This window comes from Leguminivora glycinivorella, chromosome 12, assembly GCF_023078275.1.
Source record: "Leguminivora glycinivorella isolate SPB_JAAS2020 chromosome 12, LegGlyc_1.1, whole genome shotgun sequence".
Lineage (NCBI taxonomy): Eukaryota > Metazoa > Arthropoda > Insecta > Lepidoptera > Tortricidae > Leguminivora > Leguminivora glycinivorella.
Window position 1 is genome coordinate 9,508,405 of NC_062982.1, and position 121,896 is coordinate 9,630,300.

A 121,896-nucleotide genomic window follows, 5' to 3' on the forward strand; every position below is an offset into this window, starting at 1 on the left:
AATAGGATTATCTAATTGAAATAAGATTTTTGTAAAAAGTTCATTTTTGGCACAAGCTTTTATCGCCGACTGTACCTTTTTTTCAACAGTCATCTAGATAGATAGATATATAGATAGATAAAAACATTATTGCATAAAAATATCATGACAAAAAAAAATTAAGAACTATTAGAATATAACTTAGGTTAGGTTAACATCTACTGGCCCCGTAGCCGAATGGCATTTCTCCGACGCCAAACGAAAGCGATACGCCGCGCCGCTGGCTCTGTCGCGCCAATACGCAAGCGCGATAGAGATAGATATCTACTAGCGCTTCGTTTCGTGAGCGTTTCGTGAGCGATTGTGCCATTCGGCTAGCCACCCTGCTCTCAGAGACGTTTCTAAAAACCCCTTACTCGATGGGGATACGACGTTTCATGACAGAGTTCCTATGACCACCTTTCTGCTCCATCATCAGATCAGCTCCATGATACCATAATATTGCATTGTCACGTGATTTACATATGTGTGCAAAATTTAGGCTCAATCGGAAATCGGGAAGTGGGTCAAATTTAGCTTCTACGTTTTGACGCACACTAACATACTAACAAGGCAAGTTGAATAAAAGCATGTAAAAAAACTAATATTATTTGCCCAATTTTTCAAAAACGAATATTCTATGCCACAGTAAATTTAGAAGTAAGTGGAGGTGCATTGCCGCCTTTAAGATGGGTGTACGCTAATTTCTTGAAGGTTTGATGGTCGCATCAGTCCACAGATTTAGATATTCAGTAGATGAAGTAAATAGCACCATTTGTATGGGAACCAAGCGTGCCGACTTTTTAGCTGTCACTGAGACGTCACGGTCGGCATTTAGTGATGGGAAAACCTAAACGATTCAAAGACACCAATACCCCTCCGCCCCGCAACAATGCAGCCGTCTCTCTCGTACACATAGATTTTATATCTGTGGGCTCGCTCGCTCACTCCCCGCTCCCCTGCAAACTATCCCAAAAATCGAGTAGTATGACAAAAAGATTCAAAGAGGGAGGTCACGCTCACGTCACGCTATTAAGCGGTTTCATTCTGTCCACGCTTTTGGATACCTTCGCGTAATATTAATATCAAGTAAGTATTTTAAATATATTTGTTGACATTTTATAGAAACAAGAAAGATTGTTACCATTGAAACGCATAGTAAGAGACATAATCAATCAATCAAACCTAAAAATCGCAAATCGATTAACATGAATGGTATCGATTTTCTGACAGACGAATGATTTTCAACGGAGTGATTGAATAATTTTTGAATTAAATTTCAGAAATACATTTATTTAGTCGAAAAGCGGTTTTATCTTATACTTTTCCTATATGTTTACAGTATAATAAAGCCTAAGGCGACTAAAGATATATATGGCCTACCGACGCATATATTACGTGGCCTCCCAGCAAATCTTCTGCATGCTTTGTGCTTTTTATTTAACCAGTCCGCGTGTAACGGAAACTATCCATTCACTCTAAAGAAAATCAAGGTAACACCGGTTTATAAAGGAAAGGGTTCTAAAAAAGAACAAAAATGTTATAGACCCATATCCATTGTCCCGGCTGTGTCAAAAATGTTCGAGATGGGATTGTGCAATCGATTGAATAAATTCTTAACCATGAATAACTCACTATGTAAACAGCAGCACGCTTACCAAACCGGTAAATCTACGATCGGTGCCACTCGACTTTTGTTAAGTACTGTAATAGGCCATCTAGAAAATAAGAAGCGTGTAGCTGCTGTTTTCTTTGATCTATCGCGTGCGTTCGATCTTGTCGACCACAATCTCATCGAGAACAAATTAGAGCATTACGGCGTCCGTGGGATTGCTCAGAAGATCATCATGTCGTTCTTGAGTGACAGGGAGCAAGCCACGGATGTAAATAACGAACGATCGAGCCTTAACCCGATAGGTGATAGATCTGTGCCCCAGGGATCAAATATAGGAAATAATATATTTCTTATCCTAATGAACGATCTTCCCTTCGACTCGCCTATTGTAGACTTTGTAATGTACGCCGACGACATCTGCGCCATCGTGAATGCAGAAAGTAGGGACATACTGCTAAGAAATGTCCAGATTGTCATTCAACGCCTTTCGGATTGGTTCACTGTAAACGGAATGGTTCTAAACCTTGAAAAAACAAGCTCCATAGAATTCAACTTGAAACAAGGCGCGGATGCCGCGAACTCCTCGAATTCGGTACTTGTGCAAGATACTACCATCACTTTTGTTGCACATGCGCGGTTCTTAGGTTTTACTCTGGATTCTGGTCTGAGGTGGCATGAACATATCGACAAGATATGCACAAAACTGAATTCGGCCTATTACATAATATCTCGGCTTATGCCTATCCTGTCTAAGGAAAACCTAATGATAGCCTACCATGCATACTGTCATTCTGTGTTGTCGTATGGTTTGGATTTGTGGGGCTTGGCTGCTGACAGGGACAGGCCATTCCTAATACAAAAGAAAATTATTAGAAAAATGGCGCGAGCCGCCCCTGATGCGCCGGCTCGTCAGTTATTTATTGACCTCCGTATCCTTACTTTACCCTGTATGCTGATTTTGGAGGTAGGCAAATATGTGAGGCATAATCTGAGTATGTTTCCAAGAAAAAATTGGACCAGCAATCGCTTCCGTGACCAGAGGCAATACGATTTAGAATTGCCAATACATAGACTTAAAAAAACCGCCCTTTCCTTACATGTATTAGGACCTAAACTTTATAATAAGATCCCAGTATGTATTAAAGCTGCACGCACCAACTTAGGGTTTGTTCTAAAACTAAAATCCCATTTAATCCAAAAGGCCTATTATTCAGTAGCTGAATTCTTGGATCAATAGAACAATAGAACACAAAAATTGTTTCAATGTTTTAATTGAGATCAAATGCTAATTTAGTCATTGCTATATTTATTATGACACCCATCATTTTTGACATTTTGTATTATTCCTTTGTAAATAATATACCTATGTACCTAATTGTAAGACTGACGATGTATAATTAATACAAATAAATGAATATGAATATGAATATGAATATAGGTTAGGTACCTATACAGTATCAGTTTTAACTTTGTAAGCAAGCAGAATCATATTTAACTTTTTGTAGGCTATGGAAACAGCAAAGTCTCAAAAGAAAACCAGGGAAGACATTTTTGAAGCCAAAAGAAAAGCTAGCCGAATACGTCATGAAAAACCAGTTTTTCCTTCCCGTGGCTGCAATCCATTTTTCTTTTACGACCGGATCATGTGGGAAACTATAAGAAAGAGTGTTTTTAAACGTTATACTTATGTTGTATATGATTAAAATTATAATATTTTCACCACACCAACTGATAAAAACTCTTGATTATTTGAAAACGGATAGCAAAAATTTCATTTTATCCACAAGAGTGCAAAGTATTTAAAAAAAATGTAACTTGATGTCATAAGCTAGCTGGTAGAATTTACTAATATGTAAATGATAATTTTGAATCATACATATTGAATAAATTGATGGATTTTATTTAAGTAACTAGCTTTTACCCGCGGCTTCGCCCGCGTAATAAAAGTATTCTTATTGAAACGTTTACAAAAAATAAGATTTTCATTTGGATGCGTAGGTTTCTTTGTAAATACATCATCACCATTCCCTTGCCCTTTTCCCATTATTTGGGGTCGGCGCAGCAGATCATCTTCCTCCATTTCTCTCTATCAACCGTCATTTCCATACTAATACCTTTCACTCTCATATCGTTGTTCACACATTCCATCCATCTTTTTTTAGGCCTTCCACTACCATTGTATCCATCCACTTTCATATTTACCACTCGTTTTATAACATTGCTTTCATCCCTCCGCATTACATGCCCAATTGCCCATACCATGCTAATCTACTTCCTCTCAATTTCTCTGTCACTGGTGCTACTTTCAGGCTTCCTCTTATATACTCATTCCGAATCCTATCCAGTCTTGTCACACCACACATCCAAATACATCTGTCCGCGATTATTTCGATTAAGGTAAAGCGGGGCAATTCTCGACTGGGGGGCCATTGTAACTGATCTATTTGCTGTACGGTCCGGTTTTGGCTGACTGTACCTTATACATATTACTATTGTTTTTAAATAAATTCTTGCAATGATTGTAGAATTGTTACACAGCGACCACAGCGTAGGTAGTAGGTACGAATATGTATGTCAGTTTAATATGTAGTTATACGCGATTAAGTCCCGGTTTTTAAAAATAAAAATAATTAGGTACGTATTTTAAATATATAAATATTTATACCGGGGGAAACTTCATACAACCCACATAGCCAGTATCTCGACGCTATGGTCGGTAGGGTAAAAAGTACTTCCTTGCATTATCGCTTAATTTTTTTTCCATTTTGCTTATACTTATTGCAAACGTAAACATATAAAAGGCAAGCAAAACAACGATCTTCTCACAGCACATTGAATGTAATAGTTATTAGGGATGCAGGATACTCGCCGATGCCTACTTACTAATCCCTTCCCACTGAGCCACCTGCATTTTACACTGCCTAGATATCGATTGCAGACCGATTATTCCGACCCCAATCCCTATTCTTATCCCCGTTCCTATCTCTATCTTTGTCTCCGTCCCCGTCCCGTCCCTGTCGCCGTCCCTCCCCTATCCCTATCCCCGTCGCCGTCCCTCCCCTATCCCTATCCCCGTCCCCGTTCCATATTTTTATCCCTATCCCTATCCCGATCCCGATCCCGATCCCGATCCCGATCCCGATCCCTATCCCTATCCCGATCCCGATCCCGATCCCTATCCCTATCCCTATCCCTATCCCTATCCCTATCCCTATCCCTATCCCGATCCCGATCCCGATCCCTATCCCTATCCCTATCCCTATCCCGATCCCTATCCCTATCCCTATCCCTATCCCGATCCCGATCCCGATCCCTATGCCTATCCCTATCCCTATCCCTATCCCTATCCCGATCCCGATCCCGATCCCTATCCCTATCCCTATCCCTATCCCTATCCCTATCCCTATCCCGATCCCGATCCCGATCCCTATCCCTATCCCTATCCCTATCCCTATCCCTATCCCTATCCCTATCCCTATCCCTATCCCTATCCCGATCCCGATCCCTATCCCTATCCCGATCCCGATCCCTATCCCTATCCCGATCCCGATCCCTATCCCTATCCCTATCCCTATCCCTATCCCGATCCCGATCCCGATCCCTATCCCTATCCCTATCCCTATCCCAATCCCTATCCCGATCCCGATCCCGATCCCGATCCCGATCCCTATCCCTATCCCTATCCCTATCCCGATCCCGATCCCTATCCCTATCCCGATCCTTATCCCTATCCCTAACCCTATCCCGTTCCTGTGCCCGTCCCTGTCCCTGTCCCTGTCCCTGTCCCTGTCCCTGTCCCTGGACCTGGACCTGTCCCTGTCCTTGCCCCTGTCAAATTATCATGATAGGAGGTGAACTTTGAAAAATCCTTTCTTAGTGCTCCTCTAAGGAACTTCCGTGTCAATTTGAAATCTCTTGAACCAGAAGTAAAGATAAAAACTAAAGCTATACTTATGGCTATTTTGGATATTTTAACCCCATTGCACAACAACAGGGGAGAAAATTTCTTTTCCACCTCGTTAGATTTTAAAATAGTTGTATTTATCGTGATCAGCGACCCGATAAACAATAAAAACGATACACATATTGTGTTTTTGACTTTAGGGGTCAAATTTTCAAAAATCCTGAAACACGTATTTAGTCATATGTCTTTAGGAATCCTCCTGTGAAGTTTCGAATAAAATAGTCAAACTAATCTTGTTTCCCCATACAAACTTTGAACCCCCATTTCACCCTTTTAAGAGGAGAATTTTGAAAAATCCTTTCTTAGTGCTCCTCTACGCCATATAAGGAACCTGTGTGCCAAATTTGAATTCTCTAGGACCAGCGGTTTCGGCTGTGTGTTGATATGTCAATCAGTCAGTCAATATCTTCTTTTATATATTCAAACCCCATTGCACCACAACAGGGGAGAAGGTATTTCACTTCCGCCTCGTTAGATTTTAAAAACGTTGTATTTATCGTGATCAGCGACCCGATAAACCCTAAAAACGATACCCATATTGATTTTTTGACTTTATCACCCCCTTTCACCCTTTTAGGGATTAAATTTTCAAAAAACCTGAAACACGTATTCAGTCATATGTCTTAAGGAATCTTCCTGTGAAGTTTCGAATAAAATAGTCAAACTAATCTTGCTTCCCCATACAAACTTTGAACCCCCATTTGACCCCCTTAGGAAGTGAATTTTGGAAAATCCTTTCTTAGTGCTCCTGAGACACTATATAAGGAACCTACTTGCCAAATTTGAAATCTCTAGGATCAGCGGTTTCGGCTGTGTATTGATATGTCAGGCAGTCAGTCAATATCTTCTTTTATATATTTTTTTGATATTTAAACCCCATTGCACCACAACAGGGGAGAAGGTATTTAACTTCCGCCTCGTTAGATTTTAAAAACGTTGTATTTATCGTGATCAGCCACCCGATAAACCATAAAAACGATACCCATATTGATTTTTTGACTTTATCACCCCCTTTTCACCCTTTTAGGGATAAAATTTTCAAAAAACCTGAAACACGTATTCAGTCATATGTCTTAAGGAATCTTCCTGTGAAGTTTCGAATAAAATAGTCAAACTAATCTTGTTTCCCCATACAAACTTTGAACCCCCATTTGACCCCCTTAGGAGGTGAATTTTGGAAAATCCTTTCTTAGTGCTCCTCTACACTATATAAGGAACCTACGTGCCAAATTTGAAATCTCTAGGACCAGCGGTTTCGGCTGTGCGTTGATATGTCAGTCAGTCAGTCAGTCAGTCAGTCAGCTTCTTCTTTTATATATTTAGATTTGATATTTCATAGTGAGTAATTCGATTCAATTCGTGTTGGTGTAGTGAAAAATAATTGTGTTTTACTCGGTGGCAAAGTTTGTTCAACCTTCGTGCCTTGAAACCCTCACAACGCTCAAGATTCCACTTCTCGAACCACCACTTCGCGGTTTAATATTGGAATGTTTCGCTTGCTCGAGTATCAATATTGGCACGTGCGGTTAAACAACAACTTTGCTCCTTGTAAAACAAATACGTAACTATTTTATTAAAATTAGAACACGAGTATATTTTTATTAATAACTACTAAATTGTGTTTTGTAATAGACAATAGTGTTTATCATTCGTCTGTTCGATTATCGATTACAAACGATTATTGATATTTATTGTAGAACGAACAACACTAGTCGCTAAATTTGACGGACGAATGAGAAATGGGCTGTACTACGAAGTCGAAGCGATACGCGAGAGTATCGCTAGTCTCATATTCATCATCTCTTTAACACACATGGTCGATCAAACGCTTAAAGCAAACGCAGCAATGCAATGTAAACGCCGGTTTGTAACGTAATTCTATAGTTACTTAGGTACATCCTTGGACGCATAAATAAAAATACGGAAAAAATGATTAAAAATGAATTCACGCACAATATTATTTAAAAATTACTTACGGAAATATGTTTTTGTTTTTGTGCGCTGGAAATATTTGGGCTGGTGCAGTTAATTATCATGCAATGAGGCATTTTGTATTTTTTTTCTTACGTGCGGCTGCAACAGCTGACGTATGTGGACTGTCATTAGAAATGGCCATCTCAGTGGCTGCCACTGAGTTCGGACACGCGAAGTAGATACATTTGCTTCTTCTAGTGTATATTCATTTCTGTGCATCAGTCCGAAAATATCGTAGGTGACCGTTCTGTCTGCCAGCTATCATTCAGCTATCATAGCTTCATACTAGACAGCACTAGTAACGCCAAGTTTTTAATAAGAAGCCCTAGCGTGTACCGTGGCTCCACTCTATCTCACAGAGAACCTCCTATAGAGTGGCAGTCTTGTATATTTGGTTCGCGATACGAGTCACCAGTGTTTGGGGTGCGAGGAGCGGGCGGGGAATGTGTTAAGCGCGCTGTGATTGGCCGTTTCAAGGACGGCGGGCAGTCGCGCCAGATGAAAAGGGACAGAAGTATGACTGTCCCTCTACTGACGCGTAAGTGGCCAATGTAAGTTGACCTATGCCGGCTCTGAATAAATTATAAATATGACTTATTTGTGGAATGTAATGCCGTCTGTTTTTAAATTTGAGCTTCTTGTTACCTTTCCACACCATTTCACACTACAGGTGGACATCTTTAAGGCATCAAAATACCCTTTTCCAATTTTTTTGTGCGAAAAACACGCGCTGCTTTCGGGTCTGTTACTTGGTCGATACTGATCGGGCACGGCGAGCGCCCGCGCTTATATCAGTGCAAATACTAGGAAGGCTGGCCACCGCGAGTCGTCTTGTAATAGATGTCTATAGGGGTTGGTCTGTGCTCTATCTACTATACAACCTGTTTTTATTGAATTCCGTTAACTTTAAGGGCAGGTTCTTTACATCATATACAATTAATTTCTGTAAGAAACAAGCGTCTTAACTTTTACGGTTATCAAGTTATTAAAATAATTAAGATAATTACTGACAGCCTTTACCAATTCCTAATGTTATTTGTTTTGACATGTGCCGGCAATCACTTGACACTAACTTGAATGTAATTCTTAAAGGTCTCTCACACTAATAAATTCATTTATTATGTATGACAACGTTGAAATTTTCACAAGCCGCCATTGATATATAGGCATTTTACACAGTATTTTATAAATACATGTAAAATAAAAAGCGCTAATGACCACACATACCTAAATGTCGCATGTATTCGCCATTGAAGCTATTTAGTATTCAAGTTCAGTCTGCTTAAGTAAAAGTCACCCCAATGACTCTGCATCCCTCTAATGTACGTTTAATGGGTTGCTCACATGAAATAATGTGTATATGACCTAAATTTTCGTAGCTACTATGCTGGTATTTTGCATGAATTATTGCTCTCATGAGTGATAGAAATTAGGTCATAAAAATACCCATTAGACTCATTAGTGAAGAAGTTACGTTTTTAGAAAAGATTGTGCAATTAAATATTACATACCTACTTGTAAATGACTAAAGAGGCACTAATGTCACTTTTATAATTCTACTAGCTTTTGCCGGCGGCTTCGCTCGCGTTTAATTCGAAAATTGCAGAATGCTCCATACAAACTTCCACCCCCCCCCCCCTACCCCTCCCCCCCATTTTAGGGAAGTGGGGGGTTAGAAAGAGACAAATGGTAGCCTATGTCACTCTCCGTCCCGCCAACTATCTCCACTTAAAAAATCACGTCTATTCGTCGCTCCGTTTTGCCGTGTAAGATGGACAAACAAACTGACACACACACTTTCCCATTTATAATATTAGTATGGAAGTATTGATAACACACAGACACAACAGAGACAGTAAGTTACACAAACACAGTAAGTGTCAAACATGTGGTAGGGCTACTTGTGTCCATAATAATTATTGTGATTTACAGTCTGATAAAAGTGGGAAAATGACTTGTATGAAACATGGATTGGGGTGTTGCTTATTTTATCGAATTCAAAATGTTCTATGTCTCACCCCTTAAAAACAAACGAAAAAAAAAAATTCTATGAGGCATCAAAATTTTCAATGTGTGGTAGTGACTCTTAAAATGTAATGAAAAGTTTTGAATTTTTTTTAAGTTTTTTTAGTGGCAAAGTACAATTTAAGGGGGTGAGACATACAATATTTTAACTTCGATAAAATCAGAAACACCATATTCCGGATGTCGCCAATCACCCTTATCCCTTATGATTTATGTAAACATAACGACACTATAGCTTGCCTGTTGCATAGTTAACTAGTTACCAACCTGACTAACTTTTTTAATCTGACTCAGAGTAGAATATTAAAATGCGGTGTCACATTTCAAATTACATTGACAAAGTTAATTTAAACCTTGGTTTCGAGGGACATAAATAAATATCATTTGTCGCCAATTTCGACGGCACACTTTTTTCGATGGTTATTGAGTTTTCGGGGTGGATTTTGAAGGTTATTTGATTTTGTGTGACAATTTCTATACCGACTCACGAATGACTCTTGCCACTGCAAATACACAGTGTGTAAATCTAATACTTAGATCAAGCAAACGTATCTACTTACTTAGCGTGTCAAATGAACTCAGTAAAATTCACTGAGTTGTCCGTCTTTAATCGCAGCTTGCAGCTATCGGGCGACAATTTTTGTACATTGAAGTCAACAAAAACATTAAAAATGCCTCGTTACGTGATATTTAATTGCAACAACACAGAAGTTATGAACACTCAAGGGCCTGAGACATATTTAAAATCGCAGGCAAGTAATAACTTCAGTACAAAATCTGACACGCTTGGCCCCTATACAAATAGATGAACTTGTTTTTTCTATCTAAATCTAGTTAATATAAGCGAATCTCTTAACAGTGCAAGAAATATATGTAATTAGGTAGATAACTTTTACTTAAATTTGGAATTAATAATTTATCCATGCTTGATAATTTGGCCCACAATGTAATGAAAACATACTCGTTAAACGCTCGTTGGCAGTTACTTTTAAACACTCATATGGCGTATGTAATGTCATTAATAACTGCCAGCGCAATTGCATTTGCAGTTCATTGCTAATTATTTAAAAATTTATTATGGTATGAAAATTAAGAGTAACTTAAAACACCTCTTAATTAATCATGACACTAACTATTAAGCATTGTTTAAAAGTATTGTGATTTGTGATTGTTTTAATTTTAGACATTTTTGTAAATATGAAATAAATCTATCTTTATCTTTAATTAATTATGTCTTGTTTAATTTTTTGTCCGTATATGTTTTACACACTATGCAGTCCCATAGTTGATATTACCTCAGATTTACCGTCCTAAATTATACCACATTGCATCTTTATAAGTACCAAATCTCGATTCTATTAGGGTACGCTGGTTCGATTCCAGCCTCAGGCACTGGAGGCCTTGGTCACTTTTTCTTTCATATGTGTAATTTATATCGGTTTTTAATTTACCAAACCTCGATCGGTACCTACATATTTTATATCAAAGATACCTACAGATGATTCTCAACATTAAAACGAAGTACCTACCTAGTACTTTACCGTCTGTCATTTTATTTTAAAAGCTATTTTCTGCAGAGAATCATTTATGCAAAGCCTTCGTTCTCATTTAAAAATGCAATCAAAATCTTTGCTACAAATATAAACGATTTTTTAATAACGCTAAAAGGAATGAGATATTTTATTTAATAAATGATTGCACAATCCGTCAGCTTGAAAAACTCGTCAGCTCAGCGGGTCTCGTTTTTAATTACATACATAACGTGTACAAAGTGTGTAAAAACACCTATTAATAAAGGTGTTCTGTGAAATACCGCATAACTTTCATCGAAATTTCGCTCTAAAGTGCTCGAGTTATTAAAATGAAGCGAGTATAGGTATACATCGTGTTTTTGTTGAATTCCGTTAACTTCGGCATATAGTTAGGTCCATTATAGGAAACAGAATAGCATAGTTAGTTTTTTTTAATTCGTAACTTTTTTCTGAAAAACGCCATACACCTGCGATAGATGTTATATCAATTGCTGTTAAGAAACGGGCTTTGCGCGTTCGATATGCGATTGACATGTCATAGTTTTGACACTTACTTAGTGTGAGTTAATTTTAAAGCCCGTTTCTCAATCAACAATTGAAGTAACATCTGTCGCAAGTGTATGGTTTTATTAGAAAAATACGAATTTAAGAAAACTAACTATGCCCTTCTATTTCCTATAATGGACCTAACTATATGCCGAAGTTAACGTAATTCAATAAAAACACGATGTATATGTAGTACTGTAAGAGAGTCGGCCTATCAGTGGAGAGCATCCAAACATTTAAACAACGCTTTGAATCAATATTTTTTTATATTTTAGGAGCTAAGTACAACCGTTCACTCTCAATGGCTGCTTCTATATGAATGCACCATTGAAGTGTCTGTTTTCCTTGACGTTCTTATACTGTTCCAATTTTAAATCAGGGACTGCCAGTCAGCGACCATGACTGCTGTAAAAGGTTTCATTCTGAATGCGAAACCTCTTACATATCCCTCCCCCTTATGTTAGAAGCAGCCATTGTTCACAATACTACACCCTATCCTATCCTATTCTACCCTAACTACCGGTTGGCCCTACCTAAGCCAGGCCCCCCTACACACAAAAAAAAATCTCCTAACACCCAATAGTGACAGCCTCATTCAAGGTAGCCAACATCTAACGCTCTTTGCGTGGTTGCCTAGTCCACGGTTGAGACCGCCATAATTTGGATAGTTGGACTATAGCCAAGGTCCTCGCAAATTAGTCAGATATGGACTATGGTTAGGAAAACCAATGGCAAAAACCTAACCCCTGCCCATCGACTAAACCCTTTTATTTTGAACTTTCTGACAGCTAATTGTCTGTGGCCATGACTAGATGACATTGACATGACAGCTGTTAGCAAATTCACCTAACTTCAAGTAAAAAAACAAGGCAAAACGTTTATTTCACATGAAAAAACATAATAAATTTTGAAGATGCCGATTCTTGTTGGCGGTGGCGTTGAAGTGGGGGCTTCTCATGGCCGCCAATCTTCCCGCCGCGCCGGTTGCGAAGTGAAGTGGAGCCCGAACGGCTCATGAAGATTGCTGCAGCTGCAGTGCGCTGCACGTTGGTGATGACGACGAAGTGGGGGTTGCATATGACCGCCAGCCAATCTTCCCGAGGCTTCATGCATAAGTTTATCAATAATTAATAAATTAAACTTAAAATATAATAACGAAAGTAATACGTTATTAACATTAGTAAATAACGCGCTCCTTCAACCATTAGGAACTATAAGGCTAAATATCGTTTTTGGAAGCGCAGTTTTTACATATACATTTCAGGTATTGAACTTACCACGTGACCAGTTCATTTTGGGTACTGACTTCGCAGAAGATTACAAGGCAGATATTAATTACGAAACGGGACAAGCAATATTATTAAATAAGTTTGCTTCACCACTATTACGCCGTCAAGAAATCGAAATATGGCTTTCTCAAACAAATAACGAATCGCCAACAAAGGATACTTCAGTAAACGCTGTCATCATCCAGAAATCAGGGGACATACCCATAATCAAGGATGGCGATCTTCAATTAAACCAACACAGAGAATTATTTAGTATTACGGAAGACATCAACTCCATAAAGGTAAATGAAAATTTAACACATACCCCGCACCTCCACCATGTAAGAGAGTCGGCCTATCAGTGGAGAGCATCCAAACATTTAAACAACGCTTTGAATCAATATTTTTTTATATTTTAGGAGCTAAGTACAACCGTTCACTCTCAATGGCTGCTTCTATATGAATGCACCATTGAAGTGTCTGTTTTCCTTGACGTTCTTATACTGTTCCAATTTTAAATCAGGGACTGCCAGTCAGCGACCATGACTGCTGTAAAAGGTTTCATTCTGAATGCGAAACCTCTTACAGTACCTACATTCATTTTGCATTCATGAACGGATATATTAAACTTTTACTCAAACGTGTCTACTCTCTTGTGGAAGTTCACGTTAATTGATGAATAATTAAAGGTATACCTATATATTTAAACATAATAAATGAGTAAGAAATACACGAATTTTCCGCCCTCCGGCCGGAAAATGACAAATTTCAGGCCGCTGCGCTGCACGAAGTTACCGCCTCCCGGCTCCGTCGAACAGAAAAACAGAAACGTTTTATGTCATTCTAGATGAGGTACAAAAAAGAAAAAAAAAACTTAAAATGAGTTCGCCCTTTTGAGTGCACAGAAAATCCTACATTCATAATACAGTTTCTTTTTGTACGGCTACTTATTTTGCCCGGTTTTATGAAATCGTATTCAGCCGGTCTAGCCAAATGACAATTGTTGACGCTAGACCCCGATTGAAACTCAGTCTGGCTCTGTCGCGCCAATACGGAAGAGCGAGAGATATCGTAAACGTTAGTGCATTTGGCTAGTACCCTGGTAAAGCGGTAACCATAGACCTAAGGGAAAGGGGCTAGCCTAAAAACGTGAGTCGCCCACGCTAGCGTTACTTTTAAGAGGCTGACGACTGCCAATGACCTTGAATTAATTTTACTTTAGCAGTTTTTTTAAGAAAATTAGTACCGGAATAATATTGTTTTACAAGTAACATACAAGCGGTATAAAAACTTCTATAATAATTTATTAAGAAAATTAAAAAATGAATATGAGCGAAATCAATTGATATCTAACAACAAAAATCCTAAGAAACTATGGAGCACAATCAAAAATATTTGCAACATCTCTAAAAAGCCAGCACATCAGCTTGATTTACTGGATCCCGTTGACCCCGTCCAATCCTTAAATAACTGCAACAACTTTTTTTCTTCGGTAGGCAAAAACCTAGCATATGAAATTACTTCTCAAACCGGGGAAACTGAAGAAAGTTTAGCCTCCAAAGTAAATATGAATGTAAGCCCCCTGAACTCTTTCTTCATGCACCCGACCGACCCAAAGGAAATTAGAGGCATTTAATAACATTAATTGTATTGGGGTCTTTTTGGACTTGGCCAAAGCCTTTGACACGGTGTCGAAACCAATATTGCTGCGAAAGCTCGAGACAATAGGAATTCGCGGCGTGTCACTGGCCTGGTTCGACAGCTATTTAACTAACAGAAAACAACTAGTCAAAGTGGATTCTCTCAAGAGCGGGTTGGATAGTCTAGACTTTGGAGTTCCCCAGGGTAGTGTGTTGGGTCCCACTTTATTTCTGATCTATATAAATGACATACACTACCTTAACCTCCCCAAAGCCGAAATTATTTGCTACGCGGATGACACAGTAATCCTCTTTAATGATAATAGTTGGGATGGCGTCCTTGCCTTGGCAGAAAAAGGTATGAGCCGTGCTGCAGGCTGGTTTCGTAACAATCTGCTAACACTAAACAGTAAAAAAACCAAATTTGTTTGTTTCCATAAAACCGCCGCTTCTAGACCTCCTGATCCAACATTAGCAATTAAAATCCATTCTTGTACAGATACAGACGTCCGCTCCTGTTCTTGTGAGACCATAAGTCGTACAAAAGTTATGAAGTATCTAGGTTTGCTTATCGATGAAAATTTAAACTTCAAAAGTCACATCTCCTGTCTTTCTAAAAGAGTCCGTAAAACAATATACATCTTCAAGAAACTCCGGCACTCCGCGGATCCAACTCTCTTAAAAAACATTTACATATCTCTGTGTCAGTCTACAATTACTTACGCGATATCAGTCTGGGGCTGCGCTGCCAAAACCTATATGTTAGTTGTTGAGAGAGCCCAACGCTCTGTCCTGAAAGTTATGCTCAAAAAGCCCTATAGATATGAAACAAAAAGTCTTTACGCAGATGCCCAAGTCCTTACAGTCCGTCAGCTTTATATCCACAAAGTCTGCCTCTCTATGCACAGATTCGCGTCTAAGCTGGATAATTATTCCGAACTGATCTCAAAACGCATCTTTAGATTACCCATCTCATCAGTTAACACTGCTTTTGGCAGACGCCTCGGTGATGTTTTAAGCTATAAAATCTACAATACTGTCGTAAAGCTGCAAACCGGGCTGATACGTTGCACGGTATCGGAGGCTAAACGTATTCTTTGCAAATGGTTACTGTCACTTGACTACCATGAAACTGAAAACTTACTTCAATAGGTAATTTAACAATAAATTTAACAATAATTTTAACTATAACCATACTATAAAATAACTTCTGCAAACTGTAATATTTTGGGCAACAGAATCAATGTTTAATAACTGTTCACACTGTACTTTTAATTATATAGTTACTGTGTTTTTCTAATTTTCTAACTACTGTCAACAGACTTCCATGAAACTGAAAACTTACTTCAATAGGTAATTTAGTAATAACTTAAATTATAACCCATAGTATAAAATAACTTCTGTAAACTGTAATACTTTAGACAACAGAATCAATGTTTAATCATTGTTTACACTGTACTTTAATTATATAGCTAACTTGTTTTTCTAACTTTCATGACATATAAATGCAATACAGGTCTCCCGCGGTACAGGCCTAGCCTAGTGCGGGGACCCCTGAAACTTGTGTTAACAATAATTAGGATATGCACAAATGGATGTAAATTTTACCTATCTTTTGTAACAAATGACTTTGTGTTTATGTGCAACAATAAACGATTTTTTACTTTTTTTTTTACTTTTTTTTTAATATGCGCTAATATGCGAGAAGTGGTTCATTATATGCGAGGTCGAAACTTCGGAGGCTCATCTGTACTGAAAAACGTCGTACGATACACGGTCGTGTTTTAATTTATCGCCACTCGTTTCGAACCTACTTTTTAACGCACTTGTATCGTAATGTACTATTATTTATTTCCGAACTTTTAGAATTTCTCGGACAAAACTAAAATATAGTAATACTTAATGCTATCTCATTCAATCTGATACAAATGTTTTCAGGGTACGTAGCTAAATACTTAAACGCTTACGATTATAAACATTGTTATCTATCTCTATCACTATTGGCGCGACAGAGCTAGACTGCTTTTCGATCGGCGTCTAGCGTCAACGATTTTCATTTCGGTAACGCCTGCTGTGTGCGCTATTTAAGTATAGCATGGTCTGCCCCTTAAGCGGCCGGTAAGCAAACTTTTGCGGAACCCGTACAAAAAGAGCTGAAACACCTGGCCTCGACCTGACATTATACTTGTAAAACAAGGCATGTGGGTCGGAGCAACGTGATCTATTACATGATTGATGAAACTTGGTTCACTGTGATTATGATTGAATATAAATAAGTATGTAAGTACTAAAAGATCTCCAAGTAGACTATGTATTGGATATGTATCCCTACTGGCCTAACCCTACCCCCATGCATGTCTGAAGTTCTACACCGTGTTTTTTTTGTTTTCCGTTAAATTCGACACGTAGCTAGGTTCATTATCAGGAACCACCCTGTATATCACTTTTAGTTAAATTCGCAAAAAAAACATCATTTTCATACACAATAAATGAATTTATTAGTGTGCGAGACCCTTAAGAATAACAATAAAGTAAGTGTCAAGTGATTGACGGCACATGTCAAAACAAATAACATTAGGACTTGGTAAAGGCTGTCACACACGTGTTCAGTAATTATCTTTATTTTTTTAATAACTCGATAACCGTAAGAGTTAAGACGCTAGTTTCTTAGAGAAATTAATTGTATTTGATCTAAAGAACCTTCCCTTAAAGTTAACGGAATTCAATAAAAACAGGGTGTAGAACCCGAGAGTTTTAAACGGACACACAAATACGTGTAATGTAATTACCTGAATACTCGCAATCCACGGTGTTCGCGACGAATTCGAATCATTTTTAGTCACCCATTTGTGATACCAAAAGCGAGATTTTTTTATGCCAGAACAGAACTGCACTTAACGTAGGTACTTATAAGAACTACTGATGATGAATATGGTTTCAGATTATATTTAAATTAACGCTATCGAAGAAACCGCTGGTTTAAAATATGGACTATTTTATAACATTTTGATTGAACTTATAACCGAAATTGCTAAAGAATTACTTAGAAAATTTGTTATTGGATCTCTGGGGGGTTACCATGACATGCTAAAGCCGTTCAGTTTAGGTTGAGAGAGAGGGACGGAGCTATGTAACTGCTATAGCTGTGTACCTTTCTCTCAACCTAAACTGAACGTCTTTAGTACGTCATGGTAACCCCCCTGATCACATTAGACGACTGAATAGCCAGTTCATAACATCAATACCAGAAACAAGGACAAACTAGCAATGCCAACCACACGGTTACAAAAAATCAGGAACTCTTTCGTGGGTAACTGCGTACGGTTCTATAATAAACTGCCTAGTACTATAACTGAACTTCCATTACATAGACTGAAGAAATACGTAAAGAATAGATTAATGTGTAAGGCTTACTATAGCACTAAGGATTATATTAATGACAAAACCGCCTGGGACTGAGTTGACTTGCGCACTCTAAATACTAGCTAATACCGTTTATATAATATTTAATTGCCATATTATACTGTTGTATTGTATTATTTACTAATATAATTTCGTATAACTGTAATATAATTATTATTGTAATACTTATCTGTAATTCTTAAGCTGTAATTGTTAATATTTTGTATGACATGTCAAAAGTGCTTATTTAATTAAGCCTACTTGAATAAATATTTGAAATTGAAATTGAAATTGAAAATTGAAATTGAAAGTTGCATCAAGTTAACAGACATATCAACGTCACACTGCAGGTATTTGGAAAAGTCACATACAAAAACAATTGCGAACGCTAAATTCGGTGAAGGACGGTTTGGTGCAACATAATGTTCTGTTTACAGTATGGCCGAGTAGACAGTCAAAATTTATGGCCACGCGGCGCCATTACGTTATGTCGATCCCTTGCCCATTCTGTCCTTCACATTTGCAAAATTGCCTTGGCCCTTTCCACTGCTATTGTGATTATCAGGATATGACCATATTGGTACCGTTCATATCATTATTTTTATTTTTATAAAGTTAACAACCTCGTGATGATTACTACCACCGAGGATATTTTTGAGAGAAGAACCGATCAACTTATTTGAATATGGCTTTTGCGAAAATACGCCATCTAAATTCTAAATATTTCAATGATATTTTCTTCTTGAAGGTAATAGTTGTGTTCTCAACTTTTCCGATGGTATATTCAGAATAGTATTAATTGTATACTTCTAGAATGTTAGGGGTTCTATTTCTCCATTAGAATTTTCGGGATGGGAAACCAAAATTCCATAATTATTGATTACCTAAATGTATGATTGACAGATATTAGAGAACAATTTTGCTTAAGCTGTATGTCATCTCGCTAGATCAGCGATTTTAGCGCATGATTAAACGAAAATATGAACCATGTCGTTGTGTCTAATATCAAATATTCAATAATTTATCTTAATGTAGAGCCATATCGAGACATTCTCAGTTTTCTGCGTTAAGTTATATTTATATAATCGTAGGTAATACGAAATGTTAGAAAAAAGATGGGCCAACTGCTGGAGACATGTTTACATAACACAAGTTTGAAATAATACATACTTATATATGTCATATGTCAGAAGCTTTAAGTTACGCTTCAAATCATTTTTGAAGACGATTTGTTAAATATTTGAAAAATGAATACCCATTTTAATACAAAAAGCAAAGTCATGTCGCTTAAAGACATTTGCCTCGGATCAAAGAAGCTTTTGAAGACGTCACAGCGGCCTATGTCTTTAGACACGATTTCAAGCTGTTAAGCTGCTTCTCATTCTTAACATATATAGGTACCTATTGTAGATAAATACTTAGTATAGTTATACGTTGCTTAAGTCGAAAACGTCTACATGACACTTACGTCACGGGGATACCTCGCCGTTATATAATAAGGGCCGCCTCCTGCCACGATTACCTATTAATTAATATTGTACTCGCTTATCGATTAACTAGCAATCAAGTTAGATCCCATCAGAAACCGATGGCATCTGACATTGAGCTAATTTGTCACTGTCAACGTGGCCACAAGAGAATACAAATTTGAGCGTCAAAATTGCCGATCAAAACAAAATTTAACCGAAAGCTTATCGATTTTGAATCTCGCTTTACGTAACGCTAGTGAATAAATACAATGCTACATAAAACGCACGCGCACCGCCAGGTTGTTTTGTTTGTGCCCAAGAATAGCTCAAGGGACTGCTGTACTTGCTTGGCGATCATATGATGATGAGTATGGTGTTGAGAGATGGGTGCGCTCAGCATCGCGAATGGGTCGTTACCGTGAGGAGAGTGGTGCGTTCACGTTTCACAGGTGACTTTTACATTTGGGCCACCAAGGTTTTGGTGGTGTATAGGTTATCGCGTATCGATCGCGTGCAGCGCGTCGGTTCGCGCGGGTGCTCGCCCGCCCGCGACTGGCCCGTGCCCGGCGCCCTCGCGCCGCCACGGCTGCGCAGCCCGAACCGAAAACCCTTTAGCCAAAACTTCAATCGTTCACGCTCTACCGAGTATCCTACTCACTCCTCTCTTTCCCTCATCTGTATTTGTGCGGCACAAACACTGGTATATCGGTCGCCATAAAGCGTTAACTATTGTACTCCTGTCTAAAGGGCCGGTACACCATTCGTTACGACCGTACCGGCAAAATTAGCGGTGCCACGACTTACTAAGCTGTTTTGATCGCAAAATGACACCGAACTAGATAATTAATGACCACCAACTTAATTCGACCACAATGAGGATGTTTGTAGGTAATGAAGACAAATATTTTTTCCCCTCACTAGCTCGGAAACACGTGTTTTGTGCTTCAATACCAGCGGGTAAAAACGCATTTTATCCACTAGTGGGTAAAGTAATTTGACCTTGAATAAAGTCAAATTAACTGCTTTAAAATTGATAAAAGTACCTACTTCTATCAATTTTAAAGCTATATCTTTATTACTAGATTCACCTGAATCTAGTAATAAAGATGATTTACCACCCGTAGAACTACTGAAAGCAGTAATAAACGCATGTTTTCGTTGTAGTTTCCTCGCTATAGTGAGGGGAAAAGTTTTGTGTTACACTCGGGTGCAAATGTATTTTACTTCTCGTGTGTTAAAAAACTCGCAAGTTCAGGATTCTATTCTCGAACCACTCGCTTCGCTCGTGGTTCAACTATAGAATCCTTTCACTTGCTCGTTTTTCAATTCCACTCTCGGCGTTAAAATACAACTTTGCCCCCTTGTATAACAAATAACTATTTCACCTCACTAGCTCGGAAAGGACTTTTTTATTCTTTAAAAACAGATAGCAAAATCGCATTTTATCCACAAGAGTGCAAAGAATATTTGAAATCCGAACGTGTCAATTAGTTACTTTTTTAAATATAATTTCTTGTAAAAGCATGTCCCATACAGGACAATTTTCTCCCTGTGCTGAAATTGTCTTAACAAATCATGTGATGCGAACGTAAAAATAATTTTCTCAAACATGCAATGAAATATTGTCTTTACGTTCCTTAAAATGGGCTGGGAAGTATCGCTTTTTGGGCGCAACAACTCGAGAGGACTGTAAAGGGATTTCATATTATTTTTTAGGCCTAGGCCTGCAAAGTAACTTTTTTTTATAAAAATATTGTCCTTTAGAGCATTTTGTTTTATTTCATTGTATGTTTGAGAAAAGCACTATACATGCCTCGGCGTGAAAACGGATTCCCGGCCTCGTATCCCTATCCGGCCTCGCTCGCACGCTCGCTCAGCCGTATATACCCACTTGGCCGGAAATCCTAATTTTCCCGGCCTCTGATGTAATGTACTATTCATATCGAATTGTGTCCGACTAAAACATAAACTTCAAACAATTTTATAACATGATTTCACCATAAGACACTTGAAACCTTACAAGAAATTGTATTTTTGACTCTTCCATTGTACTTATTCAGAACGCACCTTAAGTAACATTGCAATCTCAAAACGCGTGAAACGGAACGCACCCAAATAGATTTTTCTTCTTGATTCTTAATTTGAAACTTTTGTGGTGTCGGTCGGTGCTTCGTGGAAATTGTAATAAACGCAAATTGACTTATTTCTGTGCAATTATGTTCCAGTTGTTTTTATTGCGTGTTTCCTCGCTTTAGTGAGGTGAAAAGTTATGTGTTACACACGGGATGCAAAGTTATTTTACCTCGTGTGTATTGCAACACTCTCTACGCTCAGGATTCTATTTTTGAACTACTCGCTTCGCTCAGGATTCTATTTTCGAACCACTCGCTTCGCTCGTGGTTCAACCATAGAATCCATTCGCTAGCTCGTAGTTCAACCCTAGAATCCATTCGCTAGTTCGTGTTGCAATTCCACACTCGGTTAAAATACAACTTTGCTCCCTTGTATAACAAATAACTATTTATAAAACTGGCTAATGTAGCTAAAGTTGGCTAAAATATTAGAAATATAAAGTCTACGAGGCGTCCCGTACAAGTCAATGTCAACTATATCTTACTACGAGCGGTTAACTTTGATGCCACAATTATAATAAACTAGCTTTTTCCCGAGACTTCGCTCGCATAAAATTCTAAAATTACGGAATGCTTCATACAAACTTCCACCCCCCATTGTAGGGAAGTGGGTTGTTAGAAAGAGACAAAAAGTAGCTGTGACACTCTCCATCCCTTCAACTATCTCTACTAAAAAAATCTCGTCAGTTTGTCGCTCCGCTTTGTCGTGAAAGACGGACAAACAAACAGACACACACACTTTGCCATTTATAATATCAGTATTGATTGGATACACTGCATGCAGAATCTTATTACCTTATTATCATGCAGATATCTAAATATATAAAAGAAGAAGCTGACTGACTGACTGACTGACTGACTGACATATCAACGCACAGCCGAAACCGCTGGTCCTAGAGATTTCAAATTTGGCACGTAGGTTCCTTATATAGTGTAAAGGAGCACTAAGAAAGGATTTTCCAAAATTCATCTCCTAAGGGGGTCAAATGGGGGTTCAAAGTTTGTATGGGGAAACAAGATTAGTTTGACTATTTTATTCGAAACTTCACAGGAAGATTCCTTAAGACATATGACTGAATACGTGTTTCAGGTTTTTTGAAAATTTAACCCCTAAAAGGGTGAAAAGGGGGTGATAAAGTCAAAAAATCAATATGGGTATCGTTTTTATGGTTTATCGGGTCGCTGATCACGATAAATACAACGTTTTTAAAATCTAACGAGGCGGAAGTGAAATACCTTCTCCCCTGTTGTGGTGCAATGGGGTTTAAATATCAAAAAAATATATAAAAGAAGATATTGACTGACTGACTGACATATCAACACACAGCCGAAACCGCTGGTCCTAGAGATTTCAAATTTGGCACGTAGGTTCCTTATATAGTGTAGAGGAGCACTAAGAAAGGATTTTCCAAAATTCACCTCCTAAGGAGGTCAAATGGGGGTTCAAAGTTTGTATGGGGAAACAAGATTAGTTTGACTATTTTATTCGAAACTTCACAGGAAGATTCCTTAAGACATATGACTGAATACGTGTTTCAGGTTTTTTGAAAATTTAACCCCTAAAAGGGTGAAAAGGGGTGATAAAGTCAAAAAATCAATATGGGTATCGTTTTTATGGTTTATCGGGTCGCTGATCACGATAAATACAACGTTTTTTAAAATCTAACGAGGCGGAAGTGAAATACCTTCTCCCCTGTTGTGGTGCAATGGGGTTTAAATATATAAAAGAAGATATTGACTGACTGATTGACATATCAACACACAGCCGAAACCGCTGGTCCTAGAGATTTCAAATTTGGCACATAGGTTCCTTATATGGCGTAGAGGAGCACTAAGAAAGGATTTTTCAAAATTCTCCTCTTAAAAGGGTGAAATGGGGGTTCAAAGTTTGTATGGGGAAACAAGATTAGTTTGACTATTTTATTCGAAACTTCACAGGAGGATTCCTAAAGACATATGACTAAATACATGTTTCAGGTTTTTTGAAAATTTGACCCCTAAAGGGGTGCAAAGGGGGTAAAGTCAAAAACACAATATGGGTATCGTTTTTATGGTTTATCGGGTCGCTGATCACGATAAATACAACGATTTTTAAATCTAATAAGGTGGAAAAGAAATTTTCTCCCCTGTTATTGTGCAATGGGGTTAAAATATCCAAAATAGCCATAATTTTTATCTTTACTTCTGGTTCAAGAGATTTCAAATTGACACGGAAGTTCCTTAGAGGAGCACTAAGAAAGGATTTTTCAAAGTTCACCTCCTAGCATGATAATTTGACAGGAGCAAGGACAGGGACAGGGCCAGGGACAGGGACAGGGACAGGGACAGGGACAGGGACAGGGACAGGGACAGGGACAGGGACAGGGACAGGGACAGGGACAGGGACAGGGACAGGGACAGAGACAGGGACAGGGACAGGGTCAGGGACAGGGACAGGGACAGGAACGGGATAGGGTTAGGGATAGGGATAGGGATAGGGATTGGGATTGGGATTGGGATTGGGATTGGGATAGGGATAGGGATAGGGATAGGGATAGGGATAGGGATATGGATATGGATAGGGATAGGCATAGGCATTGGGATTGGGATTGGGATTGGGATTGAGATTGAGATTGGGATAGGGATAGGGATAGGGATAGGGATAGGGATAGGGTTAGGGATAGGGATAGGGATTGGAATTGGGATTGGGATAGGGATAGGGATAGGGATAGGGATAGGGATATGGATAGGGATAGGGATAGGGATAGGGTTAGGGATAGGCATTGGGATTGGGATTGGGATAGGGATAGGGATAGGGATAGGGATAGGGATAGGGATTGGGATTGGGATAGGGATAGGGATAGGGATATGGATAGGGATAGGGATAGGGATAGGGATAGGGATAGGGATAGGGATAGGGATAGGGATAGGGATAGGGATAGGGATAGGGATAGGGATAGGGATAGGGATAGGGATAGGGATAGGGATAGGGATATGGATAGGGATAGGGATAGGGATTGGGATAAGGGATAGGGATAGGGATAGGGGGTAGGGGTAGGGGTAGGGGTAGGGGTAGGGGTAGGGGTAGGGGTAGGGGTAGGGGTAGGGGGGGTAGGGGTAGGGGTGGGGATAGGGATAGGGATAGGGATAGGGATCGGGATCGGGATCGGGATAGGGATAGGGATAGAAATAGGGATAAAAATAGGGGACGGGGACGGGGATAGGGATAGGGGAGGGACGGGGACAGGGACGGAACGGGGACGGGGACAAAGATAGAGATAGGGACGGGGATAAGAATAGGGATTGGGGTCGGAATAATCGGTCGGCAATCGATATTTAGGCAGTGTAAAATGCAGGTGGCCCAGTGGGAAGGTATTAGTAAGTAGGCATCGGCGAGTATCCTGCATCCGTAAACTATTACATTCAATGTGCTGTAAGAAGATCGTTGTTTGCTTGCCTTTTATATGTTTACGTTTGCAATAAGTATAAGCAAAATGGAAAAAATTGTAAGCGATAATGCAAGGAAGTACTTTTTACCCTACCGACCATAGCGTCGAGATACTGGCTATGTGGGTTGTATGAAGTTTCCCCAGTATAAATATTTATATAGGTAAAATACATACATATTCGCACCTACGCTGTGGTCGCTGTGTAACAATTCTACAATCATTGCAAGAATTTCTTTTAAAACAATATTAATATGTGTAAGGTACAGTCAGCCAAAACCGGACCGTACAGCAAATAGATCAGTTACAATGGCCCTCCAGTCGAGAATTGCCCCGCTTTACCTTAATCGAAATAATCGCGGACAGATGTACCTACAAAGAAACCTACGGATCCAAATGAAAATCTTATTTTTTGTAAACGTTTCAATAAGAATACTTTTATTACGCGGGCGAAGCCGCGGGTAAAAGCTAGTTACATATAATTTACTACGCTTATGCACAAGCATGTGTAGATATTAGAAAAAAAAAACAAAATCATGTTCATGGTAGATCTACCTACATTCAATTCAGTTAAATACGTAAAGTAAAAAAAAACTGCAGTTAAATCACGTTAAATGCAGTACCTACGCAATTAAAGGAAAAACACATCGCCCATTTCCTGTTAAATGTTTACGACAAGTAAAATGACACATTTACGGCGAGGGTGTATACTGACTTTATTGAATCTTGAACTAAGCGAAAGATTCTATCAATTGGCAATTGCGTAAAGGAGTGGCGCTTATTGTCACAAATATACGTAATCTTATGGACATGTCAAACCGTAATGCTGGCCGTTGGAACTAATTCGACTTCATTAGACTTAACATAGAACCAGCCGAGGGCAGCACCAGTCGTTGTGCCTCCTGCTCAACTTAACTTTACATACTCGGCAGGTTCGATTGCCAGTACTGCCGTCCTTAGTTAAACTTTAATATCCTACACTGCAGAATCTCAAGGCCAAAAGTCCTTGTAGAGCTTATTCAATTTTTCTTAGCTAACATCCTAAACAATTCCAATTGTTAAGTATTTTCCACCGTTGCACTTAAGCGTGACGTTTCGTAATGTAATGCCATAACTACTAGTATAATACAAGACAATGCTATGTCACTTCCATTTTAGACAGTTGGTTAAGACTGCTCACAAGAACAGCACAATATTACCGTGTCTTTATATTGGAAAAATAAATAAAAATATAATTCTTCAAGTGTTATTTAATAAAAATTTATTTCAATTAATCAAATTTGATTGACGTAATCGGTCGAAAGTCGACCGCTAAGTTACATTTACATAGAGTGTTTTCCTTTCTAATGGCGGGGGTGCTTTTTATCGTCAACGTACCTTCTAAAGAATACGAAGAAGACTTGAGGGTCAGAGAGAAAAAATACGAGCACACCTCAAAAATAATTCGTGAGCTAAAGAAAAACAAAAAATTCGGGAATTTAGCGTTCGAATCTTATACGTACGGGGAGAATGGGTTAAAAAGTGGCAAGTCGATGGAGTGTTTGAATCGTAGTGAGAACGGGTTAATGAAGTCTAAAAGTGATAATATGTTGAATGAGAGCTACAAGTGGGATGTGGGGAGCCAGTTCGATAGGAAGTCTTGGAGAGTGAAGCAGGCTGTAAGGATGAGGAAGAGGAAACTGCGGATTTCACGGCCTCTTGCCATCACGGATGTACTGGCTGCTTTCCATTGGGACACTCCTCTTGAGATGGTGAGTTAGATACGTTAAAATTTCGTGAGACATTCAAATCCGCCTCGCCTTCCGCTTGCCTTTGTGCTTCACATCTCAATGTATGTTATTTTTAATGTGTTTTTGTACATTAAAGAGTAACTACTACTACTACTACAAATATTCAGGTCAGTGCTCGGAGTCTAGCCGCCGCGAGCACTCCTATATGCCTGAAGATGGGCCTCCAAAATTGGCTCGAAACATGTCGCAGCAGTAGCGGTATTATAACGTGAATACAACCGTTGATTCATTAAATATGGTGAGATTCCAGTACGGTACAAGGTGACCTTAGGACTCACCTTGGGCCACCCTGTAACCTCAGTAGCGCATCGCTTCCTGGAAAAGAGAGATGCGTCCAAGTGTGTTTCGAGCGCTGTTGAAGTTAAATTACGCGACGGAATAAAATCGCGAAAGTATAAATAGTATAAATACTATCGATATCGTCCCTCTCTCTCAACCTAAACTGAACGGCTTTAGCACGTCATGGTAACCCCCCAGGGAGGAAATAGTCAAGTGTTTGAATGAGAATTGACTCAGCCTGTTGCGTCTTAAGACGTAGACGAAGAGTATAAGTAGGTATGTCAAAAATTGTATAGAAGTTTGACGTTTAAAATAACACACACCCTCGGGGATGTCAAAATCGGTCGTATCGGTGTAGCTTGCTACGGACTCTTAAGAACGTTTATTATAATCGCTATGTTTTCTGCAAACAACATATTATGAGGCAGTCAGTGGAAAAGTGGATCTAAATACTTGTTGTTTTACACAAAAGATACTTACCTACCTATACATATACTGAATTATTACAACAGACTGGAATTACCTACAATACCTGGCGCATACTACTAGAGAACTACTAGAGCACTTGGTAAACGTAGTGTGGGACGCCCTCTGGCTAGATGGCGGGATGATTTGCGGCTGGCGGAAACTGGATGCATAAGCAGCAGACCGGGCTCTGTGGCGTACCTTGGGGGAGGCCTATGTCCAGCAGTGGACTGTAGCGGGCTGATGATGATGATGATGACTACTAGAGAAAGATCATGCTAAGATTCAGCTATTTTTAACCCACGACGCAAAAACGACGGGGCGTTATAAGTGTTTGTCTGTCTGTCTGTCTATCTGTTTGTGTGTGTGTCTGTCTGTGGCAACGTAGCTCCCGAACGGATGAACCGATTTAGATTTAGTTTTTTTTTGTTTGAAAGCTGAATTAGTCAGGAGTGTTATTAGCCATGTTCAATGAAAAGCGGTCCACTATGTCGCGGTCGGGGGTTTTTTTTTTAATTTAAATTTTGTGGTTATTAATATTACTACTTTAAAAAGCTATTACTTAATGCATTACTCACTGATGCATAACGCTTTTTCGCAATCGTAAGTTTTCCGATATCTATTTTATTTGCGGAATTATCGCCTGGCTACACTTAACGATTGCACCCTGTATAGTTTAAATACATAAGTAAAATGGATAGGGCACGTGCTACGCAGAGCAGACATCCACCTGTCCAAGCAGGGTCTCTGCTGGCAATCACCTGGCGGTAGACGACGGTCAGGACGGCCTTGTACCACGTGGAGGCGGTCAGTGGAGAAGGAGGCTGGCGCAAGTGGACTAGGCTGGAAGGATTTGGAAGCAGGCGCCCAGAATCGTGAAAAGTGGAAGATTCTTCTAAGAGCCCTATATCCCTAGTGAGGGATAATAGGAATACATCATCATCATCATCATCACATAAATAAAATGAACATTGAGCTTCTATAAAATTATGAAGTTATCATAACACTTGCAAAAGTTGGGCTATCTACAATAAATCGGTGCCTGAGCGCATGTAATGATAATGGGCGTGCATCAACCATCATTTTGCACCAACCACAATTAGCAGACTAATCACCATGATAAGGAATGATTACCATGAACATTAACAATACAATAACATTTAGAAGACCTCTAACGCTTGTGGACAGATTGGTAAAATATACGAGTAAAGGAGCCTAAAGCTAAGAGCTACACCTAAGAGGTCCGCATGAGAGTAAAACCGTCAATACAAATGATACAAACTGACAAAGTTAGCCGTAGTCGCGTACAACGGTCCAATGAAAACAAAAACATACACAAGTTAAGAAACTTAACCAATTTACGAAACGTCAAAACAAACACTTGAGTCTGGAGTAGCCGGCAAGCGTGGCGCCTTCCGCTAGCCTCGTTTTAGTCATGCCTCGCCCCAATTAGGCTCGACAATCGACTGCAATCAATACCTGTGTTGCCATCTGGCGTTTTCCATAGTATATTAGATATTACATAATGCGGCCTGGTTTTCCATCGTATGAAGAACTCCCGAGGTCTTCCTGAGAATCTAAAGAGGTTCTTCAAGGAGTGTAATTATTTCTAAAGGGTTAGCAACGCGCATGCCTCTAGCGTCCATAAGATATGGGTGTGCTTACTACTCGTACCAGGCGGTCAGTATGCGTGATTGCCACCGTGTAGTATTAAAACAAACTGTCGCATATCGAAAGTACGACGAAAATTTGACTTTAAGTACTCGTAGGTACTTTTATGTTTACATCTAGGTTAAGGCTAAGTCATGCATGTGTCAATACTAAATAGCATATGTGCAATACAAATTATCCTATGCATATGTCAATACAAATTATCCTAGGTAATAATACTTACTTTGCTTCGACTGTTGATAGTGTTGATACGATCAAATACGAGTCATCATCCTACCTTGCGTTTTCTCGGCATTCGCCGCGGCTCATGGGAGCCTGGGGTCCGCTTTGACAACTAATCCCAAGATTTGGCATAGGCAATAGTTTTAAGAAAGCAACTGCCATCTGACCTTCCAACCCGAAGGGTAACAAGGCCTTATTGGAATTAGTCCGGTTTCCTCACGATGTTTTCCGTCACCGAAAAGCGACTGGCAAATATCAAATGACATTTCGCACATAAGTTCCGAAAAACTCATTGGTACGAGCCGGGGTTCGAACCGGCGACCTCCGGATTGAAAGTCGCACGCTCTTACCTTTGGGCCACCAGCGCTTATACACGCTTCATACGAGTAAATACGAGTATCATTAAGCAATGTTTATTAAATTTAAAACATAATTTTCGCAGATTCTGTCCGAGGTTATCACGCAGCTTGGCATTGATAACGCCACATGGACATCAACTCGAGGAGATAAGTACTGGCAGGTAAGCAATAGTAGGTATGTACATTTATACATGTGCGGAAAATAGGAAGTTTGATACGAGTGGTGATAAATTAAAACACGACCGAAGGGAGCGTTTTAAATCGACACGACAGAGAGACAGCTGACTTTACAAAAGTTCATCGGTACGAAAGCATAACCCAAGGCTAACACTAGTCCGGTAGAAAAAAATTACCCACTATGAAATGGGCCACATTTTCAAAGTTTTCCACCTCACTTTTTTGGAATTGGAATTTTTTATGTGGTTTCCACTCAGAATCGCGAGCTCTTTCAATCCTAATACTTAGGAGAAAAAAAGTGTCCCAAGGTTGTTTTCCAATCCGTTACCGCCATATATACAATTTGTATGGCGGTAATGAAATGCAAGGTTTGAAAAATTAATGGAAGTCTTCGGACATGAATCGCGTAAAAATACCCATGTTACAAAAAAAGAGAAGCGGACAACTTTAAAAAAAAGTGGCCCAAATATCATAGTTTTTAGGGTGTTATCTGTCCGAACTTCGGTGTTTAAAACAAATGGAGTCAGAACCATTCCCATCCTATTCTATTTTGGACTACCCATACAACCATTTCAGTCGCAAAATCTTCAAATCAGTAACTAACTGTCAAATGTGACATAACGCGTGGTAACGTCGTGCAAACAATGCGACCGTATTGATACAATAACAAAATGTAGTCGTCGTGTGCACTCGTTACGGTAACAAAATGTGTACGAATTTGTGGCTGTCAATGTCACTGTCAGAATGACTTTTAACGACACTTTATTAGTCGACGTTTGCACACATAACGGTAACAACATGTGGACGAATTTGTGGCTGTCATTGTCACTGTCAGAACGGTTTCTGACAGTGACATTGACAGAATTTGTACACACATGTGTAGGTCTGATTACCGAACTGCTCCTAAACCACTGTATCCGCAAATGACAATCTGAAATACGAAGGTTTCTCAAACTGTCTTGTGAAGTTGTGGACTGGTTGCTTTGAATCATTTAAATATGAGCGAATTAAATAATAATAAACGACGACGACCATTTAAGCACTCTTCGACATTTTATAGAAATGTGGGAAAGTTAAGAAAAGTGCAGAATGATAATACAAATAGATAAGCACTTTATAGTTACTTAATGTATTAAATATATAATTTTTAATTCTTATTGATAAAAATGAAGTGTAGTGTTGCTTTACACAATAAAAGTAGGAATCAAATGAAATAGAGTATTTACTGTGATATTAATAGAATTTCTGTTGCGCAATGATAGTTTTTTTCAGTACAGATGCTGCTTTTTTTAACGCAGTAAGTAGTGCGAGCAAATCAAGCAATGATTCATTTCTTGTCTGGTCGAAACTCTTAGCTTAGATTTAGGTACTGAAAATCGTCGTACGATACACGTGCGAAAAGGACATTCACAACTTGTGTCGATTTAAAACACTCCCTTCGTTCGTGTATTAATTTATCGCTACTCGTATCGATTTTCCTCTTTTCCGCACTCGTATCTACAAGTATTTTGTTTGGGTTACAAAAAAAACACATTATTTACTCTACTACGTTTTATTTATGTCTTTTTAACATTACAAATTTGTAGACACTTATCTATACAAAAATCTTGACAAAAGAAGTACAGATCGCTGAAATTAGTGTTGATAGTAATATTAATGACGACTACTTCAACAAGTGTCAATTGTGAAATGCCGCAAAATACTAGTTGCTCTATAGAAGACCATAATAATATGATCCCCGATCCTTTACAACCCAGCAGCTCGGTACGCACGTTACAATTTTTTTTTAATCTTCTTTAGTGAGGGCAACTGAGTACGACGGCATATTTAATTGTTTATAAAGTTTGAGGATACCTGGAAAAAATTAATACAAGAAGCCATTTTGAAAATATAATAAATATTCACTGCTTTCGGTCACGCGTGTACGCTGCGACCATTTTGCGACCGTTTGTCGACCGTTTGGTGACCGTTTGGCGACTGTTTTTTACATGGAATATTACCGTCTTAATCCATATTTTAACAACTTTATTGGTTTTCTAGACATTATTTTTATTATTTCAGTATAGTATATGCACCGGAGCACTAAAACTTCACCAATCAATATACATAACACGCAAACACCGAGTAGTCAATAATATTATTACTGGTTAAACTGAGGTAAATTGATGGCGCGTTGATAAATTTAGACTTATTTTATGAAATCACTCGAGCAATTTAATTGGCCATGGTAATTAGCCCACATTATATTACAAATGCAAACAATATTTATCTTTAACAAATTCTTACGCCATTACATTTTAATGTCAAATGATTTTATTTCTTTTTTACTTTAACGTCTCTGACAGTCGCCATTTGAAAAGAATGAAATGAACGAATGATTTTGGGAAAGTAGTCGCCAAACGGTAACAATGTGTGCACGCGTAGTGCACACTTCTGTCACTTCTGTGACCATTTGTGCCTGTTACCAATCGTCCCCATTTGGGTCGCCGCGACTAAACGTCGACCGTACTGCGACTAAGCATTGAGACCCGAAGACCTGTGTGTACACAAAATAGGAGGATTTGCGTAGGAACGGCGACCGATTATGGTTATATGGGTAGTTTTTATCCTCTCGCCAAAGCAATATAGCACGTGCTCGGCATTTAAACGGCGTCATAAAGACCCGGTGGTCTTAAATGTTTGCCGATCAGTCGGCCTTTACTACTTTCTTGTTCCAACAATGGATGACAATATTAACATTGCTTGCTTACGGTAGCCAAGCCATGAATGTTTGTGTCTGTAGAGCTTGAATTTTTATGAAATAGATTTTTTCATCATAGCAACACTTACTATTCCCATACTCCTATACTCTAGTCTCTATTAGACGACCGGTCTGGCGTAGTTGGTAGTGACCCCGCCTGCTAAGCCGCGGTCCTGTGTTCGAATCCCGGTAAGGGCATTTATTTGTGTGATGAGCACATATATTTGTTCCTGAGTCATGTATATTTTCTATGTGTTTATAAGTAGTTATATATTATGTATATGTATCGTTGTCTGAGTACCCACAACATAAGCCTTCTTGAGCTTACCGTGGGACTCAGTCAATCTGTGTAAGAATGTCCTATAATATTTTATTTATTTATACAAAAGTGTTTCAATAGTTGCCACATGCAAAATGGCTTACATGTCGTTTTAATAGACGGTGGTGCCCCTATTAAATAGTTTCTAATCTTTTTTGCTAGCCTGTGTGTGTCTGTAGACGCTTTAATCCTATTTTTCTCGTATGTAATTGTATGTACCTACCTCGTACCTACTCATCTAGATTGTAACTAAACCAGACACACATAGATTTATTTGACGTTCATATGCGCATTGTAATATGCCTACTTGAAAAATAAATATTTCATTTTCATATTCCCAAATGTGTCCTCATTCTGTATCACAGATGAGTGATACCTAAAGATAAAAAATTTTAAAGATGTAAAAATGGTAAATGGAAATATACAGTAAAAACAAGAGAAGCTCAAGTAAGACTAGACGGTCTAAAATTGCCCTGACGATGCACTGGGTTAAATAGTAATGAACTGATGACATTAACAGAGCTGTAATGTTCAGTGCCGCATTGTTTCATTGTTCCCGTTTTGTGTAATGATACCCCAAGCGGTGGTTCCCTAGCGGTAAGACTTTCAATTCGGAGATCGCGGATTCAGAGTTATTCGTAAATTATACACGAAATCTCATTATGATATTTGCCAGTCGTTGTTCAGTGAAGGAAACCGGACTGCGCTTAAATCTTTGCCATCTGGGTTGGAAAGTCAGATGGCAGTAGCTTTTGTAAAACGACAAACCTTGGGGTTAGTTGTGGTAACCATTCAGACAGACAAGGTCTTCCATTATCAAGAGTGCGATTCAGATGTATTTGAAGACTTTGGGCGCTCGGATATAAATAACTAATCAAGAAAATCATATCAAAAATAAATCACATTTGTACTTAAATATTTCTATCTTCAGGTGCTATTTTCTTTGGACTCCAGCGACTTATGCGAAGAGCTCCTCCAGGTTCTGGCGAAATTCGGCATCGGCTCCCGTTTCCAGTCCTCCGTGAGCTTGGTGCCTTGTGCGCTGCATTTAAAAGCCGATACTGATCTGCTGAGAGGTGGCTATGAAGAGTTTAAAAGGTTTGCATATTTTACATATTCATGAAAAAAAACATTCATGCCTCATGTATTCTTATAAAGTTCTCTTTAATCGTTTAATCACTGAAAGATAGCCCACATTAGGTACTTGTCAGTTTGCACTTGTTGTTGTTTTTATAATTATTAATCCGTTTGTTGTCAGACATTTTTACATAAGACTACAAAACCATACCTACTCACTAATAGCTCTTTTCAAAACGTAAACCTTTAAAAAATCCTCAACTTACAGTGCCGACGCCTCCGCCTGGTCCCGTTTCTCCTCATCAGTCCGCGCTCGCACGAACCTGGCCCAAGTCCTCCACGAAGTCCGAGCAGAAGCCACGTTGACCTTCGATTGGCTGTTCCTGCTGCTAGTGGCTGCCTTCGTGGCAGCCATTGGTCTAGCCGAGAACTCCACTGTCATAATAGTGGCCAGTATGCTTATTTCGCCACTCATGGTAAGTTAGCTTTACTTTTGGTTGACTCTCTCACGACGTCCGAGCAGAAGCCACGCTGACGCTGACCTTCAATTGGCTGTGTTAATGTTGCACATGTAGGTACTATCTGCTGCAAAAGTGCATGGCGAATTTACCAATAAATACATTCATAATTTCTCCATGCAATTTTGCAGCTGATAGTACATACGGGCCATTTTTTCAAAGTTGTCCACCCCACTTTTTTTTTATTTGGAAATTTTTATGTGGTTCCCACTCAGAATCGCGAGCTCCTTCAATCCTGATAGGAGAAAAAAGTGTCCTGAGGTTTTTTCCCATTCCGTTACCATTTTTTCATACATTTTGTACGTCGGTAACGGAATGGAAGGTTTGAAAAATGTATGGAAATCTTGGGACATTTTTTTTCTCCTATGAGGATCGAAAGACCTCGTGATTCTGAGACAACTTTGAAAAAAATGGCCCACATGTGAATATCCCCACAGACTCATAAATACTATGATTGTCCTCAGGGTCCGGTCACAGCAGCTACGCTTGGAACAGCCGTCCGCGACCGCTCACTGCAGCAGATGGGCGTGCTACATGAACTGCTCGGGCTCTTCCTTGCGCTGGTTGTGGGGTTCATCTTCGGCCTTACGCTCTCCGCTGTGCACGAAAGCTACGGTGTTGGCGACTGGCTTACGCAAGAGATCATGTCCAGGTAAGTGTAGCATATATGTGACATTATCTGGGTAAAGGGACCTTATTGTCGATGGCGTCGTATTTGTACACGAACATCGCTCATAACGCTGTAAGCGCCATCGCCAATAAGGTCCCTTTACCCAGATAATGTCACATATACACTTTATACACTACCAGCTTTAAATTCTCGCGTTAAATTCGAAAATTGCGGAAGGCTTCATACAAACTTCCACCCCCCATTTTAGGGAAATGGTGGGTTAGAAGAAGACAAAAACTATCCTATGTCACTCTCCATCCCTTTAACTATTTCCACTTTAAAAAAATCACGTCAATTCGTCGCTCCGTTTTGCCGTGAAAGACGGACAAACAAACAGACACACACACTTTCCCTTTATAATATTAGTATGGATACACTTTGTGCTCTTTATATCTACACTCGCATTGAAGCAAGTTCGACCGTTTTAAGATTTCAAACGACTTGAGCATCATGTCTTGATTTCTGTATCCTCAAAATCCATATCCACAATATTATATTTTTCCACCTCATTTAAGTTAGATCAAATTTATTATAGTTTTTGTCGGACAAACAAACCTTTCAGAGTTTATGTTGCAAACACCGAAATTGCCGGGATGTGCCCCTAAGCAGCCGCGTGTAACAGGTAAGGGCACTTGCACCAACGAAAATGGAGGGTTAACCCACCATTTTATATGGAATTTGACAGATGACAGCCTACTTTCTAAACCTGAGTTAAGTGGTTGGTGCAAGTGGGCCTAAGTAATGTAAAAATTTCGGTCGCTCGTTCCATTACGACATTATTTTATTACTCAAATAGGCTACATTACGTACCGTACGTACGTATATATTAGGGTATTTCAAAGAATGCTTTACTGGAAGAAAGTTAACATCATTGTCCTCGAATCGACCTCATCTTCATGCATAATGCACCATGTTGACGTAACAACTTAACCTTCAAATTTGCATTGTCGAGAGGAATTTAATAAAACTCCGTCATCATCCTACTTTATTTTAAATATTATAAGTGCTAGTAGTACATAGGTACTTTTATAATGAAAATGAAGTCATCAGTACTTACTTAATTATGTACCTACTTAATCTTGTGTTTGGGACCTTTGCCTGGCAAGTAGCCTAATCCGATCAGCCAAGAATGAATATGTCAGACATCTTTTATAAAGTTTAATATCTGCGTGACCGAGATTTGCGAGTAAAATATCAAACAAAATGGTTTTCCTAGGGATAAAACCTTGCTATTAGATCGACTTTTCACCCCTGCATACAACAAATTCCTAGTTTATAGGTAGTAAAAAATCTTCTTTCATTCCAGTCCTTATAATTATTTTCTTTTTTAAATCCAGTTATGTTGAAGTACCTACGTTGGGATAACGGAGAATTTCAGTTTCTTTGACCGTTCCTAGGTAGGAGGTACGAGTATTATCACAACATCCCTTTTGCTTGGAAGCATTTGAGAATCCGAAAAGGAAATTATCAAAATTCCGCAAAAGATGTTGCTTTGTTCGCTGGAGTGTAATTCATCCTAATTCAAGTCGGTTGTATTGTCTGTTTTTGATCGAGTATTATTGGATAAAAGGTATTGTGTTACGTTGTCAATTCAATTTAGATTATCTTCTGAAGAGGCGGTTTTTGAGGATGTTCAGCTGAAGCTCAAAAGGCGTTTTAAAGTTTTAATATTTCTGGAGAAACAAAAACAATGGAACCAATCGTTACTTTTTCTAAATCACGGGAAATAAACCTATTCAAAAATAGGTGTAGTAGTAAACCGACATAGCGAAAGAGATAGGTTGCTTGCTAGAGTCACATCTTGCAAGTTGGTCAGTCTAACAAGATTTTTTCTCACGCTCACTCCCTCCAATTTTCTCAGTCAATCCATGAACATCCTGCCAACTTGCCAACGGATCAAAGCTCAATTCCACTTCCTAGATACATGGTACGCCAAGCATGCATCACGATCGTTTCCCTAAACGCGCATTGACCTAGAGCAGTGATAAATAGTTTTTAATTAAATGTTTTTTCACCACACCAACCACACCATAGCAAAATTGCAATTTTATCCACTCGCTACGCTCGCGCTTTAATATTGGAATCTTTCGCTTGCTCGGGTATCAATATTGTCACGTGCGGTTAAAAAATACCTTTGCCCCCTTGTAAAACATAATATAACTCTTTTACTATGATACTTTAAGAACCGAGTCCATCGCTTAGCGATGGCCATCGCTCATGTTGCTTCTGTCGCTGGCTCCACTGTTGCTTATATCCGGGCAAATATGGCCGCTACCCATCATACAGTATCTGCTGCCATGGCAGCAGTGCACACATAGAAAAAAGACTGGAACACTGATCTGTAGATTAAGCACGGCTTTTTTGTTACAGATGTGAGATCCGTTCACTGTGGGTAGGCGTGTTGGTTGCCATACCGAGTGGAGCTGGAGTGGCACTAGCCGTACTTGGGGAATACACCGCTTCATTGGTCGGCGTGGCTATCTCTCTGTCTCTCCTGCCACCTGCAGTCAACGCTGTAAGTATTAGCATTGAGGATTTAGCAACGGGCTAATTCCGGGCAGTGTGTGGCTAGCTATCGTCAATACGTAAATCTTCCATTCGTAAACATTGTAGCACCACAGTATAATATAGTATTTTATGCAACTGGTGGTTAAAAGAGGTCAAAAAAGGTGAGTGGCGTGGGTAACAATTTGAGGCGAAGCCGAAAATTGTTAATAAAGACGCCACGAGCATTTTTTGACTCAGTTAAACACCGTTGCATACAATACTTTTTCTACGACCAAGCACTTATTTTGAAAGAAAATTATAAATTCAACAAATACCTACTTTCAGTCATCTTAGTTATCTAGTGGACCGCCTACCATTTTGAATATGCAGTTTGAGTGCAAACATGAAAATAAAACTGTCTATGGTATGGTTCTTTGAAGCCTGGCCACTAAGACGAATCGAGCCGAGTTGAATCGAGTTCTCATACATTTGAATGCGATTCGACGCGTCGCCAATGAACGCAGCAGAAAACGAAGGAGTCTCGACTCTGCGAATTGGTTTGTTAAGTTGGTAGCAATGTATTTACTGAACTGTAACAGCTATATTGTGCTACTGCTACTAAATGTTTTCAGGGTATAGACTAGATAGACTTGTCCTGAAATCTTTTATGTAGGGTTTTAAAGTTCTATGCACGACCTTGTAACTCACGAATAACAGTACGGGAGTAGAAAAAAGAGTATTATCGTACAGTATGGCCACTTCTGCTCCCCGCTGAAAGTGCCGCCCACCCGCGCTCGGTTACCTCATAGTTACCGCCTGTCAAAAACGCGAACAGTCGACCTGTCATATCTCACTCATACAAGCATAGTAACCTACACGAGCTTAGAATCTGTGCTAGGCTAGGAACGCGCCTCTTTCATATATTTGATCGCCAGTGTCCGAGATGTGCTGTAAGTATTCAGGACAGCAACGGGCCGATTCCCGGCAGTGTGTTGCTAGCTAGTTATTCGTCAATACACCAATTCGTAAACCTTGTAGCACCACACTTAAAATAGTTGCCTCCACCAATCTACACCGCCGTTAACTTTTGTGATGCAACACTTAAACTTACATACCTATTTAGTAACTTATTTTGCACAGCGTAGTCCACAGCTGTTCCACAAAAGATGACAAAAGTTAACTGATTTCATTTCATTTCATTTCAATATTATGACCCCAATTCATTTGTCTGGCAAATTGTTGGCTCTCATTCAGCAGAAGTTAATGAACGGTTTTTGTGTAATTCTAATTTATAGTAGTATTAGCCGTTTGTAAGCCCAAAATATTACTTAAATTTCCTCCTTCCCAGGGACTCTTGTGGGCGATGGCTTTAGTTCACCTGATATTCGCCGACGACCAGAATTTCACCGGAATAGTGAAGTCATCTTACTACAGTAACGACGCTCCTACTGAACTGGCTATTCTTGGGCTAGTGTCGTTGTGTCTCACACTCATTAACATTGCCTGCCTGTTTCTGTCAGGTGTCGCTGTTTATAAGGTAAGACCAATATCTATTCACACAGGTATCACAATATCTAGGTAACGAGTTGCATAATTAAGTATATTGTATTTTTCATCACGCTCGTAAACGGTGTTATTACATGCCTGCATACTGATACGTAATGAGCTGTTTTACCGCCCTAGGGCGGTAAAGTGAATACCTGGGGGCCTTCCACGACCTGTCAAAAATTACAAGATGGCGGACGAATGTTCGAAATGTCAGCGTAGGTATTTCAATACATTTAGTTTAAAATTTGGTTATTCCTTCACGAGTATGATTAAAAACATTGTGTGTATATCACGGGCGGCTGAAGGATTTGTAATCCTTCAGCCGCCCGAGTTATTAAAACAACTACTACAACTATCTACAAAAAGCCTCTCGTTCTTAATCCTTCACTTTCTGCCCTTAATACACAATGTAGGTACTACTCCAACCAAACAAGAAAGAGGAGAGAGAAAAAGCGACCACAGATAAAAAATTTAGACTTATTAAAAAAAAAAGTAATTTATTGTCGCAAATAATTTTAAGGTATAATTACTTAAGTATTTATTTCTATCATGCAACTAACAGTAAGCTACGCTATGATACAGTACAATCATGTCTATATTCTATAGCTATGATCACAACTTTGAGGACTTAAATATTAACTAAGTAACTACCAACAGTAACGTTTGTATTTTGCAGAATTTGACAATCTTAGCTTTCTGTACGGGGTCCATGCGATGTCTTACCGTATCATCATTATTCTGCCATTTTTTGCGAGATGAAAAGAAAAGGAAATGGACATGTTTAGGCATGTGCTTTGAATTCCGGTGTTGTTCGAAGATCGGTGCCTTCTAAGGGTAGATAAAATAATTCAGTGTGCGTAGCCGAATGCACAAACGCTATCTACCTCTATCGCTCTTGCGTATTGGCGCGACAGAGCCAGACTACATTTCTGCGTCGTTTCGATGGCGTTTCGTTTCGCAGAAATGCCATTCGGCTACGGGGCCTTTTTTTACGTTGGGGGCTACGGGGCCTGATCATTCAGTTACATAATTTGACTTTCCAGATTAAAGAAGTATGCCCCCTGGATGGACGAGACATTTTATGGTGGAGAGCTAATCGCCAATCACAGAGGTCTTCGAAGCGGAATATTTTGAAGAAGACTAACAATATTTCGTGGGAGAAATACAGGTAAGTACCAATACTAAGGGCCGGTTGCATCAAATCGTCTGTCACCGTTAAAGCATTCGTTAAATTTTATTGTATGGGAAGTTCCATAGACGTGTGCTGCGTGACGATGGTGTCTGTCAAATGTGGTTGATGCAACTGGCCCTTAGTATTTTTGGAAGCAAATCCGAAGAAGGTACCAGTAGATTGGAACACTATACAACTGAGCTTAATGACTATATGCACTAACAAATAACCCCAAATACAAAATAGGTAATAACATTTTCTATGGTGTTTTGGGCTCTTGGCTGTCTGTCCTAGAAGTAAGATTTTCGTAAGATGTAAATTTTCGTCATACCAAGGACGATATAATTAATACGGGACAGAGAAAGCCCACACAAAAAAGCGTATCTGAAATGTATGGGCCTTTTAGGCTCAAAACTAGATGGCGCTGTTTCGCAGCCTGGAAGTGGCCAAATTCATATTTTCTCCAAATATTTTTGCGAGTTTTTATTTTATAAGAACAAATGACATGCTTCTTTATTTTAATATCATGATATCACGTCAATACACATTTAAAAAAAAAATTATAGGCATCATCAGAGTAGTATTTAATGATAGTGTTTAATAGGTGGCGCTAAAAAATCGAGGTACGATTCTTAGTATGAAGATTGTACCTCTAAATCCTATATTATAAATTATCTTTGATCATACTTTGTTCTAGCAATTGGTCGACCGAGTCTTCTAAAAGGGATCAGCAAGAACAAGAACGGCATGAGACGATAATCTCACCGGTTCAGAGCGACACGGTCACCTACAGGCGGGAGACGGCAGCCATACGGCGTATGAGGGCTCAAAATATAGAGGATTATTGCATGCAGAAGGAACAGTTAGTATCCATACTAATATTATAAATGGGAAAGTGTGTGTGTCTGTTTGTCCGTCTTTCACGGTAAAAAGGAGCGACGAGTAGGCTAGTTTCCTATAAGAACTTGAAATAATAGTTATTTGTTATACAAGGGGGCAAAGTTGTATTTTAACGCCGAGTGTGGAATTGAAAAACGAGCAAGTGAAAGGATTCTATAGTTGAACCACGAGCGTAGAATCCTGAACTTGCGAGTTTTTTAACACACGAGAAGTAAAATACATTTGCACCCGAGTGTAACACAAAACTTTTCCCCTCACTATAGCGAGGAAACTACAACGCAAAAAATGCGTTTATCACTGCTTCCAGTAGTTCCACAGGTGGTAAATCATCTTTATTACTAGATTCACCTACTTTTATCAATTTTAAAGCAGTTAATTTGACTTTATTCAAGGTCAAATTACTTTAACCACTAGTGGATAAAATGCGTTTTTACCCGCTGGTATTAAAGGACAAAACACGTGTTTCAGAGCTAGTGAGGGGAAATAGTTATTTGTTATACAAGGGGGCAAAGTTGTATTTTAACGCCGAGTGTGGAATTGAAAAACGAGCAAGGGAAAGGATTCTATAGTTGAACCACGAGCGAAGCGAGTGGTTCGAGAATAGAATCCTGAACTTGCGAGTTTTTTAACACACGAGAAATAAAATACATTTGCACCCGAGTGTAACACAAAACTTTTCCCCTCACTATAGCGAGGAAACTACAACGCAAAAAAATGCGTTTATCACTGTTTCCAGTAGTTCCACAGGTGGTAAATCATCTTTATTATTAGATTCACCTACTTTTATCAATTTTAAAGCAGTTAATTTGACTTTATTCAAGGTCAAATTACTTTACCCACTAGTGGATAAAATGCGTTTTTACCCGCTGGTATTAAAGGACAAAACACGTGTTTCCGAGCTAGTGAGGGGAAAAATATTTTATGCAGTGCACGAAATAAAGCACCACATAATGAGAAGAGAAATATGGACAGTAGTTATGTTTAAACATAATTTCTATTGAATAAGTTAAAGAGAAAGATATAAAGTAAATTAATTGACCGTGAGGTTACTCCTCAGTATTTCATAGTAATTCCATATTAAGCTTCTGTACCGTTATTTGAAGCCTATTTAATATATTGAGAGACAGCGATACTGCTTGTAGATGCGTAGCGGTTCACAGCAGGTACCTACAGCTGAACACCTGTAAACAACTTGCAACTCCAGTTTTACGATTCAGGTTTCCCCTTCCACCAGGCGACCCGTGCCGTAGGGACGGCAACGATGTTTCATCATTGGCGTTCTGTTTGTCGGAACGTTCGGTTCACTACAAAAAATTCTTAGAATTCTTTAATTCTTGGAATTTTTTGTAAGTTTAATCAAAAATATCGTTTTAGAAAACGGTTTTACCGTTCGTTTATAAATTAAATGTTTTAGAAGCTGAGCACCTGATCGATTCACTTTGAGCGCAGCGTGTCGCGTAAGTAAGCGATTTTTTATTTCTTTTTTCAGTTATTTTTTTTTCAGTGAATCGATTCGTCTTAAGCACGGAACAGGTCAAGAAAGTAAAAGTTGAAAAATGATCTCCTTGTCCTCTTTGAGACTAAAACAGTCCTAATTAAAGTCGTAATTGACGCGATTAGTGTTTGTTTTGCCTTGCGGCCGAAGATGAGCCTGTGCTGTGACCTGATAATTTCCGTGCGTGCCCATTGTGGTAGGTACTGTGCTGCGGGATAAAATTCCTTTACAATCTCTTTAAATAGATCGATATTCTGTAACGGAATTCAGAAATAGATCAAAAGTCGAAAGTTAAAGCCTATAGCTGCCGGACTTGGCAAGGGCGTCAATAAATATTTATTGATTCTAAGTATCATGTTGGCTTTTATATCCGATCCCTGTGTGCCTTAAAATCGACTTTCCGCTCTAAAGAAAGGTAACTAACAAACCTATATCATTAGCGTCTTTGGGGAACATGTTTGTGTAATCCGAAAAATGTTCCGTAAATAAATATGGGCAATTTTAAATGCACAGTACGGTATCGTCAGGGATACCTCTGAAAAATGTAGTTCGGTAATGTTCTTATGCCTTAATCAAATCTAAGCCGCTTGCCAGTGGAAGTAAAGGATTACAAAGTGAAACTCAGGTATGTGGAGAGTTGTATTAATTACCAAATATAAGTTCCGGTTAAAGATAATTGAGAAAATCCGCATACGAGAGAGTCACTCTTTAATCCTTAACTATAATAATAGCGTTTAATAACGCAAGGCGAGCGTATTTGATTAATTTGATTACTTGGCTGCTGCGTAAGCAGAGTAAAAGGGTGCATCATTGCACTAGCTTACTAAAAACTTCTTACCTGCGCAAGGTGTGAAGAAATTTACAACCAGTATGTTTTTATTTTGTGTATAGTCCGCTTAAGGATATTAAAGGCTAGTATAATAATTATTATTCTGTGGAAGCAGGCATTAGTGGAAAAAATATCAAGTGTTAAGACGGTGTAAAAGCACTAGTCTAACACAGTAGGCAGTGACCCTGTCTGCAGAGCCTAAGATGGTTCTGGGTTCGAATCCCAGTATGGGAATATGTTTGTGTGATGCACACAAATAGTGGGACGTAGTTGAACGAAAGAGAGCCATCCTCTGAAAATAGCCTTTTATTTGAATGGCTTTTCCCTTTTTACGTTGAGATTATATTCAAATAATTATGTTTATATGAATTGGATCTTTTTCCTTTTACTACGTCCATTTTTTCCCGAGTTACGGTTGTGTTATTATGTATTTAAGTATACATATGTCTATAATAAGAGTAATATGTCGCCTTGCTACCATAGTACAAGCCTTCCTCAGTTTTTGGCAAAATAGATTCCCCAATGTCTATTTATTTTGGTACCGATAATAAATTTCCCGCTTATTAAGGCTTATGAGTATTACTATTTATCTAGATAAAAACCAGCCGTCTGCGCAAGACGTGCATCTTCCCATTTTCATATTAACCGCCTGCGCAAGGTGTGTGAATAATATGATTGTTAAGACAGCTGAAAATTTTGCAGTCTGCGCAAGGCTTGCAATTTTCGTGACTCAATTTTCTGCCTGCGCAAGGCGATTAAATAGTTTATTTAGCCTGCTGAAAACCTGCCGCCTTCGCAAGGCGCGTGTTTACATATCCTGCGTCACAAGCAGATCAAGCAGATGTGGTATAATAGGTATAATACAATTAGCATGGTTCTAAAGCGGTTTTTGTCGGCCTACGCAAGGCATTTTGAAACTTACGTGTGATGGAGGAAACAACACAATATGATAACGCCTCCTAAGCTTAGTACCAAGTGCTTACTTTGTTAATTACAAAGTCATTTTGACAGGGGTTATATATTTCTACTGCGGAATCACTTCCCAGTAATCATTAAATAGTCTCGAGAAGACTTGTCAAAGCGGACCCCAGGCCTTTACAGGCCGGGGCCAATGCCGGGATAACGCAAGGAGGATGATGATGAGTCTGGTGAAGACTAAAAAGATTATCACAGTTATTGCTGGCGACTTGATAAACGTGGTTTCTTTTTTTGTGGAAACTTTTTCCACTATATAGTTATCTACTACATATTTTATCTTTGTCGTTAACGACGTTTGAAACACCTAGCTCACGCTGACGCGGAGTGAGTTGACACGATAATATTCAAAATTAACCACGGTTTTATCAGCCTACTTATTTAGGTTTTAAAATGGGATTTGAGGTCATTTAATCATTTAAGTAAACCTGTTGATAGTGTTGATGCATATCAAGGCCGCAGTATTCTTTGGTTCAGGATATTAACCGTTTCCCAAACATCTTAAATGGGTTATTTATTCTATTATTTTAATCAAATAGTTATCTAGCCCGCTGGCCGCTCCGGCGCCACATGAGGCCAATAATCTAAAGATCAGATTGCTTTGGACTGTTTTAGGTCATTAATTTGTTCAGTTAAGCCCACGTGGGCTGAACACATTTTAAGGAATTGGCTATGTGGATGAAATAGCAAACATTTTTGCATAGTTTTTCGCTATGTAAGAATGCAGTTGTGATATGTTATTACATATTTTGAGGCTCCAGGAACGACCTGAACCAATGTTACAAAGAACTATTACATTAAAATGTGTTCACATCCTCATAAAGTAGCACGGGGTGACTCGTCTACTCATTATTTAGTCCGAATGAAACAATACGTATTTAAATTATGAGTTTTAGGTTAAGATTACCGCCATAACACGTTTTTAAAAATAAAAGAGGGGAAAAGGACACCTACGTAAGAAGTGATGAAATGTACGGGTTAATAAACCCAACTACAAACTTAAAACGCTGTCATATTACAGCTTTTAATCTGTTTTTTAAATAAAGTAACCTCTATGGTTAATAAATATATCACATTCATGGGGTATTCGGAAAACTATTTCTCATACCTAATCATTGTTTTTGGTAACAATATTTTGCAAGATAAGTACTTGACACATCAAAATGATTTTTCAAAATGATTTTAATACTCATATAAAGATGGACCGTCAAAACAATTTTAAAGCTATGCCGAATAAGCCCATGACCCATGGGGTTTGATGAGTGTCTCAAAATTTTGTTTGGACCTCAGATCTCGGAACTATAGATCTAGGTACCTTAACCTCAATATCATATTCTTCATTACAAAACCAGAAGGCTACGTCATGCCATATAATGGAATGATTATATATCTTTATGCTTCCAACGAAAATCACGGGTCTTAGCCGCATACATACGTATCCTTAAGGAGAAAAATATTTGATTGTAACATCTTGCGCTTTCATAAGCTGCATGGTTACCCAAAACAAAAAGGCATTTATATACGAAGAAAATTCTATCATCAGCATTGGCTTAACATGTGTACAAATTACAAATAAAACGCTTCGCACATGTGCGTCTAGCCGCCTAGGCGTTGTTAGCCTATGCCAATCCTTGGCTTAACAGAAAGTACATACATATTGGGTAAATAACTAACAAAAAATATTAGGGAACTGGGAGAGAACTCTCCAGACAAAAAGTCTAAGGTTAAGTTGTAGCCTGTTAACCAAGGCAATTAAAAGTTGAACTATTGTAGTACCACTACTACCAATTGCACAGGAGGTACTTTGTTTAGGACTGTATTCATACATGGATTCAATGACCTTAATACTTATACTCATAATGTATAACGAATGACTAAGTTATACTTATACAAAGCCTCAATAGTCTTGTTACTTGATATACTTACACTTCCTTCCTGGATGATAGATTCGTTTACCAAAAGAGTATCTTATGCTTAGGAGTTTTCAATGATGAAAAATTCACAAGTGTGCTTATCCTCAATATATGATAATAAGACTTTTTAGAATGATTAGATTATTTTTTTTTAGCACTTACCAAACGTGCCCAGATTATTATTTCCGTTAATAAAATTGGAACCACGTTACACATAGGTTCAGTATGGGTTATACCCAAGAGGCCAAGAATATTTCCGGCATACTAGAATGCTCGGGAAAATTACTAAAATTAGATTTCATAAAACGAATTAAGTACATTACGAAAGAACCATGGTTGTCGGAACATTAGTCATACCATGGGTATTAAGGTTTTCAATAGCTGCGCACATTAGTGTTAAAGTTGTAGCCGATTGAGCGAAATTTTTCTTCGCTACCAAATTTTGCCATGTCATAGCCATAAGGCAGTAATTATAATATTCACTGTCTATTATGTAATGCTGTAATTGCCGGAAATAAATAGTGACTATTTGGATAAGGCATTAATGAATGGATCAGTTCCTTAACTGTTTTCTATAATATCATATGTAATAATATCATGTCATGCAAATCAATATATCAATATAATGTACCTATGTCATGTCGATTATTCTATGATACTGAAAAGAGATAAACGAGTTGCGAGGAATTTGACACACAATCCAAAACTTAAGTTTTTCGCTTATACCCTAAAAGTACCTAATGATACTGCAATAACCCTACTTACTGGCAATTGCAGAGTCGGGGTCAAAACATTAAAAACATACTAAGTGTATTAAATTGAATATTATAATGAAATAAACGTAAACATAAGTCATGACCTGACCTTGTTAGGGGGATGAAATAAAAAAGTAACAGGTTTTTCATAATTCATTTTAATATCATTATGGGTATATACATAATAGGTATATACATAAAATTTAAAAATGTTTCAAACTTTCCTTACCGACGAATAATAAATTACAATAGAAAAATAGGTCACTGTGCACTTATCAATTCAGTCACTGCAGCTGCTGTCAGCTGCAATTCACATTCCTCCATATAGGTACACAAGGTATCTGATGTGTGAAGTGCACTTGAAGTTGTTATTTCCATTGGCGATTCAATTAATCACATTGGCGTTTCTTGACCACCAGGCGAATACAGACACGTCTCAATATATTAAATAGGCTTCAAATAACGGTACAGAAGCTTAATAGCAGCGTTTTACCTTACAATAAAACGCATATTAAGCGAAATACCTTATTTGAAGCCTATATTTTTAACTACGCCTGTGGCTACAACACTCAGTTGCAATAAACCAAGGCACATTTATTTTTCCATTTGAGGGTATTTGTTGTTCGCTGCTAGTAAACAACATTTTTAGACTATTCAGTTTCGAAGATACGTCTTTATTTCATTTCACATTTGAATTCATAAATGATGCAACCGTTTGGTAAGTGGTATATTGCAACTTCGGTTAAATTAATATTTTGAGAACCAATGATGAAACATCGTTGCCGTCCCTACGGCACGGGTCGCCTGGTGGAAGGGGAAACCTGAATCGTAAAACTGGAGTTGCAAGTTGTTTACAGGTGTTCAGCTGTAGGTACCTGCTGTGAACCGCTACGCATCTACAAGCAGTATCGCTGTCTCTCAATATATTAAATAGGCTTCAAATAAGGTATTTCGCTTAATATGCGTTTTATTGTAAGGTAAAACGCTGCTATTAGCAAATCGTTTTGACAGTTCTTAAAAAGCAGCTGATTTGACTTGTAGGAAACTAGCCTATTGACGTGATCTTTTAAGTGGAGGTAGTTGAAGACTCTTTCTAACCCCCAAGTCCCTAAAATGTGTATGGAGCATTCCGCAATTTTAGAATTTAACGACAGCAAAGCCGCGGGTAAAAGCTAGTTTACTATATTTATCTAACTCAATACTTCTTGAACACGAAAACTAAAATTTTTCGCAGCGAATCTGGAAGAACAAAGTTTTATTTCTGACTGTCGAGAATGATTCAGTAAGGATTGAAAAACAATAGTCACTTTAGCTGGTCTGGTAGTATAATCTAAATGTTTTATTAAAAACAAGGACGAGAAAATGGCGTTAGTCCACATTTGGTTTCTGTACACTCAATTATTTTCCTCTTTACAGATTTAATTCAATGCCTCAAAACTATGACCTGCATATTGAAGACGGAAGACATATTTACAACAGCATAGATAGTATCACGCCACAAACGGACATTGCAGATATACGCGTTTCTAATGACATACAGATTGAAAACTTTTACAATAAAGACTGTATTACGGATCTAGATAATGTTAATAGCTTTAGTAATGCTGGTTATGAAGATCAAGAAAATGTCAAAAAGGAAAATTTGGAACGTGAACAAGGGGAACTATCTTCAATGCCTATTATAGAGCCTTCTTCGAATCATACGGTGGACGCGAAAAGGCTAGTGGTTTTAGCTAGTAAGTCTTATAATGTTTGATTAAGTATGTTTATGCAGTAATGCATGGATAGTGTTAGAATTAAATCATAAATATAATAAGTATTCGCTATCAAAATGACGTTTTATTTCGAAGAGCGATAGAGTAGTTGTTCATTATAAATCATCCCTTATTTTTCTTAGTCTTTAAGAGTAACAACTGTACAATTATGTTTTTCTTAATAAATTATTTGTATTTTGTAGGTATATTATAGGCAATAACATAGGACATAGAAAAAGTTGATCAGTATTTATTGACCCACAACTCAAAATTTTGTCCCAGAGTTTGATGAAACATAAAAATATCCCGTAAAACCGTATATAGGGTTTGAGATCCGGATATCCGGATATCCGAATTATCCGGATATCCGTTGAATTTGAGATCCGGATCCGAGGTCTCATAGGATCCGGATAAAACGGATAATACGGATCCGTTAAATATGGGTATCTATCCACGCCAGAAAGAATTTTCGAATAAAATTTATGAATAATTTCCTGTATTTTGTCGCCTAAAATGTTAATTCACATTTATTTCATTCAAATACTCCAGAATATCAAGCTAGGTTAGGTTTGGTACATTACGCCATGCGATGAATCCATAAAACTATATGTTAACAAACTAAATAAAATGAACAGTAAACCATTGCTTTTAAAACTGCTTTCGTTTCTAACTGGATGCATCCCGCAGGAAGAACGATAAATTATTAATTTTCTATAAAGCAGAAACGATTGCCATGGATGTTTTTAAGCTTAATGATGAATTAGAGATCATGGAAGTAATTAATATAATTATATACGTAATCTATATACATATATAAAATGCTAACTCTAATGTACGTATGTCCGGGGTTTTCTCTATCACTATCAATTCCAATCAACCCCCTGTTGGGGTGGTAAATACGCCTTGGTCTCTAGATGAAAGTAAGGGAGTTTGGTCGCGGTGGGTGGAAGTGGGTGGCTGTGGGTGGCGAAAATGTTAAAAAAAATATATATCTGTCCTTCTTCTGTACTGGGTGGCTAGCCGAATGGCACAATCGCTCACGAAACGCTCACGAAACGAAGCGCTAGTAGATATCTATCTCTATCGCGCTTGCGTATTGGCGCGACAGAGCCAGCGGCGTATCGCTTTCGTTTGGCGTCGGAGAAATGCCATTCGGCTACAGGGCCTGTACATCTCTACTTCTGTATCAGGCAATATAATTTTAAATGTGTCACGCAATATAAAAAATGTGGGTAAGTGCATCTGTACTTATATATCTGTACTTCTGGAAAGTTCTAAAAATTTCTGGAATGATCTATAAAAGTCCAGAATTTGTGTAAATGTTTCAATCGATCTGGAATGTTCTAGAAAGTTCTAGATACTTCTGGAAAGTTCTAATATTTTCTAGAATAATCTAGAACGTTCCAAAATCTGCAAAACTGAATGTAGTTGATATAAAATGTTCTGGAAAGTTCTGATATTTTATAGAATGATCTAAAACGTTCCAAAATGTGTAAAACTGAATGTATTTGATATAGAATGTTCTGAAAAGTTCTAATATTTTCTAGAATGTTCTAGAACGTTCCAAAATGTGTAAAACTAAATGTAGTTGATATATAATGTTCTGGAAAGTTCTAATATTTTATAGAATGTTCTAAAACGTTCGAAAATGTGTAAAACTGAATGTAGTTGATATAGAATGTTCTGGAAAGTTCTAATATTTTCTAGAATGATCTAGAACGTTCCAAAACGTGCAAAACTGAATGTAATTGATATAGAATATTCTGGAAAGTTCTGATATTTTCTAGAATGATCTAGAACGTTCCAAAATGTGCAAAACTGAATACAGTTGATATAGAATGCTCTGGAAAATTTTAATATTTTCTAGAATGTTCTAGAACGTTCCAAAATGCGTTAAACTGAATTAAGTTTTACATATTTATGAAATTTCTACATTATTCCATAAGTTTTCAGAACTTTCTAGAACATTCCATATCGATTGAAACATTTACACACATTCTGGACTTTTCTAGATCATTTCAGAAATTTTTAGAACAGTCCAGAACATTCTTATGAACAACATTAAGTTTCACACGTTTTGAAAAGTTCTAGAACATTCTATAAATGTAAGAACTTTCCCGAACATTCTAAATCTAAATATATAAAAGAAGAAACTGACTGACTGACTGACTGACTGACTGACTGGCTGACTAACATATCAACGCACAGCCGAAACCGCTGGTCCTAGAGATTCCAAATTTGGCACGTACGAGTAGGTTCCTTATATAATGTAGTCGCTACGGGACGAGACGGGACGGGCCGGGACAGGAATAAGGTTAGGGCAAGGACGATTATAAAGGACCAGCAGAGTCCATACTAAATACCGTACCCCGTTGGCAGCCGTAAATCTATGTCACTAGATGTCACTAAGAGTGTCATTTGAATAAAAATGTCGTTTTTTTTTTAAATACGCACGCGGTAGTTCAACGGCATTACAAGTGATACAGTGAAAAGTATATAGATGACGCTAGGGGCCCGTGTCATGTTTCAGTCCCTGTTTACAACGCAAGCCATCGTTCTTATTTTGAATTATGACAATCATGCAAAAGAGTACCATACTGTCAAATTTTCTATCTCTTTCATTTTGAGCGTGACGTCAATGATTAGTAATATTACTTTCAATATATTTAAAATTTAGATTTTAATGAGGCCATTTCGAACGGTGTTTATGATAGATATCATGTTGACAATCAATCTCCTAACCGTCTCGCTCATACCAATCCTATCCTATATTTGAACGAGTGCGACCGAAACAGTTGAGTATTATTGAAGATTTTTGAATGTCTAAAATCTTATTGGTAGTTGTCGAAAACCCGCTTTTTCCATAAAGTGTTGGCGCGACGTCAAGTGGGTGATAGGCGTACGAGCAAGTACGGGTTGGATGGTCGACTACTATGTGCAGCGGTTTTTACGCGTACTTACGCGTAAAAACTGACACGCAATCGAAAAAGGTCGTCGAACGAACCTTAGCTCGGACCATCGAATATGAAACTTATAAACTTCTTTATACACAAGGGTATAAAGAAGTTTATAACCAGGTGCTCCATGACACCATTGCACCAATCTGTCGCCAGCACCGCTACACTTCAACGGCCAAGTCACACAACATCCATACTAATATTATAAATGGGAAAGTGTGTGTGTCTGTTTGTTTGTCCATCTTTCACGGCAAAACGGAGCGACATATTGACGTGATTTTTTAAGTGGAGATAGTTGAAGGGATGGAAAGTGACATAGGCTACTTTTTGTCTCTTTTTATATCCCCCCACTTCCTTAGAATGGAGGATGGAAGTTTGTGGAGAGATTTTCGAATTTAACGCGAGCGAAGCCGCGGGCGAAGGCTAGTTATTTTATAAGCTGAATCCAGATCCATTAGTTTTGTATTTAATAAGATGGGAGGCAAACTAGCAGACAGGTCGCCTGATGGTAAGCGATCACTCCTGCCTATGTACACCCAAAACACCAGAAGGATTGAAGGTGAGCTGCCAGCCTTAGAGCTTCACTGAAAAGCGACTGGCAAATATCAAATGACATTTTGCACATAAGTTCAGAAAAACAATTGAAAATGGTACATGATACTCGTAACTAAAAATGTGTAACATATTTTACACGTCTAATACGTAACGCAATAAAATTATATTATTTTATCTTTTTTCCTACATCTGCAATTTCGCATGGATGTATTTATTGGCTGTGGTTACGGATAGACGCCCCAGTAAAACGGAGGCATTCATTAGTGAACAACACTAAATTACCCTGCATTAGCTTATGTATGTTAAACAAAAATATTGGCCTACTGTTTAATGTTATATGCTGTACTGTACAATGGGAGTGACATTAATTGTGTCGCTTAACTTCAAACTCGGGTAAATCCATTCTGCTTTTTTTGTATAATCATCCTTAAAACCGAATCGATTTACGCGAGTTTAAAGTCAAACGACACAATTGTATGTTAATAGTTCGTCTAAAAAGTTAATGAAGCAAAAATAGACTATATTTATGTCGTTTTGTGAGTTTAAATTATTTTATTTCGGTAACAGCAGCTTTGATTTAACGAAACCCCTATAAAAAGTAACCTTTTCAACACGGATCCGTTTTATCCGAAATATCCGGATATCCGGATCCGGCAAATCTTAAGATCCGAAATATCCGGATCCGAAAAATCGGCGGATCTTGCAAACCCTAACCGTATACTTACAGAAACTATAATAAGTACTTATCTGTAATAATTAATATCTATTCAAACAATGTGTAAGAAAATAAGTGTGCTCAGCGCACTTGGCCATGACAATATCACTCGTTCACCAATTAACATATCACTAGTAATACCTCTAATCAGGGTTAAATTGCCTTCCATTTATTATCTCCAAACCCTACGAGGCAGACATATGGAAACTGCATATGGCAAGTTGGACGATTTGTCCGTTAAAAATATTTTCTTTTGCTGTTTTTTATATTCAACAAAAATAAATGGTGCAAAATTAACTTAGGAGTCTTAAATTGCTATTTTTATCCGGATGACAGATATTGGAAGAGCTGCTAAACAAGCTCGAAGTGAGCCAAGTGGTATGGGTCGGAGACAAACTAGGAAATTATTATGAGGTAATATTCCCACTACCTACTGGAGATGAATGTGAGACCATGCTGCATTGCCTCACCCAGCTGGGGATTGGAGTTAAGTGGAAGTCCGTTGTAAGGTAAGACCAAAATCATCTGTTACTGTTTAGTCTTAATCTGATTAAAGCGTCATGAGTATCGTCGTTTTATCGATGTAATCTATTCTGTGTGTCCATGAGCGTTGAGCAACCCCAGTGGGATTCTGTAGTATCCCTGTGTAGCTATGAGCACTATCGGTAGGGTCAAATATTATTAAACGTCAGCCTTCGAAAAATAAATAAGTACAGTCGAGCTTTCTTACATATACCTACTCGTACTATAATCGACTGCACGAGGCCATGCGTTTGGCGAGGAACAGATGCCTATGGAGGAATCTAGTCTTCAACAGAATGACATGGTGTCACAATTCTCAGCATTGAGGGAACGACAGAAGAAGAAACTACCGACTGATCATTAGGTATTCAATGATCTTCTCAAACCGTTTTTTGTTTCTCAGCGTTTTACCATGCAGTGTTGTACACTCAGCCGTTGAGCATGAGGATTACGATGAGGATACGATAATGTGAGTTATATTACCTACTAAATATTACCAGGTTTTTCGTGATTGATGCGTTGCGTATCAGATTTTAGCTTTAGTTTAGCTAGGTTAGGTATTTAATTTTTTTTTGAAGTCGTTTTTAATTTGTAGACGAAAATCAGAAGAAGCAAAGCGCTGGCGCAATTTTGTGGAGTCTATTCGGTCGAAACTCACTGTGAAGCAAGTGGTGGATGGCGTACGAGGAGGCGGCGAACTATCGTTCGACTATCTCACTCTAATTATCACTGCGGAGTAAGTAATAGGTGCATAATAGCATAACGTTAGACGTGAGCCGTTTAAATATTAAAGCAAACAAATGCCAGATGGTTCGTGTGGCAAAATACTGTAAATCTGTTATCTACTGGTTTGGCTGTACAAACTGAGATCGGAATCTGTCCAAATTTTACTTATAAGTTTTAGTACTACGTACTACATTTATGAATCTTACTTATGAGTTATGAGTCACATAACACTAGAGCCTCTTGGTTGAGCATCGGCGGTTAGTCACTATGGTTAATAGGTACAGGCATTACATCGGGATGCCTGTTGCGTCTACGATGCTTTTAGCAACAGCAATATTTGGGTACCTACATATCTCTCACTAAGATACGCTGCAATCAGTGATCAAACTAATTAGGTTCAAAAATTTTAAAAGAGACAATTAATTTGCCACAGCTCTCTCGCTGCCCTTGGACTGGTAGAAAACAATGCCTCCAACATAGTAGCAGCTATGCTGGTGTCACCGCTCATGGGTCCAGTGATGTCCATAACTTTCGGAACCATCATAGCGGACAGAACCCTCATCAGAAGCGGCTTCGAAAGTCTTGTTCTGGGGATGTTCTTTTCGCTAGTATTTGGCTTCATTTTTGGACTTATCTTGGGTACCACAGAAATGCCTTGGGGATTTGGTGATTGGCCTACTGAAGAGATGAAGTCAAGGTAAGCAATTAGTACGAAATGAAGTTTCTTGACTCGTCACAAAAAAACTTCTGTATGACAATTAATTTATAAACTACCGACTGCATGACTACAATTTACGAAGACAAATTGTAAACATAAATCCAAAATCGTTGGCTATCACTAGTAAACAAACTACTTATTTGTGTGGATTTTTATTGATTAGATTACTATTGTATTAATCCATGATATGATCAGGCAAAATAAAAAAAAAGAATACTTTCAATTTGTAGAGGTTAACAATGTTCATAACTATTCCAAATTTCAAATCGATAGCATAAAGTAGTTCTCGAGATATTTAGTAATGTCACAGACGGACAGACAGATGGACAGAGTTGCACCATAAGGGTTCCTTTTGTACCTTTACCTTTTTGGTACGGAACCTACACTGAGAGAAAATACAACCAGTTTTCATGTTCGTTCAACAAGTTTTTTGGTTAAAATAGCGCCTACGTGCTCTTTGGTTCAAACAACAAGCTACTTGTCATTTGAATCGGCAATATATTTGAATCAACAAGTCGATTTTATAAAAACAACCTGACACATATTGTTTTAAACATACGTTTGGCTGATTCAATCGGATAAACCACAACAAGTCGAACTTGTTAAATTCACAATGCAAATTTCTCTCAGTGTAAAAACAGCCATCACAAAATCGATGCATGGTCTCCACCCAGCCAAAACTCTCCATTAACAAAAGCTAAAGGTATCCACATAGGACATGCTCCTCAACAATTTATGACTTATTTCAGAGGAAACGTGCGTGCCCTTTGGATGGGCGTTCTCTGGGCCCTGACGTCAGGCACGGGTGTGGCCTTAGCTTTACTACAAGGGAGCGCTGGGCCTCTGATAGGTATCGCGATTTCGGCTTCACTGCTACCACCAGTCGTGAATTGTGTGAGTCGTTTGCATTTTTACGAGATCGATTTTTTTTTTGGGCCTGTGTAGACAAGTAGTTACTTAACCCAAGTAACATCTTGTCTACACAATCTTGTCTCTTGTCTTGTTAACGCAAGTAGTTGGGTAACTACTTGTCTCTACGCCCTATTATAGTGCGATACAGGCAGTTGCGTATGGCGTGCAGAGTATTAGAGATTGATCAGCTTGATCATTTATTTTGTCCACGGACTTATATCGAAACTAGCTTTTACCCGCTGCTTCGCCCGCGTACTAAAAGTATTTTTATTCAAACGTATACAAAAATTAAGATTTTCATTTGGATCCGTAGGTTTCTCTGTAGGTACATTTGTCTGCGATTATTTCGATTACACATAATACTATTGTTTTTAAAGAAATGCTTGCAATGATTGTAGAAATGTTACCACATCGACCTCAGCGTAGGTAGCAGGTATGAGTAGGTATGTATTCTATATACGCTGGGGAAACCTTTATAAACAACCCACATAGCCCGTATTTCGACACTAATGGTCGGTGGGTAAAAAGTACTTTCTTGCATTATCCCTTACAACAACGATCCCTTCCCACTGAGCCGCCTGCTTTTTGCACTGCGTTTTACACTGCCTGCATATCTCTCTAACGATACCCATATTATCCCTATCCCTGTCCCTGTCGCTGTCCCTGTCCCTGTCCCTATCCCTATCCTTATCCCTAACCTTATTCCTGTCCCGGCCCGTCCCGTCTCGTCCCGTAGCGACTACATTATATAAGGAACCTACGTGCCAAATTTGGAATCTCTAGGACCAGCGGTTTCGGCTGTGCGTTGATATGTTAGTCAGCCAGTCAGTCAGTCAGTCAGTTTCTTCTTTTATATATTTAGATTTAGAATGTTCGGGAAAGTTCTTATATTTTCTAGAATGTTCTAGAACGTTCCAAAACGTGTAAAACTTAATGTTGTTCATAAGAATGTTCTGGAATGTTCTAAAAATTTCTGAAATGATCTAGAAAAGTCCAGAATGTGTGTAAATGTTTCAATCTATATGGAATGTTCTAGAAAGTTCTGAAAACTTATGGAATAATGTAGAAATTTCATAAATATGTAAAACTTAATTCAGTTTAACACATTTTGGAACGTTCTAGAACATTCTAGAAAATATTAGAATTTTCCAGAGCATTCTATATCAACTGTATTCAGTTTTGCACATTTTGGAACGTTCTAGATCATTCTAGAAAATATCAGAACTTTCCAGAATATTCTATATCAATTACATTCAGTTTTGCACGTTTTGGAACGTTCTAGATCATTCTAGAAAATATTAGAACTTTCCAGAACATTCTATATCAACTACATTCAGTTTTAAACATTTTGGAACGTTTTAGAACATTCTAGAAAATATTAGAACTTTCCAGAACATTATATATCAACTACATTCAGTTTAACACATTTTGGAACGTTCTAGAATATTCTAGAAAATATTAGAATTTTCCAGAGCATTCTATATCAAATACATTCAGTTTTACACATTTTGGAACCTTTTAGATCATTCTAGAAAATATCAGAACTTTCCAGAACATTCTATATCAACTACATTCAGTTTTGCAGATTTTGGAACGTTCTAGATTATTCTAGAAAATATTAGAACTTTCCAGAAGTATCTAGAACTTTCTAGAACATTCCATATCGATTGAAACATTTACACACATTCTGGACTTTTCTAGATCATTTCAGAAATTTTTAGAACTTTCCAGAAGTACAGATATATAAGTACAGATGCACTTACCCACATTTTTTATATTGCGTGACACATTTAAAATTATATTGCGTGATACAGAAGTAGAGATGTACAATACAGAAGAAGGACAGATATATATTTTTTTAACATTTTCGCCACCCACAGCCACCCACTTCCACCCACCGCGACCAAACTCCCTTACTTTCATCTAGAGACCAAAGGGTATTTACCACCCCAACAGGGGGTTGATTGGAATTGATAGTGATAGAGAAAACCCCGGACATACGTACATTAGCGTTAGCATTTTATATATGTATATATATATAGATTAGTACCCGTAATTTTTGAATGTCACACGCATGAAAAATACCTCATTGAAAGGCCGTGCAGATAAAACATTAATTGTTGATTTTTAGGGATTATACTGGGCCTTGGCCTGCATCTGGCTATTGTATCCTGGAGTTAAAATACCGCATATAAAAGGTGAAGCCTACACTGGTAACTCATCATATGAACCCTTATACCACGATTATCTGCCCATAGAATTTGCTGTTAACGGTGAGTATGTTTTAGTTCTTGAAGAAACTTTAAAATAAACGACAACTTGCGTACAAAAACTAATCTACGTTAATTACGCGGCTTCCGTGTGCTCTGGGCCTTACCTAAGACAGGAAACAGGACTCAGGAGACAGGTTTCATATAAAATGCTTTTCAAGGTACAATACTGTCTGTTTGGGTCCCATAGATAACTAGGAACTCTAATAATTTCTCCATACACCGTCCGTCCACGGCATAATCTGACATGCTTCTGTCCGGTTTTTATACCATGTTGGTAGCAATTAGTTACCTGATGGAAAACGTCTGTAAGCCCAAAAGTGCCACAAACGCGTCTCTAACTAGCCATTAAGTAGTAAAATCTGTTCCAAAGTAATGTCTGGTGAAACCAACTCGGGCGAAACGTCTTAATTAGATAATGGCGTAATCTCGTTAACAGTGGCGGAGCGTCGATACAACTCGATTCCCAACGGGTTTCCTAAAATTCTCTAGTATCTGTAGAAGTCCATAGAAAACAGATTCCAAAAACCCCTCCGGCTTTACCAACGAAAAGTTTCACGCCCCGCCACTGCTCGTTAATTAAATTTACTAAATCCCGCAGGCATCGTGAGCTGCTGTCTTACAATCGTCAACGTAATCTGCATATTTATAACGGCCATAATGTTCTTGAAGATTAAGGAGGTCGCCGCTCCGTACACTTCTACTCCAGATTTAAGGCGGTTTTGGGAGCAAGATATTAGAGTGGCGAGGGAGGCGAACAGGGCTAATTTACACGAAGCTGAACAGGATGAACGGGCTGAGTGAGTAACGATTTGTAGTAAAAATTAATCACTTTATTGTATAAAAAAAGAAAGCAAAAGCGCTTGCCATTATGTTATGGGCCACTAAAGCGAATTATCCCCCTTCCTGTTAGCTTTTCAGCAGTTGAGGAATAATTGAAATTAGATTTGATTTCTGGTTCTTATTTAACCCTCTTATTCATAAACGTGCACAAATTTTTTTCATGTCCATAAAAATCATTTTTCCCTTTCTATCATACCAATACGTCGGAAATTTTTCAGATATTGAGGACTTATAAATCGTTAAATTACTACATGAGTTTCTAATTCACAGGAGATTTAAGGAAAAAAAAAACATCAAAGAAAAGCAACTGACAGCTGTAGTAATGTAAAATTTTATCCACTACGTTTTTTCTGTAATGCATATTAATAAGGGCAGCTTAACATTAATCCTATCTGGTTTTTTCATGTTTAAAATAATAAAATCATTCCAACAGATTCCTGTTGGACGATCTTAACCAGGGAACTGATGAGGATATCAAAGACAAGTTAGAAGCCGCGGTACAAGAAGCTCTTGATGATGAAACTTACAGGAAGGTGAAGCGGATGAGCTACCAGAGCCACAACGCTGACGAGGTATCTAATACACTTAGGACCGGTTGCATCAAACCGTCTGTCACCGTTAAAGCGTTCGTTAAATTTTATTGTATGGGGAGTTCCATAGACATCCGCTGCGTGGCAATGATGTCTGTCAGATGTGATTGGTGCAACTGGTCCTTAGTTTTAAACGTAAAATGTGCCCGAGTAATTTGGACTATGGAAATGACCCACTTCATTTCATTTCAAAAAGGGACTCTTTATTAAAATTATCAATAAAAATCAGAATAACTTGACACACGAAATCGCCCGAATACACTCTATTTACTACCTAAATATTCTGTAAAGCTTCAACGCATACGCGAGATATTCCACCATCAAAAACCTGAGATCCTACCGACTGCGCCAGTTACCTACGTAGCTACGCTGTTTAGGCACTGGTCCCACCACTAGCTAGTAAAGCGATGAGCTATCGGCTATTTATGCGACAAAAGATAGTCGTTGCCGTGTAAACAAAAGAAAGAGATGTATTATAGCTGAGCGATGAACTATAAAATAGTCAATAGCTCAGCTATAATACATCTGTCACTTTTATTTACACGGGAGCGACTATCTTTTGTCGCACAAATAGCCGATAGCTCATAGTTTGCTAGCTCGCCGTGGGACCAGTGCCTTAGGTCCAAAATGAGGATTATATTCCTTTTTTTTCACGTCAGTAGGAATTTACAATACTGGGATATATTATGTAATCTCATACATACCTTTACTCCAGGTATTCCGTACAATCGGCATGCAGTCCCGCACGCCAGTTTCCCTACGCTCCAGCCGCCGATCCAGCATAGCTTCACCCCGCGGCAGCGTCAAACACCCCACCAAGAAGGAAGACATCGCCGCGCTCGACAAGCTCCTAACCTCCTTACTAGGAACCAGAGACAATAGAACAAGATCCTTCCGGTCCCATCGAGGAACGCCAAGGTCTAGCCGAATGCCGGTCATCTGTGAAAATAATAGACGATCGGAGTCGTGGCCGGAAAGGATATTTGAGAACTCTGTTGTGAGCAGCGTACTGAATAATTTGAAGAGCAGCCAAAGGAATTCGTCGGCTGAAGAACCGTTCTTGACTCCTAATTAACCTCGTAAGGGCCCAATGTACATAGTTGTTGCAGACGAATTTGAATGTTTCATTAACCAAATAAAGTAGAATTTCCCTTGTTACATTGCTTTTAAAACAAACGAAAATCTTACCAATTGACTTATAGAACAAGGTGCAAATTCAAAATGGGAAATCTAACTATGGTGGGCCTCACGAGGTTAAAATTCTTAATTTACGCACTAACATCAGCTTTTCACTCATTTACAATAGCTAAAGCTATATAAACGTGGCAGTAGCATGGTAGTCATAATTGCATCGTAACAGATTTTCTACCTTATTGCGTATCACTTGCATGTAAAACAATAGTTATTTGTTATACAAGGGGGCTAAGTTGTATTAAAAAATATATATATTTGCACCCGAGTGTAACACAAAACTTTTCCCCTCACTATAGCGAGGAAACTACAACGCAAAAAATGCGTTTATCACTGCTTCCAGTACTTCCACAGGTGGTAAATCATCTTTATTACTTGATTCACCTGCTTTTATCAATTTTAAAGCAGTTAATTTGACTTTATTCAAGGTCAAATTACTTTACCCACTAGTGGATAAAATGCGTTTTTACCCGCTGGTATTAAAGGACAAAACACGTGTTTCTGAGCTAGTTAGGGGAAAAGATCATTTCTGGCACCGAGACAAGAAAACACAAATGTTTGTGATGCACCAATTGCACCATTACTACGAATGCTTTCAATTATGCGTTACCTTTTTATAGGTACAGAATAAAAGTGGAATGTATATAACAATATGTATAATTGATATATAATACATACAAATAAATTCACTACAAACATTGCAAGTCACTTAAAACACTTTTATACCGAGAACTTTTAAAGGTGCCGTGAGTAATTATTTTTCTATGCTCTTCCGACGGATAGAGCGTATAAGGTATGTCGTTACTTCAGCGCTATAGACTCGAAATATCATAAATATCATGATACCTTTAAGAGTTCTTGGCATACAAAGTGTTAAATAATAAATAATAGATATGTATTTGTCATATTTATTTGTTGATTATCACAGCATCGCTTTCAGTACAGGTAACCACGAATGACGCAAGTAGACTTAAAGAACGATACTTAAATTTACTAATTAAGTAATTACACGAGTATGTAAATTGTACTGGAAAATGATGGCAATCATCAAGACGAGTCTGGTTTTTTGCCATTACTGTCTAAAAATATTTTCTTTCCCTTACCATGTTTGACTTGTGAGGTGTATATGTCATATCCTAATGATATGGTATTGTCATATAGTACTCTGTACCTAGTAGGAAGAAAATAGAAGTTAATGATCTGTGCAGGGGGCCACACAACCCATTCTGCTTGATAAAGAGTAACAAATTTACCTTTGACTTCTTCTTTAAAATTTTCTAACGGATGCTCCTCAAACAAAGCCAAACTTCCAAAGAAAGTCACAATCATTATAGGAGAGAATATAAACTGATCAAGGAGCAGCTTCTTAACAACCATATCAAAAGTTTTTCCTATGATAAATTTGTCTAAAACTTTGTACCAATTGTGACACAAAATCCCCACGGCAACTCCAGAACATGCCATATGTAAAGTCCGTTTGGAATCATAGCATTGTAAATCTTTGCAGTATAGTTCATAACTCTGTTCTGCAATATCTCCTAATGCTGATAAACTTAAGGAGATTGTAACATTTGTATATAATAAATATTTGTCACTGAATGCTACTTTCACTACGTTTCTGAATTTGGTGACAGGACTGTAGCCACGGAAGTTTGTCATCAGCCTTCGGAAGCCCATGGTCACTGACTGCATTATAGGTAATCTGAAAAAAGAAAAACAAACACTCATTATTATATCTTAGTTTTGAGCATAAACAAAAACTGATTAGAATATAATTAGAAAGTCTTTGTGGCAAACGTGTGCGTATTATTATCACCTGTATGTGTATTATGGTCATATTATTATAGTCACATTTCATGCATGTTTTGAGTCAAATATTGCTCTTTATTATCTCAAAATAATAAGCCCAACCATATTATCCTGTTGGCGAGACTATAAATACAATAAATGCAGTATGTATAAAAGTTAAACAACATGACATGCCAATGATGGACGAATTGAAATAAGTGAAAATTAATCATGAGGAATTTCACTGAATGATAAAAATAAATACTTTAAAGATATACTTAACAAATTCTTTTCCTGCAATTCTTAGAAATGACCATTTCAATATTCACTCCATCTTTGGTTTTGTGCCACTTTTCAAAAGTATTTTCTAAGTAACCACACAACTACTTGAATAAGGATCGGACATAAAAATAATTCATTTATTATTATTAAACATTAACTTCATAATAAATATTTAACATCAGTTATATATAGGCATTATTCCTTATCTCCTTTCTTCAAAGACTTGTCATGCTTAACTTTAGATGTGTAGATATCATAACCAAGTGAGATTGTGTTATCATAAAGCACTCTGTACTTGGTCGGCAGAAAATAAAAATTAAATATTTGCGCTGGAGGCCACACCACCCATTCAGCTTTGTAGAGTATCAAAAACTTATCCCTTACTTCCTCTGTGAAATTCTCCCAAGGGTTCTTCTCAAAAATAGCAACCGTAGCAAAGAATGATAAGATTATTAGTGGGGAGCAAACAAATTGATCTAGCATCAGTTTTTTTATCACCATATTCAAAGATCTTCCAATAATAAATCTATCAAGTATGTTATACCAGTGGTGGCTGATCGCACCAGCGGTGGCCCCCGAGAAGCCCATCTGTGCGGTGCGGTGCACGTCGTATTCGGGAATCGTTTTATTGAACACCTCATAACTTTGCTCAAGCGTGTCACCCATAGTTGAGATCCCAATGGATATTAAGACATTGGTGTAAAACAGGTTCCTGCGACTGAATGCTGCACTTTTAGCTTGCTTCGCGGATTTATAAGCATGTGAAAAGGCCCTTCGAATTGCCATTCATCAGAGCGGTGGCGATCGAGTGCCTAGAAAAAATAAGGGAAACATATTAATAAGTATATCACTGTTTTACAACAATATCTTAATATTTGCGAAATTTATATCGTGTTAATGTTAATTATATTAATCCGGGAGGCTTAAACTAATGAATAAAAGGGAAATATAAAAATCCACTTACCGTTTTTAAATAAACTTCCGTTTCCTGTGCCAGATGCTGGGATAAATATAAACTGCACGTGTGACGATAAAACATAAGTCCTTGGCGTGGTTGCAATATTTACTGTTGCATAACAGTAATACTGCGTAGAAATAAAAATTAAAACATATTTAGGAAATTCTTAACCTCAATGGTCACGAGTCTGTCAAAGTGAAAGCTGTCAGTGCTGTCACTGTCATATTCAAAACGTTGTCTTTTTTTTTTTACTTTTCCTGGATGCGAGTCCTTTAAGCCAAAACGTTGTCATAGTTGGGGCTGTTCCAAAACCAGTTAAATGAAGTATAGTGTTTTCACTCGGAGTATGGCTTCCCACAGACAGTCTTAAAAATTCATAATCTTAAAAAAAAATTGTATGCAATCTGACAGTTCAAACTGACACTGACAAGACACTGACAGATCTGTCAGTGTCAATTTGCATACAATTTTTTTTTTAAGATTATGAATTTTTAAGACTGTCTGTGGAATAAATTTTGTTAACTGGCAACTTATATGATGAACTGTCAAATATCTACATACACATACTAAGTGATATCGCGAATCGGCGCGTCCTGATTCAGTTTGCAGTTTTTCTTTCCAATTTCTGAATAAAGTGTTATACGAGGAGCCATGGCGGGTAAGTGATTTCTCCTCTTGCGTATTGTACTCATTTAAAAATATCCCATTTGTCTTAACATCAAGTACTTTCACATGGGCAGCCTCTTACAATATCCTCTAAAGACTCCCCTGGGCTTCATTTAATCGGTGCTTTCTTTCTTTCAGACAAACTAACTCTCGATAGACAGGCTATGAAAGATAGGTCTACGTCTCATCTTCGTATTTACGTCGGAGGAATAACCGATAATGCAACGGTTGAAGATATGTACGACCACTTCATTCAATATGGGCAGATCAACGGCATTGTTGTGAATCGTAACTTTGGTTTCGTTCAGTTTGAGACAGAGGCCAGCGCGAAACAAGCTATTGCTAGTGCTGATGGAAGCATGTTTATGGGGAAGACTATTAATGTGAGGACTGCTCAAACCAATCCGGACAAAGCAAGGTAAGCATGTATTCCAGCCTCAGGCACCAGAGGACTTGGTCACTTTTTCTTTCATATGTGTAATTTATTTCGGTTTTAATTTATATACATAGTAGTGTGACTACTTTAAGACAGCACAAGTTGAAATATTTTCAATAAATTATAATTTAACTTGTGTTTATTAGAAGGTAAGCATGAGTTTAGTTTGGTTACACTGGTTTAAACTTTCACTATTATTGCACATAATGACTTTTAAATTGGAACTTAATGTTTTTTTTACACCCTGAATAAATGATTTATACCCTAAAATAAATAACCTAACCACAAAATTAAAATTTTGAAAAAACCCCCGACCGTGACATAGTGGACCGATTTTCATGAAACATGGCTAAGAACACTCCTGACTAACTCAGCTTTCAGACAAAGAAAACTAAATCTAAATCGGTTCATCCGTTCGGGAGCTACGATGCCACAGACAGACACACACACACAGACAGACAAACAGACAGACAGACAGACGGACAGACAGACAGACAGACACGTCAAACTTATAACACCCCTTCGTTTTTGCGTCGGGGGTTAAAAATTAAACTTAATTGCATATTACTACATATTAAACTTATCTCCAATGTTTGGTCACACATACTACTGATCATATTTAAAAATATTTCACTCTTACCAACATGCTCAACAAGTATTTACTTATATGTATTTTACCAAAGAGGATCGAGTATTATAGATAGTTTCTGTTAAAGTAAAATGTGTAATCACAGTGCATAGACTGCCATCTCTCGACACAAGCTTAAAGCTTTTGAACTTCAGTTTTGACAATTTGACCCATATTTTTAGCTTGATATGCGTTAAAATGTCAAATATTAATATTAGCGCCATCTAGCCGAGCGTCCCCCAAAGGTGTATCGCCATCTAGGTCACCGTAGACTTTGTCTGTCTTTATGGAGTTACATATGTCTTTGTATTTTACTGACATCATATGATGTTGCTGAGACTCGAAGGGTTAACAACACAGAATTAGATTTACGTAGAAGAAACATGTTTATCTATTTGTATGGCGGCCGAGCGTGTCAGATTTTGTACTGAAGTTGTTACTTGCCTGTGATTTTAAATATGTCTCAGGCCCTTGAGTGTTCATAATTTTTGTGTTGTATCAATTAAATATCACGTAACGAGGCATTTTTAATGTTTATATTGACTTCAACTTACAAAAATTTACGCCCGAAAGCTGCAAGCTGCGATCAAAGACGGACAACTCAGTGGATTTCACTGAGTTCATTTGACACGCTAAGTAGATACATTTGCTTGATCTATGGTATATATGACATCTATGGTTAACAAGTAATAAAGCACCTTACATGGTAGGTGTATTGTTGGATGCCTGGTTTTGAGTAGAACTGTGGATGTCTTATGTCTGTCTCGCACAAGTTTTATATGTATAATTACAAACTTATCTTTTAGACCCACAGAAGTAGTAATAGTGGAGCCTGAAGTCCCGCCAGCTGTGGTGCTGACTGATAACCTGCCTCTAGACAATGACGGTGGAGAAGAGCCTTACGACAGCTATGGCAACTACATCGGGGACCAGAGCCATGGTGAGTGTTTTCTTTATTTGATGACAGATCTTGTTTGCATTGCAGTAGTGTTGATTCATTTAAAAAATAAATAAGAAATGACTCTGGCCAAAGCACGGCAAACATTTTTCTTGGCCTATGTAACCTGCCTTAGTTGAGGCATGTGTTCAACTGTTCATAGTCCCATGTTGTCCTATGATCAAAGCCCTGATAATGAGAGCAAAAGTGCATCTTTCACTAGTACTTAGATAAATATTGACCATTTTAATTTTGTGTAGATAGAACTACCTGTAATTCTTCTGAATTTCATAATGGTGGTCGAGTATATCATGCTTTTTATCAACATTATTTTATATAATAGACTTATAAAACGTATGTCCTCGCGTTATTGAGACGTCAACACATAATTTCTCCCGTCGTCTTTGCTCATGATGTCCCGCTTTCCGTGTGGACCCGCGCCCGTCATCGTGAACCCACCACAAATCCTTCAACATGACCGAATCAATATTGAATATTCCAGGCGGCTACAAAGACAGAGAAGAAGAATACGAGGAGAACAGCTACAACAATCAAAGCTGGGGCGAGGCCCCGCGCGGGCGCGGGCGCGGCGGGGCGGGCGCGCGCGGGCGGGGGCGCGGGCGCGGGCGCGGCGCGGCGCCGCCGGCCTTCAGGGACAGGGAGGAGGCGCCGCCGAGGAGAGGTGAGCGAGGCTTACTTTTTTTTTTAGTGGAAACAGGTCCCTCTCACCTGATGGCACATCTCGGACACTGGCGAACAAATATATGAACGAGGCGCGTTCCTAGCACACATTATAAGGTAGTGTAGGTGAACGCGTCCCATGCTTGTATGAGCGAGATATGACAGGTCGACTGTTTGCGTTTTTGACAGGCGGTAACTGTGAGGTAACCGACAGGGGGTGGGCGGCACTTTCAGCGGAGAGCGGGAGTGGCCATACTGTACGATAGTACTCTTTATTATGGACGGTTACTTACTCCAGATCATCTGAGGTGCCTATTTTGCTCGAAATTAAAATTAACCTCGACCACACTGACTCCATTTTCCGAAATTTTTCTAATTGACCATAATTTTAGTAGTGTTTTATTAAGATAAGAAATAAATGTGTGGATTTTTTATCATTCTAGCCAATTATTTTGTACAAAGAGGTAAGTTTTTCAGAAAAATAAATCAGTTAAGTAAATTGAATGCTGTCATTTCCGTTATGGGGATGGTAATCCATATATGACATGAACTAAATATAATATTTTGTACAATGGAAGTTAACAAGGAGCTTTATTAATACACGTTTTTATCAGGTGGCGAGTGGAATGAGCAGCGTGGCTACTCTCGCGAGCGGTACGCGCCTCCGCCCGAATACCCGCGCCCTGTTCCTGTCAGCGAGCGCAATGACTGTGAGATCATTGTCGTCTCTAAAGCTCTCACGTAAGTACATTACACCTCAACAGAGGTCGCTTCATGCGTTTACAGCGAGCGAAAGGTCAACATGCACCAGCGCTACTCGTCTGGAGAATTCTTCCAGTCAGGTTACTATCGGGTGGAGAATGGAATGAGCAACGCACCGCGGCCCGAATACCCACGCCCTGTTCCTGTCAGCGAGCGCAATGACTGTGAGATCATCGTCGTGTCTAAAGCTCTCACGTAAGTACATTACACCTCAACAGAGGTCGCTTCATGCGTTTACAACGAGCGAAAGGTCAACATGCACCAGCGCTACTCGCCTGGAGAATTCTTCCAGTCAGGTTACTATCGGGTGGAAAATGGAATGAGCAACGCGCCTCCGCCCGAATACCCGCGCCCTGTTCCTGTCAGCGAGCGCAATGACTGTGAGATCATTGTCGTCTCTAAAGCTCTCACGTAAGTACATTACACCTCAACAGAGGTCGCTTCATGCGTTTACAACGAGCGAAAGGTCAACATGCACCAGCACTACTCGCCTGGAGAATTCTTCCAGTCAGGTTACTATCGGGTGGAAAATGGAATGAGCAACGCGCCGCCGCCTGAATACGCGCCCTGTTCCACACACACACACACAGACAGACACGTCAAACTTATAACACCCCGTCGTTTTTCCGTCGGGGGATAATAAACTCAAAATCCGTTACACAATTTTAGCAATAAAACGTTTTGTTACAGTGAGTACGCAGAATACATCGAAGGCCGCCTGAAGCGTCTTGGCATCGTGGTCGACTTACTCTTCCCAATGGAGGACGTTCCTATTGGAAAAGTGCTGGGCAACATAGCGTCCCGTGGATGCCTCTACGCGATACTGGTCATGCCACAGAACCAGGAGAACCGGTCTCTTACGCTCACTATACTACACGGGTTACCCCAAGGTATGTGACCACTTAGCTGTTTCTGTCTCTTGTTGTCACTATCTTGTTGCAATGGAGGATGTGCCAATCGGAAAAGTGCTGGGTAAGGCAGCGTTCCCACTTAAGCGTCGCGTGTCTCGGGGCGCGCTACGGACGTCGCCGCCACGCCGCCTGAATGTAATTCAAAAAACGTCTCCTCAGTACATTTTGTAAAGGAAGGACGTAAAACGCGCCCCCAGGCGGCGCGGCGCGCGCCGAATTACATTCAGGCGGCGTGGCGCGGACGTCCGTTCCGCACCTCAGGACATGCGTCTCTTAGATGTGGCCGGTCCCTAACATAGCGCCGCGTGGCTGTCTCTACGCAAAAATAGGTCCATGGATAATCTCAAGATAAAACTATTACTATATTTAGTTGTTTCTTTCTCTTTCTTATTTTGACTGACTATCTTGTCCTAATGGAAGATGTATCAATCGTAAAGGAAGGTAAAGTACTCGGAAACAGAGGTCGCATGAGAGTTCTTTGCGGTACTTGATCGGAGCGCTGAATGACCCGAATTGTATGCGACCTGAACAGGTTTTGGGGTTTAAAAAGCGAGAGATCTTTGGACTAATGTAAATATAACCTAATCTCAAAATTTAAATTTAGAAAAAAGCCCCGACCGCGACATAGTGGAACGATTTTTATGAAACATGGCTAAGAACACTCCCGACTAACAACTTTCAAACAAAAAAAACTAAATCGAAATCGGTTCATCCGTTCGGGAGCTACGATGCCACAGACAGACACGTCGAACTTATAACACCCCATCGTTTTTGCGTCGGGGTTAAAAATCAACTATATAGATACCCGGGTAAACGGCAAATGGTGGCAATGCCGTATACATATTTTTTATAAAGAGGTTAAAATCTCTCTGGTTCCTCCTGAGCTACATAGCAGGTAAATGCAGGTATATAGCTCCGTCCTCTCTCTCAACTTAAACTGAACGGCTGTAGTACATCATGGTAATCCCCTAGAATGCAATCTCGCCACCTCAGCTCCACATTTTGTATACATATTTTTTTTTGCAGAACACCGCAATATGCCTCTAGAAGATGCCTTGCAACTAATGTCACGGAACTTCCAAGAGGTGCAACGTGGTGGGCCGAGCGGTCGCGAGGCTGTTTACGCACTGCTAGGACAGCTAGCTGATGGACGAAGTCTAACTGTTATGCAGTATGAAAAAGTCATTGAGTATTTGCAGGTTGGTAGCTTTATAAGGAAACATGATTTTCAGCTGCTATAAGGAAACTTCCAGTACCTAGGCGAGGCAATATACGCACTGCTACCACTGCTAGGTAGGCTCTACAGTCGTTATAAGCAATCTTCGAAGGTACAGCCAGGAGGGCTGAGCTCACGCGAGGCTGTTTATGCACAGTTAGGGCGTTAGTTGATGGACGAAATTTGTCATTTAATTCCATCGAGTACATACCCTAATAGAGCAAAAATGTTATTTAATTTGTTCGAGAACGATTCCGCCAACTCGCGGCTACTCATATCCCCTCTCACTGCGCTCCCATTGGCTGATACAAGGTCAAGTAATAGGTGCTAGGGATGAGGTAGTGCGTAAGTAAGGTTTATCGATAAGGATATTTTAACCCCTTACGCGCTTTATGCACCACTGTGTGTGCAAGCCCCAAAAGTCCGTAACATTGCATGCACACACGGTGGAGCAGAAATCTATTACATACTACTATATATTATTATTAGTATAAAAAAACACGGTATACAAAAAAGGGAGAACTATATTTTCTTGGAAGTAAAAATGGTATAATAATCAGATTATAATTATTTTAAGTAAAAGTTATGAAATTTTCCAATCCCTAATTATGTATCTTCGAGTTTCTTAAGTTGTGTTTTTTATTTCGATTTAAATAGCAATTTATTATTTTACAAATTACTTGAACGTAATATTTAAATTAATACATATATCAGATAGAGATTTTACGAAATCGTGTCACCTAAATATACCCAAAACATATCTAATTACACCTAAGAATTAGGTACCTAATACATTAATATAATCAATCAAGCTTAACATAATCGATAATATACAAATATTCGACATAAACCATTAATGCAAACATTAGTGCAAGATAACTTTCTCGTTTCTTTATTTAAATAGAGTGTGATCATTATGTAGTAGGTACTCACAATAATATTCCTTACTCATTAAGTCATTACTTAAATATCGATACACCACTTGATGCTATATATTAAGCATATACAACACTAGTGCAGACTGGAAAGAGATGGTGTGATGTGAATTGAGTTACGTGGAAGCAAGAGATAACGACATACGTCTAGCCTGCGTCATCACCTTTCACTTTTGTTGTCCAGTTTAATTTGGCCTCCGGACAAAATTTAATATAAAGTAGTTTATAATTTAAAATCGTAACTTACCGATGAAAAGTTATTCCTTATATTTTAAAGTCAGATGTTTTGCTGTTTTTTCTACGAAACTGAATAGAACAGCACGCCATTATAATAATAGTAAAACAAACTATAATTTATTTCGCAATTCGCAGAGACGTACGCACGGATCCAATACTGGTTTTGTACTGTTTTAGTGAGAGCGTGCGCTAACATTTATAAGTGACAAATCACATATCCGTTGCGCAGACGGACAGCCCCATATTACCACTCTATTGGGTATGTCCTCGATGTTTAATTCAAGTAGTACAATGAAAAAATTATCGAATTATTAGCAAACCATACTGACAGCTTATGGCGCTAGAGGGCGCTTTACAGCTGCCGTCACAGGAATATTGTGGGCCTCAGTCAATCTGTGTAAGAATGTCCTATAATATTTATTTATTTATTTATTTATTCTCTATGGATCTACCATTATGTGCCTACTGAGAATACTGAGACATATTTTTCTCAATGCATAGCACAGGAACAGATAATTCACCAAAGGTCTTTATTATAGGCTACTTGACCCCTATTTTTAAGTCATATGATTAAGTACTGTCCAATTAACCGAAATAAAATATTACCATATTACCATATTTTATTATGACATTAAAACAGCAAAAAATATTTTTAAAGTATACTTTTATGTAATCAGGCGAATACAACACAGTCACGTTAATTCTATAGATAGAAAATATAAAGTATTTGACTCAGTGGCACATAATACAGTTTTTTATCGCCGTCAATTTAACTTTCTGGCTCCATTTATTTATAACAAAGTCAACGAATGTTTAGACATCTACAACAATAATAAACATTATTTGATAAAAAGTATTCGCAACTGGTCTTTGACCCTTAATTACTCAGAAACTGAAAAACTCCTCGAAATTGTTAAGTGACTGTTAAAATTAGTGCGAGCGTAAGCAATTTAATAGGTAAAAATTAATTAGATAAAGGTAAATAAGCAAGAAGTTAATATATTTAATAGGTAAAATCTAATTATAAACATACAATGCAATACAATACAATACAAATACTCTTTATTACACACCTCAATACAGGAAACAACATAGTAAGCATAAACAACAACTAAACATAAAGAAATATCTGTTGACTTCAGAGACAGGAAGACATGTTTTTCAAGTAGAGTACTTCAAAATTCATAATACCACTTATTAAACGCTTTCTTTTCTACAGCTTATAATAAATATATTTTGGAACAGTTCTTCATTCCACCGCACACTCGCGTTCTCCTTCAAACACCACTAACACACGTAGGTACACACACACACACACACATACACATTGGTAATTATTCTTATTCCTAAAGTTAATAGTAGGTAATTTAATTCAATGTAGTGTTAGAAGTATAGGTATACTTAATTAATACCGATATACTGATAAAAACAAACGTCTATTATGTTTAATTTACTCGTTAATTACTATTTCATGTAACTGTCCACATATCTTCAAAATAAAAATTAAACTGGGTCGTGTGCGGTTATTATTATTTTCATATATGTTTATTGTTTATATAAATATATATTACTAGCTGCCCGGCGTACTTCGTATCGCCTTATACTTGGAGGCGCAAAACATGGGGCAAGGCAAAGAAGTGACCATTTTTACTTGAAACAATTAAGTAGCTACATCATTAATTACATTATAGCGTACCTATTTAATATACACATACCCATAGCTGGGCATTAACTCGTTAATCCGTTAATCGTTAATTAACGAAGTTAACATTTCGATTAACGGATTAACTTTTAAGTTAACTCTAAAAATGTTAACGGACTCGTTAACTTCCGTTAAATTTCTCCGAGTCCATTAATCGTTAATTTAGCAGGGCAGCGCCGCGAAAAACACGCTACTGCAAAAGTCCGAAGTACGGAAAATCCTAGGATTTAACCGGTAAATCCCAGCTTTTACCGATTTTGATCGCCAAAAGCCCAAATATTACCTAAAGAATTGTTGTTCACATGGGTTCGCTTTTACCAACGTTGATTCGATGAATCCTAAGTTTTACCATGGCAACTGTTCTAGATTATACTGTGGTTCTAGTGACAGGGCAGCAAATTCGAGCCCAATTTAAGACCACATTCTCTTCCCTAGCTTCTACCCGGCTTCCGCCTGCTGTGATCTTGCAGCTCTCCTGACACAGTTCTTGGCAGTAGCTCAGGCAATCACTGCCTTCCACATATAGCCTAGAGTTCAATAGGCTTGCTGTAATTCGGGCTTTTACAGTAATATAATACATTATAGTGGATTACTGATACAAATAAATATATACCTACAGTAAAAATATTTTTTTGTCACGCGTTAACGGATTATCGATTTACTTTAACTTACGTTAAATTTGTTGAAATGTATCGCATTAACGATTAACGAAGTTAACTTTTTTAGTAACGGATTAACGATTATCGAAGTTAAATATTTGATTAACGGTGCCCGGCTATGCACATACCTATTGAAGAGATAAGATGACTTACCTTTTTCCTCTTGTGGCAATCATCCGGTTATTGCGTTGTTTTAGTTACTAACTGTAATACTTTAAATTGCTTTTGAAATCAATTTGGAGTTTTTTTACCATTCATTTAAAATACACCATTTACGCTAGTTTATTCCAACTACAAAAATATACTATTTTTATTTTATCTCAAAACACAAATCACAGCAATAACAGTTGACAACGTCTAATGGCCGCTGTACACATATGGCCAACGGTTCCACCAACCCCCTTGGCCAAGCGTGTAGAGGGCTACTTGGCCGTAAGTTGGCAGTTGGCGCTTGCACTGGCCGGCCAACCGATTGGTGTCGGTTTTTTGTCCACACATCAAAGGATCTTGGCGCCAATGGCCAACTGCGTTTACACGTTGGCGCTTCATTCAGTTTGTCGTCAGCCGTCAGAAAGGACAGTAGTGAAATATTTACGAAAATAATAAGTTTATCTATGCCAATAATAGTGTTGATTTTAGGAAATAAAATAACCTTGCAAATTTTTAATGTATTGCCTAAAAAAGATAAATGTGCTTATCAGAATATTCAAAAAATTGTTAATATTTCAAATAATTTAATTTTACTACGGGGTTATTATTTTTTAATCAAATTTTGCTGACAACGTAAATGTTCTAGAATTAAATAGCCTTTTCCATTCCACGTCCATCTTTCATGAAGAGCCAATGCCAAGTGATTGGTTCACCAATGTGTAAACAGCGACTCTTATCTTGGCCAAGGGGTTCCACCAAGGGTTGGCGGAACCGTTGGCCACATGTGTACAGCGGCCATAACAGATTTTTTTCTGTTATGACAGCTCATTCTCATTTATTTCATTTCAAGCAATATTTTTTAGCCGCATTACCTGGCCGCTACATATTAAGGTGGATGATACACTGGCTCCGGTTGTGCGATGCGAATCGGAGCCAGTGTGACATCCACCTAATCAACTACTTGTTGCACGATTAGAGTGAGATGGAGCAATAGGTAGAGAAGGACAAACATGTATTGCCTCACTCTTTCGCTCTATCTCACTCTAATCGAGCAACCGATCGCCATGTGTGTAGAGATCTTGAGGATTGTGATCGTTTCGGTTTCCTTCGCCTAAGTTTTGCACGGAGCGAATGTAACTATTTATTTGCGATGGTACCGGTTCATCACTACTTTTGTGAAGTATAAAATTAATAGCTGTAACAAACTGTCAGATTTGGTTCGAGTCGGACAGCGGATTTAATTCGCTCCGAACCATATCCGGCCGTCTGTAGAGCACGCGGACCAAATCCGACCGGTCCGGCCCGAACCAAATCTAACCGTCTGTTACAGCTATTAGAGAAATTTATAAATCTGGCAAGCAATTTGACAATGACAACTTCATAGACTACTTAAAATAGCTGTAACAGACGTGTGCGTTCCGATTTAGTATTATTTATTATTTCTTTAACGAAATAATTACTAATTTTCACATTATTTTGCCATTCCTTATTTCTTTAACGGAATAATTACTAATTTTCACATTATTTTGCCAAGATAAATTAATAAAATCACAATGCGTTTGGAACGCATCCGTCATTAATAAGTTTGGAACGCACCTGTCATTAACGTCACGTCATTGTCAAGTTGTCAGGTAGGAACAATTTGTATGGGAAAAAAGAATCACTGTTTTCTAATTATCATCACAATATTTACGTGTTTTTACACTGCCTAAACCTTCTGCGGTCTAATACAAACATTTCAATACCAAAATTACGTAAATCGGTCCAGCCGTTCTCGAGTTTATAGGTAACTAACAAACGCATTTCATTTTTATATATATAGATTATTTAGGTATAAGTATTGCATTCATTTTTAGAGTAGGGATGTATATTATGTATATATATATATATACCGATGCACTTTAGTTGTTTGTCTACCATCTATTTTCCTCTCTCAGTTATTCTAAGGTTAGCTGGAAGAGATCCCTTAAAGGGATAAGTTCGCCTTTGTACATAACCGTTATAATTATTCTCTGTCATGTAATTTTTTCTGTACAATAAAGTGTTTACTACTGCTACTACTATCTTCCTGCAGCTGTTTTGTTATTTTGTTTAATATTCATAGTATATAAAATTCGAAGCGATGTCCTAATAATAATATGATACTTAAGTAAGCGATTCGAACATGTTTAGAAACAATCAACCTTTGTAACATTGATAATAATAGCGGTGGTTTATTCCCTGATCCCTATATGACAGGTTAACCTAGTTTAGGGCTCAGGACACTATTCCAAGGCTATTTTACATTAACTCCATTATTCATATGTACTTTAAGCGATAACATACATCTCATGTAAATGTAATAAGCTGACACTTTGATACCTAAATAAAGCATTTTTCATTTCATATCTGTGCAACAGATCATTCTACTCGAAAACAACATTTTGTGACTTTTAAGTATGCATAAAGTTCAATATGCCAGTGATTGTTTTGAATGCAGTAAGTGTCGAATTCGATGACGTCACTATATCGCTGACAGCGTTTTCGGTGGCCAAAATAAATTAAAAATTACACACATTTTTAATCGAAAATACGTAGTCATCATACACTTTTGATACCCAAAATCTATAAATATTTTTTTTATGTCAAATACTACAGAAGACAATCATTTATTGTGCCAAACTCGATATGAGTCTAGTAGGGCTATTGCTCCACTGATCTAACCATACATCTTTCACTCGACAGGAACGCAAAGAGCAACAAGTGAAGATCGAGCTAGGCGAGCCCCTCGCGCCCGCCTCCACCAACAAGACCGAGAGCGACCTGCAGCAGCGCATCCTCAGCATCCTCAACGACAAGGTGGCCGAGAAAGTCGCGCCCGTGCCCGCGCCCGTACCCGCTGTACAGAATAACAAGCTCTTCAATGACCCCACGGTTAGGAAAGCGCTCGACTCCATTTTGCAGAAGTTTACATAGATTTAGGGACTACTTAGAAAATAATGTATGATTTTTGAATAGACCGAGGAAAAGAGAACTGTTGCGCGCCCGTTTTAAGTTATCTTGCAAGTACAGATGTAATATACAAACAAAAATTTGTCTGTAAAAGTCCCTCATTTTTGCAGCAAAGAATCTTAGCATCCAACGATAAATTGATACCAGGGTGAGCGCAGAGAACAAATTGTTCAAAGACCCAATGGCTAGGAAAACTGCAGCAATGCATCCTCAGCATTCTTAATGACAAGGTGGCGGACAAACCTGCCCCCGCTGTGCAGAATAATAAGCTCTTCAATGATCCTACGGTTAGGAAAGCGCTCGACTCCATTTTGCAGAAGTTTACATAGATTTAGGGACTACTTAGAAAATAATGTATGATTTTTTTAATAGACCGAGGAAAAAATAACTGTTGCGCGCCCGTTTTAAGTTAGCTTGCAAGTACAGATGTAATATACAAACAGAAAGTCGGTATTTCTGTAAAAGCTCCTCATTTCTGCAGCAAAGAATCATATGATCATAATATGTGTCGCTTAACTTCAAACTTGGGTAAATCCATTCTGCTTTTAGGTTGAATAAATAAAAAATATAATATTGATCTGAAAGATAATCAACCTTAGCAGAATGGATTTTACCCAAGTTTGAAGTTTAGCGACACATATCGTCACTACTTTTAAAAAATCTCGTATCTCACGCTGCTCCTCAAAGTTGAAACGCAGTAAGTCTATATGCATTCCATACATACTTACTACAATTTTCTTTTCATTGACAGACGAAGATACAAGTTTTTTTTAAAGTAGTGACGATATGCCGAAGAGTATCTAACGATAAATTGACGCCTAAACCTGAGAACAAATTGTTCAAAGGCCCAAAGGCTAGAAAAGCTGCAAGTGTGTAATTTCCGAAGTCTAGAACAGTTAAGCTACACGGCAGGTACATATTTACATTAAATGGTACTCGAAATATGCGATCTTTGTAAAACATACTTTTAGGTAATTTAAAGTGACGTGTTTTTTCAAGTTCTCTTGAACTTCCTCTTTGGAATGTAAATTGTGATTTTCAGATGGTATCATAAAATACATACCTTGACCTTGACACATGTATCACATTAAAATTAGGTAAAACATTTTAAACGTCGACCTTGTTTAGTTTTTATTAAAATAAAAATTAAGGTATAGTCTTGGGTCGACTCGTTCGTTTTTCGTACCGTTCCCTTTATCCGATTCTGTTTTCGTCAGCCATTCTTTATTCGTCAACATAGTCTGCAGTCATTTTCGTCTTTGAGCATAATGAGACCATAAAGACTGCGGAAAAACACGAAGACGGATTAAGATAAAGATGAACAACGAAATTGGCCGTAGTTGAGAAAGACCATCGACGATCGTGACGAATAAAGAATGGCTGACGAAAGCAGAATCGGACTTTAGGAACGTGACGAAAAATGAACGAAACAACCCAAGAGTATACCGAAATATTTAAAATCATCTGGTAATCATAAAAGCAATTTAATTATAATTTAACGAGTGAAAGAAAACTGAGATTTGACGAATGAATAATAATAATTATAAACTAAGAAAATGTCTACCAGTGTCCAAATAAAAATAAACATTTGTCTCTATAATACGTTTTTCAATAAAACACGCCTTAATATTACATCAGTTCTATTTATTTTAATTCATACACATAATTAGAGGTGGTTTAAATAAAGCCTGTCAGTGATTTAAATGACAAACAGTGCTATAGTTAATTGTTATTGTACAAACACAAGGAGAATACACGAAAATGATTTAATGCACTATGAACTAAGATGCTGGCAACCTTCTGTTTTCGAACAAGTTGATTTTAAATTGGTTCCTGGGCCATCTGATCAAGTTTCTACACAAGCTTATTTCTTAGTCCCCTCGTAACCCTTCGTCTCTGCATTCCACTCTGTGCATTGTGCTTATAAAACCTCCGCCACACATAAAGCGTTTTGACAGCGTAGCGTTAGCGGAGTTAGTTCCCGCTGGCGTCCGCGCACCGCTATCATAGCGCTCCGCCTACGCTCTCAAAACACGCATGTGTGGCCGAGCTTTAAGTCCTACTCACTGGTACGCCCACTTTTTGTTTTACTTGACTATTGAATACTTGTTACTTTGGTACCGACTGTACGTTACAATCAGTTTGGTACAGTCAGCAGCAGAAGCGACTTAGGCGTACAAAATGTCGGAATACTACTTTGAAAATTAAACTTAAGTCAAAAGTATGGCTATTCGTACGTAACGTAATAATAATGTCAGATAAACGTAGTCCATACAATTTATATAACAGTTGGTCAGGGGTAGTCATGACCTCTTAAGGACCAAGGCCCTACCTATAATATTACTTATTCAGTTCGATGAAATTTAAATAATATTGAATCGGAACAGAGTCGTATTTGAAATCTGAATAATCTTATGTCCTCTCTCAAGTCAGTATCTATTGAACACATTTTTAAAATGTATGCAAAACCATATTTCGTAACAAGTCAGCGGTTCCCAACCTTTTTAGTACTGTCACTCGTTCGCTAAGGAATTTGACTTTCTCCTGCATGTCTTATATTTAGGTCCTTGCGTTATCTTTGATTAGTTTTTTACCCCCTTAAAATACCAGTTTTACCCCTACGGTGGTAATTACCCCCAGGTTAGAAAACGCTAAAACAGAAAGTAGGGTTCACAGTGAGTTTGACACCTTCTCGTGGCAATAATGTCTACATGCATAGCTCAAACAATTCAGAATATAAATACTTATAGTTAGGAGCGTAATTAGCATTAGACATACATTGGAACACCGCCAGCGGTTCTCGACATAAGAATTTCTACAAACTACATGAGCTGGCACCTATTTCACCAACTTGTCTGGTACTGGTACGTTCGTGTACATTTCTGGGTTCATATCGGTAAGTTGTCTTTAGTTTTTGAACTGAGGTCTACTGCCACGTTCGATTTGCCTTACTATCACCTACGTAAGAATTTACAAGTGCGTCACGCAACACGGCGAACGGTTCGCGGTAAGCCCTCCGAGCTTGTCCATAGAATCTATTCAATATTGTGTTTACCGAATGGAAGCCACTTCCAGGCTTAGCTCATAAACTAAAGACTATAAATGTGTCCATGTTTCTTTCTGGGACCAGTAAATTACGGTTTGTAAATTTTCGATATCAGACAATAGTCATTTGATGAAATAGGGGCCTGGTATCACCCCACTCTGCCTTTGTACAAAAGAAGATACACAAACCCCAAACACGGTTGTAGCACTCGGTTAACAGTATCACGAATTTTTATGGCATTAATAAATAAAAAATATTTTATACAGCGTCGAATTTACTTCATTTGAGATCAAGGCCCTGAATCTCTTGGATCTTTCAAAAGCATCATTTATAAATTCTATGCATACTTTAGGAGTTCAATTTGCTATACAAGTTACATAATCTAGGATGACATTAGGAATATCCACAACTTATTCTATACATATAAACAAATCCAGATACGCCCTTACTACTATAGCAGCTAAATGCCACCACACACCTATCGAGCTCCATAAAGCTATATTTGGAAGATTTGGTGTCGATAAGAGCTCGAACGGTGAGCGCGATATTTACATGGATCAGTCAACGCGGCGCCCAACGGCGCTCACTGCTTCTCAGTGTTCATCACCTCAGAGAACTAAGTCGATCTCTCTGGCGGGTCATCCTGCTTTGATGGGTCAAAGCCTTCTTTAATGTGGCCTCCTGTGCCTTTCGGGTCTAAATCTGTCGCCCAGCTGAAATGCATAAGTGCTAAGTGCTTGTTGCCAAGCTCGTTATGAACCTTCCCAAGTAAATAATATACTAATGATTCTCTTGGGGCTATGTCTTTCAAATGATGTAAATCTGCCAATGCATCTTGCGGTCTTCCAGCGCGCAGCAAGACCGACGCTCTGTGGAACCTGCACAAGGGGTTATCTGTGTCCAGTTGCACGGCCCGTTCTAGTGTTGAGAGGGCTCTGTCCATCTTACCTAAAGCTGCCTGAGCGAGTCCTAGTTGACATCTTAAGACTCCCGAGTGGGGATGAATGGTCAATGCTCGCCGTATGTGAACTTCTGACGCTTTCCAACGCTCCTGTCGCGCATATACTGTCGCTATACCAAACCACGCTACATAATTCCGGGGATCAATACTGACTGCAGTTCTAAAGCTTGCAAGTGCTTTATCAGTTTCTTCCGCTACTGCATACTCATGTCCTAGTAGAGCATGGGCGTAAGATGCATATGGGTCCATTTGAACAGCTCTTTTGAAGAATTTAAGAGCAGTTTCTCGTTCTTTATGAAGAGAGAAGCAGTTGCCAGTTACCAACCAGGCAATGGGATCACTCCTATCCATTTCTACTAACTCTTGAGCCAATGCAGACAACTGTGCTTCCCGTTGCAAATGCCACAGGCAAGTACTATAAATATCCATTCCTTCTGTCCGACAAGGATGAGTTTTCCTGATTTCTGCAAATACTTTGGCCGCAGCTTCATACTGAGCCATCTCATAATGTGCCCGAGCAATCATAGTCTGAACCCATGGTGATGCTAATTGTTTAGCAGGTATGCCTTGAAATAGTTTGATAGCATTTTTACAATCTAGGAATGCTAATGCTTTGTAAGCATCTCCTAACTCTCTCATTAAATTTAATAATGCTACTCCATTTGAGCTCTTTGGCGTAAGAGTGGGTGTTACAGTTTCTATAGATTTGGTCCTGTCATTAGTTTCCACAGTATTGGCTTTGATGTTGTTTTTAGCAGTCCGCTGCTTGTTTTTTCTTGACGGACTTTTGGGTGCTACAAACTTTCTGCTAGGGGATTTATTATTCTCTTTGACTGAATAACTACTGTTGTTGCTGAATAGCCTCGAAGACCGCCGAGGTGCTGGGCCTAATGTACATCTAGGCGTAGGGCTGAACACTGCATCTTTTAACTGTCCCATTTGTGCTCTTAAGGAGTTTACTATTTTAGGTATTGCTTTTTGCTCATTTGAGTCAGTGAGAGTGGGAGTATACAATGCTACAGGAGATTCTTCCATCGGTAACATACCAAATGAGGGGGAAAATTGTATTGGTGCTAGTCCACTAAAAACACTGTGCATGCGTTTCACAGGGGCTTGCGTCTCAGGTGTGATGCTGGTGGACATGGTCATCGGACTCCGAGGAGCCACATTATTCATTGGAGTCACATTGGTATTCATACTGATACTAGTATTATTAGGAATGTTGCTATTAACAAATGAAATATTTTCCGAATTGTTGACTAGATTCACAAATGTGGTCACACCAAATGAAAAGTCAGTGTTATTCATTTGGAATACTTGATGTGGATCTACTTTCTCACCTAAATTACACAAGTCTGCAAAAGAGCTCCACATGAATGGGTTAAGTGAAAGAGCCTTCCGTAATGCATCTGTCGCTTTACTTCTCCTCTCTGTGATGTTGAAGATGTGGGCAAGGAGTTGCAGTGCATATGGAGCCTGTTCCCCAAATTCAGATGCCACAATCTCAATGTTGGATCCCAATACCACTTCTGCATCTTTGTAACTGGAATAAACCAAAAGAATTGCATTAGCTAACTAGGTACAACATAATCAGACTATTACATATAGTTGAAAATCAAGTTAGACTAGTTTTATAAATAAACTACTCACTTTTTCAATTCTATAGAGCACTTGGCAAGGAGGAACCTCGCCTGGGGTATGGTCAGTGGTATACTTTGTAGCAAGTGATGAGCCTCGTTGAGCCGCGCACATCTGTAGTAACATGTTCCCAAAAGGAAAGCTGTTTCTTCTGATCCAACTAGAACACAAGATTATTATATTTTAAACACATATACTGCAGAATATTTCCACTGGATACATAAGCATAGAAAGCTCTAATTATAGCAACATGAGGCAATCGATAATCCTCATTACCACCAAGTAGTATTATTACCAATTATTAGCAAAACAGAAGTGATACTATGACAGCAAGAAAAAATCAATTAGAAGAAAATGTTTACCTTCAGCATGTAGTCTTTCAGCCAAGAATATAGCGTTGTCAAATTCATAATTGTTCAAACAATCCCAAATGATAACCTGTGGAACAAAACGATGTTTATGTGTAAAATATCCAAGATAGGAACACCTTGACAGCTACACTGGAAAGTGATTTCCTGCTTACCTGTATAGGTTCTTGGACGATCATTTTGATGATGTTATAAAACTTTAGGATTCTATACACTCCCAAAGAAAATATTCAACATTGCAAGTCACGATTATTATAGTCACAAAATAAAGATAAAACGTATCATTTCATTAGACGGAGACGGACATTTTCATTTCAGTTTGTTAATTGTCTATGGTTTGATTACGAAAGCTTTGTGCTCGCCAGTACAAAAATATTTCAACAAAATGTTTAAATTTTAATTTAGAAGGTTTTAATGCATTAACATTTACATGATTTGCAAATAAGTTGGAAATAATGTAATTTTCAGTTCATTAACATTGCTGAAATCATATTTTTACATGTTTTTAGTTTTAAAAAGTCAGCGTTTTTATCTGAACCCGCAATGGTTTTATTTGTGTCTCAAACAACTGAAGATTTCATATTGTCTATGATAGTTATGGAACGATTGTACGAAAGCGAATAGTCGTATGGTTCATTATTTATTGTGAATACGCGAAGAAACTGAGGGACTCCTAGATTTTCTTTTGTGTTTTTCAAGTGATTAGCAGGATTGTGTTATTTGTGAAATATAAAGTTATAGTGCATTAACGTGAGGAAAATCGATGAGATTGTGTGTACAGTGTTGCGAACAATATGTGCAGTGTTGATTACGAATGACATCTGCTAGAAGAAAAACGGAATTGCAGTAGTTAGAGGACGTGGATTACGCATCGTACAGGTAAACCTTGACTAGTTATTTTCCCTAGGGCGCTGGACTGGGTTTTAAATAAGGCTGTGAAATTGTGTTGTGCGTCACTAACGGAACTAATCGCCCTTCACTCTTCTTTTGTGGAATACCCCAAACAAGATAATGTCAAGACGTGTGACCTCCAGCTTAAAGCTCCTTTCTCAATTCGGACCTGTTATTGTTTCTGTGGAAGCCTTGCTTAATCTACTAACATGCAATAGTACTTTATTCTCCCAGGAAATGAAAACGTTCTAGTTATCATGTGGGTGATTCTAAATGGCTATTAGATATTGCAACTATCTAAGTCACCAGGAAGTAGGAAATAACTACTGAATCAAGTTTCTCTTAGTAACTTGTATCATAAACACGAAAACTGCAGAATTTCAAGTCAGAAATTTTCAGCTGTCTGTGTGTACAGCTGATAATTTGCGCCTTGAGGCATATGACGTCTTTTAATTGTTTGTTATTGTAACGCACCTATTCATAATGGTGAATAAAAATACTTAAGGTGAAAACAATATTCTTGAGACAATTGTTAGAAGACAATAACAATAGTACATACCTGCTTCATCACTACAATCCTAAATAATTTATAGGTATGATGTTGGTACTGGTTTTATTAGGTACTCATTTCTATTTATGTTACATAAAATTATATTGTACATAAATCTTCTCATTGTCATAAACCCTCAAGGCTTCAAATATTGTTGTTGTTGTTGTAGTCCTAAGGCACCCCAGAGGTGCAAAGGGCCTTCACAAGCTCGCACCACGCCTTTCTATCTTCAGCGACCCTCGTGGCCTCGCTCCAGCTCAAACCAGCCGCTCATAGCTCATTTTCGACGGACCGCTTCCATGAGTGAACAGGGCGCCCTGGGCCACGGCTTGCATTCTGCGGTTTCCAGTCGAAAGCAATGCTTGCATTATTTCTTCCCCCTCTCCGAAGAGTGTGTCCAATCCATCTCCATTTTCGTGACAACAACAACAACATGGATAAATTCGCACATATCCAGCAGGCCTCCGTGGTGCAGTTGGGAGCGCAATGGCCTCGGCAAGGCCAGAGGTCGCAGGTTCGAGTCCTGCCAAGGGTGAGATTTTTTCCTTTAATTTAAAAATATGTCTCTAAATTCTGGAATGCTCATAACTTTGTAAGAGCTTAGTTAAACCTCTGTTACATTTCATTGCTTTAAAAGGTACAAATCTTTACCAAGGACATGTTAATATTTAACCAATATATCTGGTTTTATTTTTAAAGAACACAAAACTACATACTGACTACAATATCAGGGAGTATAAATGTTTCTTTTAATTTGACAATGTGTATGTTTATTCAGCACCATATGAACCATATCTCATCACCACCACCCACTTCTTAGGCATTAGGAATGAGTAATGTGATATTGTGATAACAAATCAGTGTAAGCAAATACATAATTAACTGATTATATGTTTTATTAGGCTTTCATACCTAAAAAGGAGAAACAGATCATTTAACACAATCATTTTTTGTCAGTCTGTCTAACTATCGGGACAGTTTATCTTGGGAATGCATGTATCAAGTTGAAATTAGAACTATATGTCTGAAAAAAATCAAGCTTCTATGTTAATGTAAATAAGCACTCTCAAGCATAGGTACAGTTAACCAATTGGAATCCTAGGCCACTGTAGAACCTTTTCACAGTCAACATCAAAAGTGACTTCTGTGGCCAATTAGGCCATAATGCACGGTGTCAATAAGATAGGGTGCTAGAGTGGCCTATGATTCAAATTGGTTGACAGTACATGTTTACATGTAATAAAAAGTTAAGTAAAAAAAGGATTTTATTTCTTAAAGAAAAGTTCAGAAACGGTTCCATCTCTCTCTATATTGCAAATTTTTTTTTCTTTATTTAGGCAACAAACGGTCATACAAACAATAATGTAAAAATACATGATGTGTTGATAGACCTTGAGTGCGCTAACTTAATCATATTACATTGAGTGACCTAACTGAATCATATTCTGAAATATAACCTGGTTTAAGAGTGGTTCATAAAAAGTTTGTATAAAAAAACATGTAGTTTGTGAGTCAGATTTCACACTTGTCTGGTTTTTAAAAGTAAAGAGCTGTCTTCCTTCGGTATCCATGACAAGATGATAAAATAGTAGCCAATAGTACAAATTGAAAAGTGTGTCATCAAAATTGCTGCTTGAATGCACAAGTAAAAATTCTAACTATGAGTTGAAATGTCTTGAAATGTAATAAAGTTCATATCTTAGTGTCATTCTTGTCTTTCCGACTACACCAAAACAAATCTAATTTAATTAGTCAACTTATGTTGTTAAAAGAATAATAAATTATATCATAGACAATTTTGCATAATAATCGATGGAATCAGGTGTTACTTTGCGGAAATCCATGTAAATCATAAAATAGAGTGTTCCTTTGCTAATCCGCGAATTGAATTCAATTCGCGGATTAGCAAAGGAACGTTCTAGTTTATAACCTAGTCATTTTGTTTCAGGATGAATGGGACCGAGACCATCACGGTATCGGCTCAGCCTATGGCGAAAACGCACAGTCTGCTAGAGCCTCTGCAACAGCCGATGTTCCTGCAGACACAGACTGCTCAGATAATCGCCGGGATATTTGTATGGACTGCGCTGTTTATCACTTGCCAACAGGTATGTACTAGTAATATTTATCACCAATATAATAGATGGACGTAGTGACAAAAGAGAGTAGTCCTGAGGGCCTAGCATGCTAGAGTGATATAGCTTATCGCGTCGGGGCGTTCCTTTCACACCTCCTAAACGTGCGAAAAGGACGTACTGACGCGATAAGGTATAGGTACTTGCCATGCTTTGCGCAGGCGTGTTTAATTGGGCACTTGTCAAGTGTGAAGGTAGATTGACCAAAAAAACTAATATATCCTCATTCAGATAAGTAGCCATTAGTCAGTATAGTTGTAATTAAAGGGATGATTAGGGGTTACGTTTACATTTTGGTGCCGTGACCAGGATGTTTAATTGCGCGTTTCACATTATTAAAAAAAATATAGAGACAATGCACATGGATATAGATCGATATTGCATACACTAAGTGCATAATGAACACCGTCATCTTGATGTATAAATATGGCTTCCGCCTTATCGTAACTGGTTTACTTCAAACTCTTCAAAGCGGATTTCGGTTTAATTTAAAATTTCTACCTTTTTCTAAGGGTCCCCCCACATCTAGCGTCTCGCGAGCGTCGCGTCGGGCCAACTGTATGGGCAAAGCCTGACGCCGCGTCGACGTCGCGTCGACGCGGCGTCTTTTTCCATACAGTTGGCCCGACGCGACGCTCGCGAGACGCTAGATGTGGGGGGACCCTAAGGCAGCTCTGTACAAACAAATTTTTTTCTGCCGACTTGAGTAGGCGCTAGGACAAGAGGTGCGTGTTGTACAGTCGAGTTGACCTGACCGTTATTTATATTAAACCAAGTACATAGCAAAGTCTATCAGTCAAATGATGGACCTTATTAGCTCCATGTGTATGAATAAGGGTCAATTAATAACCCGAAAATAATAAACTGGTAATTTATACAAGATCTGTACTGACTGTAGATGTAGTGTAATTGTGTAATATTAGAAGATTAAAGTACTTAACTGAATTACGAAGTGTTTGATCCATACATATGATTATGTATGTAGGAGTACGCAAAATTGTGCAATTCCATTTAAAAACTTCGTTCGTTGAAATTTTTCTACGAAGTACATTCGTTTTGATGAAATTCTGTTTTCTTAGTCGCACGGGTCAAATGGTTGGTAAAAGCAACGAGACCGTATAATGAGTCCGACTGGAAGTAAATCTAAGGGACCGGCCACATCAGACCGTTGCGTGTCTCGGGGCGCGCAAAGGGCGTCCGCGCCACGCCACCTGAGTGTAATTCAAAAAGCGTCTCCTCAGTACATTTTGTATAGGAAGGACGTAAGGCGCGCCGCCGAGCGGCGCGGCGCGCGCCCCGCCGCCGCCACGCCACCTGGGGCGCGTCTTACGTCTTTCCTATACAAAATGTACTGAGGAGACGTTTTTTGAATTACACTGAAGCGGCGTGGCGCGGACGCCCGTTGCGCGCCCCGAGACACGCGACGCTCTGGTGTGGCCGGTCACTAACGGTCGTGGCCGTGGGCTATTCACCATTTAACTCGGGGTTAACTCAGTGGTTCATTTTGACCTGTCCGGCTACTCCGCTTGATGGCCTAGTAGTTTATTACTCTGTTGACATACGTGTTAAGGTCAGTCGCATTGGTGAAAACAAGTCCCTTCCCTACGCTATATTTTCTTGGGATACATTCACAAGCGAACTCTAGAATAACCTAACCACAAAATTAAAATTTTGAAAAAACCCCCGACCGCGACATAGTGGACCGATTTTCATGAAACATGGCTAAGAACACTCCCGACTAACTCAGCTTTCAGACAAAAAAAAAAACAAATCTAAATCGGTTCATCCGTTCGGGAGCTACGATGCCGCAGACAGACACACACACAGACAGACATAGAAACAGACAGAGACAGACAGACAGACACCTCAAACTTATAACACCACGTCGTTTTTGCGTCGGGGGTTAAAAATTTGCCTCTGCCTTTGCCTTTGCCTTTGCCTCTGCCGCCGCTGAGGCGTTTGTAACTTTATATTCATTAATCATTATGTATTAGAAAGCTTCATGTAACATTCTGTTCTACAAATTAGTCGTCATTTTGTTAATGCTTTACGTAATACTTGTAGGTCTAGCGGTAAGAGCGTGTGACTTTCAATCCGGAGGTAGTGGGTACGAAGTACGAACCCCGGCTCGTACCAATGAGTTTTGCGAAACTTATGTGCGAAATGCCATTTGATATTTGCCAGTCGCTTTTCGGTGACGGCAAATATCGTGAGGAAACCGGGCTAATCCCAATAAGGCCTAGTTACCCTTCGGGTTGGATCGTCAGAAGTTCAGAAGGCAGAGCTGCTTTCGTAAAAACTAGTTTCTACGCCAAATCTTGGGTTTACTTGTCAAAGCGGGTCCGCTTTCGCGGGTTGCCAGGCTCTCTTGAACCGTGGCGAATACCGGGATAACGCAAGCTGCTTTAAGTAATACTTAATAAGACTGAGGTGCGATTAAAACGCACGACTAAGTGCGTCCGCCCGCACGGCCTCGATTCTTTACTCAGCTGTTTTTGTGATTCGTTTTCACATTTGCGATTAATTAGTGCGACTAGAAAGCATGATTGATCCCTCTATTTGCTTCGTTTTGCGATGTTTGTTTACATGACACGTAATTATTGAAAACCATCCAATTATTTATATCTTTGATCTACTCAATTTAGGTAGCTGTAACATTGATAGGTCAGTGACATCATAAGATACATTACCCTTCCTCATAATAATATGAATGGCCAAAATTGTTTAAACGCAGAGCCATGGTCGCGGTACTCGCGGTTGCGCGCTTCACAAAATTAAGTAAAAAATGCCTTATTTTTTGTAGTTTTTTACTGCGCTCCTCTTTCGATTCGTGTTAAAGCACGATAAAACATTTCATAAAGTGCGTGGCTCTCTCTAGAACACCTATAATTATACTTCTCAATTTACCATAGACAGACATACGGCATTCAAACAAGGCAAAATATCTACATAGTTCTGTTTTAGAGCGTACATGTATCTAAATCTATATTCTATTGAGAATTGAGATGTGAGTTTAGTCTGCCCCTCGCTATCGCCACCCTGCTCTTCCCCTAAACGTCATAGATTGAAATTCCAAAATTTTACACGAAGACATTTTAACACGATTTAGTGAATGAAATCATTATACTTATCAACTATGTAACTATATTTTCTATAACATCAAATTTCATTAATAACCTAACCACAAAATTAAAATTTTGAAAAACCCCCGACCGCGACATAGTGGACCGATTTTTATGAAACATGGCTAAGAACACTCCCGACTAACTCAGCTTTCAAACAAAAAAAAAACTAAATCGAAATCGGTTCATCCGTTCGGGAGCTACGATGCCACAGACAGACACACACATAGACAGACAAACAGATAACAGACAGACACACAGACACGTCAAACTTATAACACACTGTCGTTTTTGCGTCGGGGGTTAAAAATCATTTAAATTAAATACATACTTTGTATAACAAAATCACGGAAAACCCGTGAGAAATTACCACTGCTTATCGGGCTCTGCACTTTCCGTCGGCCATTTTCCTACTTAGTTACTCGTACTATACTCTTTCTTTTGTTTTTGCGAATGCCCAAAGATATATAGCAAATTTATGCACCCTATCACATTATGTACATTTTTAGAGATGTCGTAAACTGGCTGTTATAGTTATACTATTATACATACACAGTCGGACGCCTGTGCGAGACAGGCAAGTCAGCTTAAACGGATTATGGACGTAACAATCTGACCGTCAATCTGTTGTAATGTTGTGACGTAAGTATTTAAGTATAACAGTAAAGTCTTCTTTAAAACTATTTTTAACCCCCGACGCAAAAACGATGGGGTGTTATAAGTTTGACGTGTCTGTCTGTCTGTTTGTGTGAGTGTCTGTCTGTGGCATCGTAGCTCCCGAACGGATGACCCGATTTAGATTTAGTTTTTTTTTTGTTTGAAAGCTGAATTACGAGTAGTCGGGAGTGTTCTTAGCCATGTTTCATGAAAAAAATAGTCCACTATGTCGGGGGTTTTTCCAAAATTTAAATTTTTACCGACTGATGAAGGACAATGTACACAATTTTATTGTCTTAAAAACAAGCAAGCTCATCATTTCAATAATATGATTATATTCTTCAAGAGTTCAGGCCCTTTATCAAGAAGGGTATAACGTTTTAAACTCCTGAAATTGCAATTTGAATAGTATGCCATTTGGATTAAAACTGCTCCGGCCAGCAACCTTTAAATTAAAGATATATTTGCCATTCTTCTGTACTCTGTACCCATCACTTCTGCAAATTCTGGAAATTTCAGGACTTGGCTAGCAAAAATAGCGAATTCTAATCATCACCATAATCGATAATCGATTATGGTGATGTATGTTACCCGGACATCTCTGAAGAACTTCTAAGTAAGCTGGATCGCCTTCTCAATAACTGCATACGCTTCATTTTCTGCCTTCGCAAATATGATCATATCTCTTCATATCGTTCTCAGCTTGGCTGGCTTCCCATTCGACAACGACGCAGTGTTCGCATGCTTTGCTCTTTATATTCTGTGCTTAATGATCCACATGCTCCTGAATACCTCAAGTCCCTATTTCAGTATTACGGTGTCTCTCGCGAGCGCCGTCTTCGCTCCTCTGGCAATATGACCTTATCCATTCCACCGCATCACACTGGCTTTATGTCTAACTCTTTTCGCGTGCATGTGGCGCGCCTTTGGAACGGACTTCCCTACATATCAAAAATGCTCCAAACAAGTTCGCTTTTAAGAAATCTGTACGTTCTTTCTTTGCTAGTAGAATGAAGGATTCCTAGTTGTTTATATATGTATTTTTGTGTGTATATATGTATATATATTTATGTAAGTTTATGTAAATTTATTATGTTATTTCTATTGTATGTAATATTTTGTTATTAGCACCGCCCACAATATCTCTGTTTGCCTAAAGGTTGACTGGTAGAGAATGCTGTCTGGCATTAAGTCCGCCTTTTGTACTATAAGTTCTTTTCTTTGTGTACAATAAAGATTAAATAAATAAATAAATAAATTCTCGAGCTTTTGATGTTAATTGAAGAATTTTGCCTTGAATATGTTAGCTATACTTTTAGTAGTGGATGTCCCTAAATCCCACAGTGAATATATCTGCTTTACTATTAACATCTGTCTATTATTGTATACAGTGTCAATGTACACAATTTTACTGTCTTAAAAACAAGCAAGCTCATCATTTCAATAATATGATTATATTCTTCAAGAGTTCAAGCCCTTTATCAAGAAGGGTATAAAGTTTTAAACTCCTGAAATTGCAATTTGAATAGTATGCCATTTGGATTAAAACTGCTCCGGCCAGCAAACTTTAAATTAAAGATACATTTGCCATTCTTCTGTACTCTGTACCCATAAATACTGCAAATTCTGGGTATTTAATGACTTGGCTAGCAAAAATAGCGAATTCCCGAGGTTTTGATGTTAATTGAAGAAGTTGCCTTGAATATGCAATTCACGGCAAAATTCGTAAGCTATACTTTTTGTAGTGGATGTCCCAAAATCCCACAGTGAATATATCTGCTTTACTATTAACATCTGTCTATTATTGTATATAGTTAGATACTTTTGAAGAACTTCATACTTAAAGACCGAAACGTAAACCTTGTCCCGAAGGATGAACCCTTTCTACGTCGACACGCCCGTGAAATTAGTCGTAGACACACCATTTGTAATGTTGAGAACTATGTCAGCTGTCACATAGCTTGCGTTGCGCACATAGCGACCCAAGGCCTGGACGGACACACTGTGTATGGACACATTTGCCCTACTTTAGTTTCAAAGAAATTTTGCCTGTCAAAATGTTTCAATATAACCCTCCAGCATAACAAGCCATTATTTTTCGCAACGTCAATTAGCATTCTTTTCGTGGCGTTATCAACCTGTCGTTATCGGCAGTGGAGCGGCGAACTATTTACCCGTTGATAGTGTTTACGTACTCGGTATGAAAAATAATGATAGAATAGGTGTTGATACTTGATAGTGATGCAAGACCGCATCTGCAGATTGCTTCTGTCTGATTATAGCTTTCCATTTGTGGTCACGTCTCCGGCCGCGTGAGATTAGGTTTATTTCACGTTCTTTTTTCCCTTGAAAATGGATTTTCATTAATTTAGCACGGCGTAGCAAATATTAAAGTTAGTTATGTCTGTCTTTTAAGCTTTAGCTTCCCGTGCCGAAAGCTGGCGTAGAATAGACTTCGAGACAGGTAATATGATAACCTACCAAAGTGCAATATTGCATGAATCCGGGTAAATTGCATTTACTGGTTCCTCGTGGCCAAGAGAGCAAACTCAATAGCAATATCACGGTCATATTTAACTGGACTTTTACAAGTAGATTACGTCGCATCGCCGAAAGGGCTTATAGAACGGAAAGCTGGCGTTTGTGGCCGACGTAAAGCGAATTTATTTCAATTTATCATGCTCTGGTTCTAAAAACTGTAAACCTTAAAATGTATGGTGGCCCCTACGTTTAACGTCTACAACCTACCTACGATTTGGTAACACTAAATACATACTAGAGTAGCAACACTTTATATCTGACTTTTCATCCATTTCACTTTCTTAATACCTATAACAATTTAACAATACATCACACGCAACACCGTAAAATATTTGCATCCACTGGAACAATGTTAGGGCAATAAAAAGCTTGTAACAGGAGGTATTTTCTTTATTGCGCCCTACTTCACGCTGGCGGGAATACCGCCACTTATCGCAATGAAACTGAGTCATTTCGGTGTAAAATATCGTCGTCATGGATGGAGATTTGACGGACGCGAGCCGAAGGCTACCAATGATTGTCACTTTCGAGTTCGACGATGAACAATGTGACGGTGACTGCTAAAGTGCTATCAGGAGGCGGGGCGTATTCTCATTTGTCACTGTCGTGGTATATATCAAATATAAATAAATAAGTAATGTATTTATTCAGTTACACAGTTGATTTTTGCTAATCTGATACTTCCAAGTCTTCCAACTATCTATTTATGTATATCCTAAGTGATGGCATATAATATACGATCACATCATCGAGACTTTATTAAACAAAGGTTACTTTTTAGGGTTCCGTAGTTAACTAGGAACCCTTATAGTTTCGCCATGTCTGTCTGTCCGTCCGTCCGTCCGTCCGCGGATAATCTCAGTAACCGTTAGCACTAGAAAGCTGAAATTTGGTACCAATATGTATATCAATCACGCCGACAAAGTGCAAAAATAAAAAATGGAAAAAAATGTTTTATTAGGGTACATGTAAAGTAAGGGCTGATATTTTTTTTCATTCCAACCCCAACGTGTGATATATTTTTGGATAGGTATTTAAAAATTAATAAGGGTTTACTAAGATCGTTTTTTGATAATATTAATATTTTCGGAAATAATCGCTCCTAAAGGAAAAAAAAGTACGTCCCCCCCCTCTAACTTTTGAACCATATGTTTAAAAAATATGAAAAAAATCACAAAAGTAGAACTTTGTAAAGACTTTCTAGGAAAATTGTTTTGAACTTGATAGGTTTCGTAGTTTTTGAGAAAAATACGGAAAACTACGGAACCCTACACTGAGCGTGGCCCGACACGCTCTTGGCCGGTTTTTTATTAAAGCTTTTATGTTTTCCTTATATTTCATGAGCCGCCATTTGTATGATTTGGCAATTCGAGTGGCGTGAAAAGTAATAGCTGATTGTGGGTTAGCCTAATTCATATATTAAAACTGGACTTACTCGCGTAAGGCGTAACTCTTGGCCCGACGTTTTGGACGTGATATTAAGCCCGTGGTCACAGGCAGAGGCACACTCTGGTAACAAATTTATAAATAACTTTATAGAACATTTTAAAACTTCATGTTTCACTATCTAGACCACTTTTATATTATTTTCTTATACCTTTTACCTTGCTGCTATTACGTGCAATTTGCCTCATTTAGAATCCAGCGGCTGCAGTCGCGATCTATCTCCTACAACGGCCTTTTGTGTTGGGAATGGAACCTAGCTCGGTTATTTATAGCCCGAAGTTTCTCGACAATGTTTACCGGCGAGCCTGCTACTGAGAGCCTCTGGGACTCGTTATGTCTACAGTTAAAAGTTCAAATTGAATTTCAGTTACATTTATGATTATTAGCAAATATTTTTCGTAATATTTCAAACGGATTTTTATGGTGACGATAACTGGTACCTGGCAGGAGTGGCTCACCATGGTCGCGCGATAAATGATAAAATATCAAGCCGTCCCTATCGCACTATTTGTAAGTGGGATAGGGACGGCCAGATTTTTTATCATTTATCGCGTGACTTGCGCTCTTGCCCGCGAGTCCATACTTAAAGTCGCGCTTGATCTATGGACTCGCGCGCGACAACGCAAGTTATGCTAAACCGCCTGGTGTGGCACATCCGTCTTACCTTTAAAACTAACTACTCTACTCTTGTTTTGAAAGTAGGTATCTTTTGAAACTAGGTAATAAGGTATGTGGTGCACACTCTGTAGTCATTAAATTTGTACTTACCTTGCTAACATTGGTTATCGATAGCGATTTAACTAATTAGATTCGTTAGGTAACCATTCAAAAGAGGACTGTAGCAAAATTGTGTTACATTCGACCTATGTTAAAACGAAAATTGCTAAATAAGTCTTCTTCAAATAAAGATACCTTACTTTTAAAGGAATACCTACAAGAAAAAGAAAAAAAGAAAATAGAATATACGCAGAATGACCTGGCATCGTTAGGCGGACTTTTCTTTTGCGTCATCATAGTGTTCGATTACTTACAAGTATGTTTACCGAGTCTATGGATTATTTTCTGGGGTGTATTCCCCAAGGCTATCTGAGCGTGTCGCCTCAGACGCACTATATCGACTTTATTATACGTATATCAGATACAAAGTCATGTTTTGTAAAGACTTGCCCCATATCACTGTTATACATTACATTTAAATGCAAACCATCTGTTTTGAATAGTGTAGTTTTTAGGCCTATGGAACTGTTGTTTTACTAAGCTATTTTTAAATCACGATCGAAGGTATTTTATTTATCTATGTTGTTATCAATAAATCGTTTGCGATAATATTATAAGGAAGTGTGCGCTATGTAATCTTAATTGTTAGTTGAGAGATGTTTCATAAAATAATAAACTAAACATCATTTTATATCTATTCATTCCTGTACCAGGCATTTCTCACAAAAAACTTCTTTTCTCTTTTAGAACCGTAAGATGTATATTAAACATTTTCATAGGTTTACGTTGTAGGCCATGCGTAGAGGTATATAGGTTCGATTAAACCGATTGTATTCGGGAAATTAATGCGTAAGTACTTCCATATGAATCAGGAAAAGCCATCACATCTCCCAAGTTTTTATGATATTCGTATAGAATTCAATTTTGCTTGTGCGAAGATTAACATTATTATACCTATGCGTGGGTGTGCGTTGCCCATGTCCGTTGACATGACGTAATGGTCATTTAATCAACATTTGTTTGTTTAATTATAGATATTACTATGAATATCGGTAACTATCGCAGAATTGTAGATACATCCACATATTGGTGTCAGGTAATATGCAAAGTTCGTGTTGTGGAAACCAAAAAGTATACACGAGCGGGTTATGATAAGACGTGTCGAAGCCTATTCGAAGGATCCATTTTGTAGCTTACTATTATGATGAGACTTGTTCGTATCTATAAATATGTTTATAGGAACAATTATGTCATGCTACAAAGTAGGAATTTTTGCTTCGGACCGACAAAATGGTCAATCAAATCAAACTCCTTATAATTTAATCAAGAGCTCTCTTTTACTCCACCTGTGTGTTTCGAAATTAAGCTTTAAATAAAGAATAATAGTACATAACTGCACAGACCGGGACAATAGGTTGCCGGCCGAAGACATACAGAACAGACGCAAACGCAAGAGTTTGCAAATGCAAAGTAGTAGTACATTTTTTGTCAAGTCGAAACTTCAAAAGGGCCATATCTCAGCAATTCCCGTTAAGTTTGTACATTTGGATCACGTCTCCGATTTGGATAAAAATTGGTAGGCTGACAGAGTCCATGATGCTGAGCAAGATCCGCTAGGTTTCCCAAAATGTCCTATGTAGTTTGTATGAAACCTTCCTTTTTTGTTACCAGGTTTCTATACATTTTCGGTAACAAAAAAGGAAAGTTTCATACAATCAACCTAGGACATTTTGGGAAACCTAGTGGATCCTGCTCAGCATCGTGGACTCTATCAGCCTACCAATTTTTATCCAAATCGGAGACGTGATCCAAATGTACAAACTTAACGGGAATTGCTGATCTACTGAAAAATGTCGTATGATTTGATACACGTTCGAAGAGAGACTTCGTAACTTCCTTCGGTCGTGTTTTAATTTATCATCACTCGTTTCGAATTTCCTCTTTTCGGTACTTGTACTCATTCTTAGACTTCTCTCGACCTTGGATTGTATCTATTGATTGGACAGGTTTGCTAAAGACGACCTTTAAAGACGGTTGATCAAATTACAAGATTGTGTGGTTGTGTAATTTGGCTCAGCTGAATTCATTTACTAAGGATGAATACAAAATTTAGATTAGGTGTTTTCTAGTGGTTCTCTTGTAAATATCGAAAATCGTTAATGACTGATTGTTATAGAATAGGATAGGAATATTTATATTCGTAAGCAATGAATAACCATAACAGTATAAAATACACAAAAAAGACATCATACAAACACATTAATCATACATGGATACGAGAAAAAACTAACGTAGAAACTTAGCAAGTGCCACGAAATGGTCTCATCTCTGCGTGTTGCTGGCGGGCGACTTCCAAGTTCCAACGCTGATCCTCCGATGAGGCCCAAAATTATGACCCATATGTACTGAGTTACTGACATACCTCTACCTCTAAAATCCATAGTCGTATATTACTCATTCATTCAGACGAATTATGGTTATTTAATAAAATGATGTCATCATACAATGTAAGTCAAACGCTATAGAGCGTGATTAACAAAAGACAAATGACCGGATACAATCAAAAGAAAAAGTCAATAATGAAAGCTATTATTAAACGCCTTTTGAAATAATCATACATGCGTACTATATCCGTATAAATATGTGACATTATCGGTTAAATTAAAATAAATTTCATATTTTTAGCTATCATATTATGGAAATAGTAAAGTTCCTTATTGATTAAGGGACAGTGAGTACACTGTTGATTGAAAATTGCACATATTTATGTAGAAACGATGCTATATCCGTACTTATAGCAAAACGCTAAGGTATGTTTATTTACCCGTGCCGCTTTCTCCAAGAGACACGCTAATCGGCTTCATGCTGTAGGTGCGTTTATCGCATATTCGAGACATAATGCTGTAGTGTTTTCCTAGGACCTTCAGTTTTCCTTTTATGGCCAAAACTCGAATATAATTTGTACCTGTACAAGTACGCCGGTACTTACTAGACTAGCGAGCATCTTGATTTTAGTTAGATATAATTGTGTTTATTTTTTTTTACAAGCTTTTATTCAACTTGCCTTGTTAGTATGTTATTATTAGTGTGCGTCAAAACGTAGAAACGAAATTTGACCCACTTCCCGGTTTCCGATTGAGCTAAAATTTTTCACATACAATGTAAATCACGTAACAATTCAATATTATGGTATCATGGAGCTGATCTGATGATGAATCAGAAAGGTGGTCATAGGAAGTCTGTTATGAAACATCGTATCCCCATCGAGTAAGAGGTTCTTAGAAACGTCTCGAAGAGCAGTAGATGACTGTTGAAAAAAAACCGGCCAAGAGCGTGTCGGGCCACGCTCAGTGTAGGGTTCCGTAGTTTATCGTATTTTTCTCAAAAACTACTGAACCTATCAAGTTCAAAATAATGAACTTTCCCAGAAAGTCTTTATAAAGTTCTACTTTTGTGATTTTTTTCATATTTTTTAAACATATGGTTCAAAAGTTAGAGGGGGGGGGGACGCTCTTTTTTTACCTTTAGGAGCGATTATTTCCGAAAATGTGAATATTATCAAAAAATGATATTAGTAAACCCTTATTCATTTTTAAATACAAATCCAACAATATATCACATGTTGGGGTTGGAATGAAAAAAAATATCAGCCCCCACATTACATGTAGGGGGGGGTACCCTAATAAAACATTTTTTTCCATTTTTTATTTTTGCACTTTGTTGGCGTGATTGATATACATATTGGTACCAAATTTCAGCTCTCTAGTGCTAACGGTTACTGAGATTATCCGCGGACGGACGGACGGACGGACGGACGGACAGACAGACATGGCGAAACTATAAGGGTTCCTAGTTGACTACGGAACCCTAAAAAGGTACAGTCAAAAACTTATAAAAGTCATCTTGGTATATTAATATTTGTACCTATTGTATTTTATTGTACTGACCGTCGTCGTCAATAATAGTAACACATGCTTAAATTAAATGAATATTTAATCCTTAAATGATATTTTCGATATGGCGGCTTTGCTGTGACCATGTGACTTCAACAGCTGATCGCCCGTAATTCACAATATGGATTGCCTTTTGTCGCGATTCCATATTGCTGACATGCACGCTATATGCCTTTATTGAGCCAAGGCAATAATAATAACCGCCTTTTTGCAACGCCTTTTAAAATATAGGGCAAACTTGGAAATACTTTCTCGTTGCCAAGCCAACGTTACAATCGCTGACGCTGGCTTCGTCTCTTCCATTTTAGTAGCATAACTGCGACAGTCATATTGTGTGGTTTGTAGCCACGGAGCGTAAGCGATTCTCATGTTGGCTATGCGACCTGGTTTGTCTCATTTAACTTCCATGTTTACTATAGTCATTAGGTTAATGGTTAACCTAATTTAATTATCATAATCTATTATAACGGCTAATGACCTACTGACGAAAAAATTACGTCATTTCCAAGTTTTCCAACTATTAGCACTTCTATATGCAATTGCCGCAAGGCCCGCAAGCCCTTGTTGTTAGGGTTCCGTGCCAAAAAGGTACAAAAGAAACCCTTATTTTTGTTATATTTTTCAAAGTAACTGTGTGACTGCTTAAAAAATAGGTTTATATTATATATTAAACTCTATCCTTCGCTTTGAATGGTCAATGTGGGAATACAAGCATAGCTATGACCTTTATAGTGAAAGTTTGCAATTTATACCGTGGTGGACGCACAATTTACTATACTAGGACGTAATACGTATATGATTAGAACTGCGACTTGTTTTACATGGTGATTCACGCAAATCACCGATAGATGTATTAGATATGCTTAGGTACTTCAGGAATATCATAGATTCAGGATTATACAACAGTCAACAATGTATCTGTAGGTAATACTGAAGTACTGATACGCGGTGGAAAATCCTGAATGGCGAAAATCAACAAGGAATAATTTGAAAACTGCTCATTTTCTCGATATGAAAAAAGAATCATTCTATTGAAAAAAAAAAAATATTTGACTGAACTGTAGTGAAAATTAACGAAATATCTGATATTTCGTCTATTTTTTGTTAATTTTCCGTAGATAAAAATCTCGTTATAATAATAGATCGGTCTATATCGATGTATTAGTCAAATCCCATCCGATAAAACGACACATTGTGGTCAGAATTAATGAAATCTATTAATTATTATTTCAGTCATTAGTCTAATCTTGGAATGGCTCTTTCTTCGAATTTCTCCTACCATGTTCATCTATCGGCGGATGTTAGTGATTATGTGACGTTAGATTCAAATACGCATACCGAGACTAATAAGAGACTATGCATTATATTATACAGATGTCATACGTATACGATGACGGACGAATTTGACAATTTGTAACCTTTAATGATATGAAAACACGAACCAAGGCACGCGTCTTCGTGAATGACATGATGTATTCTCAATGTACGGGATATTGTAATATGGAACTCAGATAATTACCCTTTAGTTTTTATGTCAATTTTGTCAGTTGGTAATGTTTCTGGGAACTTTGTGTATGTTTCCTTACGCTTTAAGAATTTTGTATGATGCAGCATTTTATTACTTTACTACTTGAACTTTAAAACGTGAGAGGTCGTGGTTGCGAAACAATGATCACTGCCTAAAGCTAGAGCCTCAGAGCGTACGGCTTATTACATTTATTACAACGATATGTATAACTTCCTAGTACCAGTAATACGAATATTAAAAGTACACTATAATAATTTATGACGATGACAAGCTAGAAATTTAAAAACAGATAGAATTTGTACATTTTTCCTTAGTTTCGTTCAACTTGGTCTAATAAGTATTTACCGATTTATAAAGTGGCGTGTGCTAGCATACGTTATTTGACTTAAAAAAAACAAAATCCCTTTCTCTGCTTTACTGAGTGTAAAATTGTAAATAGAACAATGCTTATTATCATGATAATTAATAGTAAGAATAGATTAAAACATCCGTAAGGATGTCTGGAACAGATCGTTCTCTAGATCTCTAAGAAAGAAGATAAGACGATCTGTTGTTTACCTTTTTTTGTGTTGTTATTTTCTTCTGCATTATTATCTTTTATTCAGGATTAATATAGTATAGTATTAATTGTATTGTATTGTCCAAACATGCAAAGCACGGTCGTTGGACAAAAAAATATTCATACAATTTAGAACTCTTCTCTTCTTCTCATCCGACACGCCGCCGCTCCCTCGCTACTTAAAAGCGAGGTATGAATTCTACTAAACGTGTCTCATATTGCACGTTGACTTACCAATTTTTTTTTCCACAGATCTACCAGCACCTGCGCTGGTACACAAACCCCTCAGAGCAACGATGGATCGTACGCATCCTGTTCATCGTTCCCATCTACGGCTGTTACAGCTGGATCTCTCTGTTGTTCTTCAACGGAGACTCTTACTACGTGTACTTCTTCACAGTCAGGGACTGCTATGAAGGTACGTCTACTGTTTATGAACCCCTGGTGGATGGTTTGTATCGTGTCCGTCGTGACCATCTGCGGCTGTTACAGCTGGATCTCCTTGTTGTTCTTTAACGGAGACTCTTACTACGTGTACTTCTTCACAGTCAGGGACTGCTATGAAGGTACGTCTACTATTTATGAACCCCTGGTAGATGGTTCGCATCGTGCCCATCTATACGGCTGTTACAGCTGGATATCTCTGTTGTTCTTTAATTCAGATTCTTACTACGTGTACTTCTTTAGTCAGGGACTGCTATGAAGGTACGTCGTACACAAACCCCTTAATCCTTGGAGGTAAATCTATCAGATTGTAGGACCCCTTAAAATAGGGATGGATCGTTCGCGTTCTGTTCATCGTGTCCATCTATGGCTGTTCTCGCTGGATCTGCCTTTTGTTTTTCAAGTTTTTCAACGGAGACTCTTACTACGTGTACTTCTTCACAGTCAAGGATTGCTATGAAGGTACCTCTACTGATTATGAACCCCTGGTAGATAGTTCGCATTTTGGCCGCCGATGGCTTTTACAGAACAGGTAAATGTGCCTCTATTTAATTAACAGAGACTCCATCTACGTATACTTCTTTAGTAACAGGGTATATCATAAAGGTATGTCTCATAGTAATGAGCTGAAAGCTAAGAGAGAGATCTTACTTCAAAAATATGTATGTCCATATGTTGTTGATATACATATATTATTTACTGTATTGATTAAGCTACTTACATAACCTTTTTATCCAACGCAACTCTTCTTATCTTGTATCTACGTAGTACGTACGAGTAGAAAAGAATGCTAAGCCAATGAAAGTTAACGAATGATTAAATATTAACGATCGGTATTGGTAATTTAAAGTTCTGAGTGGATCTCAAAACTTTTTCAGACCCGAAATTGACTCTCGACAATCTCGACATCGCATACTGCAAGGTTTTTAATTAAAGTTAGCGGAGTATTTCAGAGGTTAAATAATAAAAATAAGTTGTAAGATAGATATTATGTACCTATATACGCCATACACCTCATTCGCTTTTTTCTTTTTTGGCGTCAGGTTTACTAAGAATGAACTAATAGTTTTTTTTTTTTCATTGATACTTCGGCGAGTGTGTCCGCATACCTGTATTGGACTTGGTACATTTGGTATCCACAATATTGTGCAGTCCACAGACCTTGGCGACCGATAATAATGTATATTTGCTGGAAACTGAACAATGACCCGCTTAATTGTGAGTGTCGCAATTTGTTCACACACGACATGGCTTTATTATTTCGTAATCCTGTACCTACTACTACGTATCATATTTGTACGTATTTACAGTCGTCATCAAATATATCGAAGCGGTTGAGGTACTCAGAAATATCTGTACGCGTACTATTTTGTGTACTTCTTCTATTTATTATTTATAATGTTTATTGATTATCTCAACCTAACCTGCTCGGCCGCCCACACAAGTTGTAGGTTGGTACTTGTGTCAAAGATAATTTATACGACGAAAGAAACATTTTTTTACAGAAAAGTAATTTCCTTTTTTCTAAGAAAAATTTTCATATCAAAGCATGTCTCAGAGAAGGACTCCTTCATTTGCATGTTAATCGCCCACTTTATTAATTTTAGTTATAATAGGTATTTTTAAGGTTTTCTTTAATTATGCTAGCAACCAAGCTATACTACGATATAAATAGTAGATACCTATGTTTCATTGATTCGTTGAGGTCATTTACATCGGAATCCAACGAGTCAATTATTTATTGTTAGCAAAAATTAACTCACTGTCAGTTTTGTGACAATAATTAAGCATGAAATTTCAATAATAATATTGTTTTTGTGTTAATTATATAAACTTTAAGCGATAATCTACATTCAGAATGTGAAAAAAGAAAATTTTTAGACAGATTTTATGCTTAATTGTGGTGACAAAACTGACAGCGAGTTAATTTTTGTTAACAACTTTTGCTAATTGGGGGGAGGGGGAGGGGGGGGGATTCTGAAAATGCCCCTATAGAGGAGTTTATTTTTAACAGGGAGATTGTTATAGTCTGACAAGCTAACTCTGCGCTGGCTGTGATAAAGCGTGAAAGTACCGATATATTTTATACAATTTTTACTTACACTGATTCCTCCAAAATTTGTTTTCCAAGGGTTTGGTGCGATTTGAGAGTTTGGCCCAATTCAACCTCTTTATTTATTACTTTACGATGTGGATTTTTTTATAAATGAAGACGAAAATAAACTAATACTACCGGGACGCATGGCTATAAACGTAGAACAGAGTATGGCACGATTGACCTATTAGTCTGTATTTTTAATCACTCATAAATTTTAAAAATAAACATTAGTAACAAAAAGCTAGTGGAACTACCTTCCTGGGAATCTATTCCCAGACCACTAAAACTTAGATCTTTTAAAGTATTTATGTTTTTATCCCTAGAACTTTTTTTTAATATTCGTAGGTAGGAAAAAGGTTTCCACTTCACTACTTTAGGTATTAGTCTGGTATTAGGCGTTTGTGCTAGCGATGAAATATATGAGCCTCATGAAATGGTTTTTTTCTTATAATTTTTTACTTTAAGACAGAAATTGCAGCCTGTTCTATCCTAGACTCTTTACGACGCTTTACAAAAACATTCATAATTGATAAACGTCTAATAGGCGTCGGCGTCGCCTATTTCGGGTCCCGAATTAGAATTTCCTGTGTTACAGAACCCAATAGAATATACTAAACTTATAAAACTTTAATGCACCTGTCGCGTGAAGAATCATGACCGCACATAAATTTAGATTTACTAGCTACAAAACGACAACAAAGCTGCAATATAACATTGTTACCGTTACTATTACAGACTGCAAAATGTTTTCTATGTTTCATTGCCAATAGACAAAGGTATTCTCTCAATAACTATCCTTCAATGTTACTCATCAGTTATAAAAGGTAACATAGTACAACTTTTGTATATGTAGATACCTAGATAAGTCTGTTACTGTTTCGCTATCCTGCAATTCTTTATCTAAAAATATACGTAGTATTTGCAATTCAAAAGTAAGTAATAATTATGTATTTTTGTGTGGGTCTCAAGTATTTATGCCTATTTGAAAATTATATATGTATGAAAGAACTTTTTGGCCACGTTTAACTTGTGAGAGAACATCCAACATTTACTCAATTTTATTTGTTTCAGCGTTCGTGATCTACAGCTTCCTGTCCCTGTGTTACGAGTACCTAGGAGGCGAGGGAAACATCATGTCCGAGTTACGAGGCAGGCCCGTGCGTGCCTCGTGCGTCAACGGCACATGCTGCCTCGCCGGCGCTACCTACACCATCGGATTCCTGCGGTTCTGCAAGCAGGCCACACTACAGTTCTGTCTCGTCAAGCCTGTCTGCGCTTTTATTATTATATTCTTACAGGTAAGTGTCAGGAAATAATCCTTTTCTCCTTGTGCTGTCTAGGATGCGAACGCAGTAATTATATACGAGCACCGAGTCATGTACTTCCACGCCTTCATTTCCGAAGTTCACATTTCAAAAGTTGTCTAAGTAAGCTATCTACTTGCTGTCTTCTCCGCGGCGGCGAGTTCTTCCCGGTACCTATAGTGAGAAGTTAGAAGCATGATGTGTCATGAATGTAGCATCAATAAATACTTACTAGCATACTAGCTTCCGCGAAGCAGAGCCAGCAAATGTGAGACAGAGAGTTGTGCGAGCCACAAGTGAAGAACACAATCTGTCTGTCTATGTAATTTACACTTAATACAAGATTAAAAACTGAAATGTTCTTGTGGAATTCTATACATATTTAATGTATTTTTTCGGCTACAATAGCACAGATCTAGAACTCTGCCGCTATAACTGGAGTGCTCTCTTAACTTTCGCTTTCTGACACAAAACTCTTAATGTGATGTATTTGTTCCGCTTTCCATGTCATACAATAATTCCACGAATCGTACTCGTGAACGCGACTCAAGGCTTTCCTAGTATGTCTCAATAGGGAAAACAATGTCTGAAACATAGCTAGCATTGCATTAAACGCTTAAACTTATAAACAATGTAGTCATAAATGTTATGTTGTTACTGCTTTATGTACCTGACATCCAGTGATTCGATATGACTCGATTCCGAAGTGAGACAAATTAGAAATATATAAATAATTTCATTGAAGTACTTATGATGTTCTGAGAAGCTCCGACCATTCATCATGGATATCGTCAGCTGTGGAAAGTTCACACCGAATTTCGCTTGTGTTCTTGTATAGTTGTCTTTTCAGAACTGCTCGTCTGGAGGGCTATTCCATAGAGCTGACATTGATATAATACTATACATGTTGGTTAAATGAGAAACAGGCAGGGGTGGTGAAGCTTACGTACTTATATTATAATATAAATTCATGATTGACGAAGATAAAGTAAGCATGCATGAATATTCAGTTGTATACATAACCTCCAAAGTCCGTAGAACTCGGTCAAAATACGAATGAACCGATTCACACACGAGTAATATAGAAACGAAGCCGATTTAAAATTTAAATGATGTTAGTCGCGTTCACGCAATGCAAAAGTTGCGATATAAAGTCCAGCCCAAGGTCGTTTAAAGCACATCGATCGTTCGCAAATTAGCTCAGCAAAGGTCGTGCTCGATTTCCTATACAAATGAGACTCGTCGGACAAATGACATTCTCATTTTAAAAAGCAGTCTCTAGAAAAAGACTTGAGAGTTTTTATTTGGTTCTGTCTGTTTATTTTTATATAAAAAAGCGAGCACTCGTTTCGTTGTATTCCAAACAAGTAATACATGCATATATTATCTTCAAAAAGTCAAAAATGTTGTCTCTAGTTAGTCTATAAATTAAGTATTAATAGATAATAAGATACTGTCAATCGGGGTGAAAAGGGATGGTTAGGGACAAGATTTGAATTCAGGGGTGAATGGCGATAAAAATTTAATTTAGGTGAGTACTGAATTTTTCAAATACGGAACGGAACCATTGGTGATCAACTGTTCATACCAATGGAATCTAAATACATATAGGTATATTTAGAAATTTTCTTTAAAACAAACCTATTATTTCAATAAGACAATGTCGCATGTCCGCAGTTATTATAACACACACTAAGTGTGTCAAACAATGTAAAACAGTAGGTACTCCTAATTGTTTTTCGGCTTATCGTAACAATAAGTCGATTCTGCATGTTAACGTGCATAACCACAAGTGCACTGCGCCGCTATGAATAATGCATGTACAAAATTGTAACAAGGTTTAGCCACGATGCTGCTGCAACGTAATGTTTTACGACTGCATCTGAATTGTTTTATGTCGATTCGGAATATTATTGCTTGTTTGAGCTAGTAAATGGAATAGGGAACACGACTGTAGTTAATATAAGATATTTTTCCCCTCACTAGCTCGGAAACACGTGTTTCGTCCTTTAATACCAGCGGGTAAAAACGCATTTTATCCACTAGTGGGTAAAGTAATTTGACCTTGAATAAAGTTAAATTAACTGCTTTAAAATTGATAAAAGTAGGTGAATCTAGTAATAATAGTTATTTGTTATACAAGGGGGCAAAGTTGTATTTTAACGCCGAGTGTGGAATTGAAAAACGAGCAAGTGAAAGGATTCTATAGTTGAACCACGAGCGAAGCGAGTGGTTCGAGAATAGAATCCTGAACTTGCGAGTTTTTTAACACACGAGAAGTAAAATACATTTGCACCCGAGTGTAACACAAAACTTTTCCCCTCACTATAGCGAGGAAACTACAACGCAAAAAATGCGGCTCGCATTTTCACGGAACGCTTGTTCGCACTTTCTATTGTTACTATACGTCGCGAGTTTTTTTAAAGGTTCATATGCGATATCCGCGTGTGGAATGGCTAATAACGCTTAGTTAAACAAACATTATGAATAAAATAGGACAATCTTACACAGATCTACTATTGATTATGTCATTTATGGCCCACTAAAACGTTCAATCAGGCTTGTGACGTTGGGATTTAAACTAAAATACTGTATATACCTAGAAAGTACCCAAGACTTGAATATAATAGCATAACATTTTATCTGAGTATTAATTTTTTTTTAATACATAGGCAACCCTAGCGTCCGACGCTGCGCACGTGCGGTTCGTTTCTTTGTAATAATTTTGTAGGTATTTAAAAAGGCGGCATTTCGTGAACTTTAAAGCAGTGGGCCTTCTGTACTTGTACTATTATATATTCTGTGGTAAAGCGCTATTTCCATAATAGCTTCTATATGAAATTTATCTTAACTACCAATGACAATACTGTAACTTTTGATTGAAAAGTCACATTTACTTATAATCGTGTATTTTCGTGTACCATATGGCTGTACTGTACGTTACGAACCTACTCGCAAACTTCATTCAGGAAAATTAAAACCAAAAAGTAATGTCCTTTAAGTAGGTACATTAAAGTTGCCATACTTGCCATGAAAACCGAATGCCTAAAAAATAATACCTACAACATTACCTGGCTGCAGTAGTATGTGTTCCCTTGTGTCCAGGAAAACAGAACATAAAACTCACGTGATAAGAAACACAAGGAAACGAAACAATAAAATAATAAAACTTCAACATTTAAAGTAAATTTTTGAGAACAAACACCTGTGTTATAAACGCGTATCAATCAGAATTCGTCACACATATTATCTAGATAACAATTCGTTGAGATATAGTATATGCTCTTATCTTAATTATCTTTTTATTGTATATGTATAGATATACTTGTTTACAACTATACCACTGCTAACATTTGTGTGCTCATTAGCATATGAATTGCAACCACTGGAAATAACATGTCGCAACTAGGATAATAACTGGATGTTATAAATTAATTGCATACATTGTTCGTAGGTTGTGTTAAATGCACCAGTAATTATTACTTGCGGCGATGCGATTATTTTAATATGAGCTCATTTATTATTTTTGGGTGTTTATGTTCTTATTCAATTCTATTCAATTGATTTATTCCAAGCAACATGGCTCATACAACAATGGCACATTACGAATTAAAAATTATACCAAGAAAGATCTGGAACCGATTTCTGACTTGTTTCATGTCTCAAACTGTTATGGATTTAACATTTTGCAGTCCAGAGTCGGCCTTGTGGGTTATTTCTTATTACACCGTTGTCAGAAAAATTTGCTATAGTTTGTGATTACTAAACAATAAACACAATGTGACTATAATATTACTACTATACAATAAGTATGACAGATGTTTCTCGAAATGAAGTGGTATTTATTTATGTAATTAAAGACATGTAGATAAGATAATGAATCTGAGAAAAAATGTTTACGTTAGTTTTAATTACGTACATATTTTTCCCTCTTTTCTTAATAATTATATTTTTCATCTTTTTAAGAACAAAACTACCGTGATACACGTGAGTAATCCGGGTTTATAAACTGTTTAACTAATCAATATTCTTTCCTTCCAGTCGGCAGGCCACTACCACGACGGTGATTGGAGCCCCAACGGCGGCTACCTGTACATCACGATCGTGTATAACTTCTCCGTCAGCTTGGCTCTCTACGGCCTCTTCCTCTTCCTCGGAGCCACCCGCGAGATGCTCAAGCCGTTCGACCCGGTGCTCAAGTTCTTCACCGTCAAGTCTGTTATCTTCCTCTCGTTCTGGCAAGGTATGTGTTAATGTCATTACTACTCTTTTTACTACAACAAGATCATGCACTTCTCCGTCAGCTTGGCTCTCTACGGCCTCTTCCTCTTCCTCGGAGCCACCCGCGAGATACTCAAGCCGTTCGACCCGGTGCTCAAGTTCTTCACCGTCAAGTCTGTTATCTTCCTCTCGTTCTGGCAAGGTATGTGTTAATGTCATTACTACTCTTTTTACTACAACAAGATCATGCACTTCTCCGTCAGCTTGGCTCTCTACGGCCTCTTCCTCTTCCTCGGAGCCACCCGCGAGATGCTCAAGCCGTTCGACCCGGTGCTCAAGTTCTTTACCGTCAAGTCCGTCATCTTCCTCTCGTTCTGGCAAGGTAAGTGACGACACCGCTCTGTAAACATCACGATCGTGTACAGCTTCTCCGTCAACTTGGCTCTCTACGGCCTCTTCATTTTCTTCGGGACCACCCGCGAGATGCTAAAGCAGTTCGATCAAGCTCTTCATCGTCAAGTCCGTCATTTTTCATGGTATGTGGCGTTGTTGGTAAGGTATGTGATGTGATGTCACTGGTCCGTAAATAGTATAATAACATATACATCTTGACTCTATTACAGAGTCTTCCTGTTTATTAGACCGTTTCATCTATGGTAAACTTCCTTAACGTTTAGTACTTCATTTATTTCTTGTTTTTACAAGCTATGTGTTCCTATTGCAAAAACTAGTGAATAGGAACTAGTGAATTTGAAAACAAATAGTAGTTTAATCCACTGCTAATACTTCCAGATTTTTCCCAGATAATATTTTAATAAAAAAAATGTGACGAAAGATAAAGTGATGATTACAACGTGAATGACCTAAATCTAATATCTATTGATCAATATTCGCCGACGAAGCCTTACCTTCAATGCGAGCGTTGAAATATTCATGAAAATAAGCTTATAAAAATAAAGATATTACTCCTTTCGATGTTCTTAATAACGGACAAGAAAATGTGTAAGAAATTGAGATATTTTAGGCACACAGACGCACTCAGATATACATTTCATTCAGATGTATCATTAAAGTCTGTAATCCTTATTTTGTATGGGATTTTGAACAGCGTGTCAAGCGGGATGTGTTGGAAACACAACACACCAACAAATTCATTCAAAAACGATATCGTCACTACTTTAAAAAAATCTCGCATCTCACGTTGTCCCTCAAAGTTAAAACGCAGTAAGTCTATATGAATTCCATACATACTTACTACAATTTTCTTTTCATCGACAGACGAAGATACAAGTTTTTTTTAAAGTAGTGACGATATGTACCTATAGCGAATGATCATTTACACGGCTCTGAACTAATTCAAAGAGAGTTCAAGGTCGACATATACTGTATCAGTTGCGCTATATGTTTTAGATCCAATCGTTGAACTTCAATATCGCAGTTCAATCTCCGCGCCGACCGCGCCTATTGTACTAGCAATAATGATGTGTAGCCAATTAAAACAATGTGCATGAAAAACGACCGACAAAGGCTCAATGTACAGAGTGCAAAAAAGCACGCATTGTGTGCGGTTTAATCCATTCTTCTCGCATAGTTTTAAAACATTGAGGTATCAGCTTACCAGTGAAAACCCGGTAGTTGATATGAAATGCTAGTAGCTCGGAGTACATCCAATATCCATTACCTCTTATGAATAGAGATTATTTCAATCAACCGAGTTGATCTTTCAAGCGAAGATCTTTTATAATCACATGGTTAAAGTTTAAGAACTTTCCAAGTGTCTTAAATAGAGTATACAAACAGTACTTGTTAGCTATTTCTCTCTCACGTTAACAGCTTGTGCGGAGTGCTGCGGCACTGTACAGCGCACATGTTCGCCGACGACCTGTGCGTGTTGCGCGCGTGCACTGCCGATGCGCTACCCGATGCTTGCCGCTTGGTGCAGCAAGATGTTGACGCTGTCGTCCAATGGTCGCATGACAATGGTATCACATTGAATGCAGACAAAACGAGACTCCTAGTCATACGCTCACCTCACCTACATCTCACTAGTGTACCATCTCCCATAATAGCTCATAACTTCCATTGTATTCATAATCACCAAACTCTCTGTCACTGCAAACCTGTATTACAAGTTAATTGTGTAACCTACCTTGGAGTCAAAGTAGATGAAAACTTTTCTTGGTCCCATCACGTTGATTACATTTGTGATAAGCTTAGAATATTACTTGGCAAGTTCTACCACCTTAGTTTCAAAGTTCCTTTAAATACATTAAAATATCTGTATAAGTCATTAGTAGAATCTATTATAGGATATGCCCTTAATTGCTATGGATTAACTTTTAAAACGAATATAGGTAAAATTGAAAAGCTACAATTAAGATTTTTAAAACTTCTAGTCAACAGAAAGACTAAAAATAAATGTAAGTCAGATTATAGTCAGCTATTTAAGATATGTAAGATTCTTCCAGTAAGCCTTAAGCATAAATTCACATTAGCACTTAGTCACCATGGAAGTCATAATCATGGTTTATCTCTTGTAAGTAATACACACGGCACCAGGTCGGTAACTGCAGGCAAATACGAAGTGCCAAGAGTAACCAACTACTATGGAGATAGGTGTTTGACGAAACGTCTACCCTACATATTAAACTGTTTGCCTGCAGATATCAGGACGGAAGCCAATAGAGCCAAATTCAAAAGAAGTCTGTTTAAGTTTTTAATTAATACTATCTAATGTTATTTTAGTTTTCTTAGCGAAGAGACTCTGATCCCACAGTCAAACTGTGAAAACCGTTTTGTGGGACATATGTTTTGTTATAATTGTACCTCTTATGTTAATAAATAAAAAAATAAAAAATAAATAATTTTTGATCAATTCATTTCAAAGAAATGCTGTCAATATCGCTAAATCACTTCACGTCCAGGTTTGTTCATCTATATTACAAATATTTTTCGTAATTAAATTTCAAACTAGTCGATATTTGTAACATGGGAGTAAGTAGTGCGTCATACACAAACGCTTCACGAAACGCTCACGCATCGTGAACGAATCATGAAGCGTTTGGGCATTTGGCTAACAGACGGCACACAGGTTTATTCATCTATAATATGTCGCTAGAAATATTTTTTGTGATTATGTTTCAAGCTAGGCGATATTTGTAAGACGAGAATCTTATACTATTAAACGAGCAATTCTTGTATATTTATTTATTTATTTATTTATTTATTTATTTATTTATTTATTTATTTATTTATTTATTTATTTATTTATTTATTTATTTATATATACCGACGATCTCGGAAACCGCTCTAACGATTTCGCTGAAATTTGTTTTGTGGGGGTTTTCGGGGGTGAAAAATCGATCTAGCGTAGCCTTAGATCCCGGAAAACGCGAATTTTCGAGTTTTCATGAGTTTTTCTTTCGCATTTGTAAACGTAAAATATGGTCCTTAATTTCGCCGCGCGCGCATCGATTCCGCTTAGCTCAGTCGCACGAGGTCGGTCTAATGTACGCAGATAGATCGTAGGTGTCAGGGTTTCGAATCCCGGTCAGAAATTAAGTTTTTGTTTTTTGTCTTTTTTTTTGTTTTTGTATTTATAAGAGTTTTTTTTTATCTAAAAACGTGATATATTAAAATAGAACCGAGCGAAGCTCGGTCGCCCAGATATAAGTACCTAGTGCGTGATAGATAGAAGAAAATCGTGGTGTGCGTATACTTTAAATAAGCAAAATTGTATTGTTATCAATATCATACTGCTTGGAGGCATAAACATGATCTTCCAAATAAATAAAAAAATTGCGTTCAAATTCCAAACGTTAAGGTTTTGAAAATGAGACGATGTTCTAAATAATTCTAATTCCCAATATTTAATTTCAGGCGTCGCCCTAGCCATCCTAGAGAAGGCGCAAGTGATAATGCCGATAGTGGACGCTAACAACGTGCCCACGACCGCCGGTACCGTCTCGGCGGGCTACCAGAACTTCCTGATCTGCATCGAGATGTTGGCCGCCGCCATCGCGCTGCGCTACGCGTTCCCGGCCGCCGTATACGCGCACGCGCACCGCGACCCTCACCGCTCCGTCACTATGCAGTCCATCTCTAGCAGCTTGAAGGTGGGTGCCTGTGAAATCTGTAGTTGAGTGTTTGAACTCTGATCTCCTGGACGCTCCGGGTTTTCAGCCCTACGTGGAGCTCAGCCTTTAGTCTTCGTCTTTAGACTCTTGTAGTATTGTTGTTTTTGAGCTCTGGTCCCTGGACGCTTTGGACCTTCGGCCCTACGCGGAGCTCGGCCTTCGACCTTCGCTTTTAAACACTAGTGGTCTCGAACACCGTACCTACGACCGCCGGTACCGTCTCAGCGGGCTACCAGAACTTCCTGATCTCAGTGAAATCAGTAGTTAAGTGTATAAACACTGACCTCCTGGACGCTTCTGATCTTCGATGCTACGTGGAGCTCAGCCTTCGCATTTAAGAAGAGCACTGACCTGGACTATCAGACATTGCGGCTGTGTCTGTCTTTAGTTAGGGTAGAATCTACAGTTCTGCAACTTTGAAAGGATGAACTGATTTAAAGATTCTTACCATCAGGCCGGCCGCACTGTGTTTGCTACTAATGTCGCATAGAAAATCTACACTTCCTTGGAGTTATTTAGCAGAGTAAGTATATCTTGTTCTCTGTAACTAAATAATCTTTTTCTCGTTTCCAGGAGACCATGAACCCCAAGGACATAATGACGGACGCGTTCCACAACTTCCACCCGCAGTACCAGCAGTACACGCAATACAGCTCCGGTGAGTAGCCCGCCTCGCAGCTCGCATGCCGTAGCCTGGTTACTTATTATTTGCTCGTTCTGTCTATCTGCCGTACTGTCATAGATTATCCTCTCATCTGTGGCTTGACGAAGACGTGCGCAGATGTGGTGCGAAATGTTTTGCCATTATTTTTTTTCCGAAAGGTGCGAATGTGTTATGCTATTTCATGCTGTCTTAGTACAGTACTTCTTACTGACATTGACTGAACTAGCATGATAAATACGAACGTTTCCGTAAAAATACGTAGGGAAATCATTTCGCTCAAGTGACTTTGAACTAAAGAAAATGCGCAATGACGTACGTCTGATTTTAACGCCACAAACGAAAGGTTTTAAGAGTTCAATGGTCGTGAGTCGTATTCCTTTGCAAAAAGGTAGGTATAGAGAAAATGACAGATTTGCTGATGCTGATGACAATTGGTAAAATACTGTTACATAATAAAGTGCTAATGCTAGTAATGCTATTTTTCATAAACATTAAACATACAGACATTTGGGTGTTCAGTCCACTATTCAGTGAAACTTGGCAATAAAACAAAACAAACTAACTTGGTAATAATAAATTACTGAGTCGTGTAATATTTTATGGCTTCATAATTTATATTTTTTTGTGTTGAAAAGGGACAAAAGTTTAACTACATTTTAGTAATCAGAGCGATATATACTCGGGTCGGGTATAAAAATAATCAATACTCAACAAGAAGGACACATGTAAAAATCAATAGGATGTTACATATCTAAATCAATCCACAGTTACAAATATTTTCTAATGTTTTTTTTTCCTATCCATTCATAGTTTCAGTCCTTAGATCGTTAGTAGTTATATAATCAAATACGAATTTAATATCAAATTAACGTACTGTTATATAATCAAATACGAATTTAATATCAAATTAATGTTTTGTTTCCCTCATTCCCGATAGTGTTAGAGCCCTTCTTATGATTTCCATTATTTTCTTTCAGATGTCACTTCTCACCTGCCTTATGAGAAACTATAAGCTCTGCCATAGCTGTGCTGTGCATGAAAAGCATTGCTGTATTTGTGTCTGTACCATACATACATACATACGAGTAACATCCGAGCATGGAAACACCACTAACATGGCTCAAAACATCAGTATAACTACGAGTTTTACCCATTTACTTTGCGTCTCGCTTGTGCTGGCATGTTAGCGCAGGCGAGATGCAAGTAAGTTATACCGACGTTAGCGAATATGTCAACACGAAGGGCCTAAATATACAGGGCGATTCACAAGAGTTGGCACGAGTGGAATGAATGAGTGAATGAAAGTATGCATGTGTGTGACAGATTAACCAATAAAATGGTAGCTCTTGACAGTGTATATCGATACAGGTGACACTCATACAATCAAAGTTTTGTTCATTGCATTCGTGCCAATTCTCATGAATCGACCTGTACTATAGGATCAACGATTATTAGAAATGCGAGATTGAAATATTGTGTTCTGATAGCTAAGATTGGTACCAACGCTGACACTTAAAATTAAACATATCTGTAAAGATATAGTGCGAAAAGATTTGCCTTCGTATTGTTACGGAAACGTACTAACGTGTCATGCTATTTCAGCCAGTCTCAGTACAAGATGTACTGACATTGACTGAACTAGCATGACAAATACGAAAGTTGCCCCAAAAAATACGAAGAAAATACAATGACAAATTTAAAAAAGTTACGTTAGTAATGAAATGAAAATCAATGTGAAATGAGATTTGAAGCGGTTTTTCGGTGCTCGGCTATTCGACGTTATGTTAATATATCTGTTAAGATGTTTTTTATTTTATTTTTGTAATGTATGAGGTTTTTGACTAGTCCGACGAAGCTCCTGATAACTAACTTGTTTAAAGTGACTTAATGAATAATCAGTATGAAAGTTATTTCTAGTAGTGATGAGGCAGACTGCTGGGTCATATTCTTTACATGAAAATATGTTATAATTAATTTTATTCATCATAGAGATTTCTATACTTTCATCATACAAAATCGGACTAATCATTGCCATAATGTAGTTTTCGTACTTACTGCCTATGACGCCTATTGAAACGGAGTGTTGTAAGCATTTCTTAGTATTTTAATGTTTAATTTTCTGTGATTTTTATTTCTTTTGTATATTTTTTTTTGTTATTCCGTAGTTAGCGGATAAAATCCAATAGAAGAAGCTAGGCTTGATAACGAAGTAACTTTTCGGATTAAATTTCTTTTTAGGCTAATTAGTATATGAGATTGTTTTATTATATCTGCATGACGACTATTTGTTGTGAGTTACTACACAGGGTCGATAGTTTGGGAACCCATGCCTTTGTTAATTTCCCAGAGAGACCAAAGGACGGTATGTGAATACAATCCACCGTTTTCTGACTTCAGAACAGCTGTGAATATGCTTTCTAATCATATACGGTTTTAATTTTTAACTTTTCATGAATATAATATAATACCAATCAGCGTCTTGTATTGAAATAGGAGCATAATATTATTTGAAGCGCTAACATTCAATCGGTAACAGACCCACTGGCTAACATTTGACTTAAGGTCAATACGGATAAGTGTGTCATAAGGGGAAATGTGTCTAGCCCCGTAGCCAAATGACATTTGACGCGAAACGAAAACGAAACTCCTCGAAAGGTAGTCTGGCTCTGTCGCGCCAATACGCAAGAGCGATAGATATGTACGAGCGTTTCGTGAACGTTTGGGCATTCGGCTACGCACGCTGGTCTTCGCATTTGTTCTTTTTACTCATTGTCGCAGATGTTTTCGAGAGTTTATACTTTTGCTACTTGCTAGTTTTGCTACTCATTAGGCACTGGTCTCACCGCGAGCTAGTAAACTATGAGCTATCGGCTATAAAAACGAACAAAAGATAATCACTATCGCGTAAATAAAAGAGACACGGCTATATTTATAGTTACTCGCCCAGCGGTGAGCTATCAATATCGCCGTGTCTCTTTTATTTGCACGGGAGTGCTTATCTTTTGTTTGTTTTTATAGCCGATAGCTAATAGCTTACTAGCTCGCAGTGGGACCAGCGCCTAAGTATATAAACTCTCAATAACCACTGCTCATTGTTCTAAACAGACTAAACGTGAATAACAGACACACTTCTCCTTGCGACACGCTTACCCGTATTGACCATATATGTAAATTAAAAAAAAATACGTTTATCTATTTTAAGCTTATTGTTATTTTAAAACTTGATTGTTTTAAATTTATAAATAATACACCCTTTAGTTATAACAGTGCTCTAGATTTAAGTTACAGTTTTAAAAGAACACTGTACTTGGCCTCTCACTAATAAATAAAAGTTTAATTTTACCTCTAAATCGACTTTATTTTTAACTTCAATTTTATGAATCTAATACCAAACAGCGTTGGAAGGAAATAAAGGAGGTAAGAATAACTTTTTTATGTCGCTTTTTGTTAATAATTTGCGTGCATGCTGCATATAATTCATGTATGTTTTATTGTCATTAATTATTTAAATTTAGTATAGGTAACTAAGTTTTATATAATATAATTATCAACTACATTCCTTAACTATAAGGTACAGCGGGGCAAATGTCGACTGAGGGGGAGGGGGGGTATTGTAACTGATCCATTTTTTCCATTATGACGATATGATGTTGAGTTCTACATGTATCCACTGAACACGCCTACCACGCCTACCATATTATAACCTGTGGATACTATTTAATAATGCAAACATTGTATAACATGGAAAAAATGGACCAGTTTTATTTGTTTATTAGTTTTATTAACTAACAATAATCATGGACTTGTGTCTGAATAAAGAAATTATGTATATATATATATATATATATATATATATATATATATATATATATATATATATATATATATATATATATATATTTGCCCCCAATCGAGATTGGCCCGCTGTACCTTATATATTATGTCACTGACTGATAAGTCAATACTTACATAATACTATTATGTAATGAAAACGATCATATACAACTCGATTCAGTGCCACGTCAGTTTATTTTAAGCGATCGCACAATGTTACAATTTACAAGATATGTAACATCACAATATTACTGGGACACCACACTAGCTTAACACTTTCGCTACCAAGAACCCGACTGTCGGGCACACCGCTCGTAGAAGCGTAGCCGATTACATGGGGAAACCCGTATGTAGCGAAAATGTCGTAGCGCCGCGTAGAGCCCGGTTTCGAAAGTGTTAAATTTATACATGAGAACATGAGTCCAAGTGCCCATTTCTCAAAACTGAAAGTTACAAGTTGGGCATTTTCGTGAAAACAATCACAAAAAATATTTTTTCTAAGGTAGGTAAATTTTATGTTTTTCCTACTCAGAATCACGAGAAAATGAAAATGAAAATGAAATATTTAACTTTCAAGTAGGCATATTACAATGCGCATATGAACGTCAAATAAAGCTACGCCCTTTCGATCTAGGACAAAAAACAAGAGACAAAAAAATGGTCCCAAAATTTTCTATTATTTTGCATATTTCCCACTTTGTAACCGCTGTACAAAGTGTTTGAAAACTGGTAACGAAATGGAAAAATTAAATTGCGGACTTTTTTTTTTACCAAGTAGGATCGAAAGGGCTCGTGATTCTGAGTAGGAAAAACATAAAATTTACCTAGTTTTTGAATCTTTTTTCGCGAAAATGCCCAGTTACAAGCGGAAGTCTCTTTCCAAAATGTCATATTAGACATTAGACTACCACTTGTAAATTGTAACTTGTAGCTTCGAGAAATGGGCCCCAGGTCTAGTCAAACCTTCTACTTTGTCGCTTACCATAATGATTTGCTTGCATTTTTATAAGAATAAGAGTGAACAGGCATATTCTGGGTGAGCTCACTCCATCGTAGGCCACGTCTTTGCCTTTGGCTAGTCTGTGGCCAAGAGTAAGCCCATTTATAATAATTAAAAAAAATAACCTGGCTGTGTAATGCTTATACGCATGGTCGCGCGATAAATGATAAAAACATCAGGCCGTCCCTATCGAACTTACAAATGGTGCGATAGGGACGGCCAGATGTTTTATCATTTTTATCGCGTGACTATATTTACTTGCCTTTCTGGACGTCTAGTCTAGACTCTAGAGGTTCTGACGAAAAACTGAGTGGGACGACAAAGTGGGGTTTTTGCTTGGAAAAACATGTTTTTACATTCTTACTGCTGCTTTTGAAACCACTTTATTTATAAATCGTGTATTTTACAACATAGCTTCAAATAAAAATAAAAGTCTTCATATTTAGTTCAATAAAAGTATTCTAAGCGCTTTTTTTATCAGAAGACTTATCTGGCCTGTGGTGGACCGTATGCCTTAGGGCTTACCCTCTTGGGGTTAAAATTTGGTAGATTTCTGAATAAAATATAGACGATCAGGTTCGTAACGTAATGCTACGAACTAGACCGTCATGATTTTTTGTACATTCAAAAAATGAACCGAACAGGTGGACTTATTTTAATTTTTATTAGGAATACTACCAATATAAACAGAGTGGGTGATGGTATAATTATGTCTATAACACTCTCTACGAAACTTACTTCTTATATATTGTCAACTAAAAAGGTACAGTCAACCAATTGGGACCCTAGGCCACTGTAGAACTATGTCTTAGTGACGTTATAAATCAAATTATAAGAAATCTCTTACTGCTTGTCATTTTGACATGGTTGTAGAGTGACCTAGGGTTCCAATTGGTTGACTGTACTTATCGTCGGTTTGTCAGAAAGTCGCTTTTCCCTCCCGCTGCTCCAACTTGAAATCGACCTCTCGACAGCCCGATTGTGGGGGAAAACGCGGCGTCAAACTTGTGCGTGCGTTCCGTAGTCCTTACGTAGTTGATTCCATACATGGGCCATTTTTTTTTCAAAGTTGTCCACCCTACTTTTTTGTAACATAGGTATTTTTTACGCGATTCATACTCAGAATCACGGGGTCTTTCGATCCTGATAGGAGAAAAAAAATGTCCTAAGATTTCCATACATTTTCATACCTTCCAATCCGTTACCGCCACACAAAATGTGTAAAAAAATGGTAACGGAATTGGAAAAAAACCTTGGGACACTTTCTCCAATTAGGATTGAAAGAGCTCGTGATTCTGAGTGGAAACCACATAAAATATTCCAAATCCAAAAAAATTGGGGTGGACAAGTTTTAAAAAATGGCCCACACTGCTGGGCCCACATTTGACGTCTCAATCGCAGACCCCTAACTGGTTGTTGTGTACAGTGATGCGCGGCAACGCAGCAGCGCCCGGTCCGCGCGCGGACGAGGGCGCCACGCTGGCGCCCCGGCCGCCGCCCCAGCGCGTGGCCACCATCTCGCACACGCCCAACTACCACGAGAAGACCACGCTGCTCAGCTCCGACGACGAGTTCCAGTGAACACCTGCTCCCACCGGTTGCACGGACGTTCGTTAGTCTTTTGTTAACAACCATCGTCTTTTAGCGGTAAAGAAATATCAATGACAGCGTATCTTAACGCATTCAGTGCCAGCACGTGTTGCGCGCTTATACGTACTGTCGAATCAACTGAATCATGACCCATAAGCTCATTTTGCCAAACCGTCTATATGGGCGATGATAAGGTTTCCTTGGTGACGAACTGACATGTGTGTAGTAACAAAATTTTGTTAGTATTCAAAACGACCTGAGTACCTTACAAATTTGAAATCTTCAAACGAATTATCTGCCAAGTGGGTTAGTTCGATAGTACACGAGCGTAGCGTAGCGAGAAGCGCTTACGAACAGCGGGCGTAGCACACTAGTGTGATAAACTTTATCGCAACGGTGCGTCCCTATCACACTTACAAATAGTGCGTAAAGGACGGTCTGAAGTTATTTAGTTTATCACGCGACCGTGCTTACCTGCCAGGGAACCTGGCCGTCGAGTCACTATGTCAGCTAAATATCGTCGTAAAACGAGGGCTCGTGCCCCAGTTTTCATTAACTTTTCAACGAATAAAAGCTCCTGAGATGCATACCTTTTAAACAATTGACTATCAAAAACGTTAACTGATGCGCATTTAAAGTCAATCGTGTCGTGTATTCCGATAAAATTGTCGAAGACGCTATCACAATTTTTTATTAAACAATCGATCTAATGAACATTTGTGCAACTGTTATGTAACTGCCGATAGAAATACCCAAATGGTGAAATGCAAGATATTTTGGTAAGAGCTTTGAATTCATTTCGATGTCAATATTAAGCTATTTCAAGTAAAATTGGATGTACTATAACGCTAAAGCGTTATGATCTTATACGAATTAACTCTGCCATAAATAAGAATCTTTATACCTACTTAGCACTAATCATCAGAAATAAAACCACATTTAGGAGTGTGCGTGTGGATTGAGTGAGCACCTTCCGAAAATAAAAAAAAATATGCTGATCATTTAGTAAAAGTTCTAAAACAATTGTAAAACGAATCTCTGAATTTGTAAAAAGATAAATCAAAAGATACAGTCATTAACATGTGCTCACTCAGTTCTCACAAACTACCAACGAAAACAGTGAATGTATTCATTTAACATATAATATTTATATACTAACATTTAGTAAAAAATATGCCAACCTACCTCTATAAATTTTATATCACCTAGTTACGTATTAAATTTTTTACAAATACTTTCTTATGCTCACTCAATCCTCACACTTTTGAAAAGTCGAATTTTGATGAAAAACATAAGATTTAGACCGCTATTATATGTGTATAGTTTAGTAAAAGTGAAATCGGAATTTGTAAAATACAAAACGAACCACTAACGTGTCAGGTTTTTTTTATAATAAATTTTTGTAAGTGCTCACTCAGTCCACACGTTTTG

At 38.0% G+C, this 121,896-nt stretch overlaps 8 protein-coding genes across 14 annotated transcripts in view; 4 read left to right on the forward strand and 4 right to left on the reverse strand.

Annotated features, from left to right (window-relative positions):
* LOC125231606 (probable Na(+)/H(+) antiporter nhx-3) overlaps positions 1-19,994 on the reverse strand; it is a 114,643-nt gene extending 94,649 nt beyond the window's left edge. For all 3 annotated transcript variants that reach the window (XM_048137065.1, XM_048137067.1, XM_048137066.1), the window contains exon 1: positions 19,871-19,994. The gene's annotated coding sequence lies outside the window, so the exon portion shown is untranslated. The remainder of the gene's footprint in view (positions 1-19,870) is intronic.
* A 6,335-nt stretch (positions 19,995-26,329) lies between these two features.
* On the forward strand, positions 26,330-49,196 carry LOC125231843. The gene is made up of 10 exons (XM_048137422.1): positions 26,330-26,761; positions 29,880-29,957; positions 33,964-34,130; positions 34,378-34,585; positions 35,092-35,279; positions 37,668-37,812; positions 39,133-39,321; positions 40,376-40,500; positions 41,201-41,365; positions 48,787-49,196. The coding sequence occupies exons 1-10, from the start codon at positions 26,357-26,359 to the stop codon at positions 49,124-49,126; spliced, it is 2,010 nt and encodes a 669-aa protein (XP_047993379.1). The 5' UTR covers positions 26,330-26,356; the 3' UTR covers positions 49,127-49,196.
* Positions 49,197-53,699: 4,503 nt separating this feature from the next.
* Positions 53,700-61,445, forward strand: LOC125231927. Its single transcript, XM_048137527.1, has 9 exons — positions 53,700-53,860; positions 54,277-54,342; positions 54,469-54,609; positions 55,033-55,296; positions 56,067-56,211; positions 58,361-58,502; positions 59,101-59,299; positions 59,776-59,914; positions 60,648-61,445. The coding sequence occupies exons 1-9, from the start codon at positions 53,805-53,807 to the stop codon at positions 61,005-61,007; spliced, it is 1,512 nt and encodes a 503-aa protein (XP_047993484.1). The 5' UTR covers positions 53,700-53,804; the 3' UTR covers positions 61,008-61,445.
* A 319-nt stretch (positions 61,446-61,764) lies between these two features.
* Positions 61,765-64,296, reverse strand: LOC125231744 (mpv17-like protein 2). 3 transcript variants are annotated; one of them, XM_048137308.1, is made up of 2 exons: positions 64,158-64,296; positions 61,765-62,825 (listed from the first exon to the last, which is right to left on the reverse strand). In XM_048137308.1, exon 2 carries the CDS (start codon positions 62,813-62,815, stop codon positions 62,171-62,173), a length of 645 nt encoding a protein of 214 aa, XP_047993265.1. In that variant the 5' UTR covers positions 62,816-62,825; positions 64,158-64,296; the 3' UTR covers positions 61,765-62,170. The 3 variants fall into 3 exon arrangements, with proteins under 3 accessions (XP_047993265.1, XP_047993264.1, XP_047993266.1); XM_048137307.1 differs by lacking the exon at positions 64,158-64,296 and adding an exon at positions 63,738-63,872; XM_048137309.1 differs by lacking the exon at positions 64,158-64,296 and adding an exon at positions 63,195-63,328.
* On the reverse strand, positions 63,387-64,299 carry LOC125231745 (mpv17-like protein 2). Its single transcript, XM_048137310.1, has 2 exons — positions 64,158-64,299; positions 63,387-64,005 (listed from the first exon to the last, which is right to left on the reverse strand). Exon 2 carries the CDS (start codon positions 63,977-63,979, stop codon positions 63,389-63,391), a length of 591 nt encoding a protein of 196 aa, XP_047993267.1. The 5' UTR covers positions 63,980-64,005; positions 64,158-64,299; the 3' UTR covers positions 63,387-63,388.
* A 415-nt stretch (positions 64,300-64,714) lies between these two features.
* Positions 64,715-77,684, forward strand: LOC125232100 (nuclear receptor coactivator 5). Of its 2 annotated transcripts, XM_048137714.1 has the most exons (9): positions 64,715-64,809; positions 64,956-65,235; positions 66,688-66,821; positions 67,321-67,500; positions 68,114-68,155; positions 68,372-68,456; positions 68,952-69,151; positions 70,199-70,371; positions 76,796-77,684. In XM_048137714.1, exons 1-9 carry the CDS (start codon positions 64,803-64,805, stop codon positions 77,024-77,026), a joined length of 1,332 nt encoding a protein of 443 aa, XP_047993671.1. In that variant the 5' UTR covers positions 64,715-64,802; the 3' UTR covers positions 77,027-77,684. The 2 variants fall into 2 exon arrangements, with proteins under 2 accessions (XP_047993671.1, XP_047993672.1); XM_048137715.1 differs by lacking the exon at positions 68,372-68,456 and having other exon boundaries at positions 68,114-68,240.
* A 1,001-nt stretch (positions 77,685-78,685) lies between these two features.
* Positions 78,686-83,387, reverse strand: LOC125231760 (cell division cycle protein 27 homolog). Its single transcript, XM_048137330.1, has 4 exons — positions 83,231-83,387; positions 83,070-83,145; positions 82,720-82,867; positions 78,686-82,612 (listed from the first exon to the last, which is right to left on the reverse strand). The coding sequence occupies exons 1-4, from the start codon at positions 83,252-83,254 to the stop codon at positions 80,725-80,727; spliced, it is 2,136 nt and encodes a 711-aa protein (XP_047993287.1). The 5' UTR covers positions 83,255-83,387; the 3' UTR covers positions 78,686-80,724.
* Positions 83,388-83,681: 294 nt separating this feature from the next.
* LOC125231784 (transmembrane protein 184B) lies at positions 83,682-121,417 on the forward strand. Of its 2 annotated transcripts, none has more exons than XM_048137357.1 (8): positions 83,682-83,954; positions 86,465-86,624; positions 101,427-101,592; positions 104,788-105,014; positions 109,062-109,263; positions 113,121-113,356; positions 113,951-114,035; positions 120,302-121,417. In XM_048137357.1, exons 2-8 carry the CDS (start codon positions 86,466-86,468, stop codon positions 120,454-120,456), a joined length of 1,230 nt encoding a protein of 409 aa, XP_047993314.1. In that variant the 5' UTR covers positions 83,682-83,954; position 86,465; the 3' UTR covers positions 120,457-121,417. The 2 variants fall into 2 exon arrangements, with proteins under 2 accessions (XP_047993314.1, XP_047993312.1); XM_048137355.1 differs by lacking the exon at positions 120,302-121,417 and adding an exon at positions 115,019-116,958.
* Positions 121,418-121,896: the final 479 nt, after the last annotated feature.

Excerpts from the sequence above, each read along its gene's own strand:
- LOC125232100 (XM_048137715.1), top strand. Across the intron at positions 67,501-68,113 it reads GGAGGCGCCGCCGAGGAGAG|GTGGCGAGTGGAATGAGCAG; the intron begins GTGAGCGAGGCT and ends CGTTTTTATCAG. Across the intron at positions 69,152-70,198 it reads ACTACACGGGTTACCCCAAG|AACACCGCAATATGCCTCTA; the intron begins GTATGTGACCAC and ends TTTTTTTTGCAG.
- LOC125231927 (XM_048137527.1), top strand. The coding sequence starts at position 53,805 with ATGCTGCATTGCCTCACCCAGCTGGGGATTGGAGTTAAGTGGAAGTCC. Across the intron at positions 54,343-54,468 it reads TACGATGAGGATACGATAAT|ACGAAAATCAGAAGAAGCAA; the intron begins GTGAGTTATATT and ends TTTAATTTGTAG. Across the intron at positions 54,610-55,032 it reads ACTCTAATTATCACTGCGGA|CTCTCTCGCTGCCCTTGGAC; the intron begins GTAAGTAATAGG and ends AATTTGCCACAG.
- LOC125231745 (XM_048137310.1), bottom strand. The coding sequence starts at position 63,979 with ATGGCAATTCGAAGGGCCTTTTCACATGCTTATAAATCCGCGAAGCAA.
- LOC125231784 (XM_048137357.1), top strand. The coding sequence starts at position 86,466 with ATGAATGGGACCGAGACCATCACGGTATCGGCTCAGCCTATGGCGAAA. Across the intron at positions 105,015-109,061 it reads TTATTATTATATTCTTACAG|TCGGCAGGCCACTACCACGA; the intron begins GTAAGTGTCAGG and ends CTTTCCTTCCAG. Across the intron at positions 114,036-120,301 it reads GTACACGCAATACAGCTCCG|TGATGCGCGGCAACGCAGCA; the intron begins GTGAGTAGCCCG and ends TGTTGTGTACAG.
- LOC125231843 (XM_048137422.1), top strand. The coding sequence starts at position 26,357 with ATGGCGGGGGTGCTTTTTATCGTCAACGTACCTTCTAAAGAATACGAA. Across the intron at positions 29,958-33,963 it reads GAGGAGATAAGTACTGGCAG|GTGCTATTTTCTTTGGACTC; the intron begins GTAAGCAATAGT and ends TTCTATCTTCAG. Across the intron at positions 40,501-41,200 it reads ATTTCGTGGGAGAAATACAG|CAATTGGTCGACCGAGTCTT; the intron begins GTAAGTACCAAT and ends ACTTTGTTCTAG.
- LOC125231744 (XM_048137308.1), bottom strand. The coding sequence starts at position 62,815 with ATGCAGTCAGTGACCATGGGCTTCCGAAGGCTGATGACAAACTTCCGT.
- LOC125231760 (XM_048137330.1), bottom strand. The coding sequence starts at position 83,254 with ATGATCGTCCAAGAACCTATACAG. Across the intron at positions 83,146-83,230 it reads TCGTCCAAGAACCTATACAG|GTTATCATTTGGGATTGTTT; the intron begins GTAAGCAGGAAA and ends TTTGTTCCACAG. Across the intron at positions 82,868-83,069 it reads TGAAAGACTACATGCTGAAG|TTGGATCAGAAGAAACAGCT; the intron begins GTAAACATTTTC and ends CTTGTGTTCTAG.